The sequence below is a fragment of the Oryctolagus cuniculus genome, chromosome 6 (assembly GCF_051225735.1).
Source record: "Oryctolagus cuniculus isolate XC-2025 breed Fujian yellow rabbit chromosome 6, ASM5122573v1, whole genome shotgun sequence".
In the NCBI taxonomy this organism is placed as follows: Eukaryota; Metazoa; Chordata; class Mammalia; order Lagomorpha; family Leporidae; genus Oryctolagus; species Oryctolagus cuniculus.
The window spans coordinates 143,368,415-143,512,593 of NC_142872.1; the positions used below are offsets into that span (position 1 = coordinate 143,368,415).

General features: G+C 41.2%; 2 long non-coding RNA genes across 4 annotated transcripts; one reads left to right on the top strand and one right to left on the bottom strand.

Moving 5' to 3' along the window:
* Window positions 1–8,509: 8,509 nt before the first annotated feature.
* LOC149126318 (uncharacterized) lies at window positions 8,510–68,849 on the bottom strand. Of its 2 annotated transcripts, XR_016235891.1 has the most exons (5): window positions 68,770–68,849; window positions 19,664–19,769; window positions 17,761–17,838; window positions 14,163–14,282; window positions 8,510–8,809 (listed from the first exon to the last, which is right to left on the bottom strand). It is a non-coding gene; the product is annotated as an uncharacterized LOC149126318 (long non-coding RNA). The 2 variants fall into 2 exon arrangements; XR_016235892.1 differs by lacking the exon at window positions 19,664–19,769 and having other exon boundaries at window positions 68,770–68,848.
* LOC127490806 (uncharacterized) lies at window positions 17,845–40,666 on the top strand. 2 transcript variants are annotated; one of them, XR_016235893.1, is made up of 4 exons: window positions 17,845–18,054; window positions 22,148–22,269; window positions 34,237–34,522; window positions 37,520–40,666. It is a non-coding gene; the product is annotated as an uncharacterized LOC127490806 (long non-coding RNA). The 2 variants fall into 2 exon arrangements; XR_016235894.1 differs by lacking the exon at window positions 22,148–22,269.
* Window positions 68,850–144,179: the final 75,330 nt, after the last annotated feature.

A 144,179-nucleotide genomic window follows, 5' to 3' on the forward strand; every position in this document is an offset into this window, starting at 1 on the left:
GACAGGAAGAGAAAACACAGAGAGTGGTGTCCAGAGGTTGGCGAGATGACCTGACAGCAGCTGGAGTGCCTGAAGAGACCACAGAACAGCTGTGGGGGGTGGGACAGGGACCCAGCTGCCAGGCCTGTGCCTGGTAGCTCATCCAAATCCCCTGAGGGTGTAGAAACTCAGGTTCACAGAAATGGACAGGATGGGAGGGGTCCCCAAAATTCTACCAGCTGGAGAAGTCCCAAGTGCATGTGTGTATGAGGAAGGTTCTAGTGGGGTTGAAGGAAATGGGTGGATTTTCTGAGGTCAGGCTGTTTAATTCCAGTTGAAGATATTATTTCCAGAAGCATATTTTGTGAAGAATACATTTTGAGTACTATTTAGCCCAATTAAGTTAGAAAAAAAGTACAGAAAACAGAATAATTAAATGTGACTACTTCTATATAAGTGACTTATGATAGACCCATTCCTCAGGAAATGCTCAACAAATTGAGGTAGAGGTGATGGCAGAAGGAGAGAACAGGATGGGGCAGATGGAGGAGAGAAGAGGAAGGAACAGATGAAGCAGCAAGAGGGGCGGAGGAAAGGAAGAAATACGTTGGAAGCAAAAAGCATTTATATATGTATAACATTTTGTATAATATATACTTTAGCAGAATATTTGTCAAGTCAGAGCCTGAGGTAGTCATTTAAGCCTTTGATAAGGGCTTTTATCATTTATAATTGAAATATTGACATATCTTAGGCATGTGAATATGAGTTCAAGTTATTTTCTTTTCTGAATTTGATATCAAAATCACACAATGCCTAAATGATGCTTCAAAAGCAATAGCTATAAGAAGCTCTTTGCATTTTTCATAGCTGTTTACATGGTTTTATTTGATCCTAATAATAGTTCTGAGAGGAGGAAGTATTAATATCTTCATTTTTTGCCCCAAGTGATGTGGTAATGTAATCTTAGAGTCTTTTGAATCTCCCAATTTTTCCCAGCCAGTTGGGTGAGGGTTGGGATTAAAAGAAATCCAGCCTTTTGATTCTCAATCTGATGTTACTTCCACCATGCCATAATGCTAAAAGATGGGTTTACATGGTCAGAATCATAAACCTAGAACAAATGTGAGAATCCTGTCAGTTGCCTGACCACATCTTTTGATGATAAACAAAGTCTCAATTGGCCTTTCAAATAATTCAATGGACTAAAGCCATCCCGTTCCTAATGTGCCCTGACTCCTTCTACCAGCATATATCTTTGAGACCAATATACCTTCTCTTCTAGCAAGTTCTTCATTGACTACCTTAATTAACATCACTTTTTAGACTAAAAGTTTCTCAATTTGTTGTACCATGTTGGGTTGCACTTTAAAAAACAAAAACAAAAACCCAGTTGTTTTAGTTATTGTAAAGTCTTTTTCAAATTTTAAAGAGCTCTTCCACCACTACCCACAACTGTCAGGGCTAAGGTGGGCCAAATTCAGGAACTCAGAACTGCACCTGGTTTCCATGTGGGTGGCAGGTACTCAAGCACTTGAGCCATTAACTGAAGCCTCCCAGGGTGCCTATGAGCAGGAAGCTAAAATGGGGAGTGGAGCCTCACATTCAAACCCAGGCACTCTGATGTGGAATACAGGAGTTCCAAGGGATGTCTCCATGACTATAGCACTCACCTCTAGCAAAACTTTGATACATTTATATAGTGGGAGAAGTTAAATATTAGAACAATTTGAAGTTATTTTGTAGGTAGAAAGGATATTGTACCAGCACGTTCATGTGGCTCAGCATACTCTTAAGTATCGTTGTGTGGAGATTATTATTTTCTTCCATTTTTCCTTCCTCTCAATGAACTATGCTCAACTGAGCAAATTTCTCATCTTGGCTCCAAAACAAAAATATGATCACAGAAAGCAAAGGAAAAATATTTTCTGCCTTTTAGGTCTCAAAAACCTGGGATGTTAAGGAAAGAAAATGGACTTAAAAGAACAGAAACATTTTGGAAGAAGCATTTGGGTAAGAGTGAGATCTTCCAGTCACTTAGCTAGGAAGAAGTTTGTCAGAGTAGGGAAAAGGTTAGGAAACAAATTGAACAAAGAGTAAGTGTAAGCCCTGGAGTGTGTGTGTAAGTGCTCTGAAACAGAACCTGGCCTGAAGGGAACACAAGTTGAGATTCAGGTATACAGATCTCCAGGCTCCTCTCAAGACAGCACCACCCATCACCAATGAATAGAGGCTACAGGGAAGCTGAAGCAATGCCCAACATCTGCTGGGATGGAGAACACTCAGTGGTGCCTACCTCAGTGATATGTGTACTGTCCTTTGATAGCCATCAGTGTGCTGCTACTTGATCACCCAGAAAGGAATAGCTTCTCTCTGTGCTCTGAGAACCTATATGAATTCTATGTCCCCTCCTTATTGACAAGTCCCCCTTGTGTCAGGAACCCCAATTTCACCCACTGTCTACTCAATACATTTGCAATAGGCTTCACCCATTCACCCTAGGCAGCAATGTCTTTCAGGGTCACTATTCCCATCTTGCACTTGCATATGAATTTCCAAAGCCCAAAGAGCTTTTCTATCCAATTTTCCTTTAGATTTTTCCAACAGATTCTTCAAGTAAATCAAAGAGATGTTAAAGATGAAATTATCTTTAACTTTTCCCACTGAGTCTCCACCAAGGACCACTCCCTAGCTATTGGGACATAAGAGTTCTCACCCATTTCAAACCTATGTTCAGAAAAGAAATAAACTCAGTAACAGTTATGTTATAGATGCTCCAGGGAGATCAGTCTGGCCTTGCTGTGATAGATGAAGTATTAGAACACAGGTTTTGGGAAGCTTATTTAATAAATGTAAATTTACAAGGTACAACTTTTGCATTGTTGTGGCTTTTCCCCCCATAACCTCCTTCCCACCCACAGCCATCCCATCTCCCACTCCCTCTCCCATCCCACTATTCATCGGGATTCATTTTCAATTATCTTTATATGCAGAAGATCAACTTAGTATATACTAAGCAAAGATCAACAGACTGCACTCACTTAACCGCACAAGATATAGAATACTGTTCGACTAGTTTTACCGTTAATTCACATAGTACAACACATTAAGGACAGATCCTACATGGGGAACAGGTGCACAGTGACTCCCATTGTTGATTTAACAATTGACAGTCTTATTTATGGCGCCAGTAATCACCCGAGGCTCTTGTCATGAGCTGTCAAGGTTATGGAAGCCTCTTGAGTTCACCAACTCTGAACTTATTTAGTCAAGGCCATTTCACAGTGGAGGTTCCTTCCTCCCTTCAGAGAAAGGTGCCTCCTTTTTTGATGCCCCGTTTTTCTGCTGGGATCTCATTCACTGAGATCTTTCATTCAGGTCGTTTTTGCCAGAGTGTCTTGGCTTTCCATGCCTGCAAGACTCTCATGGGCCTTTTAGCCAGATCTGAATGCCGCCCCAAGTATTGATTCTGAGGCCAGAGTGCTGTTCAGGGCATTTGCCATTCTATGAGTCTGCTGTGTATCCTGCTTCCCCCACAGAATCATTCTCTCCCTTTTAATTCTATCCTTCATTATTTGCAGACACTGCTCTTATTTGTGAAATCTGACACTTACCCTATCTTTTTGATCAATTATGTACTTAAACTTATCACTTTAACAAGTGAGGTGGCATTGGTACATGCCTCCTTGATGATATTGAATTGGAATCCCCTGGCACGTTTCTAACTACCATTGGAGGTAAGTCCGAGTGAGCATGTGCTGAACTGTGTATCTTCTCCCTCTTATTCCCACTCTTATATTTAACAAAGATCACTTTTCAGTTAATTTTAAATTGCTAAGAATAATTGTGTTAAAGAGTTCAACCAATGGTATTAAGTAGAACAAAAATACTAAAAGGAATAAAATAGTTGTTCAACAGTCAAGACAAGGGCTGATCTGGTCATTGTTTCTCATACTGTCCATTTCTCTTCAACGGGTTTCCTTTAGGTGCTCAGTTAGTTGTCATCAATCAGGGGGAATGTATGATATTTGTCCCTTTGGGACTGGCTTAATTCACTCAGCATGATGTTTTCCAGATTCCTCCATTTTGTTGCAAGTAACCGGATTTCATTTTTTTTTTACTGCTGTATAGTATTCTATAGAGTACAAATCCCACAATTTCTTTATCCAGTCTTCTGTTGATGGGCATTTAGGTTGACTCCAGGCCTTGGCTATTGTGAATTGAGCTGAAATAAACATTGAGGTGCAGACATTTTTTTCCAGTTTAATTCCCTTTGGGTAAATTACAAGGAGTGGGATGGCTGGGTCATGTAGTAGGGCTATATTCAGGTTTCTGAAGACTCTCCAAACTGTCTTCCATAGCAGCTTTACCAGATTGCATTCCCACCAACAGTGGGTTAGTGTCCCTTTTTCCCCACATCCTCGCCAGCATCTGTTGTTAGAATGGCTTACATACAGAAATCAACTAACTGGGGTAAGGTGAAACCTCATTGTGATTTTGACTTGCATTTCCCTGATTGCTAGAGATCCTGAGCATTTTTTCATGTGTCTGTTGGCCATTTCGAATTCCTCTTTTGAAAAATGTCTGTTAAGGTCCTTGGCCCATCTTTTTATTGGGTTGTTTTGTTGCTGTGGAGTTTCTTGATCATTTTATATTCTAGTTGTTAATTCTTTATCAGTTGTGTAGTTTGCAGATATTTTTTCCCATTCTGTTGGTTGCCTCTTCACTTTCCTGTTTCTTTTGCTGTAAAGAAACTTCAATTTGAGGTAATCCCATTTGTTTATTTTAGCTTTGACTACCTGTTCCTCTGGGGTCTTTCTCCAGGAACTTTGCCTGTTCCAATGTTTTGAAGGGTTTCCCCTATGCTCTCAATTTCATGGTGTCATGGTGTATATCTAGTTCTTTGATCCATGTTGAGTGGATTTTTGTAAATGGTGTAAGGTAGGGGTCTTGCTTCATACTTTGACATGTGGACATCCAGTTTTCCCAGCACCATTTGTTGAAGAGGCTGTCCTTGTTCCAGGGGTTGGTTTTAGGTCCTTTGTTGAATGAGTTGGTTATAGATGTTTGGATCGATTTCTGGTGTTTCTATTCTGTTCCATTGGTCTATCCATCTATTTTTGTACCAGTACCAGGCTGTTTTGATAACTGCTCTGTAGTATGTCTTGAAGTCTGGAATTATGATGCCTCCGGCTTTGTTTTTATTGTAAAGGATTGCTTTAGCTATTCATGGTCTCCTGTTTCTCCATATGAATTTCAGCATCATTTTTTCTAGGTCTGAGAAGAATGACTTTGGTATTTTCATTGATATTGCATTGAATCTATAAATTGCTTTTGGGATAATAGACAATGATGATATTGATTCTTCCAATCCATGAGCATGGCAGATTTTTCCATTTTTTGGTGTCTTCTTCTATTTCTTTCTTTAATGTTTTGTAATTTTCATAGAGCTCTTTGACATCCTTGGTTAAATTTATCCCAAGGTACTTGATTGTTTTTGTGGCTATTGTGAATGGGATTGATCTTAGAAGTTCTTCCTCAGCCACGGCATTGTCTGTGTATACAAAGGCTGTTGATTTCTGAGCATTGACTTTGTATCCCTGCTGCTTTACCAAACTCTTCTATGAGTTCCAATAGTCTTAGAGGAATTTATTGGATCCCCTATATATAGGATCATGTCATCTGCAAATAGGGATAGTTTGACTTCCTCCTTTCCCATTTGTATCTCTTTAATTTCTTTTTCTTGCCTGATGGCTCTGACTAAAATTTTAGTACTACATTGAATAGCAATGGTGAGAGTGGGCATCCCTGTCTGGTGCCAGTTTTCAATGGAAATGCCTCCAACTTTTCCCCATTCAATATGATGCTGGCCATTGGTTTATCATAAACTGCCTTAGTTGTATTGAGGAATGTTCCCTCTAACCTCAATTTGCTTAGAGTTTATCATAAAAGGGTGTTGTATTTTGTCAAATGCTTTCTCTGCATATTGAGATCATATTTTTCTCAATTTGTTAATATGATGTATCACGTTGATTTTCGAATATTGAACCATCCCTGTATACCAGGGATAAATTCCACTTGGTCCGGGTGAATGATCTTTCTGATTTGTAGTTGGATTTGGTTTGCCAGGATTTTGTTGAACATTTGCATTTATGTTCATCAGGGAGATAGGTGTGTAGTTTTCTTTCTGTTGTGTCTTTTCTGGGTTTAGGAATTAAGGTGATATTGGCTTCATAGAAAGAATTTGGCTGGATTCCCTGGGAAGCTTTTGAAATAATGTAGGTATGAGATCAGCATCATTTGTTGAAAAGTGCATTGCTATACAGGCTGCAAAAATGAATATTTTGTGATTTGTTATATAACTGGAATAGTAAAAAGTAGTTTACTCAGACATTTCTTATTCTTTGGAGCCCGATAGAAATACCGGGTCAGAAGAGATTTATGAAACATACTTGAAAGTCTAAGACTTGAAAGAAGCAAGATCAATTTCATGTAGATTGTTTCCGGTTCATTAATACAAGTTCCCTCTACTTTAAACTCCTTCCCAGGTGGCATTCAGCAGATCAGATCCCTCACATGAACTGAGATGGTAAGAGACTCCAGCTTCATAATTATTAATGAAATTAAAATTGACTTTCAGCAAAAGTTCAAATTGAGGAAGTCAAACATGGAAGGCTATGTAAAACTTGCAACATTTTCAGAAGCTTTGAAGGCACGTACTATGGTTCAGAAACTGCAAGACTAAACAAATACCCCCCACCCAGAGGTACAGTGGGCTGTAGGCACAGCTCATCTTACAAAGCACTTGCACAGTGTTTCCGGACTTTTATTTTACCCTTCCATGACAGTTATTCAAGCCAGAATTTAGGTCTTATCCCTTCAACTCACTCTCTCTATATATATATCAATTGATCAGCAACTCCCATAGTCTAATGTCTCTCCAAGTTTAGCATGCACCAAAATTACTCAGTGAGCTTAAGACACATGCTACTTGGTCCCAGCCTCAAAATTTCTGGGATAGGGCCTGAGAGTTTGTATTTCTAACAAATTCCCTGCTGCCAATTCAGACCACACTTTGAACCCCACTGCTGTAGATGGATTCCTTATCATCCTTTCATCCACCGTAGGACCAGTAGCCTTCTCTGTATAGCTGAAATCTTGGCTTCTCCCTAATTATCCCCAGGGGTTACCCTCATCTGCCTCCTATGCATGGATGTAGATTATTGCAAATGTTGTATGCTCCCCGCCACACATCCCAGATTTTCTCTGTAGCTTTCATGATGCAGATTCTTCAGTAGTCTCTAGAGAGGCATCATTGGAAATAAGTTTGACATCTTACATGTCTGAAAATGTCTTTATCCTGATGCTTAATAATTTGGTTCAAATATGAGTATTAAGTTGAATACAATTTCCTTTCAGATTATTTATCTGAAGTTCAGAGTTGCATTGAGAAAGGGAGAGGGGAAGAGACAGGGAGAGGCCTTTCATCTGCTGGTTCACTCTCCAGATGGCCACAATGACTAGTCTGAAGTCAGAAGCCAGCAGTGTTTTCTGGATCTCCCACATGGGTTGCAAGGGCACCAGCACTCAGGCCATCTTCCACTGCTTTTTCCAGGCCATTAGCAGAGAGGTGGACCAGAAGTGGAGCTTTTCGAACAGGCACCCAAACAGGGTGCCAGCCACATGCAGTGGCTTTACCTGCTCTTCACAATGCTAGTATTGACTCTTCAGATTTTTGAAAGCACTTTTCTGTTGCCTTCCAGTTACCAGCCTTTACTTTTGATGAGATCTTTTGACTGTTACCTTCTATTTTCTGGAAAATTGTTAGTATATTCTCAGTCCACAGCGTTCTGAAGTTTCTCTGTGCTGGCATGAGTCTGGTTTTGTTCATTGTGTCAACTACTTGATGAATTTTATCTAAAAGCTGAATATTTTGGTTGTGGAAATTCTTTATTCTTAACTTATTTTCATCCATATTTCTATGTTTTCTGTGTACATAAGTTTCCACATATACTTATATATACACACATGTGTATAGATGTATAGTGAAACTAACACAAAACTCATTACAAAAAAATGAAGGAAAAAAGTAAATGAAGAGGGCACCGATTCAAGTCCTTGCTGCTCCACTTCTCATCCAGCTCCTTGCTATGGCCTGGGAAAGCAGAAGATGGCCCAGGTCCTTGGGCCCCTATACCCACATGGGAGACTTGGAAGAAGCTCCTATCTTCAGTTCGGTGCTGCTCCAGCCATTGCGGCCAGTTGGGGAGTAAGCCAGTGGATGGAAGACCTCTGCCTCTTTCTTTAACTCTGCTTTTCAAATAAATAAATCTTAAAAAAAAAAAAGTCAAAGATAATTTGTGTGTTCAGCCATATTCTAGTACATGGACATCCACATATTTAATTGCATGATATTTTCTATAGGATTTTTGCTTCATATTTTAAGTGAATTTTTTGCCTAAATCCCCCAACACACACACAATGCCCTGTCTGATTTAGATATCAAATTTTACTATACTTTTAGCATGGGATGGGAGGAATTTTAATTTCCTATGTGTGCTATACAAATTGCCACAAACTTGGCAGCTTAAGACTAAAATATTTCCTCACAGTTCTGGAGGCCAAAAGTATGAACTGTGGGTGTCAGAAGATTCTGGAGTGGAGGCTGTCCCTTGCCTCTCAGTCTCTGGCGGTCCCAGGCATTTCTTAGCTTGTCCTCAGATTACTGCAATCTCTGCTTCTCTGATCATATTGGCTTCTTTTGTGTTTCAAAACTTTCAGGACATACAAAAGTGATTGCTGTTAGGGTCCTCTCGTCACATCAAGGTCCCTAGAGAAAATCACGTCTTTTACCATACATGTCAGGTTATACCCACTGTTTTCCCATCCCATCACTAATATCCACAAATTCTAGGAATCAAGACATGCATAGATTTTTGAAAGGCCACTATTCAACCCTTTAAGAATGCTAATTTCTTATTTTATATCCTGAAGTTTCATAAAATAGAGATGAACTATTCCATGAGAATTTCTGTAAAAATACCCTATAATAATTTTGAACTATGTATATACAACTAGTTATAATGAATCATTTATAATTATTAATGTTTTAAATCTTCAGTCAGTTTTGGCTACATTTGTTTTTCTAGAAGATAGTTTAAGTTCTGTATGGGGCATTTAGAATATTCAGTTATGCATTTTCATTGCTGCCACATATTAAATTTATTCTTTTCATGCCAAGTGCTATGTGAGAATTCCCTACAATTTATAGGATAAAGTAGACAAATCTTAAGATTAGTCCAAGAAGTACTTGATTTTTGCTCATAGAAAATTAGGTGTTTGTAATTAAATGTTTACTCTTACCATTTTTCTTTCTACTTTGAGTTATTTGACTGTTCATTTTCTAACATCTTGTATTCTTATTTCAGTGCTGTTACTCATCTTCTTAAATGCATTGGATGCTATAAAGTTTACTCTAAATATTAGTTTGTATTTGGGAAGTTTGACATGTAGTATTGTTAAATTTTCATTTGAAATATTATGGTATATTCTATAACCCATGCATTTAGAAGTATGTTTAAAATTTTCCAAGTACTTTCTCAACAGGTTAATTTTATTGCATTGTCATTAGGTAGTGTGATTTCTATAACTTTTTTAAAAGATTTACTTATTTATTTGAAAGGAAGAATGAAAGACAGCACACTTCATCTGCTGGTTTACTCTCCAAATGGCCACATGGCCAGATCTGAGACTGGTCAGAAGCCAGGAGCTTCTGAGTCTCCCATGTGGATGGCAGGGTCCCCAAGGACTTGTACCATCTTCTGCTGCTTACACAGGCATATTAGCACGGAGCTGGATTAGAAATGATGCAGCCAGGACTCAAACTGGTGCCCATATAGAATGCCGGCACTGCAGATGGTGGATTAACTTGCTACACAACAGCGCTGGCCCCAGACCATACTTTCTCACAGAAGCATTTTCTCAACTGTCATCAGTGGGATGCTGACATCACAGGCTGCAGCTTTATCTGCCACTCTACAATGCTGGCCCCTCTATGATCTTTAAATCTTGTTCTGCATTATAATGTAGACTAATTTTTGGTCTCAAATTTTGGTCAAAAATGATCCCTATATAATCAAGCATATTATGTATTCTGTAATTTGTGTGTCAGTCTAATATATTTTGATTCAACTTTGTTAAAAAATTTTTAGCTTGATTTTATGTCTGTACAAGTTTTGTTTTTCTAACTAGGCTCTAGCAAATTTTAAGGAAAAATCTTGTTTGGGCTACTGCTTATGTTCTGACATGCATCTAATTATATTAGAATTCTCTGGATCACCAACAACCAGTATGCACACCCTATTATATTTTCCATATGCTGTGACCAATTCAATGTTATTGTCATCGTCATAGCAGACACCCAATTTGGCCCACATCAGGTCGTCAGTTGTCAGAAAGGATGACCTGCTGGTGCCACAGCTCAATAGGCTAATCCTCCGCCTGCAGCGCCGGCACCCCGGGTTCTAGTCCTGGTTGGGGTGCCAGATTCTGTTCCGGTTGCTCCTCTTCCAGTCCAGCTCTCTGCTGTGGCCTGGGAAAGCAGTGGAGGATGGCCCAGGTTCTTGGGCCCTGCACCCACATGGGAGACCAGGAGAAAGCACTTGGCTCCTGGTTTCAGATCAGCGCAGCGCACCGGCCGGCCGCAGCGGTCACTTTGGGGGTGAACCAACGGAAAAAAGGAAGACCTTTCTGTCTCTCTCTCAATGTCTAACTCTGTCAAAAAATAAAAAGGATGACCTGCTTCACTTTACCTCATCTAGACATCTACAAAGTCTGCTTATACCCCAGCATGTACCCTCCAGTTCCACAAGTTGGAGTCCAGTCTTAGACTCTGACTTTCTTCATCTTCTTGGCGGCTCCTGTCTTCCTGCTTTAGAGCTAGGCAGGACAGCCTCCAATCAAGAGCAGCCATAAAGATGGCCAGGGAGTGAGAAAGGATGTTAAATCAGATAAGTCTAACATTTAGATATTTAGTATATTATCTGGCCCATAGTAAGTGTCCAATAAAATGCAAACTGTGATTGCTATTTTGAATTTTTGCTAGAACTAGTCTAAAAGTCTTTCCAGACGTTTTACTAACTGAAAGGTCTTGGGAAAGAGATTGTATATTCCAGTGCAATAGTGCAGTTTACTGGTACACAGGGAGTTTAATTATGTGCCTTCCTGCTAAAGCCTTTAGTGGGAAGTCAGAGCACCAGCACGGTGGGAAATTGATTGATTGGCTCAATCAAGATCATCCTCAAAGACAGCTCCAAAAAGATATCCGACAGCTTGTGGCTGAGGAAATCAGTCAGCCTTCAAGAGGAGGAGTCAGGTGGTGGGGGGGATCATTTTCTCTGAATTATTAGTTCTGTACAAGAGGGATGTTATGTGATAACCTCATGGAGAATCCTTCCTCCGACTCGCTGAGCTTTCAAAAAGTGTTTTTCAAAGTTCACTGAGAAGATGGTTTTATTTGCCCTTCAGAACCTCTTTTAAGCATAGAACACTACCACAGAATAAATCAATTTATGAAGATATATTTCAGGGGGATCATTTTAAGGCACTGGTTCTGCATATGGATGGGTCTATTTCATGTAACCAGGTAATGGAGGAATAGCCCAACTGCCCATGTTTCCTAACCCTGAGATTATAGTACAGATACCTATGTAATATACGTGGCAGACTTCTAGGGCAGAAAATCCTTGTCTCCATTTGTGCCCAATTAGATGACTTACCAGTGAGGATGACTGAAAGCAGAACTGGGAAGAGGATTTTTAAGTACCCGAGTCGTTACCTCTAGAACATATGCCTGTATACACACACACCCCTTCCTTTTCTGCTTCTTTCAGTCTCTACTAACAGTGTCAAGAAAATGACCCTCTCACAAATCAAGCTCATTTCCTTCCTGGGTAGCTATAACAGCCTTAAAAAAAATCCTAATTCAATCATTTAAAGTGTTAGACTTAATAACTGTGTCATCAGCTTTTACCAGCATGTCTTCTATACAGCCATCCAAGGTCTTGCGAAAATCTTGCCCAGGATATGATTGAGAGCAAAGCTTGCAGTGTATCATTAAAGACATGCTTTTTAGTTCTGTACTTTGCAGATAGTCATTATAGGAAGCTAAAATTATATCAACAGTTTCATGTAAGACAATTCCAGGGTTCCCCACCATTCCATCACTGTCTATAAAGTATCTTAATTAAAAGATCTGGTCTGGCTAGTCCTATATATTTTTCTGTACTGGTTCATTTTAGTGTATTTTACCAAAATATTGGCCTGTTGTAGAATAAGAACTAAAAACAACTCTTATCAAAATACTTTGTGAAAAGCTCTTCTACAGGATAAGATCTCTGCTTGGTATGATTGACAAGGTCATTTGTGTCCTGGTCATTGGCCAACTCTCCAGTGTCACCACCTGCCACTCTTCATAGCGTTACTGTGCTCTGGCCACACACAAATCACAAGTGCTAGCCCCTTTTCTTGGAATGCCTGTTCTCAGCCGACGGCTAAATGTCTACTCATGAATTCAGCCCAACCTTTCTGTATGAGGCATGATCCTTAGTTGCAAGTGATAGACAAATCACAGGAGGAAAATTATGGACAGAAGTGGAGCTGGCTCTGAACCCAATGGAATTCAAGCACCTGAAAATTTTCAGTTCTTTCACACTCTTCCCCTCTGTCATCCCTGCTATTCTTTGTCCTACTTTCCTATTACAGGGGGACTTGCTCCATATAATAGAAGATATTATGAAACCCAAATTGACAAAGCAAGAGGAGAGAGATGCTTCCTTCCTCCACTTCAGGTAAAAATCATCCCAGAAAGACTTACAATTTCCAGTTGGATCAAGTATTCCTTTGACTTTTGGACCCATTTCTGTGACCAAGAAGGCTCTGCAGTCCAACTTCTACCTTCCATCAGAAGGATTATTCTAAAGTATAATTACAGTCACAGCTCATTTCACCTTTCATTTGCAGTAAAATAAGTCAAAACATTTTCTCCTTCAGGAGCAACGTTTGCTTTTTGCCCCTCCACTCTTACTGCTGGAATGATAAATACAACCATTTCTTCCATTTGTGCCTTTCCTAGGCTAAAATGCCTAACAGTCCATGCAGTGAATCCGTACGCTCCTTAAAATTGACTGAGCTGTCACCATCTCAGCAAGTTTTGATTGTCTCTAAATAAAGATGCCATTTGCCGAGACGTCGTTACATTTCATATTTTTGTTGATGAACTTGTAACATTCTAGTATGGTAACATTTTTTTCCTCGAATGTTTTCTATGAAGTTCCGAGGTTTACCTTCAATATCTAATGCCATGTCTGGCACATAGATGTTCAATTTGGTGTTAGAGATGAATAGTAGCACTGCACTCCTTGAGTGACAGATATCTGTTTATATATCTTCCTTTAATACTAAAGCTTGACTGTAGACAGTTCATTGGTACATCCTCAGAGTTCAGCAGTGTGTAACATGGTGATCACTAAATGAGCATTCAGGATAATCAAGTGAAGGAACAAGTTAAGTGATACAGAGGGAGCATCTTCAATAGTACACCAAGTTTTTATTTCCTAAAGCAAATTGATTGGCATTGTGGTATGATGCAAGTTTTCTGAAATTTCCTTTTCTATAGCTTGTCATGCTACTTGAGAGGATAGGTAAGCAGGGGGTATTTAACTAACAGACAAAAATTGGTCATTGGAGACTGCAATAGCTGAAGATCATGGCTGAATTCTATTTCAGTCTTCATTAAAGAAATAACCAGTCAAGTCAACTCGACTTCCTTTGTAATACTTGGGATCCAGAATGCAGAGATATTGTACTCTGTATTCGTAGATAACTATCAAGAAAGATGCATCACTAAAAGAGCCTTCCACACAGGTTCTTATGAGGCATAAACAGCCAGTTAATGATCTGCTTCTACAGAAATATTCTCTGCAGGAACTGTGTGTACATCTTGCATATGGGATTGGCGTGGGCAGCAAGAAAGGAGGGATTCAACATTGTGAATAACAACAGTCAGACCATGATAATGATTGCTATGGTGATGAACCTTTTCTGTCATTAGTCATTTCCACAATGTCAGGCTGGCACAACCTGAGGAGCTATTAACATCTCAGACACACAAGGAAGAACTTTACCTTAGCTGTTTATTCTTGCTAAGCAAAAGCTGAGAACACTTGCTGAGGTCTTTGTAGGGAGTTTGCACCACAACAGGAGATTGGAGAGCAGACAGACTTGCCTTATGGTCATCACGTGTCCTGTTTAGAGACATGCTGCAGTATGATTAGAATCAATCACTTTGGAAGGGGCTTTGTAAGAGCAGGAAGCTTTAGCTATCACTGAGCATTCTATCTTTTATAAAGATACTTGATTATTTTCTTGGTCCCCTGTAAAACCCTCTGGAGAAGGTTCACTCTTTGATCAGTACATAGATGGACATAGTGATGTTTTAAAATGTTTATTGTGCTCGAGTCATTGTGTGCCAGAATGCCCGTGACCTCTAGAGAATAGCATGCAGAAACGAAAAAAATTGTTTTACTATTATTCATTCATCTATTACGATTATAATGAGATTTAACAATACCAATATAATCAAGCTTGTCACATTGCCTAACATTGTAAATATTCAAAATCATTTGTTGAATGAACTAAAACTATGGTATGTGATCATATAGTAGATGGAGTAAAATCCTGAGAAATAAGAAATGAAAATCTCCAATATTTGATGTTTTCCAACCCATCAGCTGCTCAACTTTGAGTGTCTTGGTCCTCATTGTTCCTTCTACTTTGAATGCCTTTCTCCCCTTGCTCATATAATACTTCCTGAATTTTTTATCCAATTTCATCTCTCCTAAGCCCCACCCTGTATAATCTGACTATTGGCAGAACTAGTTTTTCCTCCTCACATACCGTTCCAGTATTAACCAATACTAGCCACTAGCCCACTAGCCATGGTGGGCTGTAATGTCTGTTTAGAATTTCAAGTGACTCCCAAAGCCAGAGGTCTCTTATTCAACCTTGTATTTGCAGTGCCTGCATAAAGTGAGGACTCAATAAATGTTGGTCAAAAAAAATGATTTCATTCTAAAAGATCCAGATGCAGCCAGAATTTACACATTGGGAACAAAACCTATTGCCTGAAATCTAATTGCTTAGAACCCGTGAGCAAATACATGGTTGCCACTGAAGACTTGTCATGATTTAAATTCATGTTCTTGCTTGTCCTAAGGTGTGGGCAGAGACTATAAGTGTACTGGCATGCAGGAAGATTTCTGAAGGACATCGAGTTCAGCAGCTGAGAGTTCCTAAGAATGAGAGGGTTCAGAGACGTGACAGAAGCAGGTGGGAACAGAAGTAAAATCGTGTTCCCATTCAGTTCCACTGGGTCACTACACACAAGAGAATGTCTGTTGTGCAAATAGTCTCCACAGCTGGGCGAAGCAACTGAAGATCTGTGTGCCATTTTGAATCAGGACCGTACACTAGGGGGTTGGGAGTGGGGGTGGAAGTTCAGGTTTTGCTTCCTACCACATATCAGGCCACTTAGCAGGCACTCAATAAATTCCGAATGAACGGAAGAACAGGAAAGCAAAGCAATTATGCTGCCGGAGTGAACTTTCCAGGTCTCCTCATGAAGTCGTGGGATTTCACGTTTTAGCTAGGTTTATTTTTACCTCTGAGATCTCGAGGGTTGTGCTGGAGGTAAAAACAGAACTTCACCAAAGGGACGATTCTATGCCGAGTCTCGTCCCTGCCATTCTGTGTGGTGAAAAGAAATTTTCTAAGAGGTCCCTCCAATACTTCAAATCTCCAGGCAGCCGTACTTCAACTTCTGTTAATATATAAGATTCCACATTCCCCACACACACCGCCCCAGTCTTCCGCTGGGCTCTCCCCCCAGGGTGACTTGTTGAACTCCACAGCTTTTCTGTCTCACCTGTGTTTGATCTTGCACACACTGAACTGCAGTCCTTGGCCTTGGACTAGAGACAACTTCCAGCACTTACATAAAGGCTACTTTGAGCACTCTGCCAAGGACTTGGGAGACACTTTTTTCTTTTCAAAGAAACAAATACATTTGGTTTCTAGACTTAGCATGAGGCCAGGCCAAAAATATTTTTTCTACCTGTTCGTTTTTCCCCGTCTCAGTCTAGAATGTAACTAATTATATACAGGGGTTGGGGAAGCAGCAAGCAAAGTCACTTCTTTATACATACACACTGTGCACTAGAATGATATCTAGGCCAGGGTTGTCTTCCAGAAATACAAATTAAAATAATAGCCTCTGCCTGCATGTCAAGACTAACAAGCTTTAAAATGTGGTGGTGACAGGAAACAGTTCACAGGCCCTGGGCTCATAGTTGGTAAAAACATACTCTTTCTTTTTGGGCAATAGAAATCAATTTCCTGAGGGTTGACACATTGTCCCCAAATGCCTTTGATGTTGAATCTTTGGAGCATCTACATAAAATAAGGACTGGGTGCCAGGATGGAACTTTCTTTGGCCATGAAGACAATTTGAGCATAAGGTTTGCTAACAACAGCACTGCAGTCGGTTCTAACACTGAGCTGTGTTCATTGCTTCCTACATCCCAGGCACGAATGAACAGACTGTTACTAGTGACCAGATCAGGTTAGTCGATAAGAATAGGAAGGCATGTGTCTGATAAAATTCTAAGATCAGGTCACCTGATCTTAAGTCATCAGTTACATCTTTTCTACCTACTGACCTCTAGAGCTTTTCCTAGTCTGGTATTAGAGGTCATGCTATTACATTTGTTCAATATTTTTTCCTGGTTTCATATTACATTTCAAATTTAACAACTTAAGTAAATGATTCTCTGCATGTGTATTGTGGGCCCAGTGTTCTAATAAGAGCTTTAGAAACATTTCTCATATTCCTCAGTCAAAAAATTTGTTGAGCACTTACTATGTGCCATATATTATGTAACCTTATCACAAGGGCCTGAAACAGAGCTGAAATGCTGGTAGACACACACGGACAATATTGATGTGTGACTCATTAATGCCATAAAATGAGAAAAATAGAATCGGGTAAGTGTATTGGGAGATGCAATGTTCAAAAGTCTCTGAACAATTACCTGAATTATCAAAGGCATGAGACAGTCAAACCTCCACAGAGAGGCTCTGCCAAGCATTGACAAGGAAACTCAAATCCCTTAATAAGCTCCCATGTGGTACATTTGAGAAATAGCTGGAAACAATGGAGGAAAAAAAGTGATAGGGGATAAAGTTAAACAGAAAGTTAGGGAACTAATTGTGTGAGGCCTTGGAGGCCATAAAAATGAGTCTGCACTTAACTCCAGAGATAAGCCAGAGCCCCACCTATATGTTTTAAGTATTGCACTGGCTGTTGGGTAGAGAGTAGATAGAGTAAATGGAAACAGAAATAGTCAGGAGGCTCTTGCAGAAGTTCAGGCCTGAGAGACTGGGGTGCTAAGGTGGATTTAGGATGGATTTGAACTTAGAGTTAATGAGACAAGCTTCGGATCACATAATCATTCTTTGATTCTTTGATATGAAGAAACCAAGATGCTATAGTGAAGTTGTGATGTACTAGGAGACAGATCCAATAATTAAATTCTGTAATAATCCAGAGAGGGAGTACAAATTGAGATAGGAAAGTCTGCTTCCACTGCATATTCAAGAGAATTCCTGTGATTGGGTAGGTAATTTGGGCTAAAGAGGCTCCACTATTTTCTCTTCAGTTATTACCTGATAATTTCCAAGGAAAGTTTTCATCTTGGCTGACTTTCAGATAATAGCTTCATGATCCCTTCATCCGATGTGTTTCTACAAAGGAAAACTCAGACTGTTTGCTTCATACTTAAATTGTTCACATTACTATTTGATGTTTGCATCTCTCTCACCATCGCCGATAAGTTACCCCAGGAAAAAAAAAGCAACTTTTACTAACTTGCATAGCTGCTTTTGTTGCTCTGTGTTGACAAAGAATGCTGTTGGCAAGATCTGATGCAGCTGGCTGTTTGTTTTCTTGGAAGACCCAAGGTGAGTATAAATAATTCAAAATAGCTTTTATGCTCTGTCAGTATCTGGGTGACAAAATTAATGGAATCAAGCTAAGACTGAAGAGGGAGAAATATAAAAGAATTTGAAGGGAAACTTAAATTTTGATTTGGCATAACAAGTATTTATTGAGCTCTCACCATGTGCAAGAACTAAGAAGAGAACTAAAAATCTGTACTAGTATTTACTGACTGCTGTGTGACTATACAGTTATATCCAGAAAATTCAATATGTATAAATATCATTTTAGAGATGAGGAAACAAATAGAAATAGAGAGGTTAGGGAAGTTGTTCTTACTCCTATATCTCGAAAATGGCAGACAAGTAGCCTTGACTTATGTCTGCTTGACTTTGAAGGTCATGATCTCAATGCCCATGGGGAATGCTTCTCAGTTTAGACTCTTAAGGGGTTCAGTATCTGGTGGTGTAGGATGAAGAAATGCTTTTAACAGCCAATAGTGATTTAGGGACATCAAATAAAGTTAATTCAAGAACTGTCATTTATTTTGGGATTCAGTAAAAATAGATCCAGGCCATTGTATATCGTTTGGATTTTCCAAGTTGCCAAGCAACTTTTTTGCATTTTTACTTATGATATATGTAATTTATAAAAATGTATATTGCATATAAAATATGTATTAAATTATGTTAGGCACATTATACTGTTATACATTTGATATTTTATATAACTATTTGTAATGTTTTTGATATGTCACCATATTTCAATATGTACACCATATATATATTTCTTTCATAAGATCAACTGGTTGACTTGGTTTCAATGTTGCGTAACAAAGTACCAGACTAGAAGACAGAAAAAGTGAGTTTATGTAAGTTTCAGGCCTTTAGATTTCTCAGGGTCAGGTGTTCTCTAGACCACAAAACAGTTGGATTAAATATTTCTAGAATCCAGAATAGACTTTTGGAAAAAGATGTACTAATGGCCAACGAGGTCTCAGGTTTCCAAAAAAGACAGACTAATAAAAAGGTACTCAACACCACTGATGATCAGGAAAATATGGATCAAAACCATAATGGGGCTATTAGAAAAGCCCGAGAGGCTGGCGCCATGGCTCACTTAGGTTAACCTTCTGCTTGTGGCGCTGGCATCCCATGCAAGCGCCGGCTTCTAGTCCTGGTTGCTCCTCTTCCAGGCCAGCTCTCTGCTGTGGCCTGGGAAGGCAGAGGATGGCCCAAGTGCTTGGGACCCTGCACCCACATGGGAGACCAAGAAGAAGCACCTGGCTCCTGGCTTCAGATCAGCACAGCGCGCTGGCCATAGCGGCCATTTGGGGAATGAACCAACGGAAGGAAGACCTGTCTCTCACTGTAACTCTGCCTAATTAAAAAAAAAAAAAAAAGCCTGAGAGATAATAGCTGCTTGTGAGCATGTAGGCAAGAGGGAACTCTTGCATGCTGTTCATTGGAATGTAAATTGGTAGTCATTGAGACCAATATGGAGGCTTCTTAAATAAAATATGGAGCTACTATATGATCCAGCAATCTGGCTATGGAGTTCATAGCCAAAGGAGTTGAATTCAGTTTATTGAAGAAATGTCTGCACCCCCATGATCACTGCAATGTTACTCACAATAGCCAGGATAGGCAATCAACATAAATCTCCATCAACAGACCACTGGGGAATGAAGTACTGCTCAGCTTGTACAAAGGAAATCTTGTAATTCGCAATGATGAACCTAGAGGACAATTGGTTAAATGAAATAAACTAGGTAAAGAAAGGCAAGTAGCACACGATCTCACCTATATGTAGCATGTAAAAAAATGTTAAATTCAGAAGAATAGAATGGCTACTACCAGGGGCTGAGTTGAGAGTAGAGTAGGCAATGAGAAGATTGCCTGTCTAAAGATGGAAATTTCAGAGAAACAAGCATGGGACATTATTGTAGAACATGTTAACTCTACTTAATAATGTATTCCTTGAAAAATTCATTAGGAGTAGATTAAGTGGTCTCAACTCAAAACATAATGTGAAGCAATGCATGCTAATTAGCTTAATTTAGCCATTTCCTGTCGCTCCCTGTCTTCGTGGAGGAACGACACAGGACCCTGCGCTGTTCTTTCGTCTGCTCGGCCCTCCCCGGGTTTGCTGCTGGTTCTTCCCGGGTTGGCTACCGACCCTTCCACCTCCGTGGAAGGGCGCTTCCCCCTGCCACTTTCCCCACTTCCGCGGGGGAGCAGCACACCGCCGGCCGGCTCTCTCGGGGGCTGCACAGGTGTTCCTTCAGATAGATGTTCCCCTTAGATGTTCCTGGTGCATGCCGTCTCTCTCCTCCTTTATAGTCCTCTTCCACCAATCCCAACTCTGCTACCCACACGCCGAGTACGCTGCTCTCCTCCAATCAGGAGCAGGTCCCACAGTTTATTGGTTGAACTGGAGGCAGCTGTGTAGAAGCTGTTTCCCTTCTCAGCGCCATATTGTGGGAAAGCAGATGCATAGAATAAGTCTTAATTCCAGTAACTTAGTCTAGTCCGAGTTGCTCCCAGTTGCTCCCCACAATTTCCCAGTGTATACACACTTCAAAATGTGCTGTACCTGAAAGATATATGCAATGTTTACCAATTGAAGTAAAATTTTCTCCAGGATAACTTCCAGCTCCAAATTTTTATCTGGATGTGAAAAAATGGCTAGTATATTCTTCCAGTTGGTGACTGTGCCCTCTGTGTTGGCACAGAATGTAAGCACCCTTCTAGTTATACTTATCTGCAATCAACCCTTCAACTGTGCTGCCCGACAAGTGTGGTCTAACTCCAGCATCTGGTACATAGTAGATGCCCAATAACTGAATATTACTGGCCTTGGACAATACCATTTTAGATGATTCCACCTCAAATCTTATTGGAAAGTATCACTCAAAACTATGCTTCATTTCTCATTTCAAAGTAGTTTATTTCCAGCTTAATACAAGTAAATTGTTCCTGTCAGTTGGGGTTTAGGTTGGAATCCCTTGTTGGAGTGCTGCTAAAAGGCTTCTTAATTACTACATATTTATCCTTTCAACAAGAAATCTCAAAACGATTTACTAAGAAAGCTACTACTTCACATTTTTGGCTGAGGTACAAAGAGATCAGGAATTTATTAAAGGTTAATAAATTATTCACTGATTGGGACTTGAACTTCTGAGCCCCAGCATCACAGCTTTCTATATAAGCCCAAAAGAGCATGCAAAAGACACTGTTCAGAGATCCTGTGTACCCACTATCCTTAGCATAATCAGTTTACCTGTGTCAATTTCATTACTGTTCATAAATAGGGGTGCTGCCTCATGGGAAGAAAAAAGCTTCCTTACTTTTTCCATCTTCAGGCAGGGTAATTCAGCATTCAAATCTGTCCTGAAAGGGCATAGGCTTTCTGTCAGCAGACTCTGAGAAAGGAACGAACTCTCTGCAGCAGCCCCTCTGGGGTTTGATTGGGGTTGAAAGTGTCCCGAGTTGGGTGTTAGATGTCCCTCAGCCATTCATTCTGGCTGCCTTCTTCATCAGAACTGTGTTTGAAAATCCCTTTATCTTCCTTTGACCCTGCGAGGCTGCTACCTAAAGGAATACACTCTAATCCTCCTCAGACTGTCTGGAGAGATTTAGCTCTCCATCAAAAGGCTTTCAAAGAAAAGATTTTCAGCAGTCCTGGAAGGGAAATGTATTGTTGTCGACAAAGAAGTGGGTCATATTTACTTGTTTGTGAGTAGCTTACACATACAAGTTTTTCAAAGCATCTGCAACATGTATACACAGACAAGTATATAATATGCATGTATGTGCACAAGTATATATATGGTTGTCACCCTTTCAATATTTTGGTATTATAGGAAGATAATCAGGTTTGAGTGAATTTAAATAAGGCCAACTGCATGTTCCAGAAGTTCTTGAATTAGGGAATATTCAGTAGCACCAAAGAGACGCTCCTTCACTGCTTTCTAACACCAAATAATTCCGATTAAGGATACTGTGTGTAATGAAGGTCCTAAGGGAATTTGCTTTCACTTATAGCAATGAGTTTTGGCTTAAAAGTAGCTGAGTTGCTTATTAACAGAGTGGATTTTCTTGGCTATGTTTTTAGATGACTCATTCCTTGTTTCACCATCATTTGGAATATTCATTTTATAAACTTTTAAAGTTTGCATCAAAAGAAAACAAGCCAACTGTGTTTTGGAAACACACCCTTTGAAATCATCTCTCACTGTAAGTCCCATTTTGCTACTTGTTCCGTGAGTGCATGTGGGGCATTTCTTCTGAAACATTAGATTTCTCTTCTGTAGGAATGACTACAAAATGCTTTCCTTAAGAGACTGCTGTGTGAATGAAATATTTATGCACGTTACCTAGCAGCCAGGTCTTCTAGTTTCCCCTAAATGCCAAGTAATTAAAATTAGAAGATTTGCTGTTATTTATCTCCTTGTTCTGTTTATTCATCTTTTTCTTGGTCTCTCCCCGTGGTCTAGATATTTCATCTCTTATGTTTCTCTAAAAATGCATTTTTTAAAATGTGACTGATGATGAATCAGGAAAGAATATTTGGTATTTTCTATCCCCACAGGAAAACAAAGCCAAATGGCAACTACTGGAAAAGCAGCCACTTCCTCATGACTCCAACATGATCACTAAAGATATTTTAAACTCAGTTACCTAAGTCAAACAGTAGAGACAGACATCACTTTGGGAATTAACACTAACTAAAGCAAATTACATTTTCCCATCTCAATAGACTCCTTGGTATCAGTTGTGAGATCTGGAAAAAAAAATGAGGTATCTGGTAATCCACTTCTTTAACAAAATAAGAAAGTATTGTTACAGGACTACTAAAATGGCACAAGAATTAGAAAACTTTAATAAGTTGGTCAGTTTATGATAGTTTTTGGCAGTTAATTTTTTATTTCCCCTAGTATATTTCTAACTCTACCATTTGGGGTAAGTCCGATTGAGCATGTCCCAAATTGTACGTCTCTTCCTTCTTATTCCCACTCTTATATTTAAACAGGGATCACTTTTCAGTTAAGAATAACTGTGTTAAAGTGTTGAAACTTAAGAGTTCAACCAATAGTATTAAGTAGAAAAACACAAAAATACTAAAAGGGATAGAGTATTAAGTTGTTCATCAACAGTCAGGGCAAAGGCTGATCAAGTCACCGTTTCTCAGTGTCCATTTCACTTCAACAGGTTTCCTTTTTGGTGCTCAGTTGTCACTAATCAGGGAGAACGTATATTTGTCCCTTTGGGGCTGGCTTATTTCACTCAGCATGAATTTTCCAGGTTCCTCCATTTTGTTGCAAATGACTGGGTTTCATTGTTTTTGACTGCTGTATAGTATTCTATAGAGTACATGTCCCATAATTTCTTTATCCAGTCTACTGTTGATGGGCATTTGAGTTGGTTCCAGGTCTTAGCTATTGTGAATTGAGCTGCAGTAAACATGAAGGTGCAGACCGCTTGTTTGTTTGCCAATTTCATTTCCTTTGGGGAAATTCCAAGGAGTGGGATGGCTGGGTTGTATGGTAGGGTTATATTCAGGATTCTGAGCAATCTCCAGACTGACTTCCATAGTGGCCTAACCAGTTTGCATTCCCACCAATAGTGGGTTAGTGTCCCTTTTTCCCCACATCTTCGCCTGCATCTGTTGTTGGTAGATTTCTGTATGTGAGCCATTCTCATGGGGTGAGGTGAAACCTCATTGTGGTTTTGATTTGCATTTCCCTGATGGCTAGTGGTCTTGAGCATTTTTTCATGTGCCTGTTGGCCATTTGGATTTCCTCTTTTGAAAAATGTCTATTGAGGTCCTTGGCCCATCTCTTAAGTGGGTTGTTTGTTTTGTTGTGGAGTTTCTTGATCTCATTGTAGATTCTAGTTATTAACCCTTTATCTGTTGCATAGTTTGCAAATATTTTTTCCCATTCTGTCGGTTGCCTCCTCACTGTTTCTTTTGCAGTACAGAAACTTCAATTTGATGCAATCCCAATAGTTAATTTTGGCTTTGACTGCCTGTGCCTCCGGGGTTTTTTCCAAGAAGTCTTTGCCAGTGCCCGTATCTTACAGGGTTTCTCCAATGTTCTCTAATAATTTGATGGTGTCAGGTCGTAGATTTAGGTCTTTAATCCATGTTGAGTTAACTCAATTTTAATGTAGTCCAAACAAGAACTTCTACCTTAAATGATCATGTCAGCTTCATGGTAGAATTTAAACCTCATCAGAAACAGGTCTTATCTATATGAAATGACTAATGAGTCTTTCAGAGTTCAGTTTGATTATTATTGAGGTTTTGTGAGAATCAAATTCCCAGATGTCAGAAAAGTAGAGATGACTGGAGATATAGTCTATCCTAGAACACAAGAAGAGTGATGAATGATTGTTTCTAGTAGGTCATTTTAAGGTCATGAATCATGTTTCTTTGCTTGCAAGTAGGAAACTTCAATTCCTTGATATTGATGACTCTGAAGAATTCTTCCCTGGCTATTCAGCAATTCATATGCAGATAACCAATTTGTCTTGATTTGATCCTTCTTTATTTCCCCTCAATGAGGATATAACTACATGCATCTTTAAATGATAAAGATACACATAATTTGAACATCCAATAAAAGTCCTTTCCTATGCTACAGAGAGGGCAACCTCTGTTTGCTGTTATAGGTTTTCACACTTTCAGGGATATAGTATTTTACATGGTTAAGTTAATGTGATTTTTGGTGATTTACTTAAAGACAGGATTCACAAGAATTCACAGGTTTAATGCGTATCCAGTGACATTAGAACCTATAGGAAACAAAACATTTCCCTTTCCTAACTCTAAGCAAATGACAATAGCAGACTCAGAGCCATTGTTTTCACTGGGAGACATTGTAAGATAATTACTGCAGGCAGTCTGTTTAGTAAGACAAGAGGATGCAGTTTTGAAGGCTACTTATTGGAAAGAGCATATAAGAATCTAATAAAGCTATAATACAGCAACAATCACTTTAATATTAGATGTTAAAGAGCATCAAGGAAGATTTATATCTTCTCTTAACTTCACCCCGAGATGGTTTCAGATTCAATTGCTGGGTTGTTTTAGAGAAAACCAGAAGTTCAAAAAGGAGAATGTCTTTCAACAGACTTAGGATGATTTAGAGTAGTTTTAATCATCTGCTCTCTCCAGGAAGATTGATGTGACTTAGAAATCAGCATGAACACTGATTTCATCCTTAGAGAGGAGAGATGCTAAAAACTCATTATGAACAAATGCATTTGCATGGAGCCTACTTCACATTCATAGAGCGAGCAGAGATTCACAACATAGAATCAAACAGCATTTAGAATGTAGAACATGCTATGGCTTCTAATGTAATAAACAATTCTTAGAGCCTCAACTCCATTAGCATAAATAAGCTGCTCTCTAACTGGAAACTTAATACTCATCTTAAACAAATTTATAATCTGCATGTTTATGTAAGAAAGTACATTTTAAGTAAAACAGTGATTTCCTCTGTCTGCTTGGGGATTTATGAGCAATGTCTTTATTTTCTGTGTGTAATCCCTCTTCTACTTCACTTTTCACATCCTGAATTTCAGCCAGGAGAGACTATTCCCAATTCTCTACCCGTTGAATGTTTTACGCTCTTTGAGCTGTTGCTAACACTTCCTCATCTACCTTAGAATTCCCTTCTTACCATCCAGCATGCATACATCCTAATTACCCTTAAAGGCCCAGTCCAAATATTACCTTCACTTGTCCTTTCAAAAGAAAGGTTTATAATCCTTTTCGAATTCCCATAGCTTTAACATATGCAAAGTGATATTTTCTAGTCTATATTAGTCATGATATTTATTTCCCCTATTAATCCCTCAAAGGCAGGATTGATTCAAAAATTTATCAAAAAATTGTATCAAAAATTTGTATCTCCCAAAAGTACTTAAAATACTGCTTAATAGACTTCCCTGAAATTCATCAGAAGCTGAAATTTCAATTACTGATGCTCCTTGGTGCATAGGGGAAAGTATGATTAGGTTCCACCTGTTTATTGGGTGTCTACTATGCCCCCAATACTGGGAATACACAAATGAATGAGATCACTTATAATCTATACAATTAGAAAGCAAATATTAGTAGTACATCAAAAATTAAAATAAGGTGCCATGGTAGTGAATGGCTGGGTGAGGGGAGAGTACACAAGCTCAAAATCAAGTCACAAGGAGACAGCCAGCTGTGTAAAGATCAGGGAAAAATAGCATTGCAAGAAAGTTCAGTCAGAATTTAGCCAGGAAACTAAAATTCATCCCAGATATCTCAAGCAGAAACAGATTTAATAAAGGTAATTAAAGGCTCCAAAAATATTTGACAAAACTGTGGGCTCAAAAGTCAGAATTTAGCCCTATCAAGTATATGGAAAATAAACACATGTAGGAATTAAATTTTAAAAACAAAGAATGTTAATTGTATGAGGACAACCAAAAAGCAAATATGGGCAAGAGAAAGATTTGAGATATGTGGTACTCGTAAAGTCTGTAAGGGATGGGACCCAGACCACACTTCCATGGCAGTAAACACATTTCATGAAGAGTTACACAAAATAAAGCAGAGAATGTTGGAATAGATGTAGATGGCCTTGTAGGTTATGGATAGGGAAAGGAAAATGTTCCTCTTTAGCAGATTTTAATCAAAGTGATGTGTGAAAGGAAATCACTAGTTGACAATGTTAGGAAGAATAGGTGCAGGGATTTGAAGTGGGAAAAGAACCTAGGAAAGTCATTTGAGGGGAAAAGCAGGAAGTTATGTAAAGCCAAATGGCAATAGTGAGTTCTCACGTGATTTGGAATTCCGATTTTAAGATGAGAGTAGTCATTGCAAAGTTTTTTCCTGCATAAATGTTTACCTCCTGGAGTGCAGGATGAGATAGGCAAGTGGTTTGGCCTAACAAGGCTTGAGACTTTGTCAAGTGAGCCCAAGGTAGGGAGAGAAGAGAATACTATGAGGAAGTTCAAGTGTTAGCAAATACCTGATAGTAATGATGAACAATGGGAGCTTGAAAGGAGAGATGTGAAAATGTAAGGAGGTTAATAGAAATGAGTGGTAGCGTCTAAATTGCTAGATTCAGAGTCCTGGTGTGTGCTGGAAGTACAGCCAAGAGTGATTCAGAGCTAGGGTGAATGTTGAAGAGGATAAGGTCAATAAGTTCCTATATGAGAATCGGTGATCTCAGTTTTTGTGAAGTTATTATATTAATATGAAAAAACAGTCCAGCGCCTTGGCTCACTAGGCTAGTCTACCTGTGGTGCCAGCACCCCGGGTTCTAGCCCTGGTTGAGGTATCAGTTCTGTCCTGGTTGCTCCTCTTCCAGTCCAGCTCTCTGCTGTGGCCCAGAAAGGCAGTGGAGGATGGCCCAAGTGCTTGGGCCCTGCACCCACATGGGAGACCAGGAGGAAGCACCTGGCTTCGGATTGGCGCAGTGTGCCGGCCATAGCAGCCATTTGGGGAGTGAACCACCCAACCAACGGGAAGGAAGACCTTTCTGTCTAACTCTGTAAAAAAAAAAAAAAAAAAAAAAAAAAAAAAAAAAACACACACACACACACACACACCACAACCCACCCTGCTCACTCTTATTTGTGATTCAAGCGTTCTGTGTGTCTTTATATACTAATGTTTACCTTTTCAAAATGAAGACTTGAACTATAAATCAATAGGATCAATATAAGGTAAAGTAGATGATAGCAAATGGATTATGATTCATTTCTAAAATGTTTAGGAACCAATAGGAGACCCTTTCCTTGAACTGAAACACCTGAAATAGATGAACAATTATGTATGAAATAACAGACTAAATTTCAGCTCCAGGAAAACTCATTGAAACTAGGTCACAACTGAAGTTCACAGAATCATAAACAGGAAATCATTGCCTTATGCCTCAAACGTTGAGTTCCCACGTTGATAATGATGCTCGATGGTAATTATGACACTTACTGAGCACTCATTATGTGCCAAATACTTAACATAGGACTATTTTTTCATTTAGCTGTTTCAACCTGTTTTATAGATAAAGCAACACAGGCAAGAAGTGAATTTCTCAAGTAAACAAAGCTAGTAAGCACAAAACTCTTGACATTGTACTCCAGAAGTCTATATCTTAATGAGTACGATGCATTACCTTCAGTCTAACATATCCTAGAGACAAAGGCATCTGTTCATATCACCCAAGTCAATCTAGTCCTTCCTATTAGCTAACTAGAGATGGGCCTGCCACGATTTACAATGGAGAAAGCAAAACAAGATTCATCAAGATAAGAGAATGGACTGGTCACATATATACTATATGGTCTTGGGCAAGTGTCTCATTGAGTCTAAGTTTAAGATTTGAAAGTCAGAGTTAAGTAGAGAGGAGAGGAGAAGCAGAGAGAGGTCTTCCATCTGATAGTTCACTCCAATTCGCCACAATGGCCGGAGCTGTGCCGATCCAAACCAGGAGCCAGGAGATTCTTCCAGGTCTCCCACACGGGTGCAGGGGCCCAAGGACTTGGGCATTCTTCAACTGCTTTCCCAAGCCATAGCAGAGAGCTGGATTGGAAGTGGAGCAGCCGGGACTTGAACCAGCAACCATATAGGATGCTGGTGCTTCAGGCCAGGGCGTTAACCTGCTGCGTCACAGCGCTGGCCCCAAGTCTAAGTTTTCTTATCTGTAAGGACAAGGAAAAAGTCTGAATGCCCTTACCAGTATTAACAGAAAGATGAAATGAGACAACTGCAAAGTTCTGGAAGATGTTACTCTCCTTTGTCAATGTTAAGGGAGTGTGTCATGTTCATCTTTGTTTCCTTTTAAGTACCTTGCAGATAATAGACCATGGATGATCAGTTGATGACCAGCTTGATGTTATGATAGGAGAGAGAAACAGAGCTAGAGATATACCTACAGATTTATATGCTCCAGACCCATTCTTCAGCCCCTTCGAGGCTGGGCAGCATTGCCTGGCTAGTTTTGGCTAGTGAGCCATGAGTAGAACAATGTGTGTGTATGTGAGTTCTAGCCTAGAGCTTTTAAAGTAGCATTCTAGTTCTCATTCTGTTACAGCAATTGTGGAGGACCTAGGCTGAAACAAAAGAGCCACAGGATAGAAGCAGCCAGGATGACAGTCACTACAGGGAAAAATCCTGCCCTGAATTTACAAGGTTTCCTCATGACTTTGAGGTATGATTTGATTTTATTGAGTTAATTGATTTCTGCAGCATAACCATGCTTATCTTGCCTCATACAAATAGCATTGCTTTTTGGCATATCAAATTGATTAATTCAGAACTGGTCTCAAAATTATGAATAATGCCAATAAGGAAAAACAAAACTTGAACAGAAAAGGTGATTTAGATGAAATTTGGTCATTTCAGCAAGATTCAAACAAGTCATAGAACACTATTCAAAAGGTACCATCTGGTAGCTATGATAGTCATCGTCCAGGGTATTAGGATATTTTATTAGACCTCATTTTATCACAGACCTTAAAATCTTAAGTGTCATTACCTTCAACTCTTTTGTTTATTGAAAGACTGAGGCTCAGAGATGTTAACAGGGTGTCCAGGAGTGACTCAGCTACCCTGGGCCAGTGCTGGGCTTGAATACCCATCAGTTCTCCATCAAGCCAGTGTCTACATGCAACCCTACATTCAAGAGACTTTTCCCATTGTTGGCTCCATGAGGATGTCTATGTGCTCTGAAAGAGTTAATGTTTTTCAAACTGTTATTTTTAAGTTCTACAGAGAGCTACACTGAATAAAAGCCAGCAGAGTATTCTATTCATTCCTTGTAGAGAGTGCTCAGCCAGAAAATGTTATAAGATGGAAGTTATCCAGAGAGTCTCAGTGCAATACTTACAGAGGGAAAATAAAAAGAATTCTAGCTACCCAATTGAAAAATTTACATAAGTCTTTAGAGTATTGATGCCAGTAAAGTCAGCAGTTCTCCCAAGAGGAGAATGGGATCATGCCTTCATTCTCTTCATATTTTATTTTTGAAGTGCTACCACTAGGTATATCTGAGTGAGTCAGCAGAAAGTGAATCTTGTTAAAGGGCTGGTCTGTGAAACAGTGTTTATCACATGGTGATTACTTATCTGTTTGGAGCCATTTTCAAGGTTTTCTGCAGTGCCTAAATCTTTTCCATTGCTGCTCCTCCCCCACCCAAACCTACTTTTAAAAAGTAGTTACAAAGCCCCTACCTAATGTGCCAAGAAATTCTTATCTCCCTGCAAAGAACTGGAGATTCGGTTATTCAGAGCAATGTGAACAGCTGTCAGTTCTACAATGTGGTCCCGCTTCTTCAGAGTTTCAGGTGTTTGATTAACCTAGGCCTTTGCACTAGTAATGCCTTGTGGGCAAAATTAAAACAAGGCCAAAAAAAAAAAAAATCCCAACAAAAAGCCTGTGGTTACAAGTGATTTCCCCAAGAAGGCATAATATGCAGAAGTATCACATGGTTGGCAGAACGGCAGCGGTTTCCAAGAGACCCTGGAGTAAACATTGAGTATATGTAGATTTTCATATTTTCAGTTTTCTTATTTGGTTTATCAGTGATTTTTTTCTTCATTGAAGAAAAAACCGTAGTTCAAAAGGATAGAGAAAAATTGGTTCTAATTACCCCTGGAATTTCCAAGTCATTAAATACTATGTAATCACCAAGATTCTGATTGAAACTTCCCCTTCACTATCTTTAGGACTAACGAGGACATGTGGGCTGGTGCTGTAACATAGCAGATAAAGCTACTTCGTCCAGTGCAGGCATCCTACATGTGCACTGGTTTGAGTCCCTGCTACTCCACTTCCAATACAACTCCCTGTTAATGGCCTGGGAAAGCAAAAGATGTTCCAAGTCCTTGGTACCCTGCACCCACGTGGGAGACCCAGAAGCTCCTCCTAGCTCCTGGCTTCAATCTCATCCAGCTCTGGCCCCTGTGGCCATTTAGGGACTGAACCAGTGGGTGGAAGACCTCCCTCTGTAATTCTGACTTTCAAATGTAAAAAAAAAAAAAAAAAAAAAAAAAAAAAAAAAAAGATGGGGCACATGTATTCATGCCGATGTGTGATTTTACTTTCCAAACTTTTTCTTCATTTATTTGACACAGAGTTACAGACAATGAGAAAGGTCTTCCTTCCGTTGGTTCACTCCCCAAATGGCCGCTACGGCCAGCGCTGCATCGATCCGAAGCCAGGAGCCAGGTGCTTCCTCCTGGTCTCCCATGCGGGTGCAGGGGCCCAAGCACTTGGGCCATCCTCCACTGCCTTTCCGGGCCACAGCAGAGAGCTGGACTGGAAGAGGAGCAGCCGGGACTAGAACCCCGCACCCATATGGGATGCCGGCACCACAGGCGGAGGATTAACCAAGTGAGCCAGGGGCCAGCCCCCAAACTTTTGAATATATACCAGTTATATTGTTGCAAGTATCCCAAAGTTTCCATTTGCATTGTTTTGATTAGTGATAAACATTTTTAAATGTTTAGATTTGTTTTGAAAGGCAAGAAGGGAGAAAGATGTGGAGAGCACAATATTCTTCCTTCTAAATGCTTACACCAGTCAGGGCTGGGCCAGGAGCCCAGAACTCAATCCAGATTTCCCATGTAGATGTCATGGACCCATCTGCTTGAACAAGCACCTGCTGCCTCCCAGGGTGAGCATTAGCAGAAAACCTGGGGTTGGCAGCAATGCCAGGACTAGAACCCAGGCACTATGAATGAGACGTAAGCATGTCAAGGGTTGTCTTAACTGCTGCACATCATGCTTGTTATGTGATTTGCATTTTGCTAGTTACTTTTATTTGTGTGTTTTTCATTGATTTATAACATTTCTTTAAATATTCTTAACCTCTAGTATATGTTAAGCAAGTAGTTTCTCCAGTAAGGTCTATACATTTGAACTTTCTATCACTTCTCTGACTATGCGAAGGTTTTTGGTTTGTCTTGCAGCCAAGTGTGTTGGTCTCTTATGTGTTGGTCTCCTCTTATGGCTTCTGGGTTTTTTGTTCATGCTTAAAGACCTCCATTACAAAATATAAAGCTGTCATTCTCCCAAGTTTTCTACTGGTATTTTTCCAGGTTTCCCTGATGTCAACTCTGTGTAGACATTCAACCATATTGCTGGCTTTAAACCATATTGGTAAAGAATATAAATAGAGAGGAAGGCTGCTTTGAGTCACATTCTGGCTTCATTTACTACCAACTGCATGACCTTGAACATCTGGGAAGAGATGTGATAATTCAGAGTTATCAGAATTCATTTATTCCTATGAAGTATTTAGAAATGGTGTCTCACGAATTAGCTAGGTAAAGTTACTAGCATCTTTTGTGTGAGACTAGCCCAGGCAGAGTTCGACATAGAATCAAAGTTTCGCAAATAAAAAGTTAATCGATTTCTTTACAATTTTCCTCATTCTGCCTTTTCATGAATTTATGAGGACTGTGGCCAAACTTCAATCATTTTTATAACTCTTTAGCACAAATAGTTGTTCTTATTCTGTTGATCTTAGGGCTCTTAGATGCAATATTAAAGGACTTTGCAGATGGTTTAAACCAACCTGCAAGAGGCTAAAATGTGAACCTCCTTCATACACCCCATTATGACCAAAATTCTTTGAAAAGCAATGAACATTGGTTAGCCTTAATGTGTAAATAAGGACCTTAAGTCTTTTTCTCTCAAGTTTTATTGATGTGTTCTCATCTTAAGGCCCCTACCCAGACATTCAACAATGATTTGCATGGTTATTGAAAAAAGCTCCCCCCTGCTTGGCACCAGCATCTCACAAAATAAACCATGGAGTGACGGAAGTACGTTCTTTGCCCTGGAGGAGCTTACAGCTTAAGAGGATGAAATTGAAAGACATAGCAATACAAAACCCCCAAGCTCTATGACAGAATTGCTAACGTTAGAGAACTGAAGCCAGGAACTACAGCAGTGTACAGCCCAAGTTATCAGATATCCTCTCCTTCCAGCTCACATCTTAGAGACTCAGCTGATTGCTTCAGCTCCATCTGCCATTCACTGCCCTTTGGCCATTGAGTGTAGAAAAGATGGACTTTTCCAAGTCACTCCTATATGTTCTTTCTAGCCAGAGCAGTGAGGCTCTTGCGCTGGCCATTGCAAAAGATACCCGTCTTCCATATGTGTACCAGAAGAGTTTTGAGAAGCCCTTCTGAGGACCTGAACACCAGCTATTTCTCTTATTTCTGAATTGAATGTCACAAGCTCAACATGACCTTGTTTTGTTTCAATTCCTTCCTGTGGTAACTGATTTTTGCTTGGTAGATGGACAATCCCTAACTAGAGAAGATGGTGGTTATGAACAAAGGATAAAAACACTACCATTTCTCCAAAATAGCATCCTGACTAAAACTAGTAGACTTGGGGCAACCAGTGGGCATGTTGTGTGAAACAGACAAGTAGGTTTGCTTGGCTGGAAGTAGAGAGGCATTAGTAGGTCAGACCAATTTTGTGGTAAGAACAATTTGAAAAGGACCTGGAAGCCTGTGAGTAGACATTTGGGTTTTATTTTATGGAAAACTTGTAGCTTTATATTTACTTAGAAAGGGAGTATTCTGATCAACATGACACTTTGGTGAAGGTATCTCATACTTCATATCAAAGCAAGGATGTGTAATGTGAAGGGTAAGAATGGGACAGAATGAGAAATATGCCACTTGGGAGTCTGGCAATATTCTGGGAAAAAGAGGCTCTGGCCTAGCAAGGCTTACAGACCACATGAAGGAATAGATGAAGGAGTGGCTTAATTGGAAAGCAATAACCAATGAACTCTAAACATTCAATAAGTTAGAAAATACAGCAGAAAAACGCATTCAGAGAGGTAACCGAGGAACTCAGAGATAGGATATTAGTATCCTAGGGCTATTGCAAGAAATCATTACAAACTTCAAGACTTGAAGCAGAAATGGATTATCCCAAAGCTGTGGAGGCCAGCAGTGTGAAATTAAGGTCTCAATAGTATTTCCTTCTTGAGGCTTGGTGGCAAAGTTTGTTCGTCTCTCTAGCTTCCGGTGGTAGATAGCAACTTTTGCTGTTCATCACTCATATGTGCCTCTGTCATGTGGCTTTCTCCCCATGTCTTGATCTTCCCCATTTTCTGTCTTCAGAACTACATTGGACTTAGGGTGCCATTTAATCCTCCCCTACCCTCTTCTTCCTCTCTACTCCAGGCATGTAACCATGGAGTGTGGAGTGACCAAAGTTTGAACATGAGGCAACTTTTTGGATGAAAAATAAATTGTTACACAAGGGGTAACAGAAAGAAAAGCACCATGGGCCAGAGTTGCCAATATTGAACTTCTGCTTCCATCCATCCTAATTCAGGACTATCTCATCAAGATTACTTTAAGTCTGTGAAGACCTTTATGTTTTAAACATGTCATTCTGAGGTTCCAGTGGACTTACATTTTGGAGAGCCAGTGTTCAGCCTACTACAGATTGTTCGGAAATACTCAGGTGAGTGTGAGACTGAAGAGAGGGTCCACGCTGAAGGTCATCAGCATTTGAGTGCTGGTTGAGACTGAAACAATGGATGAGAATCACAGCACGAGGCAGCCAGGGAGCCAAGATCAAAGCCTGGGAATATTAATATTTACTTGACAGTAAAAAGTTGTCTGCAGGGGCAAGAAGACAAAGACATGTTGCTTCAAAGAGAATCAGAGTAGCACTTTTATGGGATTTCTATAGCCATAGGTGTCGCTCCCCCTCTTCGTGGAGGAACGACACAGGACCCTGCGCTGTTCTTTCGTCTGCTCGGCCCTCCCCGGGTTTGCTGCTGGTTCTTCCCGGGTTGGCTACTACCCCTTCCACCTCCGTGGAAGGGCAGTTCCCCCTGGCCGCATTCCCCACTTCCGCAGGGGAGCGGCACACCGCCGGCCGGCTTTCTTCGGGGGCTGCACGGGTTCCCTTAGATGTTCCCCATAGATGTTCCTGGTGCATGCCGTCTCTCTCCTCCTTTATAGTCCTCCTCCGCCAATCCCAACTCGGCTGCCCACACGCCGAGTACGCTGCTCTCCTCCAATCAGGAGCAAGTCCTACAGTTTATTAGTTGAACTGGAGGCAGCTGTGCGGAAGCTGTTTACTTCTCTCCCAGCGCCATATTGTGGGAGAGCAGATGCACAGAATAAGTCTTAATTCGAGTAACTTAGTCTAGTCCGGATTGCTCCCCACAGATCCCCCTTTCTTTTTATTTTTTAGCGTTGATACGCGCCTGTCTTCGGTGTCCCGCGGCACACACTCTGCTCTACTTGCTAGAGTTGCCACAGGCTCTTACAAGTCCTATCAGGCAAACCGAATCCGGGTCCTCTCTTCGCCATGTTGTGAGGAGGTTTTTAGGCGCTGATGCGTGCCTGTGTTCGGTGCCCTGCAGCGCATACTCTGCTCTGCTAGAACTGCCTGCAGGTGTTTACAAAACCTATCAGGCAAACCGAATCCAAGCCTTCTCATTGCCGTATTGTGGGGGAGACTTATTAGTGTTGGTTTGTGCCTATCTTCGGTGACCTGCAGCTCATACTCTGGTCGAGCTGCTTGCTGGCGCTTACCGCCTTAAATCAGGCAGACCGAATCCAAGCTCTCACATTGCAGTGTTGTAGGGAGGCCTTTTTATTTCTCTATTTCTCTATCTCCGGGCATTCCTATTTCTCCCATTTTACTTCTATCTTCCAGCATTCCTATTTCTCTTTTACTTCTAAACTTGTGTTTCTCTTATCCCCGCAGCTTCCCGCTGCCCGCCCCGAGGCTACTTCTCGGCGGGTTCCCGGCTGAGCCGCTTCAGCCCGCACCTCTCTCATCTGCGCAGCTTCCCGGCTTTGCGCGGCTCGGCTTCGCCCCGTTCCCTATCTATTCACGCCCCGTGCTCTCTCTGCACGCGGCGGCTTCCGCGAGTAACACAGCGTAGCTTGCGTCTCCACCACTAGCATTCAATCCAAGTTCCCCGGACTAGCCTGGCGAATTCAACCCAGCGTACGTCTCCGCCCCACGATTTGGCTTCCCGTCCTTTGCTCCCCGGGCTAATCAGACGGATCCCAATCTGGCTTGCGTCTCAGCTTCTGGTTTCAACTTTTCACCCCCTATTCCCGGGCTAACTTGAGAATCCCAAAGTGGCTTTCGTTTCAGCCTCGGCCTGCCCCCCGCGGCTTCAATTTCCCTAACACTTTTCTCTACCCGGTATGTTTCCCTAAGTTTTCTTCCAACAATATTCCTCCCTCATTTCTCCTGGCCTCTCCCCACAGTCCGCATCCGAGTCTGTTTGTTCTAGCTTTCACTTTCGCCCTTAGAGATTTCTCCCAGCTTCCCCCCGTAGTCCGTATCCGAATCTATGCCTAGGCTTTCAATAGCTTCTTCCGGCACCCTTTTCGTCCGGCTTTTCCCTAGGCTGTTTGCTAGTCTCTCTCTCTCCGGTATTTTCCTGCTTCTTCCCGTTTCTTCCCTCCTAAGTTTGCTATCCGTCCTAGGTTTCCTATCCGAATCAGGTTTCCTATCCGAGTCACGGCACCATTATGTCGCTCCCCCTCTTCGTGGAGGAGCAACACTAAGCCCTGCCTAGGCTTCATATCCAAGTCACGGCACCATTATGTCGCTCCCCCTCTTCGTGGAGGAACGACACAGGACCCTGCGCTGTTCTTTCGTCTGCTCGGCCCTCCCCGGGTTTGCTGCTGGTTCTTCCCGGGTTGGCTACTACCCCTTCCACCTCCGTGGAAGGGCAGTTCCCCCTGGCCGCATTCCCCACTTCCGCAGGGGAGCGGCACACCGCCGGCCGGCTTTCTTCGGGGGCTGCACGGGTTCCCTTAGATGTTCCCCATAGATGTTCCTGGTGCATGCCGTCTCTCTCCTCCTTTATAGTCCTCCTCCGCCAATCCCAACTCGGCTGCCCACACGCCGAGTACGCTGCTCTCCTCCAATCAGGAGCAAGTCCTACAGTTTATTAGTTGAACTGGAGGCAGCTGTGCGGAAGCTGTTTACTTCTCTCCCAGCGCCATATTGTGGGAGAGCAGATGCACAGAATAAGTCTTAATTCGAGTAACTTAGTCTAGTCCGGATTGCTCCCCACAATAGGTAATGTCTCCTATGTTCCAGGCACTTTAGTAGTTGTTTTGATGTATTTAGTTCCCCCAAAACAAGTGTTCATAATAGGTATTTTAATCTCCATTTGGACCAATAAAGGCTAGGGAATTTTAAATAACTTGAACAAGATTCAAGAGCTAATTAGTGATGAGCTCAGAATTTGAACCCATATCTGTTCAATTCCAAAACTATTAGTTTTCCTTAGTATTGCTTTATAGCATTTCAACAAGGGGAACATTTGAAAATAGAGGAAGCGATTTAAGATACCAGGCATGATTTTGAGTTGGTACCTCAAATCTGTTAACTTGTCCCTACATAGAATTCTATTTGAGGAGACAGTGGAGTATGGTGGTGTCAAGTTTAATGAGTTGTCTCGTTTTTTCCTTGCAGAAAGTCGTGTGACAGAATGGTGACCAATGAGATACAAGCAGAAGTTTCCAGGTTCAAAAAAAAAATCCTTAAGAGTTTTCTAAGCTGGAAGATGCCCTTGTGATCCACCCCCTTTCTTGCTAATTCCAGACATGTATTTGATGGCTGGAGTTACAGGGACTTTTTTGATTATGGGGCAACTGTTTGGATGAGAGTCAAGCATGAAACAGGATGAACAGAAAGACCAAAGGATTTGGGGCCACTGTTGCTACTTCTGAGCTTCTGTACCAGCTCTTCCCAGGAAGAACGCTTCGTCTTCCAAACTCAGCGATATGAGAGGAAAGAGTCCCCTAACTTGTTTCAGCCATTGTTTTCCTGGGCTCTGTTATGAGCCACACAAGTACTCCGTGAAGTGGTCCCTTCCCATAGTCCGAGATGAAAGGGAAGGACAAGAGGGCAAAGTGATTACACAGAAGTTTCCAGACAGGAGGAAAGATAGTTAAGGGATATTAAACTCATGACTTCAACTTTTAGAATGAAGTAAGAGGCAGGGACTACTGAAATTGAATATGGTAGGACTTGAGGTAGGGAGATTTTTAATCATTTTAATGGTGTGCTAGAATGAAATACTGTCCTAACTGCTGATCTAATATACTTTGCCTACTTTGTGTTATAACCTGTCTCTGGGAAAAAATGGGTAGCATTTCTTTCATACCGAACATAAAGAACATTTGTTTTTTGTAGTTGTGCAGACTAATTCCATTTTGGAAGCTCATCATGAACCTTTAATTTTTTTAGTGGTAATAATAACCTGTAAGCCAGTTCAACCTGAAGAACGTTCCTTTTTTTATACTTCAAAAGTGCTAGTGGGACCTTACTTGACCTCAAAAAAAAGGCTTCAAAGTGGATCTGGAGGCAGTTTGACAACAAGTGAAACTTTGAGGGTAAACATTAGCTGTCACCCAAAAGAGCCTCTTCTCCAGCAGGTTGAAAGTGATTGAGATGAGAAGATGCCTCGAAAATGACTGAAGTTTTCCACTTCCCTTTGACTTATGAAGTGTTTAATTCCTTAAGTCAATTTTTCAGTACACCTGGACTAATCAATATCCTCAAATTGTTATCATTAACCTCTTGGCTACCATCCCTACATCCACTGCCTCTTGATTTACACCCAAGTGAGGGAACTTGTAAGGTGAATTTTTATTTTTATCAGAAATGGCTTTGAGATTCTGTTGCGTTATTTTCCTAACAAGGTTTCATATTCATAGGAATATATCTTCTAGAGAAATTTTCTCCCCAAAGTGCTTTGATAGTAATCATTCAACCTGCGGCTTTAACATACACAGCATTGAAAAAAACATGGGAGAGAATCATTGTGAAATCTGCATCACCAAATAAAGTGACATACTAATATGCACATGTCAAGACTAAAAAAAGAACAATGTTAAGATTACACGTGGCATCTTGAATTTTTCAAAATCACTTTCTAGTTCTCGGTAAACTGTCAGGGGTAAGGATAATGTCCCACTCATCTTTGTGTCCCCAACAAACTGACACTGTTGTTCCTACCATAAAGCAAAGCCTCCATAAATGTGTATTGAATGAATTCTAAGTAACTGATAAGTAGATGCTTAACACAAAATTCCTTCCACAAGTAAGGCCTAGGTGAGGCATTGGGCACTGGAATAGAACCAAAGACTATGAAACCACAGGTTCTACCCAGAGCTCAAAAACACATGTCTAAGGCATTACACACAGCACCATGTGATCAATGCTTCAATATAAGTAAATATCAGATACAAAGGGAGGATGTAGTAGGAAACAATGTTGGAATTTAGAGGTTGATGGGAATACTAATGGAAATTCTAAAGCAGTTGAGTTTTTTGTTTTATATTGGTAGTGATTGGTGGTGCCAGTTACCAAAATATAGAATACGGAAGGATATACAGGAACAAAAGGCCTCGAGTTTTAGGCACACTAAAGTTAACATACTTACAGGGAGATGTGCAGTAGGAAATAATGTCAATCTACTCTAGAGAGATAGGGCAGAACTAGAAACAGTATAGGGCATCCTTAAGCCCATAAAAAGGGTATTTAAAATCCCAGCAATAAGAGACCCCCCCCCAGGAGAAGCACGTGGAGCCACCTACTTCTATGGCTGGGTCAAATGACTACTTAAGACAGGTAGTATCCCAGCCTCAATGACACATGACCCACCAACACCCACACTACCCTGCTTGCTGAATGGCTGGCTGCATAGGCCTTGATTTTCTAACCATATTTGTTAATGAAACAGAAGGTTTTGTGCCTCCCCAAACCTAGTCTTTTGGGCAGGTAAATACTCAATGTTTGTCGAAACCATTTTGAAAATTAGATAATGCAGGCTAATAGACAAAGTTTTTGCAGATGGTACTCCACAATTACTATCATCCCAAACACCAAGTATATTCTTTAAAAAAAAAATTCCAAATTAGCTATGGGAGCAGAGATAGCATAAAAGAAATCAGGCATACTCTATGAATTTTATAAAAGTTCCCAGCCAGGAAACCAGGTTTTTCCCTTAAGATAGGTCCTATTATGTAAGTCCAAATGCTATGTGAATTCTGAGTGAAACTCTTCTTGGTTATATTTATTCTTGTATCCAAACTTAAACTTTCACTTTTCTAGAACTGAAATGAGATTCTATGATCTGTAATTTCTCAAGTCTCCTTTCATTTCCCCCTTTACCTTGATGTGTACGCCATGAGTAATTTTTCCTCCAACCTTCATGAAGGGTTGCAGTTTATACAGAGGATGCATTGTGTCCTCACTGACAGTGCCATTGTTCGCTTAATTCCCTCAATTTTGAGAATACCAAAGAGAAGTGATTTACTGTATCAGAATTACTCAGAAGTATTCCACAGAATATGTACAGAAGGACTCTATTCTTAAAGACACACTTGAATTTGCCATGAAGAATAGCTATGCTATAGAAATTTAAGGATTTTAGTTTCTATTCACTGAGCAAGTTTTCCCCCCACTAAATGTGGCTTTTCTGGCCATAGTTTGCAAAAATTTAAAAGTATTTCGCAAAACTGATGAAATCTTTACTTAATATATTAAATTAATCTTCTGTATATAAAAGATAATTGAAGATGAATCTTGATGTGAATGGAATGGGAGAGGAAGCGGGAGATGGGAGGGGTGCAGGTGGGAGGGGAAGTTACGGGGGGAAGCCATTGTAATCCATAAACTGTACTTTGGAAACTTATTTACTAAATAAAAGTTAAAAACAAAATTAAAAATATTTCATCTTATTTAATGACACTTAACATTTGAATGTCACTTTAGAACAACCTCATTCACAGTTTGGATTTGTGCCATGAAATTCAGATACTACCCTGAAACTGGAGGGCAAAAGCTTGGTGAGGGAGTTGAAGATTCTAGCACATGGCAGGGCTCTAGTACTCAATAGTGACAATCACTCTTTTGCTCAAGTTGAATAATGAAGCAGACATGGGTTTTTGTTGTTTGTGTCTACCTAACACCAGTTTCTTCTGGCAAAAACACGCCTCGATGTGATGGTGTCACTCCCATGCCTACTTTCATTTCATATAGTTCAAGTGGAGTTGACTTCCCCATCTAGTCTTTTTTTTTTTTTTTTTTTTTTGACAGGCAGAGTGGACAGTGAGAGAGAGACAGAGAGAAAGGTCTTCCTTTGCCGTTGGTTCACCCTCCAATGGCCGCCGCTGCAGCCGGCGCACCGCACTGATCCGATGGCAAGAGCCAGGATCCAGGTGCTTTTCCTGGTCTCCCATGGGGTGCAGGGCCCAAGCACCTGGGCCATCCTCCACTGCACTCCCTGGCCATAGCAGAGAGCTGGCCTGGAAGAGGGGCAACTGGGACAGAATCCGGCGCCCCGACCGGGACTAGAACCCGGTGTGCCGGCGCCGCAAGGTGGAGGATTAGCCTATTGAGCCACGGCGCCGGCTCCCCATCTAGTCTTAAGAGTAGATAACTGGAGATGAGCCAAAGACTGGCATTATTCTGGCCATACTGCTTGATTTAAAGACAGGCACATCATTCAAGCCTGACTAGTTACACTCAATCCTAGATTTTTTAGGAAATCCTCCAACACAGCCTTCATAATGGTCATTCTAAAGGATTATGTGGTATCTTTAATCATAGTCTAGTAACTTTCATTGTAGTCAAGCTTGAATCAAGTTTTTATGATAGCCTATTAAGCCATCATAATCTAATTCCTACCTACCTCATTCATCTGTTTGTCATCTTTAAAGATTTGAAAAAAAAAATCAGTTACACAGAAATCTTCCATCCACTGGCTTACTCCTCAGATGGCTGCAACAGCCAGGACTAGGCCAGGCCAAAGCCAGGAGCCAGGAGCTTCTTCTAGATCTCCCACGTGGGTGGCAGAGGCCCAAATATTTGGGTCATCTTTCATTTCTTTTCCAAGGCCATTAGCAGGGAGCTAGATTGGAAATGAAGCAGCCAGGACTTGAATCAGGGCTCATACGGGTTGTTGTGTTACAGGCACCAGCTTAAACCACTACTCCATGACACTTGCCCTTAATATGTAATTTCTTGATATTCACTTTGCTCTATATCAGACAGGCTGTTGCTGGTTCCCACCTTAGAGACCATGTACTTTTTTCTATTTGAGATATTCTTTTCTTAGATCATTCCTTGGTTGCTTTGTTCTCAAAATGATGTATGTTTTTAAGTTGAATGTCCCAACGTATATAGGCCTTCTTAGATGACCAAAAAAGTAGCTATCACATTTATTCTCTATTGCATTATCCTATTATCTTTTCAGATTAATTACAAAATTATTTTGTTTGCTCATGCCTTTATTGTCTCTATCAACAGAAAGTAATTTGAGGCTATGGCACTAATTATCTAGTTCACCATTGAATAGATTCCATATTCCCGGTGTCCCAAGCTCTCAGAACCTGCTTGTTGACCAAGTTCTTTGCGGGGCCTGCTTGCTAACCTAGTGGAAAATAAGTGAGGAGTTTCTAATGTCAGTTTCTCAGCTAACAAGGCCAACATGGGGATAAGGAGAGCTGAAAATAGATTTTCAATAGCATAATTGAATCCAGGTACCTTCATATATTGGTGATACAAACCAATATGTTCCCCTTCATGCTTAATTCACTTTGAGTTTGGTTTCTGTCTCTTGTAGCCAGCAGAATCCTGACAGGAAAGCATGTGAAATAACTTATGAAGAGCAACATACTCATCAGGGCTGGGTTCTTATATAATGTCCATTTCCTGTCACACCACACTTCTTTCTATATTTGTCTTTAGCTGGCCAAAAAGGATTAAAATAACTTATTTGAGGACATTCAGATGATTCAGCATTGGAAACTTGAGATTTGTCTAAAAACACGTGTAGCCAGAACTTTTATTGTTATTGCAAAGGTGAATTGGTTGGGGACCTCTCCTAAATGTGATAGAGTAGTTGTGCTGGACATATTCTCCCACCAAAATAACTATAGTGTAAAAAATATATAAGGTGACTATTTAGGCACTGTACAAAAGATAACACTGCAATCTAAAGGAAGTGAGATAAGTGCTTGACATAGTGGTTAAGAAGGCAGTTTTTACCTGTTAAAGTGAAATGAACACTATGAGAAACGGTGACTTGATCAGCCCTCACCCTGACTGTTGATGAGCAGCTTAGTATGTTATCCCTCTTAGTATTTTTTTTGTTTGTTCTACTTAATGCTTTTGGTTGAATACTGTAATCAATACACAATTCTTAAGTGCTGAAACTTAACTGAAAAGTGATCGCTGTTAAATATAAGAGTGGGAATAAGAGAGGGAAGAGATGTGCAATTCAGGACATGCTCAAGCTGACTTGCCTCAAACGGTGGAGTTAGAAACATACCAGGGGATTCGAATTCAATCCCATCGAGGTGGCATGTGCCAATGCCATCTCACTAGTCCCAGTGATCAATTTCTGTTCACAATTGATCATAATGATAGGACTAAGAACCAAAGGGATCACATAAACAAGAATAGTGTCTGCAAATACTAGCTGATAGAATAAAAAAAGGTAGAGAATGATCCAACATGGAAAGTGAGATACACAGCAGACCCATAGAATGGCAGATGTCCTAACAGCACTCTGGCCTCATAATCAGCCCTTAAGGCATGCAGATCCGGCTGAAATGCCCATGAGAGTATTTCAGGCATGGAAAGCCAAGACACTCCGGGGGGGGGGGGGAACCTAAATGAAAGATCTCCATGAGTGAGATCCCAGTGGAAAGAACGGGTCAAAGGAGGAGGTACCTTTCTCTGAAGGGAGGAGAGAACTTCCACTTTGACCATGGCCTTGTCTAAAAATTATCAGAGTCAGTGAACCCAAGGGGCTTCCATAGCCTTGGCAGCTCATGACAAGAGCCCAGGGCGATTACTGATGCCATAAACAAGAGTGTCAATTTAAGTCAACAACAGGAGTCACTGTGTACTAACTCCTCATGTAGGATCTTTGTCCTTAGTGTGCTGTACATTGAGAATTAATGCTATAACTAGTACTCAAACAGTATTTTTCACTTTATGTTTCTGTGTGGGAGCAAACTGTTGAAATCTTTACTTAATGTATGCTAAACTGATCTTCTGTATAAAGAGAATCGAAAATGAACAAAAAAAGGCAGTTTATACCTACATCTCATAAGAGTACCTGGATTCAAGTTCTGATTCCAGTTTCAATTCCAGCTTTCTGTTGACATAATTTGGTCCCTGCCATTCACATGGGAGAATGGATTGAATTCTCAACCCCCAATTTTTTGGCAGGCAGAGTGGACAGTAGGAGAGACAGAGAAAGGTCTTCTTTTTCTGTTGGTTCACCCCACAATGGCCGCTGCAGCCAGCGTGCTGCGACCGGTGCACCGTGATGATCTGAAGCCAGGAGCCAGGTGCTTCTCCTGGTCTCCCAATGTGGGTGCAGGGCCCAAGGATTTGGGCCATCCTCCACTGTACTCCTGGGCCACAGCAGAGTGCTGGACTGGAAGAGGAGCAACCGGGACTAGAACCCGGTGTTCCGGTGTGGAGGATTAGCCTATTGAGCCATGGCGCTGGCTATCAACCCCCAATTTGAACTTGTCTCAGCCCAGCTATTAAGTATTTGGAGAATGGACTGGTAGACAGGAGCATGTATTTAGTCTCAAATAAGTGGAAAGACATAGAAGAGAAACATGCATGATGTGGATCACAGTCTTAGTCTTTGTGCTGCAGAATGCAGGGGGTTGGGAGGTGGAGAACCCAACCAGAGTGGGGCTCACTGAACTAAGGAGGTAGAAATTGTAATTACAAGTTTCTCAAGTGGCTGGAATTTGTAAGGCAAGATCCTGAGATTGGGAGCTAGAAGAAAATGGAGTCATGGGGTAGAAATTACACTGAGATTCAATATTTGCATAATATAAATGGAAAAAAATACTCACTAAAGGGCATTTATAGTTAGAAGACCCAACTATAGCCACCTAGAAGAAATCCTTTTGGATGTATCAACTGACAATAGGAAGGTATTCAGCAAGCAAACAGCAAGTATTAGAAAACTACAGTGATCACTATTTAGACCAAGTAGATTTTGAAACAAGTACTTTCAGAAATATTTAAATTTAAACCATAAGTTAATGCTTCAATGTTACATTTCAATTCAACCCCATGGAGTACATACTTTGCTTCCTTTCCATATTTCTAGCTCCCTTCTCCAAGAGTGAAGAGATCTGGTTACCATTCTCTAGAATGTGTTACTCTATTATTTGAACCTATACAGAGTTTAAGAGTTACTAGCAAATATCACTATGAAGAACAAGCCAAGAAGGCTGGTGCTGTGCCATGTAGGCTGAGACTCCACCTGCAGCACCCACATTCTATATGGGTGCAGGTTCATATCCTGGCTACTCCCCTTCTGATCCAGTTGTTATAGGCTGGGAAAGCATGGAAGATGGCCCAAATGCTTGGGCCCCTGCACTTTCATGGGAGACCTGAAAGAAGGTCCTGGCTCCTGATTTTGGGATCAGCTCAGCCCTGGCCATCATGGCTATCTGGAGAGTGAACCAGCAGATGGAAGACCTCATGTCTCCCTCTCTGTAACTCTACTTCTCAAATAAGTAAATCTTAAAGAAAAGCAAGTTACTGGAGCAGGAAATGTATAATTTGAACCAGAAGCATCTTGGAACATAAGGAAGTGTTCAAAACCCAATCAACCAATCAAAATCAAATTGATGGAGGTATGTCAAAGGGACAGAGGAGCCAGCTGAAAGTTTCCAGTGACCAAAGTGGGATTAATTTAACAAAATAAAGTGTTATTGTGTTGCTGTGGATTCGTTGAGAGGAGGAGCGTGGTGGGGCAAGAGGCACAGAGTCACCACACAGACTCCGGGAGTGGGGTGAAAGTGGGCCAGAGGCAAGCAGCCCACAGACTCGTTTATTTCAGTTGGTACAGCAGCTTAAATAACCAAGGCAGCCAATCTGGTTAAGGAGTGGTTTATGCCTTAACCAATCACAGCCTGTTGCTAGGCAGTATCCAAAGTCATCCAATCACAGCCTGTTGTCAGGCAGGCTCCCTTGCCATGTGGTTTGCAAAGCCATCCAATCACAGCCTGTTGCCAGGCAGGCTCCATTGCCAGGTGGGTTTCAAAGCCATTCCTGAGTAACTGATGCTCGCTTGCCAGCGGCCATCTTGGCATGGCCTTCTCATTCAACTCCCCCTTTTCGTTTAGTTTTGAGCAACGGGAGGCATGATTCTTGGCCATACCATTGTTGACCCCATTTCCATGTGGTCTCCGTATGCAGCTGTGCCTGTCTTAGGTTGTCCCCCAGGGGATCTTACCCGTCATTGACTAACCAACACTCAAAACGGGAGACCACAGGAGTGCTTGTTCAGATAGGGGTAGGAATGAGGAACAATGGTAATCAGGAATGGCATGACTGCACACAGGCTGTCGCCATTTGGGTGGCTGACCAGAGCTAGTTGGGTATAGAACAATAACGGATGTGGCTATGGGCAGTTTCTCAGGGTAGGATGATAGGGCAGGTGTGTCCGCTAACAAGGTGGACTCTCAGTCTTGTTCAGCTGGTTCTGGTTGGCTGTCAGTTGCAGGCTTGATGTTTCTGGCTGGTACCCAGATGGGCTGTCCCGCATTCTCTGGAAAGACACAAGCATATCCTAAACTCTTGGTTAGCAGAGGGAATGGTCCCTTCCATTCTCCTGTCAGGGAGTCTTTCCACCTAACCATAGGGGCTGGGGTCTGGGATGGGAAGGATCCCCAGTGTTTATAAGCTGGGATGATCTCTTGGGAATCAAAAGAAACTTGATAGTGAAAAGGACCTCAAAGCAAGCTGTGGGTCTGGGGGCATACGATTGTCTTTGTAAGAGATCTTTAATCGTCCTATGAGTTCTTTCAATGATTGCCTGTCCCTGTGGGTTGTATAGGATACCTGTGGCAGACTATGTTCCAGGATTTCAGGAAGGAATTAGATTCCTGTGATGTATATGCTGGTCCATTATCAGTCTTTATGGTTCAGGGGACACCAAGGACCAGCATGGCTGACTAAACCACCTTTATCACATTACTAGTATTTTCTCCAGATTGGACTATTGCAAATACAGCCTTTGAATAAGTATCTACCACCACATGGACAGACTTAAGTTTACCAAAGGAGTTAATGTGGGTGACATCCACTTGCCAGAGCTTATTAGGAGCAAGGCCTCGTGGGTTCACTCCTGCTTGTTGCAGTGGGCCTAATGGGGTGAGGGGTGCACAATTCTTGCAAGAATGCACTAGGTGTTTGCATTGGCTCATTGCTAGCTCTGGGAAAATCAATTTTATGTGTCTTGCTGACATGTGAAATTTGATGTAGAATACAGGCTTGTTCTAGGTGTCCGATGGAAGCCATGTTGCAGGAGATAAGATGATCAACCTTTCTGTTGCCTTGGAAAATAAAACCAGGTAACCCAGTATGTGATCTTACGTGTGAGATACCATGGGTGTTTTCTGTTCTCAATTAGCTCTTTAAGTGCTGTGAACATCTGGTCAATTGGATTATTGGTCGGTTTAAAGACTGCAAAAGGGATTGTCTTTGCTACCTGTACTGAGTATTTGCTGTCTGAAAATGTATTTACTGGCCCATCCTGGCTAAGGAGTAGAATCTTGACTATTGCCCTTATTTCTCCCAACTGTACTGATCCCCAGTGGGGCTCTACATGGATCTTATTTTTCCATTTAAGATTTGATCACTATTCCAAACAGTGACTTGTTGGTGTCCATAAACGCACATGGTGCCATGGGTATAAATTGATTATCAAGGAAAGCATGTTTTGCATAGTCTATTTCTAAGGTTTGTAACGTCTGGAGTAGTGTGTCCACTGGCAGGTGATTGTCAACCTGTCCTGGGGAATTTATCATTAAATTTGGAAGAGCATGCTGTTCTGTATCAATGTGGACAGTTCTAATTGTCTTTGACAGGCAGAGTTAGGAGGGACAGAGAGAAAGGTCTTCCTTCCGTTGGTTCACCCCCCCAAATGGCCACTATGGCCAGTGCGCTGCCCGATCCAAAGCCAGGAGCTTCCTCCTGGTCTCCCATGTGGATGCAGGGGCCCAAGCACTTGGGCCATCCTCCACTGCCGTCCTGGGCCACAGCAGAGAGCTGGACTAGAAGAGGAGCAACTGGGATAAAACCAGTGCCCCAACCAGGACTAGAACCCAGAGTGCCAGCGCAACAGGCAGAGGATTAGCCTAGTGAACCACAGCACCTGCCAACAGTTCTAATTGTGAGGACCACTATGTCTGGCTCTGTGTTAAATATCTTAGTGGCATAATATCTTAATTAAGTCCCATCATAAGGATGGCATCTACTTTGTTAACTATTTTACGACACTCGCTCCAGGCTATGTAACCCAAGAATTGAAAAGGAGTAAAATGTACCTTTTCTGTGGCAATAGACAAACCCAGGAATTGTAAGTTTCTTACTGTCTCACTTAGACCTTCAGAGTTGCTGCATTCTCGTGAGCAAGTAAGATATCATCCACATAATATATGACCAAGCACTGATCTTTAAGTGTGCTGGTCGCATGAGAAACATATCTTTGGCAAATGGCAGTGCTATTTTTCAAATCCTGTAGTAGCCTATATTTTCCCTGTTTCTTTGGTATCACAAAAATGGGCATATTGTGAGGGCTACTGGAAGGCTCTATGTGTCCCTTTTCCAGTTGTTTCTGTACAAATTATCTAAGGATGCCAAGTTTGGGTTGTAATATTGGCCACTGCTCTACCCAGATGTTTCCTCTACCAGTCAATGGTGATTGGGTCTGGCTTTTGTTTAAAGTGAGCAGTGGCCCCTAGAATTGGGGGTAAATTTTACTTGTAGGCTTTCCATTAAAGCTGTTGGCTCGTGGAGATTTGTGATCCATAGTAAGGACCACTTGCAGTTGGGAGAGCACATCTCTCCCCCATAAAGTTATGGAAACCTCAGCAATTAGTGGAAAGATGGTTCCCATATCTCCAGGTCATCACGCCTGTAACATGGCGAGATGACAATGATCAACCAATTTTAATTCTCCAACACCTTGGAGGTCAGGCCTGGGCACTGTCTTCCAATGTTGAATTTTTCTTGCGTCCCTAACTTTAGGACAGTGGCATCTGCCCCCATATCAATTAAACCCACAAAGGCCAATTTTGGCCTCGGATTGAAGATAGGCATTGACCAGTTAATGGTGGTGGGACTCCCTCTTACTTGCTGGGCTGAGGGCCACCCTGCTGGAAGTTTAAAGGCTTGGTCTTGCAATCTTTTGCCCAATGAAAGCCTTTTTTACATCTGGGACACAGCATTTTGGGCTTGCCCCGTCTGTCAGCATCTGGGCAGTTTCGCCATAGGTGTCCTGTTTCCTGACATCTAACAAACTGGAGGGTCATTAGACTTCCTTGTGTTCAGTTTGTTAATGGCCACAGTTAGGGCCTGTATGAGTGTATCGGCAGGGTTTACCTCCTTTGTGGCTACTATCCATTTAGAAAAGTCTTCATTATGGACTGGGGTGATCACAGCTTTTGCCTCTTTGGTAGCACCTTCCCAAGCTAATTGTTTGACCAGATTGTCTTGATCAGGGCCAAGCAGTAATCTTCTCTACTGCTTCCAAGACTCTGGCAAGGAAATCAGGGAGCCATTCGCCTGGGCCTTGAACTAAGTTTCTAAAGAGCTGACTATAATTAGGAGGATTTATGTTTAAGGCTCTAAGTGCCAAATCTCTGACCTGATCAAAATAGGCAACTACTCCAATGTGGGCCTGTTCATGAGGATATGCAGGTGCCGTGGCCTTTAAACATATCAAAAGGTACTGCAATTCCATAGGCAGCATTATTCCTTGCCACAGTTTCAGCCTCTTCCTCATAAGAGGCTTTCCACTGTAAGAACTGTGGTCTCGACAAACATGCCTTGAGCAGTGTAACCCAGTCAAAATGAGTTTGAAGGTTCACTGCTCATTGTATGAGCACCTGTTCAAAGTAGGGAGAGTCGGGGCCTGACTCTTGAGAAGCCTTTAAGCATAGTAAAGTCATTTATGGGCGTTGGAATCCAGGGCCTGAATTCTGTCTGCTCCTACATTAACAGCAAACATGCAGGTGGGATGGGGTCTAGCGGCTGCCCTGAGAGCCTGGGATACCCAGGGACTGCCACAAATGTAGAGATCCTCACTGGGTGGGGATGGGATGACCTTGCATGGGTTATTGTCTCGAGGTTGTCTAAGTCTTGAGGTCGTCCCACGGATATGTAGGGGGTGGCTGACTAGGCATTGCTACAATGACATTCACTTTCATTTCACCACAGTACTGTTTTGTGGTCCAAAGTAAAAAACCATAAGGCTATATTGATTTTGATTCCAAATAAAGTATGTGGACAGTACACCCTCAAGAACAGGACACACAGTGAGGGCTTCTGATAGTGATCTTCTTCCAAAGAATACAATATAGAAAGGAGGACTGGGGGAGTAAACACTGGAGAAACCCAATCAACCCTTCTGCAAGGTAGTCAGTGAATTTCAACAGTGATCAGTTATGTTGATAACATGTACTCTCGATATATGATGAAGACGTCACTTTCTCTTTGCAGTCTTCCAAGAAACACAACCAGGCTATCCATAAGAAAAACATAAAACTTGTGCCTATAGAGAAACACTTTAAAATATCTGATAAGTACTCTTCAAAACTGTTAAGATCATAACAAGATTGAGAAGCTGTTACAGTCAAGGAGTCCAAAGGGACGTAACAACTAAATATAACTTGGAATTCTAGAAGGGCTACTAGAACAGGAAAGGAAAATTAAGGAAAGCTAAGGGATTCAAATAATTATGGGATTTAACATTGTATCTATATTGGGTCATTGGTATGGTATGTGTTAAAATCAATGTAAGATATTAGAAACAGGGGAAACCAGGCTTGTGGAATATGAGAACTCTACTGTTCTTAGTTTTTCTGTTAATCTGAAGCAATTCTAGAACTTAGTGTATATTTAAAGATACCACTGAATAGTATACCTTCAAAATAGATAGTAGTCTTTCTCTAAGCTATAAAATACATACCTGTTTTCTATTATCAAAAGCAAAGTTACCAAACTGATGATTAATAATTTTTGAAAAAATATGGGGGTCCTCAAACATTCATTACATGTTATAAAAATCTATGCATAGGTTAATTTTTGCTGCAATAAGATACTCATTACTTTGCTGCAACCCTAGCCTGCGGCACTAAGGAGGAGATATCGATTTCAAAGAACCTTGTCATAGCAACATGAATCTAAAAACTGAATAAATAGGTTGATAGCAAAACTTATTGTTTGGAAGAAAGGCAAAAATCACTGGTGCTTTATGAAAAGTTTACAGGGACAATGCCCCAAATAAGTCAGCAGTATACAAATGGCTAACTTGTTTTCAGAAGGGACAAGATGATGCTAAAGATGAAGTCCACAGTAGCAGGCCATCCACATGAATTTGAAGGAAATAATCTTATTTACACCCTAGTTGAAACTGATGATTAGTAGAAACAGTCAACATTTTAACTCAGATTTGAATAAGCATTCATTTGGATAAATTCTCCTCAATGGCTGACAAAACTGTTGTGCCCAGATCACGTGCAGGAAAGATCAGAACTTTTAATGGAAAGTTGAAACAAATGGAATTGAGATCCTGAAGTACTGATTTTAAGAATTGGATGGGGGCCGGCACTGTGGCGCAGTGGGCTAATGCCCTGGCCTGAAGCGCTGGCATCTCATATGGGCGCCAGTTCGAGACCCGGCTGCTCCATTTCCTCTCCAGCTCTCTGCTGTGGCCTGGGAAAGCAGTGGAAGATGGCCCAAGTCCTTGGGCCCCTGGCACCCACATGGGAGACCTGGAAGAGGCTCCTGGCTCCTAGCTTCGGATTGGCACAGCGCCGGCCGTTGCGGCCAATTGGGGAGTGAACCAACAGATGGAAGACCTCTATCTCGCCGCCTCTGTGTAACTCTTTCAAATAAATAAATCTTAGAAGAATTGGAACAGGAGGTGAAACAAGGGTTTATCAGTACTATTCTGAAAACAAAGCATGATCAAAGCATGGCTCCAAGAGGTAGAAGTGGTTAAGTCTAAGTAGAGCAGATGGGTCAAGAGCAAAAGTCACAGCAACAGTTCTTTGGGATGCTCATGGCATCTTGCTTGTTGACTTTCTGTCCGAAGAATAACATCTGCTTATTCAGAGTGTTCTGAGAAAGTTATCCAAGGCTATAGCACAAAATCTCCCAGAAAACCTTCAGAGAGTCCTTCACCACAACAATGCTCCTGCTTATTACTCAGATAAGTGCCAATTGAGTTTGGATGGGTAATCATTAGGCTCTGACACTACAGTCCCGATTTGACTCCTTCTGACTTGTTCCCTGGTCTAAAAATCTTTAAAAAGACACCCAGTTTTATTCAGTTAGTCAGGTATAAATAACTTGGCATCATTAAATTCCCTTTACCTGTGGACTAACTGGCTGGTATCAATGGTTTTGAACCTGAAGAAGCCTATGTTGAAAAATGAAGTCCCTATTTTAATATTTATCTTCTAATTGTTTCTTCTTGAAGTTTTTGAAGTACCCTCACGTACATGTGTTACATGCATGCCTGTATAGTCTATCCTAACGTTCTCCACTAAAGGTACAAAAATGACAAGAGCGAAGAGCATACCTAATGTCTAACTTTTGCTTTTTAAAGGAGAATATAATTTAAAAGATGTTATTGGAGAAAAGAATCAAGCTCAAATACAAGATAAATATGGGGACATTCTCTTGTGGATAAAGCATTCAGAAACAATGAGGTTATATTAACAGAACATACAAGAAACTTGAAAGGACACCCACTGGTCAAACCAGTCAATATAAGTGAGGATAAGTGATTACACATTAAGTAAAATAATTGATGAGTCCCTACTGACAAACCGGATTTTTCTTGTAGTAGGATGCTACCTTAAGATCTTATAACATGGAGAGAAAGTGATATTTAAGAAAATATTGAATACTAAAATTAGTTCAACATATAATTGCATAGATCAAAGTAATTATTAGTAAGTTACTTACAAAGGGTCAAAGGGGAATGTAGACCTTAGACATTTTACAGAGTAGAGAGCTGGAAAACAATGACCAAGTGATCCAAGGTAATAGCACCAACAGTGGGATAAACCAACATCGTATGCCTCCTGATATAATGCCCTTGAGGAAGACACATTGCATATCCGCCATTTCCGAAGAAAAAGTATTTGGTTTTATTTCTTGGTTAAATTCAAATACAAATTAAGAAACACTGAAAATAATCATGTGGTCAATTCTTAAACCAGCATCAAGAAAGAAATCCAGGTCAGTGCTGTGGTGCAGTAGGTTAAGCTAACTGTGATGCCAGCATCCCACATGAGGACTGGTTGGAGTCCCAGCTGTTCTGCTTCCTATCCAGCTTTCTGGGAAAGCAGAAGATGGTTAGACTCCTGTTATCTACATTGGAGACCCAAATGGCCTTCCAGGCTCCTGGCTTTAGCCTAGCCCAGCCCAGATGTTGCAGCCATTTGGGAAGTGAACCAGTAAATGGAAGATCCATCCCTCCCCATCTCTCCGTAAGTCTGCCTTTCAAATAATTAAATCTTTAGGGGAAAAAAGCCAGGCTAAGGAGCTATTACAGATTGAAGGAAAGTAAAGGGACATGGCAAATCAATACAATGGAGGATTCTGGAGAGGATCATGGGCTACAGAATATAATATCTATAGTAGGTCTATTGGCAGAAGCAATAGAATTAGATATCACTGGATGATGTAGTACTTTATCAGTACTAAGTGTCTGGATTGATAATTACACAGCAGTTATGTAAGGGAATGTATTTGGAAGGTGGATTTTTCCCTCAAGCTTTCAGATGAGAACTTGGCCTATCCAACACTTGGATTACAGCCTTGTGAGATCCTACACAGAATCCAGCTGAATTGGCTCATGTTGTTTGTTGCAATTCATTACACAGCAATACTAACAAGCACAACCCTCACCTACACACATACACAAATATACATATATACATAGTCACATAACTGATAAAAGATGACTAACAAAGTGCTGGAATATAATTATGGAGGAAGTGAGGCTGACAGATAATCAGGATGGTTAAAATACAGTTCTCTTCAAGATGTGCTTTGTATAACACTCAATTTGAGGTGGGATTTTAGAGATAAAAGATAGCTGCCCAAAGGCGAGGAGCCAAGAGTATACACCCTCTTTGATCCTCACACACAGAATAAGACCTTCTGAGAGCACTTAAGAGGATACATTCAAAGTAGTCCTTGGAACCAGGGAACTTTTAGGACAAGTGAGAATGGAAATGGAGACAAAGGGTTTTAATTCAAATGAGAAGCTACTTAAGGATGTAACCGAATTAGATAAAAAGTTCTTGATTTTTGCTGCTTTTTCTTCCAGGGGTTCAAAATGCTTTCATGGTCATTTTTACATTTATTTTCTCACTGGCATTTCCCCATCCTTATAAGCCTAAGGTTAAAAGTTGTCACCTCTCCCCTGACCACTGGGTTTCTTTCCAGGTTAAAGGAATTTTACACTGACTTCTCTAGTCTCAGACCCCTGCCCCAACCCACCCTCACGTTCTGGAGATAATAATATCTACAATTCAGTTACAATGTGCTTCGCATGCTCTTGTCCATACTGTCATCCCAGTAAGTTTTCATTTACCCTTCCAATGTCCACAGCAGAGTTTGATTTGCGGCAGTCCTGGAGAGGAATGGTTCCAAGTGAACTCCTCTTTGCTTCTAGTTTATTATACTAACCATTCCCGATTAGGTCACTATTCACAGCAGGAAAGATACAGAAATGGAAATTTTTAAAGATTTACTTGAAAGTCAGTTACAGAGAGGAGAGGCAGAGAGAGAGAGAGAGAGAGAGAGAGAGAGAGAGAGAGAGAGAGGTCTTTCATCCAATGGTTCACTCCAATTGGCTGCAATGGCTGGAGCTGTGTGGATCAGAGGCCAGGAGCCAGGAGTTCTTCTGGGTCTCTCACATGGGCGCAGGGACCCAAGGACTTGGGCCATCATCTACTGCTTTCCCAGGCCATAGAAGAGAGCTAGGTCAGAATAGGAGCAGCTGGGTCTAGAACCGGTGCCCATATGGGATGCCAGCCCTTCAGGCCAGGGTGTTAAACCACTGCGCCACATCACCGGCCCCAGAAATGGAAACTTAATATGCTTTGAAGACTGGTAGCAAAAGTGAATCAATAAGTAAATGAATCAAAGAAACAATATTGGAATAAAGACTGGATTGTAAGTTCAGTTTTGGTCATTCAATCTTCCGGTGCATTGAGAACTGACGTTAAAGTGTTAGACATTCTTCCTGGCTTAAAGTAATGTATTCTTCCATTAGGGGGACTTACTATTTGTCATTTCCCTTTTTTATAAGCAGCTTTGAGACATATTTCACATGTAATTCAACTCTATGTATACTAAAAGTCATTAAATTGAACAAATTAGAGTTGTGCAACCATCACCACAATCTAATTGGTGTGTTCATAGTTGGTCATTTTTACTTTTTCATTTATGTATTTACCTATTCGATTATTTAGCATTTCACTGGACAATTCTTGATATAATAGGTGGTCCTGCCTTCAAAACTCCTGAGAAAACCAGACATATAAAGAAGCAATTACAATACACATGATATATCCTGTAATGGGCAAAGTAATTTGTGTTGCAAGAGGACCTTGGTGATGGGTACACAGTCTACTGATGAAAGTCAGAAATGTTTCTGTAAGAAATATGGTCTGGGACCAGCGCTGTGGTGAAATGAGTTAAGCTGCCATCAGCAGTGCCAGCATTCCATATGGGCATTGGTTCAAGTCCTGGTTGCTCCACTTCCCATCCAGCCCCCTGCTAATGTGCCTGAAGAAGCAATAGAGGACGGCCCAGGTTCTTAGGTCCCTGTAACCACATAGGACACCCAGAAGCAGCTTCTGGTTTCAGCCTGGCCCGGCCCTATCTGTCACGGTCATTTGGTGAGTGAACCAGTGGGAATAACTATCATTCCCTCTGTCTCTGTAACTTTCAGCTAACTAAAATCTTTAAAAATCTGACTTTTCCATGAATGTGTAGAGCAGTTTTATTGATAAATTCAAAACCTAAACCAAAAAACAAAAACACTCATTCACCAAGTGAACGAACTGTCAAAGTCCTAATATCTTAGTAACATAGAGGAATGAAATAGCAGTGCACACAGCATGGGATGAAGTCTGTTAATACAGGTTAATTTTTTGTTTTCAAAACGGCTCTGTGGCCATCAGGGGAGATGGGAGAGGATTGTGAAAAGGAGTGGTAGAAACATTCACAGTCATTATGGTAGTGATGACTTCATGGGTGATTACATGTCAAAAATGTATCAGATTGTGGGGACAGCAGGTAAAGCCACTGCCAGCATCCCATATGGATGCCGGTTCGAGTCCCAGCTGCTCCACTTATGATCCAGCTCTCTGCTATGGTCTGGGAAAGCAGTAGAAGATGGCCCAAGTGCTTGGGCCCCTGCACCTCATGGGAGACCCAGAAGAAGCTCCTGACTTTAGATCTGAGCAGCACCGACCATTGTGGCCAATTGGGAAGTGAATCAGTGAATGGAAAACCGTTCTTCCCTTTGTGTAACTGACTTTCAAATACATATTTAAAAAGTATCAGATTGTGTATTTTAAACATGGTCTATTGTATGCCAGTTATACCCCCAAACAGCTTTTTAAAGGGTATCCTTGTTTGAATTGTGAATCATAAGATCTATTAACAAAGACCCTGGTACCTAGTGAGTGCTGGGTTGGGTATTAGTTTGAGTGCCAGGGTTAAGATGTTTGTACTAGCATAAACCTACCTACAGTAGTTAGAGGTGTCCAGGAAAAGAAATGAGATCTGATCTGCAGATAGGCCCAGACAATTCAGTTAAGCAGCATAGTTCAGAGCTGAGAACTTGAGTTTGAGGAGTGGGAAGACCTAGGCTAGAGATTCACACTCTGCCATTTCCTAGCCCAACTCAAATGTTTTCTCCCTTCAAAACTTATACCTGGTTCTGAGTTAGTCATAATTTCTTCTGTGTTCACTCAGCTTTGTGAACTTCGGTATTTTCCCCTCACAGAATGCAACATTTTTAAATCAGATAGCAATTTCAAACTAAACTTTGTCCACACAGACAATATGATAGGGTTGCACAATAAAAGTTGAAAACAACCCAGAACTATGAAATAAAGTGGCATGCAGTCATGGGGATGATTTAAATCATGAAAAGCATATTTCATATCTGTAAGAACCATAGTTGCATAGTTACTGTTTTATTACAAAGTGCTTAGTTATAAGCATTGCAGAAACATCCAACATGAGCAGAAAATTAGAAGGTCCCTTCTTCCTACATGCACAGAGTATGGGGGTGAATCACTATGCACAATTCAGTTGCTGCCATCCTTAAGAGGGTTGCATTCAGGAGAAAATTGGAATAATCTGGAAAATGGAGGGTTCAAATATTTTATGGGTAAAAAAGAATGACTTTCTTATGAATAATTTAAGTAAATGTCACATTTAAGTAATTTCAAATAACATCTTTCTTAATGCTAGTGGAATTAGGAAAGTTTTACCTAATCACTGTCATCTTTTAAAAGCTTAGAGTTTTCAGTTCAATATAAATCTTTATGATAACTTCATCATTTTCTAAGCCTGGAACAAAGCTCTTCAATACTTTTAGACAGAATTTCCTATGTAGGTGAACCATTACACTTAGAACCTGGCTTCTTTCTTCTGGGAGATATTATAAATTCATTTTATGGATTTTTTTCCATTACAGTAGTCTTAAGTCACTAGGATTATAAAGTTTTAAAATATAGAACAAATCATATTATTTAGTCCAGTTTCTTTAAAATCTAATTTCCTCATCTGCTATAAAAAGATAATGATCAGATTCAACTCACATAGCAATTGGTGGCAATACTTGGTATAGCATCCTAGGCTCCCAAGACTCAATTTCAGTGCATCTTCCTGACTGAGGGCAACCCCACAGAACCAGGAGCAAGAGTTGAGTTTTTTCTTCACATGGTAACAACTGATTGAGAAATCGATGTAAACAAGGTGGATAGTTACTCGAGCTTTTCAGATTATTCTGGTGACTATCGTTGCCTAACAGGTTACTCTACAACACTGCAGCCTAAGATATCATTGTGTTTCGCTCATGATTTGAGTTCAGGAGTTCTGGCAGGTTTTGAATGGATGGATAGGACTAGCAGTCTGGCAGTTACAAGACTTCTGCAGCTGCAGACTTCTGAAGACTACATGGTAGGACTTTCAGGAGGACTTGCTCCTAGGTGACAGTTGGTGCTGGCTGCGTCTATGCTGGAAACCTGGCAGCAGCTGCTGGCTAGAAGGGCTTACACAGGGCCTGTGTAGCAGGGTTGTCTAAAGCAGCCATCTCCTGGTGGCTGACTATCCTAAACCAGTGGCCTGAGAAAACCACACAGAAGGTGCCAGACCTTTTCATCCCTCAAATCAGAAGTTACACAATATTGCTTCCACTGCATTCTCCTCCTCAGTGAGTTACCAAGGCAGGGTTAGACACAGGGAAGAGAGGGAACCCACTTTTTGATAAAACTTAAGGAATTGGCAGGCATGTTTTCAACTTGCAACCTGATCATGGAGAAGTCTTCGGCAACCTAGGGCATGTGATGGAATAATAGGATAAATCTGTCAATTCTATTCAAAGAGACCTTGAAAAACATCTGTCACCCTTATAAGCTACAATAGAAAACTGATTAAGAATGATCAACTTCAAGATTGCCTGGTTTCCAAGGCAATGGGATTGATATTCAAGGTAAAGTTCTAAGGAGATGACTTCTAAAGGCAAAATAATAATCTTCAAAGTCCGGAGCTTGAGGTACAAATCAAGGGCATACTATGAGTTGATGAAGTACCAAGAAAACCTTTCACTATTCCCTCAGTGAGTGTGATGAATTTTTATTGGACTATGGCGCTGTGTCAATTTGTATGGCATTCCACGGAATAAAATGCAGAGGTTGGTGGCTAAGTTTCAGATAACAGATGATGATCTCATTGCAACAGTAGCTCTTGAATGTCTTTCGGAAACAATCACCTTGGAGACAGTGGCAAAAACCTTATACAATTCTAAGGTAAAAAAGTGAATATTTTCAAGCGTCTCATTTCTGAGAATGAGAATTCAGAGCAATTTTCAAAGGCACCAAAAAGGCCCCAAATGCCTCTTAGCATTTAAAGTTATACTTAGGAAACAAAGATCAAGAGAAGCAACTAGATATTTACTGGAGAATCACAATAGGGAATTGATAGTTCTTTCCACCTCCAATTTCTTAACCTTTCAAAAGATATTTAGAAGTATGTTGGAAAATATAATGGATGTTGTTCAACATAAGGGAATGAATTCTCATGCTATGAGGAAAGGAACTATTTGTAACAGTCAGAGGTTCTGGACTGGAACAGAAAAGCCAAGCTGGCCTCAATCACATACATAGGACATTGGTGCCAGCTCTGCGATGTGACATCTTGTTCCTCCTATATTTTGGCCTCAGCAGTAGAAAAATGGTCTGCCAAAGATGTCCATTTTTCAGTCCTTGTGACTTTGGCAATATGAATCTCTTGCTTCACATGACAAATGAGACTTTGTAGAGGTGACTAAGTTAAGGATCTTGAGATGGAATATTATCCCCAGTCTTGCAGGTGGGCCAAGCTGATCATAAAGGTCTTAAGAAAGAGGCAGAAGATCCCGGGTTAAAGGACAGGTAAAGATGCCAGCAGTGGTCAGATCAATTGATGCCAGGAGAGGGCACCAGCCAAGACAAAAAACACCAAGGCAACAACAACCACCACCCACACCAACAGCTACCTGTGGAAGCTTCAAAAGATGTGCAGATGGGTTGTGCCTTGGGGCCTCCATGAAGGAACGCAGGCTTGTCGACATTTTGCATGGTCAAGCATTTTGCAGAGTCCATGTAAGAGGGACTGCGATTCCACATTTTGATGGGTAACATGACAGTTTCCTTGCTTACTGGGATGGGAGGAATTTGTGGCCATTAAAAATGTTGGTCTCTGGATTTGTGAAGTGCTTTATGTGAGTGGCTTTGTGCTTTGACAACCTTAACCTTTGGATTGAATCTTAGACTCATCTTTAATGTCCAGATCTTTCAGATCTTCATCTTTCAAATATTCCATGTTGTCTAACCAAAGCACCATCCAGAATAACTGAAGCTGTGGTTGATTATGAGTTCTTTCGCTGCCTCCTTTTGCCTTTCTTCTACTACCAACTGCTGTCTTGTTCTTTTCCTTTGCATCACTACTTCCAAATGAACTTCAGATTGCTAAGCCATTAGAACATCTGAAATACCGAATCTAAAGTGCTTTGAAGTCCTTTCCCTTGGAGAAAGTTACTTCATGTGCACTTTCATGTGGTACATGGTTTTTATGACTCAGTTTGAAGATACTCATTTGCAAGAAATGCAATGCCTACTGCCAAGGCCAAGAAGCAGGTGTTATTAGACATTGTTTCCTGTGTATTTCAACTTGAAGGATGGGACTTAGAAGACTTAAAGAAGCAGAAAGAACTCCGCTCAAAGTACAAATTTGCATTTTCCTTCAACTTTCAAGTGAGAAATAAGATACTTTGGAACTCTCACCTCATTAACAGGATGTGTAGGTAAACACAAAGTCTGCATTTGGATACATTCAAATACAAGAACTTGCAAGTAGATCTGGGGAACACAGTGATAAGAGAATGTTACTTTCTTGCCAAAAATCATTAAGATGAAGTTCATAAGTTTTAATTGCCACATTTCAAGTTTGTATTGATCCAAGAAGACTGAGTTTCTTAAATAACTTACTATGTTTTATGCAATGGTTACATATTTTACAAATTGGTTTTGGGTTGAAGCCCACAAGAAGTTTTTCCGAAGTCAAAAGACAGACATTCAGACAATGTTTGTGGCCAGGACTGACTAACCAGCAAGAAATCTTAGAAGGGCATGATCTTGGAATGGACTTGCCATAACCAGAGGCCTCATCTTCCAGCTAACAGGTTCCAGAAACTGGATTTTGTTTCCAGTAACTTTCAATTTCTTATCAGCTATCTTCCTTCTTGGTCTTAGCGAACTTGACCACTGAATTAAAAGGCCATCCTGCTAGCTTCCATCACAAAGGATGAGTGTTTGAGGTGATGGATATGCTAATTACCCTGGTTTGATCACTACATATTCTAAACAAGTATTATAGTAGCATACTGCCCCATAAATGTACACATTGTGTCAATTGAAATTAAGAAAATTAAGATGCAGTTGGTAGCACATAAGAAGGCACTCAGAGGCATAGGATTTAAGTAAAGATTCTTAAGGCTTCTGATGCCATGATGGAGATTAAATATGCCTACTTCCTGAAAGCATTCACCTGCTTAAGAGCTAAATGTCAGATCTGCCAGATTCGGGAACAGGTAGATTCCTTCTGTTTCCATGTTGCTAGACAGTACATCTCAACTTCTCTATGTCTTAAATATGTCAATATTATTGAGTAAGCCATAGCATAGTGAAAGATTAACAAATGCATGCCGTGTGTCATTACCCTTCCTTCCTAAGCAACTGCTCACTTGAAAAACACCTGTTTCCCACTAAGTCTGCTGGGCATTGCACTCCAGGCAGGAACTTGTAATCCGAGTTGATCCATGAGGTGAATTATAGCAGGTTGGCTCCTCTGGGGCAGAGGCTCTACCTAAGGGACCTAGGACACTACCCCTGTCTCTCATTAGGTGCTTATTTTCTTTTACTATGAATACACTCAAGTTCTATTTCTGTAATGACCCAGGCAGCAGATCCTCATGATCCAGTTTTTTCTGTTCAAGGATACTCACAGCTGCAGAGTTTCTCCACAAATGTGTAATCCCAAGGGAAAGGAAAGCTTAGTGTGTTAACACAGGTTCACATTCATTATACTTGTGTTTTCTTGTCCTCACTAGATCTTAGGCATCAGGAAGAAACTGCTTATTTTGTCAACTCTTAGCATTCACACATTGGAGCTCAAACATCTAGTAAGGGCCTATGGAAGAACTTCAAAAAGTTTGTAGAAAATGAAGAGTTGAAGTCTGTGCATAATTTTTTGCATAATATGTATTTTCACTGGCCTTTGAGACTCCTATTTCAGACAGATTCTTAAACCTCCTAGCGACAGTACTCAGATGGGTTAAACCTCAGGCTGGAATTCTCTTAGCTTTTTGCCAGTCTCATACCTAACTGTGCTTGAGAGACCTTGTGTTCATCACAAGAAGGCTCGCCTGCTAATATGTCCTGCATCTACCCTTATTGTAGCAACTATCACCCATCTTGATTGCCAAGTCCCCATCTTTTCTACCCGAACTGTAGGCTTTTGGCAGGGCCTGAATACATCTTATTTATGGTTGCATCCCTAGTGCTTAGATCATGGTGGGAACTACACACACTGAAGCAAAGGGATGAATGAACACACACAGATGTGGCAGAAACAGGGGTTATTAGAAGTAGCTTTGCTGACCTGTCACAGTCTCAGAAGCAGCTAAGACTCCTGGCTCCCAGGCATGTTTAGGGCCTTCAAACAGTTGTTGGTGCAAGACTTTCAGGCCACCTTAAAGTGAGTTTGTCATTTTATGGATCCATTTACTAGAGCCCTATAGGAGAGTATTCAAAGCCACCCACCCTGGCAGTCTTGAAGTTCTACAGCAGCATCCACGACTACAATTAGAGTTGAAGAGGAGACAGGGGTCAGTGGCCAATCAATAATCAATGCACCTTCTCCCCCACCCCCCTTGCTTGGAAAACTTGGAAGAATGCTGAACCTGGCAGCAAACCGTGGTTGATTTTAGGCAGTGCACTCCTGCCATCTAGTGGTTCCCTCACACTTTCCTTATGCGCATTCTGCAGAAGTGGATTTCATATTCTGAGAACCCAGGAGGAGAACCAAGCCGAGGAAGGCAGACTTGAAACGGTGCTCCAATACAATAAAAACCACCTAGAGGATCACAGTGCGATGTGGGTTCTAGTATCAATTTGACTTTTGAGATCATCTTGAGGGGAACTGAATGTAATGTGAGGTCTAAGTCTTGCCTTCACAGTGCCAGTCTGTCACAGTGACCGTGAGATTTGAGAACTGGCTTTTATTTCATTGGGAAATAGGAAGTGATTTACTTTTATCACATATTGAATGTCTTTCCCCCTGTCCTCCCAGAAAATTCTAAATGTGCACAGACATCACCCAGAAATAAATTTACCCACATACTAGTGAACTAGAGAACCACAAAACTGAAAGAAAAAAATGCTAAGCATGTTTTTTTCTGCTCAGCACAGGAGTGCCAAACAGCCAACGATGACACTGCTGAGGTTTAACAAAGAAACGTCTTGTGGAGCAGGACTGACAATGAATGACAGTACTCCTGCATTGGGTTCCTGAGAGAAGTTGACTTTTTACTTTTTTCTCCTTTCATGGTACCCCTAAGGTAGTTCATTAAGATATTAATAGCCTCTGTCTGCTCTAGGGTGGTGAACTGAGACAGACCCAGCTGCACAGAACACATCAATGTTGCAAGTGACACATATCTCACCTGCTCTTCATCTAATGCCTGAGATAACTGGTTCTGAAATGATTCTGAAGCCAGCAGAGCTGCCAGCAACCCATCCCTGTAGCAGCAACAATTCTCACCCCCCAGTTCCAGAGACAGAATTCCTCAGGCAGGAAACACTCATGTAAGTAGGAAGGGGCTTCAGAAGACTCATGGACAATGGAACCAGGAGATAGTGTGCAGGGGCAGGTGCTTGGTTGCAGCAGTTGAAATGCCACTTGGGATGTCTGCATCCCATAATCGAGTGTCTAGATTTGAATCCTGACTGCTCCAATACCAGCTTCCTGGTAACGCACATCCTGGGAGGCAGGTGATGCTCGAGTACTTGGGCTCCTGCCATCCAGGTGGGAGACCTGGGTTGAGTTCTAGGCTCCTAGCTTTGGCCAGGTCCAGCTCTTACTGTTGCAGACATTTGGAGAATGAACCAGTGGATGGGAGATGTCTGCTATTCAAAATAGGAGATTTGAGGAAGTAGTGCCCATGATTTTTGAAGTCCCCTTGTGTACTTTATATTACATAATGTTAAGGGTTCTCTTGTACATTAAACTTACATCATGACTCAATAACCAATACCAAGATGACCACAAGGACCCTGCAGGGTATTTTAAAGTTGGCTTGCTAATGCTTCACTGTTGTCATATGACCTTCAGCTGACGCTTGCTAACATTTACAAATCCCACTTAGTCTTTTCACAAGAATCCTCTTTCCACATTGTGAAGTGGGTTTGTTTTGCTAAATGTGCAACATTTAGAAGGTTAGAGACTACCTGTTTAAGCTCAACTGGTGAACTAAAAATGTTATAAAATTTTCTTGTGGGGAAAACCCTATCCAAGTATTTGATGTGTTAAGGTCAATTGCTCATTTAAAAATGTGAAGTAGCTGCTTTGCAGAGTGGACGCAGCTTTGCATCATGAAGAATCACCTTCACATTGGCAATGCTTCCGAGCAACACCTGCGTTTAGTATACAGGAGTACATTGACCTGATCGTTACAGATTGTGTGTAGAAAGTCACTGTATCTCTAAAATACACATTACATGTCAAAAATAGAGGCAGGTACTGTGGTGCAGTGGGTTAAGCCACTGACTGGGACTCGTGCATCCTCTATCAGAGTGTCTGGTTTGAGCCCCAGCTTAGCTCCTGCTTCCAGCTTCTTGCTAGTGCACATGCTGGAAGGCAGGCAGGAGAAGGCTCAAGGGATTAAGTCTGTCCGTGTCACTCAGGCAGGAGATCCAACCGCAGTTCTAAGCTCTGGGCTTCATCTCAGCCCTGGCTGTTGCAAGCATCTCCCTCTCTGCCTTTCAAACAAACAGAAGCAAATAAGATGTTTCAATAGATACATATTTAAAAAAAAAAAAACAAGGGATACATGTTGCTAGGCCAATTAACTACTCTTTCTGGAGCAAAGAAAGTATGGACTATATTCATGTTTAAAAGATACTACTCACAGTATCTCAGAAGCTTCGTTTAAGATAATTCACCTCTGCCTTGCGGCGCCGGCACACGGGGTTCTAGTCCCGGTCGGGGCGCCAGACTGTCCCGGTTGCCCCTCTTGCAGGCCAGCTTTCTGCTGTGGCCAGGGAGTGCAGTGGAGGATGGCCCAAGTCCTTGGGCCCTGCACCCCATGGGAGACCAGGATAAGTACCTGGCTCCTGCCATTGGATCAGCGCAGTGCGCCGGCCGCAGCGGCCATTGGAGGGTGAACCAACGGCAAAGGAAGACCTTTCTGTTTCTCACTGTCCACTCTGCCTGTCAAAAAAAAAAAAAAGATAATTCAACCATTTCTTCCAGGGCAAGAAAGTGGTTTGTCTTTAATTTTTTAATGAATATAAATTTCCAAAGTACAGTTTATGGATTACAGTGGCTTCCCCCCCTCCCCTCTCACTTCCTCTCCCCTTTCATTCACATCAAGATTCATTTTCAATTCTGTTTATATACAGAAGATCAATTTAGCATATAGTAAGTAAAGCTTAACAGTTTGCACCCACACAGAAACAAAGTGAAAAATACTGTTTCAGTACTAGTTATAGCATAAAAAGGGAAAGATCCAACATGGGAAGCGTGATACACAGCAGACTCAGAATGGCAGATGTCCTAAACAGCACTCTGGCCTCAGAATCAGCCCTTAAGAAAGTTTAGACAGCTTATTCCTAAAGAGCTATACTGCTAGTCATAAAACAGGAACAAATAAATTCCAGTAAAAATATAGATTAAGATTTTCAGAGAACTACAAAAAGCACACAGCAGCTGGTGTTGTGCCATAGGTTAAACCACCACTTGTGACTTTGGTATTTCATTTGCATCCTGGTTGCTCTACTTTGGACCCAGATCCCTGCTAATTCATGAGGGAAAGCAGTGGAAGATGGTCCAAGTGCTTGGGCCCCTGCACCCAGGTGGGAGAACCCAGTTCATGGCTTCTGGTTTCTGCTTGGCCCAGCCCTAGGCTGTTGAGCCCTTTGTGGGAGTGAACCAATGGATAGAAATGCTCCCTCTTTCTGCCCTTCAAGTAAAATAAGTCTAAAGATAAAAAGAACAAACACCACCTAAATAACATACTTTGACTATGGCGAGACTTTAGGCTCCTGTTAATTCTGCAATAGGGAGCAATTAACAAATAGCTTAAATATATGGCTGTACAAAAGTGATTAACAGTCAGGTGTGATATTTGAATGGCATTTTATGAAATGGAGGACAAGATAGTCCAAGAATCAGAAATATGCTTCTGCCGATTCTGGCCACTTGTCCCTCACCTCTGATGTCTAAGTCTTTGATTGTACTGTGCCCAGCCCCATAGGTCATTCCTAGCGGTTAACAGGCCAATTCACACTTGAATCTAATCTTCATTACCTAATAAGCTGTTTGAGCAGATTACTAATGATCTGTGCCTGCTTTCCTTATTTGTAAAGGAAGATAGGTTAGAAGATGCAGTTTTTGTAAGACATGCTATTGAATATCAGGCGTTCCGTTAGTTTTACCAAGTCAGTCACAACTTCCAAGGACCTGGAAGGCAACAAAGAATAGACTCTGACCTGGACCTTAACATCTATTTCCAGCCAGCTGATGGACAAGTTGTAGAAAAGCTTCCTTGGGCAGCAAAACAGGTCTACACCCACTTACTGTCAGGATCCCTGTCAGCTGTGGCAGAGGGCTATGTAAGTACATGAAAACATGAACTTTAGTAGCCTGCAATGGAAGAGTGAAACAGATTTAGAGACTGCAGAAGCAGGAACTGCTTAAAGAAACCCTTGAAGTTATTGGAATGCTGGACTCAGTACTTAGATGAGGGACTCTACCCTCTGACAAGCTAGCTATGCAAGTTTGATGTTGTAACCTCTTCGGTGGTTGCTTAATCACCTGTAGGATGGAGGTGACACAGGTGCTACCACTTATTCCATGCTTCTAATATGCCAGGCACCTTCCTCCATTTTAACTCCCCACAGGGTTACATCAAGATGAAGGCACTGTTGCTAAGGTTCCCAGTACATAAGCAAGGAAACTTGTGCTCAAAATAGCGAGTTCAAGGTTGCACAGACTTAGGGAGGTTGATCTGAAACCTAGCATTTTAATTCTAGAACGTACTTGCCTACAGATAGCTACACTGCTTTGAGTCAGAAAACCCACGGTTTTATTTAGCTTTTTGTTTTAACGTTTTCTTAGCTGAAAGGCAGAGACAGGAGTCCTCCATCCCCTGATTCACTCCCCACATGGCTGCAATAGCCGGAGCTGGGCCAGGCTGAAGCCAAAAGCCTGAAGCTCCATCCAGGTCTCCTATGTGCATAGCAGGTGTCCAAACACTTGGGCTATTCTCAGCTGCTTTCCTAGGCACATTAGCAGGGAGCCAGATTGGAAGTGAAGCAGCCAGAACTTGATTCTACTTTCATAGAGGATGCTAGCATTGCAGGCAGTGGTTTAACTCACTCTGCCACAATGCCTTAGTTCAGGTTCTATTGCTCATTTGCCTTAGTGGACCTTGATTGTGAGGGTTCTGGACTAGAACTAGGTTCTTCGTAGTTTATCTCAAATACCCCTACTGGTCAGTTTTGTAATAAATTTCTAGGGGTGGGGCAGCACTGTGGTGTAGCTGGGGTAGCCACTGCCTGCAATGCCATCATCCCATATGGGCACAGTTTCAGGTCCCTACTGTTTCACTTCCCATCCAGCTCCCCACTAGTGCACTTAGGAAAGCAGCAAAAGGTGGCCTAAGTGCTTGGGCCCCTGCTCCCACATGGGAGACCTGGAAAAAGCTCCTGGCTTCAGCCTGGCCTAGCCCCAGCCATTACAGCCACTTGGGGAAGTGAACCAGTGGGTGAAAGATCTCGCTTTTTCTGTCTCCCTTCTCTGTAACCCTGCCTTTCAAATAGAATAAAATCTTACCAAAAAGGGGAGGGGGGCTTCTAGGAACACAGAGGTCAGAGATTGCAAAAGCTAACTATTGATTCAGGGGAAAACACTGGTGTGATTACCAACAGGTGCCTGCCAAGGGCACAGCTCACACTTGCCATCCCTAGAAGAGGCAAGGACCCCTGGTCAGTGTTAATTCAAGGATTCTAGCTAAGAATTACCACGCTTTACTTGGACCAGACCCATTCCCAACTCTCCCCCAGAATCTCCCCAAACCCTCTTCACTCTTTAGGTCCTTCTTCCCTATGCAGACTCTCTAGTTAAGCAAAATAGCCCCAGCTACTAGGCATTACTGCAAGTGAGTTGTTAGCCCGCTTAGACCCTCAACAGTTTGAGCTCTTTGCTACCACAATTCAAGTTGAATTAGCTTCCTCAAAATACAGGATTGACTAGGAGGGTGTTGGAGTAGCTCATACAAGAGCTGAGTGTCCAAACCACAGGCAGGGGTACTGCTAGGATCTGGCAGAAGCTGGAATTCAGCCAAGATCTTGTCTCTCAGGCCAGGCCTTTCTGTCTCCCCGCTTCTGTCTGTCCAATGCTATGCTTTGCTATGCCACATAGTGTGGATTTCACTAGAAGGGAAAGACAACCTGTGTCTGTTCCCAAGTTTTTAAGCATCAGGGAAAGAACTGGGAACTATCCTGTCTTGAGTGGCCCCTGGCTCTTTATCTTGAATTAAAAAGGAATTCAAGAAAGAAAGGTAAGCAGAAACTTACTTAAAGCAAAGTTCACACTCAGGAACTGACAAACACAAGCAAACCACCTCCCCTCCCCTCCCAAGATAAAGGAGCTGTGCTTAACAAGGGCAGGGCCATCCTTTTATAGGATCTGGAGGCAAAGGGCGTGGTTCTTGGGCGTGGCTTAACTGAATATTCAAATATGATGGAGTTTGGGGCGGGACTCTAGTACCACCCATTTCCTTGCCCGTCCTTAGAAATCCCAGCAGCATTATGGCATCAGGCGCTTGATGGGAGTGGAGCGTGTTCACCATGGTAGTTTTATTATAATGAGATTATAATGAACTAAAGGTCATAGCAGACATTCACACCCAGCTGCATTGGGTATTCTTTTGCCCAGCATCAGTTGTTAAGCAGTAAAACCCAAGCAGCTGTGGTCTGCAGAGAAGGGAATGGGATTTGGGTGATGTAGACAAGGGTGCAGCATCTGTGAGTCTGCAGCATGGGTGCTGGCAATCTCAGACTCTGCTGGCTGCTTCCTTTCCTACACTACATCTTTTGATCTATAGTGGAAAGGAATGAGAAGCATGGTCATATCTGAAGATGGACCTTCTTACAGGACTTTGTGAAATAAAAATTGGGAGAAGGGAGGGAAGTTCCCAGAAGAAAGGGGGAAGAAGAGAAATTAGGGAAACCAAATGGAAGTTTCTATGGAAGAAACGACAGGGTAACACAGTACATATTCATTATGTCTTTTTTCTTTATCAAACAGATCAAGCATGATATGAAACTTTATCATCTGTAGAACTAGGATGATCCCCCCCCTTATTAAGATCCAGAAGGACAGCAACTCAGATACTTTAATTACTTTGATTGTGGAGGTGAAGGAGAGCCTTGCTTTTAAGCGAACCTTGCATTTATCCATTAATTGCATCAGGAAATTGAAGAGACGCTTTAGTTTTCTATTTTATTATCTCAAGATCTATTGAATAAAAAGTATTCTTGCTTCATTAGCAGTAAAATACATAGAAATAACAATGGATCATTCTATGTATTATTTCCTTATTTCTGGTCTTAATTACTATATTTAATAAGGAAAGGCCAGGTTCAATAAGGGATGCATCTGGTTTCAAATGATGAATTGATTTTTATAGAACTCACATGCGAGCAATTCTTTGGGAAATTAGACAAGACACCCATGAATCACAACTCCCTGCACACACTCCCCAGCTCTCCCCACTAGTTTTGCTTTCGCTAATCAGCTTCAATTGACTACCGGGGGCATTTTTTTCAAAGGTGCATCGCTTGTGTCTCACATCCTGAATTAATGCTGTGGGTAATTAGCTTCAGGGACTGAGGTCTCTTTCATCTGCATGCAAGTCAACTAAATGGTTTTCCTTTGCTGCTTGAAGTCTCTTCCTTTCATTTCCTCTTTGACTCTCCTCCCAGGCTGCTTTAATTGGGATGTCAAATTGTATCATTCTGTAGGGAGCTGAACTTTTTGAGATCAGTCCTGGACAGACTTTCCTTGAGTTGGAGTGGGGGGGAGCATTTTTCTTTGTAATGTCATTTCTAATTCCTCGGGGCAGGAGATGAATTAGTTTGTGCATTTACAACAAGGAGTGAGCCTTTTTCAGCTGCAGATGCTGAGGATCTGGATGAGAACATGGAATCAGTAGGAGAAAAACACAAGTGCAGGCCAAGATAGGCAGAGCCAGCTTGAAGGACAGAAGGACATTCCTTGTAAAAGGAATGGCAGCCAAAAAAATAAAACCCTGTGGATTCGTGTTGCCAGGAAATTTAGCCACTTAAAGACAAAGATGTGTCTTATTTATTGCTGTATCTCCAGAGACTGGAACAGGGCTAGAAAATACCCAGTGTGTTTGCTGCCACTACTACTTAATCCTTTCTCCATGGCTGGCATGGCTAATCACTCATGACACTTACCCTCCAGCCCACGTGTAGGTTCAGATTGCTACAGGCAATAACCACCAATTGATCAGAGCTGGCACACAAGGTGGAACCTATTTGTAATCCCTGGTCTAGAACATGGTAAGTGTTTAATAAGTACTTGTTGAGTGAGCAAATAAATTAAGGCATGTTTCTAGAGATCACAGGACTTTGTGCTACTCCCTTCCCTGTAATGTAAAGTGGCTTCCAAGGAGTCCCATGCAATATTATTCTTTAATCTAGGCTCACCACATTTCCCTCCAATTTGATCTAAAACACAAATAAGGAAATATATTTCCCTCAAAGTGTTTGTCACAGCATTCAGACACAGCTGGGCATGTCTGGAGGACTGATGAAGAGGCTCTGACAGCCTCGAGAGTTGAATGCAAAGGGCAGAATTTAAGGCCAGAATAGAAAGGAAGGAAGATCATGGATATTGGCTCCCATCCCCACTATGCCTACATCTGAGGACAAGTGGGTTGCAATGGTAGGTTGAGTACAAACTATAAAAAGCCACTTGAGTAAAGCAGCCATCATGTGGTGCAGGGGTCAGCCCTGGGGCACTGAGCAGCAGTGGGGTAGGCTGCCCATAACAACATCTTCAACATACCTGTTTTGTCAGCACTAGTGTGGAGAGCAAACTTTTTGACACCTTCCATCCTTACCCTAAATAGAAAACACCTAATGAGCTGCTCCTTGTAGGACACATCCCTACAGCCAGCTGGAATAGGACAGGGGGGCACACAAGAGGACAAGGTCTCTCACTCCAAGGTGAATTACTTGGGGACTCAAATAACTACTTGGGAGAAATATTGGGGTACTGTGTAAGAATCTATATCAAGCATTTGGGGAGATGAGAAATGATCTCATTGTTGCAATATCCATTTATCTTCCATGAACTAAGAAATTCAGGTTGAAGGCATTTTGAGGATCTGCTACCTCAAGGACTTTGAGTATAAAAGACTGCAGGAACAACACACACATACTTCAAAAGAGGGATAGTTTTCACTTCAGAGCAGCTTGATCATCAAAACACATTAATTTAATGCCTAACAACATGCAGCATTTGACTTGCCAGAAAGAGAATACTATAGAATTCAGACTCAGCACTCCAGGAGTGTGTGCGGATTAAGAACACCTGTAGCCATATAGTGGCCAAATAAAAGGCTCAAAGCAATGCAGGGAGCGCTCATGCAACATTTCTATCACATACAGGTCGTTTCGCTAAGAAGATTGTGAGCTTCTTTCAAGCACATGAATATATCATCCAATTTTCTGGACTAAAATAAAAGCTCAGATATTCAAAGTGACAGGAGCCAGAACTGCATGCCTGTAGGAGAATCAAAGGAGTCTAGAAAATTTGATTAGCTCAGTTTTCCCCAGTTCTTTAGAGAGGCTTTAGAAACCACAAGTACTATCGAAAAAACTATGTAATAGCCCAGGTAGTAAATTTGGGTTGAAAAGATCTTTCTGACCCTCCCGCGTTTGTTTTTGAAACCTCCTCTTAACTGAAGGCTCAGAGACAACGGTTTCAGGAAGCCTGCAAAGCACAAAGAAGTTTATATAACCTCCAAACTTCCACCCCATCAAGGAAGCAATGAAAAATCAGGATTTGCATGAGAAACTTTAGTGTCCTTGAATCAGTCCTCATCCTCTTCTGGTGAACAAAATGATGGGAGCCAGTGTGACACAGAGCAATTTCAGCCTTTGGTTTCCTGCAAGACATAGGGAGAACTTGTTTCAACAGGGATTGCTGTGCCCCATCCCTGGAGGTTCTGATTCAGTTGGCTTGGATTTGGAACTAGAAGTTGCCTTTCTGACAAATTCCCACGTGGTGCTCATGCCACTAACAGATGACCACAATGTGAAAGCCACTTGTTAATGATGGGTCACCACTGTATCACTTCATTGGTTCCAAAATGATGACTTTTGAATGCACCATCTTTGTGTGTATTAGTGGGAATTATTCTGGATGGAAGAGTTTTCCTCTATCTGTGAAAGTTATGTGATAACATTTAAGTACAGACCAAGCCGGGAAGACATAGCAGTTTAACTCTCTTAATGACTGGGACTCAGCCACCTCCAATGCTATCCAGTGAGCTTTCTCTCCCCTAAGTCATCAATCAGGCTACTCATACCAGGTAAGGAATGAATCTATGGATCTTTCCTCCCACCCTCATCTCCCTCGCTTTCTCTTTCTCTCCCTTTCCCTCTCCATCAGTTTCTCTCTAACTCCCTCTTTTAATCTCTGCCTTTCTGTTTTCAAGCCCCTCTCCAATTAGATTAGCAAATGCAAGTGGATTATTTTCTTGATTTTCTAAAATATAAGCTTTGAATTTTATTATCAGACTTTTTTTGTTATAAATGAATGTTTTTATTCTTTTTAAATTCTTTGTCTCTGTTTCATTTTTTTTGCTATTTGTATTGGATGTATAATCTTTTTTAGTGACTTGGTGTTTAGAGCTATGGATTTTCCTCTTACTGCTGCTTTAGAAAAATCTCACAGACACTTATAAATCCATTTCCATTATTTTTTCCCCTCTTGAAATTCTCCTTTATGTTTCCTCTTCAACATGTAATGAAATACTTCAATAAAATACAATAACCCTGACAAAAAGATTTTACTTATTCATCTATCATTGTTTATGTTGTTTTAAATATATCAAATTAATGTTATCATCTAATAAAGTCATAATCTTTGCTTTAAACAATTATATTTTATGTAACAATGAGAAATATATTTATATTTATGAGCATAGTATATACATAGATGTACACACCTCCATACTTATGCAGTCTCTTATACCCATGTTTTCTTTTATATACTCTTTCTTTATATAAGTCTGCATTACCATTTGGTGTTGTTTCTTTTAATCCTAAAGAATGTCTTTTAACATTTTTTAGGGTAGATCTTAAGTCAATAAATATTCTTTTTTGCTGATATAAAAAGATTTGTTATTCCTTCATTTCTGGAAATAAGCTTTTGCTGTTATTATTTGAGATTTAGAATTCCCTTCTGATTTTTTATAGTTTCTATTTTTCTATTTCCTGTTCAGTCATTGAGATGGCATTCTTTTAAGTTTCAGTTATGCTTTCTTTTAATTATTTGAATATATTTTAAACAATTGCCTTTAATCTTTACTGAATCCATCAAGGGTGCTCTCAAAATGTAGACTGCTGTTTTCTTAACCATGGATGATATTTCTCTATTTTCTTAGTTTGTGTACTAATTTTACTTGAAAACTCTACCTCTTGGGAAATATTTTGAAGCATCTCTGGATTATGGTATAAGTTTCAGAGAAACATGATGTTTTGTTCTAATAGAGAATTAATTTGGACTAAAACTGAAATGTCTATGCCCCTTATACACTGTTTTTTTAATAGAAGGTTTAAGATTTATTTTGTATCAGGAAAGTTATTTTGACCTATAGCTATAAGTATTTGCTCTATCCCATTGAAATTTTTTTCTCATTTGGGATCTCCAATTACACATCTGTTGTTTCTGTTCTTTCACATATTATTGAAAAATTTGTCTCTTTATTTCCAGTTCCTCATTTTCATACTATTTCTCCTTTAATATGTACTTCCTATACTATGCTGTCTATACTGCCTACCTAATTCATTCTTCCTCTGAATATTCTAGCTCATGTCTCATTTCTTTCAGCTCTTTTCTTCTCTGATGCCCAACTATGCCATTTCTTGTTTTATTCTCCTCCCCCACTTTTCTTTTATTTAGACATCCTCTTAATTTATTTTTATTGAATTTGAAACATCTAGCTTCAGTTTTAATTGTCTTGTGGACAAAAATGTGAGGTTTTGTTCAATATTGTCTATGAAAAAATGTTGCTTCCTTTTCATTTTTCATCTTATAACATATTTTTGTGTTTTTTCTTTTAATCTTTACTTGACACTTTGAGGAGAAAGTTCTCTCGTAGAAGTTGAAGGTGGGCCAGGAAACAGCCCCAGATTCATGGTACAAGGGATCTTTCCTCTTTGGTTACTGAGAAGTATTAAAAATGTGGCGCTTTTGTTTATATATTTCTCTGTTTCCCTAAGCTAGGTCTGATTCAGTAAAGCTTCCTTTTTTTCTATAATTTTCTCCTTTAGAGTTAAATGGGCTTTGACTTTGCTGTCCTTTCCTCTATTTCTGATTTTCTATTTTACTTCTCCTCTTTCTTCACTTCTTGCTCCTCCTTCCTCTTCTGTCTATGCCATCTGGAACACCCCCAGTTCCACAAGTATTTTAGCCTTAACTGTCACTGATCAACAGAGTTCCAACTTAGGTAGACAGGAATTCTGTTTTAGGCAGTATTTTCAGGGTAGGTTTCCATGCTCATAGGAATTCTGTGCTATTCTTTCTCTTTGTCACTAGTGCTGCTGAACTGCTGGTCCCTAAAGGCACTGATCTTTTGGATTGAAAAGTTAACTTAATTCTTGATAGCATCTTGTTGCAGCCCTTCCTGAATGACTATCAAATAGAAATGACTAAGGCAAATCACATGACATACATGGCTCAAGGAAAAGATCTCCAAACATTCCAATGAGCCTTCATTTCTCCAATAAAATTATTTTCATCATTCAGGGCCCAGGGCAAATGTCCCTTCAGGAAGCTTGCCTTAATTCCTATGATTCCTGTCACTTGCTAATCTCAGTTTAAATTCCTCCTCTGCACTCCCATGGTATTCTTGTTACTTACCTGTTTGACACTTTTATTGTGGACAGTTTTATCTTTTATTATAACTTTTATATTTCTATAACTATTCATGACTAGAGTTCAAGTTACACCGAGACATGTATATATATCCTAAAATCTCTTCATATCCCTAAAGCCTATTAAGCTTGCACATTTTTAATTAAATATTTATGAGTACCTACTGTGGTTCAGACACTGGTTATGGGTGCTCAGAATTCACAAGTAAATTGAAATGTATCTATTTGACAGACCCTGAGAAGTCACTGTCTGCTGCTAAGATTTCTACTACAGATGCAAGGAAAAAATATCCTTGACCTTCTTTCCCATCTGATCATGACAGCTGAGTGCGAATAGGAGCTACAAGAAGAACTACAGTATTACAAAGGAAAGCATAGAGAAAAACAATTTTTGCAAGAAATAACAAACAGTGAAGAGCCTGTTTTACTCGCAAAAAAAAAAAAGGAAAAATTTTAAGTTTCAAAAATGTAAAAGAAAAAACCAAGCTCTGTCCTCTTGAAGTTTTCATGTTAATGGGATAGTGACCACCAGTAGAATGCTTACTAAATGAGAGCTTCAGTTCTAAGTGCTTCAGACATGTGTTAACAACTCTTATCCTCATAACCACCACAGAATGTAGGTTCAATTATTTTCTTGGATTGAATTTTCTAGAAGCAGCCCATAGACAGGGATTTAAATACAAGTAGTTTATTTGGGTAGTGATTTCAAGAGAAAGAGTAGGAGGTAAGGAAGTGAGAGAGAGAAAGAAAGAAAATAATAAAAGTTGGGCTGTCAGATCAGTTATCATAATGAATGAGTTTAAACTCATTGGGAAAACAAGGGGATATTTGCAGAAGAAATTTGAGTCATCCCAAATTAGAAGTGAGGATGATGAAGTGCTTATTAAAAACTCTGCATCTATCATTGATTGAAAGCTCCTAGTGTTCCTCTGGGTGGGTGGAGCACACTACTATGGCTACAAACACAGCACACAAAAGACTCTTGGGCAGAGTTTCACAGGTCCTTCACAGTCAGCAGGTTCTGGTATCTGCAAGCAGATGCCTTGAGGATGAGGCAAATGTAGCAGTTTGCTACAATTGTCTTATCCATTTTACAGATGAGAACACTGAAGCACAGAGATTAAATGACTTATCTAGGAATACAGACCTAATAATTGCTGAGTGACAATGCAATTCTTGAAGTCTGGCCCCAGAGCATGTACTCTTAACCATTATACGGTGGCACTTTATGGTATAGAAAGAAAGAGATCCAGAAAAGGAAAAAAAAGGATGAAAGGAAAAAGGGAAGGGGAGGGTCAGAGTTGCTCATGAACACATTTTACTTATGATTTGGTTTAAGTTTTCAGAAAGTAGAGTCCACATCTTATTCATATTTATACCCTTCCTCATCCCTCCAACTAGTCCTACGACTCAGCCTTTACACACCCAAAACACATCATGCATAATACCTCATATACAGTGCATCTTAATAAACATATGTGATTGAATAAGTAAATCTATATCAAAGGGACTTCACATAAGACCTTTACTACAGAATTTTTATATTGAAAACTATAAAAAAGGTGTTCCCAAAGATCACGAAAATGTGCTTCATGAAAAAAATCATGCATGGATTTCAAAATTTTTGCACCAAAATAAACTGATAATTCCATTTTCGACTAATGTTTTGAAGTATTCTTCTATTTTCAATTTATTGATCAATGGAGATCAGCAGATTTTGGAATCAAAATGATTATCACAGATCACTTATTTTCAACACTCCATAAAAGGTGCTTAATAAATGTGTTCATATTCATACTATTGAATGACATTTCACTATTCACAAAAATGTTTCTGCGTTCCTTATTTTATTTCTTTCTCTGTAAGTTACTTCACTCACCTACACCTTAACTGCTATACTCTCATTGCCTGAAAACTATATAGAAGAGGAAAATAAAGTTCACTGCCAAAAAGGGAAAATAAAGGTTTTTTTTTTTTAGGTAATTTTTCAGCAAATATTCCCTCTCTTTTCTCTGCCCCCACCCCTTTCTCAGTGCAGTGTGTTTTCGTAGTCCACTGACTTAAGGTCACATTATTTGCTTTAGTCAAAGGAATTCAAGCAAAGCTGACTGTGTGCCTATTCCAAGATAAGGCTTTAAAAAACACAACACTATTCCCCAGTTCTGTTGTATTACTACATTTTATCATGTGAAGAGCATGCCCAAGATTTCGTACCATGACCTTAAGTCCTAGGAGGAAAGATACAATGAGTGGGCATGAACCTATTCTTTAATCTGAATCAGTGTTGGGCTCTGTTGACCTGCAGTTCTGTGAGCAAGTAATGTAGATACTTTTTTTTTTTTTTGAAGATTTATTTATCTATTTGAAAGTCAGAGTTAGAGAGAGAGAGAGAGAGAGAGAGAGAGAGAGAGAGAGGTCTTCCATCCACTGGTTCACTCCCCAATTGGCTGCAATGGCTAGAGCTGCACCGATCCAAAGCCAGGAGCCAGGAGCTTCTTCCAGATCTCCCACACGGGTGCAGGCGCCCAAGGACTTGGGCCATCTTCTACTGCTCTCCCAGGCCATAGCAGAGAGCTGGATTGGAAGTGGGGCAGCCGGGTCTCGAACCAGCGCCCATATGGGATGCCAGCGCTTTAGGCCAGGGCATTAATCCACTGCGCCATAGCGACGGCCCCGAATGTAGATACTTATGAATAAAAATAATGTTTGCTATTAGAAACCATTGGGATCTGGGATTTTTTATGCAGTGTGAAGTGTTGGCTAAAGTAGGTATGCTCTACTTCAAGTTTTCCTGTGTCAATGCTTAGAGACCCTTAGCCTCTCCAGACATTCCCCACCTGAGCAATGAAGTCATGTGATTGCAGAGGTTTTAGGTATCTCGTTCCACAGAGGATTCAAGACTGTTGGAAAGCCACAGGATAGTCCAAAATGCAGGTGGTCATGCTTGCCAGTGAGTATATGCCTCATTAACTCTAAATTAAATTTCACGTGATTTTCACTTGATTACCATATCCTGAATGGAATAAAATTAAGTTTCTAATAATTAGACACCAGTTTCTAATGTGTTTATCTTTACCATATGCTTCCTAGCTCTGCTAGGTTGTAAGCCTCAAATCCATCAACTAATAAATCGTTCCTTAGGTTTCACATTAGGGACCAATTAAAAGTATCAACATGTTTTTTTTTTTTCCCCATTGTAGTGAGTTTTACCTCCAGCTGTTGGAATTTGGGCTTCTAAAAGTATGAAGCATGATTACCCAGGGAGAGAGCGCTTGAGACAAGTGGAGGAAAACAGAGTCTGTTGGAAGCTTGTTTATGCAAGCTTAGTGGTTCCACCTTCCCCACTTCATGCAGAGGGCACATGCTTTACTGAACATGTGGTAAATAATACAGCTGGCACCACAGCAGGAAAGGTACCGCTTCCAAATCTGGAGGGAGAGCTGCCAGCAGACAATCCAAGGGCTGGTAATTTATCACTTTTGCAGACACAGCTCCTCTTGAGGGTCTCCTTTTACATCTCCTGTTCTGTGAACCTTTCCACCAAAGATTTGGATAAATATTTTCCAGATGGTATCAATCATAGTGTTACCTACTAATAGGAATCAAGGAAAAGTAATTGAATTAATTAGCAAGTCAAAAAGGATAGAAAGGAGAATCTTACATGAAAGAAAAGAGGAGAACTTGGAGCTATTCCATTTACCTTGAGTCAATGTCATTCAGGGTAAAAGAGGGATTGACTGAACAGAAAAAAACCCAAGAGCTGGCCAATGATATGGATTCTCAAATTGACGGGTTTTATATTCTACCAGAGGCAGGTTAGAATCTCACCCCAGTGCAGTTTCAAATTAACTATACACAATGGACAAATAACAGGGTAGGTTAAATAGTATCGGGTACCTTCACTTAGATGTGAGGCACTTGGCAAAGTGGATACCAGTTGATAACTCACAAAAAATGTTCACCCTGTCTGTGGTCAGTTGAATGATTGCCACTACTCCTCAGCCCCTCCCTGCATCCACACCATCTCCATGGCCCATCTTGGGCAGAGTGCTGTTTCCTACCTCTTGCTTGGGCTTGACCCTATGACCGGCTTTGTCCAAAAATGTGGATGGAAGTACCAATGGATCAGTTCTGAGGCTAGGTTTTTTTTTTTTTTTTAAGATTTATTTATTTATTTGAAAGAGTTTTACACACAGAGAGAAGGAGAGGCAGAGAGAGAGAGGTCCTCCATCTGCTGGTTCACTCCCCAGTTGGCTGCAATGGCCAGTACTGCACTGATCTGAAGCCAGGACCCAGGAGCTTCTGACCGGATCTCCCAAGCTGGTGCAGGACCCCTAGGACCTGGGCCATCTTCTACTGCTTTCCCAGACCATAGCAGAGAGCTGGATTGGAAGTGGAGCAGCCAGGATTCGAACTGGCACCCATATGGGATGCCGGCACTGCAGGCAGCAGCTTTACCCACTATGCCACAGCACTGGCCCCCTGAGGGTAGGTTTTAAGAGGCATTGATTGTTTCTACTTGTTCTTTGCACCTCCATCATCATCCTCATCATCTCTCTCTCTCTCTCTCTCTCTCTCTCTCTCTTTCACACACACACACACACACACACACACAGTATACACACTGATTGGTATGCTGGTCAAAGAAGGAGAATGAAAGATACACAGAACAGGGCAACCCGAGCCAATCTGCGGAGCCTCCAAACCAAACCCAGAATATCAAAGCCCCTTCCTATGTGCAGGCATCTGAATGAAGATAAGTAATGGTTGGTTTTAGCCACTAGGTCTTGAGCAGGTTAGTTAAAGTTGCAATATTTCGCAAATCATATCATCTCATATTTCTATTCTGAGTTCTAATTGCATCTGTGCCCAAGACTTAATGAATGAATAATTTTGACAATCCTGATCATAGAGATTAGGCCTGTAACATAATAAACTTGAATATTTCACAGAAATACTTACTATATACATGGCTTAAATATTAATCTCCAAATTTAGGTGTGGAAGAAAAGTAGCTTTTTTTTGACCAGACTTTTTTTTTTTTGCTGTTACTTATATTACAAATTCTTGTATTCTGCTAGATAGCATGAAAATCTGTTAGTCAATTCAGGGTTTTTCCTTCCTCCAGGGTTTTGTTTAACTTCTGCAGATTTTTCAAGATAAGGATGTACAAGGGGTTTGGAGGGAGGATCTGGTTATTCTGTTATTCTCATTCCTCCTTGTTGATCTCTGTAATTCTGTCTTAGTCCAGGTCAGCAAGATCTGGAGCCTGATTCATTCTCGAATAGCCTTGTTTTGGAGGACCACAATTATTCTCAACTGATGGAAGCTTGCAGCTGCCCTCAGACATGCAAGAGTTGTCCTAAAGCCTCTGCATCTTGTTGGGGAGAAGGGCAGGAAAGTGCACTGATTTAGAACTGGATTGCTTAGACGAATGTAGAATGTGCACATTCTACTATAGGCTCTCATTGTCTCTGGATTCTCTCAGGGAGCTGGATGTGGATCACTTCTGTATGGATGCCCGGGGCCCTCTTGGGACCTGCCATCCCTTCTACCTCCTGGATTTGAAGTAGGCAGGCATGCAGGCTAAAATTAGATTTGTGAACTGGAAGACCACACCTTCGCCACGCCCCTGTGTGACCTTATGCCCCTACTTGATGCCTTCGCCACGCCCCTATATGGCCTCATTCCTGACCTGGCCACACCTGGGTGCCCACCAGCCAATCAGGTTAATTAACCACTCCCCTTTGGAAGTGGGTTAAAAGCTGGGACACGATGTGGTCCCAGCCCACTCTTCTTCCCTGGCCTCTTGTCAGGAGGGGGCTTGCTGTAGCCCCGTGCCTCCAGGGCGCATGGCCTTCTGGCCATGTGCTCTAAGCTTCCTGGCCCAGATGCAGGCCTAGATGCTCTTCCATGTGGCTGGTTCCTGGTGCTTGGTATAAACCCCTCTTCACCTCTTTCTTAAATAAAGCTCTCACTCTACTATGCATCTTTCTCACTAAATAAAAGCTTAAAATGTACCATGCTGCCTCGTTTATCTGTGCCGATATTTAGAATTCTTCTCTAAATATTAGTCAAGAACCCTCTCGGGCTTATTAATGTTGGGGATTTAGTAATACGCCCGTGGTGAAATAGTAAGGCTCCCCAAATTCCAGTAGCACATGTGGCACCCCGGATAGCATTTCTAGGAAACTTTAAGGGGCCACATTTCAGTGTAGATTTTAGGGGGTCTTGTCCGATTTCAGATTGAGTATGGAGTGAGGCAGGATGCCACAAACCCTTCCTCAGTATCCCAAATAAATACTTGAAATATTTCTCATTGACATCATAAATAAGAGTGTCAATTGTTAAATCAACAACAGGAGTCACTGTGCACTGACTCCCCATGTAGGATCTCTGTCCTTAATGTGTTGTACTATGTGAGTTGACAGTATAACTAGTACTCAAACAGTATTTTATACTTTGTGTTTCTGTGTGGGTACAAACTGTTGAAATCTTTACTTAGTATATACCAAGTTGATCTTCTGTATATAAAGATAATTGAAAATGAATCTTGATGTGAATGGGATGGGAGAGGGAGTAGGAGATGGGATGGTTGCAGGTGGGCGGGAGGTCATGGGGGGGAAAAGCCGATATAATTCAAAAGTTGTACTTTGGAAATTTAAATTCATTAAATAAAAGTTAAAAGAAATATTTGTTCTCTAAATCTTTGACCATGGGGGACTTTTTCTAGTATCAGATCTGAAGAGTACAGCTGTATTCCTTTCTACCATCCAGAGACCAAGACTTTGAAAATCAAAAGCTGGGGAAAAAAAATTTGTTTCCATATTATGTCTGGAGTATACCTATCCAGACAAGATCTTTATGTGGTCTCAGTGGGGGAAAGAGTCAAGAAGCCTATAGGTAATTCCAAGAGAAACTACCAGCACACTAGTGAACACTTTAAAATTATTTCCTTTGCAGTTCTATGTGTCTGTTCTATGAAATGTAAGACATAATAGGCAAGATACTACTTTGCTTATGTGTCATGTTGGAGTTCTCATATATTCTATTGCTTAACTCACAACATTGGGTAAATAAGTGAGTTGAACTAGCATTTGTATGTTGACTCTTTGTGCTAGTTATGTTTTTCTGTTTGTTTCTTTGACATTTTTTTTTATTCTGAATGCTTATTCACTGGCCCAGCTGTGTTTATGCCTAGACAAACTAAGGAAGTCACCAGCTGTGACAGATGTGTTCCATTGCCCAATGCAAGAAAAATGTAATGAAGCATATTAAGGTCATCTCTGTAAAGCATGACTATGCTGACATCTTATGGCAAATGGTGACCCTCTGAACACTTATCCAGCAGTAAATTATATTGCTTACGTTATAATGGCCCAAATAAACATGTGTGAAACTATTATTTTTGTTGTATTTATAGCCAAATAAAATCAGGCAGTGATCTCAGCCATGGGTTGGCAATTAAGCCAATTGAAGCTGAGCAAGGGTTGCTTTTGCTACAAAACATAAACAAAAATCCAAGTCTACAGTAGGTTCTGAAAGTTCCAGTAGAACACAACCTTTCAGAGAGTAGAGACTGGAATGAATAAACTGGATTCCTAGAACTGACTTCAAGTTGTGTGTGTGTATCAGGACATGGCAGATTTCCTACATGTAGTACCACCCGATAGGATGCTCTTTTGATAGCTATTTCCAATCTATTGTTTGTCAAAACATCAATATCCATGAAATATTTCATAACTTCTGTTTTTTTGGCCACGATTGAGCACAAAGGAAAAGATTGAACACAAAGGAAAGAATTTACCCTGTTAACTTAGAAACTAAGTAAACAAAATCTGAAATAATGGTTTTCAGACATAGGGTAACAGGTAATGCAGGAGAGCCAGGAAGAGACACTAATGAGTTGAACCTTGTACTTTTCCAACTTATTTTCTGGAGAAGTTCTCAGGTGAATTTGCAGGGAGTGGGAATCCAGACAGTGCCCCGCAGCCTCCCTGAGGTGACAAGAGAGATAATGGAGGATTTGGGCAGCTCTTTAGGGCTCTAATTTACAGAGAATGATCCTAGATGAGAGAAGAGAGGGAGGAGAGGCTTGTGCAGAGGCTGAGTTCTGGGCGTTTGCACAGGGTTCCTTTTCAGACCTGAATTGAATATTGCTCAGTGCACAATATGAAGACACTATGGTGGGCCAGGAAAGGAACAGCAGAAAGGATCAAAAGGAAAGACTCCTGGGTTTCACCCAGGGCACAACTAGTTCCTGCTCCTACCTGCTCGAGAAGAAACAGCTCATAGCAGGAAGGGTTTTCAGAAAGCTCATGGAAATACATATAAAGAAATAACAAAGTATGAATTCAATTCTTTGGTAACAAAATAAACACCTTCTAGTTACACCTTTACATGAACAGTTAGAGTACTCTTGTGGGGAGCAGGTAGAGTACTCCAAAGATACAGCTTCTGCACTGGGGTGAAAGTGAGTAAAGGCTGTTCTGTTCTTACCTTAGAATCAATCCTTGAAAGACTGTCAGTCCATTTCTAAGTCACTAGAATAAAGACAAAGAATATTTAAAGGTAGACAAAACTATGTAGCAAACAATAAAGTAAAATGCACAATGTGTGGCTCCAATAAAAAAAAATTACAAAGCGGTACAATAGGTAGGAAAATATAGTTCATCATTAGGAAAAAAACAATCAATAGAAATGGATTAATGCTAAGACATGCTAAAAAGAGTGGACAATAATATTTAACTATCAACTGTAACTATGTCACATATATTTAGAACAATGAAATATAGCAAGAGGAGCTTAAGCAGAGATAAGGGAGGTATAAAAGGACCCCAATATAAACTTCTGGAAATAAAAATAAAATTTCTGAAAGGAAGAGAGATTAACAGCAAAGAAATAATTCAGAAAAAATTAATATATAGGTAGCTATTAAAACTACATAAAATTACAGAGAAAAATACTGAAAAGAAATCAATGTGAACTATGAATGATGTAAAGTTGCCTAATGTATATGTAATTGGAACCCCTAACATGGGAGTAACAGAAAAACATTTGAGGAAATAAGGCCAACATTTTCCAGAATTAATGAAAACTATTACCCAAAGATACATGAAGCCTGGTGAAACCGAAGAGCAACACAACTACTCTAAAGCACAGCATTAGAAAATGTTAAAAATCAGTAAGAGAAGCCTAAAATCAGATCGAATGGACTCAATCAAAACAGAAAAGGAATACCTGTAGACTTCCTGTTGGGAAGACCATGAAGCACCATTTTATTTATTTATTTATTTATTTACAGGCAGAGTGGACAGTGAGAGAGAGAGAGAGACAGAGAGAAAGGTCTTCCTTTACCGTTGATTCACCCTCCAATGGCCGCTGCGGCCGGCGCGCTGCGGCCGGCGCACCGTGCTGACCTGAAGCCAGGAGCCAGGTGCTTCTCCTGGTCTCCCATGGGGTGCAGGGCCCAAGCACTTGGGCCATCCTCCACTGCACTCCCGGGCCACAGCAGAGAGCTAGCCTGGAAGAGGGGCAACCGGGACAGAATCCAGCACCCTGACTGGGACTAGAAACTGGTGTGCCGGCGCCGCAGGCAGAGGATTAGCCTAGTGAGCCGTGGCGCCAGCCTATGAAGTAGCATTTTCAAAAACCTAACAAAAATCTCAACTTAGAGACTGAGAGACTTGAGGGACATCATCAGGAATGCCAAAATACACACAATGAAAGAACAGAAAGACAGAAGCAGAAAAAGATAATGGCTAATCACATCCAAAATTTGATAGAAAGCATTAACTATATTCCCCAGAAGCTCAGGGAGCAACAGGTAGGTAAACATAAGGAGATCCACATCCACACACATCATCAACAAACTATTAAAATGTAAAGACAAAGAACATCTCAAACTGGTCATGTACAAGGGATTCTCAATAAAACTGATAGCTGATTTGTCAGCAGAAACTATGCTGGTCAGAAGCAACGGGGTACTGCAAAGACTGTCAACGGGGAATTGTAAAACCAGCAATTTTATTATATGAAAAGTCAAAATTGTTTATTTTTGTTCAATACTGAATTTGTTATTACCAGTACTGCCCTGTAAGAAATACTAAAAATACTTCTTCAGAATGGAATGAAAGAACAGAAACTATAACTCAATTCTGCATCAAGAAACAATGAGTCCCAGTAAAGAGAATTATATAGATAAATGTAAAAAACAGTATAAGTGCATTTTTATTTTAAAAAATCTATAGTGTCTGGCACTGTGGTGTAGCAGATAAAAGCTACCTCCTGCAGTGCCAGCATCCCATATGGGCACCAGTTTGAGTCCTGGCTGCTCCATTTAGATCCAGCTCTCTGCTTTGGCCTGGGAAAGCAGTGAGGAAGTCCTAAGTCCTTGGGCCCCTGCACCCGCATGGAAGACCCAGAGGAGGATCCTGGTTCCTGGCTTAGAATCAGCTCAGCTCCAGCTATTGTAGCCATCTGGGGAGTGAACCAGTGGATGAAGGACCGATTTCTCTCTCTCTGCACTCCCCCTTTCTGCCTCTGCCTCTCTGTAACTCTGCCTTTCAAATAAACAAATAAATCTTTAAAAATTTTATACAAAGCAAAGCAATAATTACATGTTGGATAAAATAATTTTCATGGCACTAACAGCACAAAGGCAGTAGGGTCAAGTGAAATAAGCCAGACCCAAAAGACTGGATTGTATAAGTATGGTGCCATTTAGATGAAAAGGCCCTCATGGGCCAATCCATAGAGATGGAAGGTAGGTTGATGATTGCTACTGGCTGGTGAGAGTCGGGAATGAGGAGTGATCACCAATGGAAATGGGGTTTCTTTTGAGGATGAGTAAAATGTTTTAAGATATTATAATCACAGTTGCAGGTTACATAACTCCTTGACTATACTAACAACTAATGACCTGTACACTTTCTTTTTTTAACTTTTATTTAATAAATTTAAATTTCCAAAGTACAGCTTATGGATTACAATGGCTTCCCCCCCCCCCATAACTTCCCTCCCACCCTCAACCCTCCCATCTCCCACTCTCTCTCCCATTCCATTCACATCAAGAGTCATTTTCACTTCTCTTTATGTACAGAAGATCAATTTAGTATATATTAAGTAAAGATTTCAACAGTTTGCACCCACACAGTAACATAAAGTGTAAAATACTATTTGAGTACTAGTTATAGCATTTATTCACATTAAACAACACATTAAGGACAGAGATTCCACAGAGGAATAAGTTCACAGTGACTCCTGTTGTTGACTTAACAAATTGACACTCTTGTTTATGGCGTCAGTAATCTCCCTAGGCTCTTGTCATGAGTCACCAAAGCTATGGAAGCCTTTTGAGTTTGCCAACTCCGATCTTATTCAGACAAGGTCATGGTCAAAGTGGAAGTTAACAGTGACTTGATCAGCCCTTGTCCTGACTGTTGATGTACAACTTAATACTTTATCCCTTTTAGTATTTTTTTTTGTTCTACTTAATACTACTGGTTGAACTCTGCAATTAACACACAATTATTCTTAGGTGTTTAAATTTGACTGAAAAGTGATCTCTGTTAAATATAAGAGTGGGAATAAGAGAGGGAGGGGATGTACAGTTCAGCACATGCTCAATCGGACTTGCCCCTAATGGTAGAGTTAGAAATGTGCCAATGTGCCAGGGGATTCCAATTCAATCCCATCACGATGGCCTGTACCAATGCCATCTCACTAGTCCAAGTGATCAATTTCTGTTCACAATTGATCACACTGAGAGGTCTAAGAGTCAAAGGGATCACACAAACAAGACTAGTGTCTGCTAATACTAACTGATAGAATCAAAAAGGGAGAGAATGATCCAACATGGGAAGCGGGATACAAAGCAGACCCATAGAATTACAGATGTCCTAAACAGCACTCTGGCCTCAGAATCAGCCCTTAAGGTATTCGGATCTGGCTGAAGAGCCCATGAGAGTATTTTAGACATGGAAAGCCAAGACACTTTGGAAAAAAAAAAAAAAGACCTAAATGAAAGATCTCTGTGAGTGAGAGATCCCAGTGGAATGAACAGAAGAACAGGCCATCAAAGAAGGAGGTAACTTTCTCTGACCTGTACACTTTAAAAGGGTGAATTTTTAAAAATTGGCTGATTTTAATTAAAAATATATAGGCATGAAATCGACATTTTGCAATTATGATTATTGTTTTTAGCCCTTGTTTATACTCCTGTGGTGTTGCTCCCCGTCTTTGTGGAGGAACAACACAGGACCCTGCGTTGTTCTTTTGTCTGCTCGGCCCTCCCCGGGTTTGCTGCTGGTTCTTCCCGGGTTGGCTACCGTCAATTCCACTTCCGTGGAAGGGCGGTTCCCCCTGCCACTTTCCCCACTTCCGCGGGGGAGCGGCACACCGCTGGCCGGCTCTCTCAGGGGCTGCTCAGGTGTTCCTTCAGATAGATGTTCCTGGTGCATGTTGTCTCTCTCCTCCTTTATAGTCCTCTTCCACCAATCCCAACTCTGCTACCCACACACCGAGTACGCTGCTCTCCTCCAATCAGGAGCAGGTCCTGCTGCTTATTGGTTGAACTGGAGGCAGCTGTGTAGAAGCTGGTTACTCCTCTCCCAGCGCCATATTGTGGGAGAGCAGATGCATAGAATAAGTCTTAATTCCAGTAACTTAGTCTAGTCCGAGTTGCTCCCAGTTGCTCCCCACACTGTGGAACTGTGGTCTTCCTAATTTTTACTTGTTGAACATTATGGTTACTGGGGATTTAATCCTATGACTATGAAGTGTATTAAAATTATATCTTTGCAAAAACTGATTAAGAGAAGGGAAGGAGGGCAGGAGATTGGTTGGGGTGTGTGTGAGGCAAGTGTAGTTGTCTTCTTGAATGAGAAAGAGCAAGGGAATAGTGAAAAGAGGGAAAAAGACATTAGGGTGAAGAAAAAATATGATGTAATTGAACATTTTATTTAGGTATAAAATATTTGGCTGTGATTATTGACATACGAATGTGATGGAAACATTAAGTCAGAGGATGCCAAGTTTTGGAGAATTGTTTTTATTGCAAAGAAATCCTAAATGAGGTCTAATAATATGACTGTTTTCTTAGTTTCAGACAAAGGTAAACCAAACGGGCATGGGTGGAACTCCAACTTCAGATACAAAGAAAGAAGAAACTTGTAAAGAATGAAGCAATGGACAAAGCAATTCCTCTCTGAAACAGTGAATGGGAGTTGAGTCACTGAACTCACCTACACTTGGAGTAGAGGACTTCAGTATTTCCAGCCAGAATGAGCCATAATTTTTGGTGACACATGACTTCCATGTGTCTTCCATTCTTTGCTTTCATAAAGGGGAATTGAAAATCTTCATTCATTTTATATTTGTATGTTTGGGGGTATAAATGTGTATGGTAACTTGTCTTTTAGTGCCATAGGTCACTGGGCTAGAAGGAACCCCATCAGGACGTGGTAGAAGACAACAATCATGTGGAGATGCTGGTGGTCATGGAACTGAGTGTACTGAATGGGTGGGACATAATGTGTCTGCCGAGGTAGTAGGTTAGTTTGCTCTATTTTTGAGAGGAAAATTGTGGCAATAAAAGATCAGAGATTTCTATGTTCATCAAAAGCAATTTCTTTTTCCTCCTCCTTTGCATTATATTTCTAAACTTTTCTTAGAAAGAGGTGAGGTCAAATAATCCAAGAATATGTGCAGGAATGATAGTGATTTCTTTTTTTAAGATTTATTGATTTATTTTATAGGCAGAGTTACAGAGAGAGAGAGACGTAGAGACAAAGAGAGAGAGAGAAATTCTTCATCCATGGGTTTACTCCCCAAATGGCTGCAATGGCTGGAGCTGGGCCAATTCAAAGCCACGAGCCAAGAGCTTCCTCCAGGTCTCCCACATGGGTGCAGGGACCCAAGCACTTGGGCCATCCTCTGCCACTTTCTCAAGTGCAATATCAGTGAGCTGGATGGGAAAACAGAGTTAATGGGACTGGAGTTGACACTCATATGGGATGCTGGCACTGCAGGCAGCAGCATTATCCACTATGCCACACCACTGGCCCAGTAAGTGATTTCTAAAACCTCTTATTGTCCTTCACTCTTTCTTTTTTCTATAATCTGCCCACTGAAGAGAGACACCCTGGACCTACAGGAAGACAGAGCAGCAAGATGGAAAGTGCCTAGGTCTGTGTGTTGCCTCGTGAGATCAGGTAGACCAGATCTCCCAGAATAGGGAGCCTCTCATCAGATTGTTGTGTGAGAAAGAAATACATTTTTATTTAACTCACTAACAGAGTTTCATAGTCTACTATATTTGGTAAATGCTAGATCTTTAAAAGGAAATTGATTTTTTTTTTGGACCTGATTTGTTAATGAACATGCTACATCTTCACAACACAAAATTCGTGATTTTCCAAGTTTGCGTAATCACAGAAGTCATTTTTTCACCTGGCCTCTGGACTGATGAAAATTTCTCTCCTAAAGAAGAAGGAAAAATTAGCTCAGTTCAATGTTTTAGAAAATAAATGCTTTTAGGAAATGGAAGCCTAGAAAATACTGCAAAGATAGAGAAGGAACACAGAGGATGAAGAAACATGAGTGTTTGTATAAAAATTTTCTGGTGGAAAAGTTTCAAGAGGACAAAAACAACACTTCCCAATATCAAATGCTCACAGAGATCAAGGACAGTAGGAGGTCGCTGAGACCCTGGGAGTGCATGGTACAGTTAATAAGGCCAGGGCTACAAAGGGAAATCGTTATCCTGGGGAGGATGCATTCTCTCAACGGATATTATAGTTTTCCCTTCATATGTTCAGCAAGTAATTGCTGGGTACCTACCTGCATAGCAGGCTTTATACAGAACCGCAGCACATGATGACAACTAAGACGACCCCAACACTGAGGGAGGTTGCAGCCCACAGAGGAGTTTACAGAAAGAAATATCTCAAACCACATAAGATCATCATTATTTGGCCACAGTTTAATTGAAGAAACCCTAGAGGTTATCCAGCTACTTAAATTTTGTTTGTTAAGCAAATTTTGGCTTTCTCTTGATCTGCTTGTTGAACTTGTTCACAATGAGAGGGAGCCTAATGTGAACAACATTATTTTCACTATCATGCTCATTTTTTGACATCATGATTTTATCTATCAGTTTCCTGGAAGTTTAGTTATTTTGAATCTGTCCTTGGGGGCTAGCTTTGTGGCATAATGGTTTAAGCTGCAGCCTGCAATGCTGCCATACCATATCAGCACTAGTTCAAGTTCAGGCTGCTCCACTCCTATCCAGCTCCCTACTAGTACACCTGTGAAAGCAGCAGAAGTGACCCAATTGCTTGACCCTTGCCACCCATGTGGGAGACTAGGATGGAGTTCTGGACTCTTGCCTTCAACTTGGCCCAGCCCTGGCCATTAACAACCATTTGGAGAATGAACCAGCAGATGAAAAATTTCTGTCTCTGCCTCTTTCACTCTCTCTCTGCAACCCTACCTTTCAAATACATAAAGCTTAAAAAATTCTTTAGGATCAATCAATTAGAGAGTGAATAAAATGGACTCCTATATTCTAGAAAAAGCACTGCCTGAACTCATAGCTGACTCTTTTTATCCAGGGCTTCTCTTAACAGCTTCACATCTTTCTTCTCATATCCATGAGCACAGGCCAGATAACCTTGCTGAGCCTCAGTTCCCCATCTATGAAACACATCATATTAACATTCTGCACGTTCACATCATAGAAACCTCAGAATTTCAAGAGATTCTAGAGGCTACTAAATACACAGCACGTATGCATGCCCACAATGGTGTGTAGGCACACATACACATGAGTCAACGCACTGTCACACACATTATAATTTTTATTGTATGCAAGCAATCATTTTCCATCCTCATATTAAATAAATTGTCATTGGTTATATTCTCATTTCCAAAACTTGAAATTAACATCAACCCATTGTCAGTTTAATGTCTTTCCATCATACCACTCCAGTTTCAAAGAGAGGTGACATCAAAGGCTGGTGACCATGTGGGGCCATGTGGGGCGTGGTTGTTAAGGCACTGGAGAGCACATGAGCCTGACGGAAGCTGCCTCAGCTCCTACTGAGATCATGGAAGCAGCATATAGGTTGGCTCCATGGGTCTCTCAAACCTGGAGCCTTATCTGGGGTTTTGGCAGACTCAAAGGTTTCTGGGAATATATTACAGTGGAGTGATTGAAGAAGCAGAGAAGCAATCACTCCACTGTGGTTAGAACTTTGTTTTCAAGTCAAAATTACAAGACAGGTGAGTAAATTTTACAAATAAACAAAAGATAAGGAATCCAGGTAAACATCTGCCATTAGATTTCCACTCACACCATCAGGCAAGGTTAGGTCCTTGGAGTAGAGATCTTACAGTCTAAATTCTAACCATATAGGGTCAAAGCAAAGTCATTCTCCATAAATTAGCCAAACTGCAATGCCATTTGTTGTCCAGAATGATCCTCACAAGGAGTAAGTATCTGAAGTTGCTCTTTAACCTATTCCTGTTTTGCCCACCTATGTGATCTTTAATCTTCAGGGAAAAGCACTCTGTGACTGATGATACTGCTCTAGTTTTTGGACTGCAATTCAGGAAAATTTCATAATTTGTCCAGATTTATGCAGCAACTGAGTAGCCAAGCAGAGGTCTGGATATGTTTCATTGGATTCCAAGTGACCCTACATGCTGCACGACTTGCTCTACTCTCTCCAAGATGACACAGGTGCATGAGTTTTTACCTGAAGGTCAAGGCTCTGATTCACCTTGCCTTATCTGCAGGGAAGAAAAATATTGTTTACTGGTCAAAACTAAGTCACAGAGCTTCAAAACCGTTTACTTACAACATGATAGAATAAACCCGAGGCGATATGTTACTAATATCTGCAGGGAAATTGTGTGGTCTCCAGATTTCTAAATGTTACTCCCTTCATTGGGAAGGTAACTCACCACAGAATGCTCCTACAGATGGCAATGAGAAATATTGAACTAGATAAGCTGTTTGGGAAAAATACAACCTATTGAGAAAGACTGTTTAGTATTGGTCTACAAACCTTTCCATTTCAGGACATTTAACAAAGAAAAATCCTATGGTTCTGTTTTCAGATGATAAAAAAAAAAAAAATCTCAGAAATAGGCCACACAATGTAGACCATGAAGCAACAGCTCCTCCTACAGGATCAAAGTGAGTAGTTCCAAAGAGTTCTTGTTGGATTCATTTTTAGAAAATGAACCAGTCCCCAAATGTGGGTTTTTTCTTCTGGGTTTGCTCTCAAGCCTCTGTCCCAATTCAAATGCATTGCTCCTCTTTCCTAGATGCCTAGAAAGCTGCTTTGCTTTATCAGAAGAAACTATCAGGGTTGGATCTAGCCTCACTTCACAGTATGGAAAGTAGCTCCTGTTCTTGGAGCAATTTCAACAAGGAAGGAAGACATTTTAAAGCAGCCTGCACGATGTTGGTCAGAGGGGCCCAAGTCTCCCCAGTAAGAGAGCTTTGTTGTGAGGACATTAGGCGAGATCTGAACTCAGTCCATTCTGTATAGTTACTTGGAAACCCCAGCCCCTGTTGTCACCTGCAGCTTTATTTCTGGTCTGGCCACAAGATGGCACCGTTCTCCAGTTGTTAACACCACACCAGGCAGGGCCCCAGGGTGTGACGAAGTGCAGTAGGCAAAAAACTTGGCAAGAACATCACCCTTCTCGCACCAAACCTTTTTGTTGCTTTATGGTGAATGGGGAGGGTAAAGGGTACATTAAGTCAGCAAGCACTTCTTTCAAAGGAAGCTTGCTACATAAGGAAAACAAAAGGCTTGAATTCTGAGCAATTTCTCAATTTTATTCAACATTTAGGCACAGTTTCTTTCAGATTGGCATCAGAAACTATCACTACAGAAAAAGAATCACACCACAAACCACTTTTAAAACCGCTCTTATTCTGTTTTACTATATCCATGAAAAATAATAGTTTTGGTTTTTTCCTTTGGAAAAATTTCCCCAAGCTAGTGATGAGTTTTCTTTTTTCTTTTTCTTTTCTTTTTTTTTTTTTGTCTTTTGGGACTGGACAGATGGGCTGGTTGGTAGAATTTCAACTGTGGCTTTTTAGCTAGCCTCAATTGTAGACTCAGGACATGGATATTCAATATACACATAAGACACACACAAACACATGTGTGCACACACATACACATGAGACATACAAACACATGTGCATATGCACATATACATGAGACACAAACATGTGTGCATGCACACACAAATGTGACACACATAAAGACGTGTGTACACACAGCATACACACATATGACACACACAAACATGCGCATGCATGTACATACACATGCAACACACAAACGTGTGTACATACACATGTGATACTACAAACACATGTGTGTACACACATGAATGCCCTTCCAGTGACCTACATTATAGCCTGAATCCTCTGTCCCGAAACCTCGCAGCTGAAAACCTTGCTCTTCTAATGTGGGATTCCAGGGCCCAACTGGTGGCTTAACCTATGTCACAACACCTGCCCTAGCTCCCTGCTAATGCTTCTTGGGAAGTGGCAGGTAATCACAGAGCAAGGAAGAAGTCAGGACACAAGAGAGACATCTAATGTGCTCTGGTATTGAATTGGCAGGAAGCTGGGGGCAAGCTGTCAGGCACAAACGGCCTCATTTACTTCTATCTTTGCAATTGAAACTTGTAAGTGAGGATATGAATCCTAGCTTCTTTTTTAAAAAATTATTTACTTATTTATTGTTTTCCTAGTTTTCACCTGCTGAATATTATGGTTAGTGGTGAATTAAACCTGTGATTATAGAGTGGACTGAAAGTATGTCTTTGCAAATTAAAGAGAGAAAAGGAAGAAGGGGGAGTGAGGGTGAGAGAGGGTGAGGGAGGGAAGTGTGGTTGTCTTCTTAGAACTGTATCTATGAAATAAATGAAATCTGCTCTCCTTATATTAATTTTTAAAAATTTAAATAAATTTAAAGAAAAGAATTATTTATTTATTTATTTATTTGAGAGAAAGAGAGAGAGAGACCTCTCATACACTGCCTGCAACAGCTAAGACTGGACCAAGATGAAGCCAGGAGCTGGGAATTCTAACTGAAATCTCATATGTCAGAGGCAGGCAGGGACCCAACTGCCTGAGCCGTCACTGCTGCCTCCCAGGCTGCATATGAGCAGTAGGCTGGAAATGGGAGCAGAGTTGTGACTTGAACCCAACGACACTGATATGGGATGCAAACATCCAAACAGGGTCTTAAGCACTACACCAAACACCCAACCTTTTCCGTGTGTTTTCATTGTCACTAGCTAACATTACACTTCCCCGAAGGTAAGGATCATAAACGTCTCTCAGAACTGTTTAAAATTCAGAAAGGTGCCACCGGGACTTGGCCCAGAGTAGAAACAGTGCAGGGAGAGCCTCATAGATCGGTGCTCACAGCAGCGACAGGTGAGAAAGCACCCAAAGAGCTGAGGGACCCAAAAGGAAGGGCAATCGGGGATGCAGAAAGCAAGGACCTTGGGGCTAGGGATGCTGAGAGGTGGCAGATGGCAGCAGTGGGGACCAGCAGGCGGTCCAACAGATAGGCAAGCCCATGGTAATTTGGGGACATCAAAGCAGGACACCAGTGACCAAGAAGGACCTGAGAACTCTCCCTGGAGGTCAGGGATTAGCTAGAGGAAAACCCTTGCCAGGGAAGCCATGGAGTCCCTCTGCTGGTTTGAAGACAGGTAGCCCACACCTGATCTGGAGATGGCTTCAGAAACAGGAAACAGAGGGAGAAATACCTGGAAGAAATGAAATTGTTGCCGGCGCTGTGGTGTAGCGGGTAAAGCTGCCGCCTGCAGTGCTGACATCCCATATGAGCGCCAGTTTGAGACCCGGCTGCTCTACTTCCGATACAGCTCTCTGCTATGGCCTGGGAAAGCAGTAGAATATGGCCCAAGTCCCTGGGATCCTGCACCTGCATGGGAGACCTGGAAGAAGCTCCTGGCTCCTGGCTTCAGATCGGTGCAGTTCCAGCCATTGCAGCCAGTCTCTCTCTGCCTCTCCTCTCTTGTCGCTCCCCGTCTTCGTGGAGGAACGACACAGGACCCTGCGTTGTTCTTTTGTCTGCTCGGCCCTCCCCGGGTTTGCTGCTGGTTCTTCCCGGGTTGGCTACTGTCCCTTCCACCTCCGTGGAAGGGCGGTTCCCCCTGGCCACTTTCCCCACTTCCACAGGGGAGCGGCACACCGCCGGCCAGCTCTCTCGGGGGCTGCACAGGTGTTCCCTCAGATGTTCCTCTTAGATGTTCCTGGTGCATGTTGTCTCTCTCCTCCTTTATAGTCCTCCTCCGCCCATCCCAACTCTGCTACCCACAAGCCGAGTACGCTGCTCTCCTCCAATCAGGAACAGCTCCTGCAGCTTGTCAAGTTGGTGAGAGGCAGCTGGGTAGAAGCTGTTTCCTCCTCTCCCAGCGCCATATTGTGGGAGAGCAGATGCATAGAATAAGTCTTAATTCCAGTAACTTAGTCTAGTCCGAGTTGCTCCCCACACTCTCTCTGTGTAACTCTGACTTTCAAGTAAAATAAATCTTTTAAAATAAATGAAATTGTTCTAGTTGGCAGTTTTGATGGTCTGCAAAGTGCATATTGAGTGGGGAGGAAGCTGGCTTGCATTGCTCCTGAGAGCTGACTGCATGCATCTCTTTCCAGCTCCATGCTCAGTATCATCATCTTGGTGCCTTGAAATGGGCTATGGTAGGGAGATGTATACCACAGAAACTGCAAAGGCTGAAAATCTACAGATTCACCCCCCCCTTGCAGAAAACTGATCATTAAACATTGACTAGCACACCACTGATTATATGTTATGTACATGCATGTGTATGTATGTATGTTTGTATTCAAAGTTTCTAAGCAACAGACCAAGAAACCTTTGTTAAGTATTCTCTCCAGTGTCCTACCATTCAAACACACACAGGCACACGCACCTAAAAACACATCATCATTGCCACAGATGGGATTTTGGAGTAAGATGAGACCTGTTACTGCAAAGGAAAAGTTACAGTTCTGACACATCTAAGCCATGGAGAGTAAATTTCACCACTGCTATTCTTAATAAGGAGAACTATTGGCTTTGGGTCGTTATCGGGATTGTCAACTGCTCCTGTCATTGTCATCACATGGCTGACAAAGCACATGCTTTGGTTTCAAGGAACCCTGTCTTTGACTTTCAGCTCAACATTTACTATGTGATCCCAGGTTAAGCGAGTCCACCTCTGAATGTCCATTTCTTCATCTGTAAAATGGAGAGGAACTCTCCCTACCTTCTAAGGTGGCTGAGCAGAGAGATACAACAGTGTGCCTGTCAACATTCGGTTCACCCAACAGTGACTACTCATAAGGGAAAATGAACCCAATTAATTATTTTTAAAGATTTATTTATTTATTTGAATGTCAGAGTTACAGAGAAAGAGGGAGAGACAGAGAGAAAGGAATCCTCTATCCATTGGTTCATTCCCCAGATGGCTAAATCAGACAGGGCTGAGCCAGGCCAAAGCCAGGAGCTTTTTCCGGGTCTCCCACATGGGTGCAGGTGCCCATGCACTTGGGCCATTTTCTGCTGCATTTCCCAAGCCATTATCAGAAAGCTGTATTGGAAGTGGGGCATCTGGGACTCAAACTGCTGCTCATATGGAATGCTGGTACAACAGGCAGAGGCTTAACCTACTACACAGCACCCCCCCCCTTACCATTTCTTAAGATTCAAAATTCTATCTTCTAGTTTTTTAATAAAGAAAAACACAGTACCTTAATTTATATAGAGTCACCCTACTGTGCACTCAAACTCCAGAACTTCTTACTCCCATCTAGTTATAACCTAGTACCTGTCAGTCTTTCCTCCTGCTCTCTCCTCCCTGCCTTCTCCAGCCTCTGGGGACCACCATATATATTTTTTCTCCCAAAGAAATCTTATTTAATGAGTACAAATTTCATAAATACAACTTTAGGAATACAGTGAGTCTTCCCATCATACCAGCCCTCCTGCCCCCACCCCACTCCCACTCCCACCCCCACCACTCCTCCTCTCCCTCCCATTTCCTGTCCCATTCTCCATTAAGATCCATTTTCAATTAACTTTACTCACAGAAGACCAACTCTACACTAAGATTTCAACAATTTGCACACACACACACACACACAGTTTGAGAACAAGTTTCACAGTTGATTCTCATAATTCAACTCACTAAGAACAGAGTTTCTGCATGGGAAGTAGGTGCACAGGGACTCCTGTTGATAATTCAACAATTGACACTCCTATGTATGACATCAGTGATCACCCGAGGCTCTTGACATGAGCTGCCATGGCTATGGAAGCATTTTGAATCCACAATCTCCATCAGTATTTAGACAAGCCATTAGCAAAGTGGTAGTTTTTTCCTGTCTTCAGAGAAAAGTACCTCCTTCTTTGATGACCACTTTCCACTGGGGTCTCACCCAACGAGGTCCTTAATGTAGGACATTTTTTTTTGCCACAGTGTCTCGGCTTTCCTTGCCTAAAATGCTCTCGTGGGCTTTTTAGCCAGATCCGAATGCCTTAAAGGTTGATTCTAAGGTCAGAGTGCTGTTTGGAATGATTGTCATTCTATAAGCCTGCTGTGTGGATTTCTTCCCATGTTGGAACCTTCTCTCTTTTTTTAATTCCATCTATTATTATTACCAGACCCTTGTTCTTATTTATAGAATCCCTTTAACACTTAATCCTACCTATAAGACCACTTTAACACTTAATGTGATCCCTTTCACGCTTACGATGACATTTTTACCACCCAGCTTAATGGGATTTGGGGCCCCATGGCAAATTTTTAAACTGTAGCCTTAGATGTAACTCTGCAGGAATGTATGCAAAACTATACAGTTTTACAGTTACAAACTTCCTCCTCCCTCTCTTACTCCCACTCTTACTGAGATGCATCTGCAATTGACCTTATACACATAAGATTAACTCTGTTAAGTAAAGAGTTCAACAAATAGTATATGTATTTAAAAAAAAAAAAAACAAAACTGATCCTCAACAGTCAGGACAAGGCTATTTAAGTCATTGCTTCTCAAAGTGTCAATTTCACTTCTACAGGTTTCCTTTTAGGTGCTCTATTAGTTATCATAGATCAGGGAGAACATATGGTATTTGTCCCTTTGGGGATGACTTACTTCAGTAAGTATGATGTTTTCCAGATTCATCCATTTTGTTGCAAATGACCAGATTTCATTTTTTTTTTTACTGCTGTGTAGTATTCTATAGAGTATAGATCCTAAAATTTCTTGATCCAATCTTCAGTTGACCAGCATTTAGGTTGATTCCAGGTCTTAGCTATTGTGAATTGCGCTACAATAAACATGGGGGTGCAGATAACTCTTTAATTGTTGATTTCATTTCCCTTGGGTAAATTCCCAGGAGTGGGATGGCTGGGTCATATGGTAGGTCTATATTCAAATTTCTGAGGTATCTTCACACTGTCTTCCATAGTGTTTTACCGGTTTACATCCCCACCAACAGTGAACCCAGTTAGTTATAGCAGATACTTTTCTTTCCTCCATTGGCTGATGGGCTGGGGCAATCTCACTGGGAGTGGGTGAGGGAGCATCACAGTCTGCAGGAAAAGTCAGAAGTGGGCTAGACTACGACCACGTAGTTTAGGAGTTTGCAGGTGACCAGATGACAAAAGGCAGTCCCCCAGGCAGAGCTGCTGTGAGATATTCATGTAGCAAACCCAAATAAGCTCCTACACCTCACTCTTGAGGAACAAAATCCCTAGGCTGGATGTGGAGATGCTTTGTTAAAACAAAAGTGAAGAGGCTAAGAACAGACCTGACTACACACACAAGCCCTTGAATGCAAAATCTCTGTGCGGCAAAATGATAGAAGGTGGTGTAAGGTGTCCAGCGCGTAACAGATCTTCCCAGGCAGACGAATCGATTCATTCACAGGCTTTTATTGAGGTTCCATTCCGGACGAGATTCCCCGGTCCCAACAGAGCAACAGAGCGGGGGCCGGGGAAGTCGTGCATCAGAGATTGGGAGAGCTTCTTTTATAGATTCAGGGCATGGGGGTTAAAGGTTGAGGCGGGTCTGATCCTCATTGGTTGACCTTTAGGCACCCGCAGGGACCTTGACAAGGACTTTCTCCCCCCGGAAGTGGGCCTCTCCATTCCTGAAAGTGTAGGCCTTCCTTCCATGTGGATCCCAAAGCTATCAGGTGGCCAGCTGGCCCCAAGGGAGGAGCAAGGGGTGACACAGGCTGAGACGGAATCTCTTTGCATGTCTCTCCCTCAGCAAACAAAAAAGGAGGTGAAAGAAATTGCAGAGAAGCCAACAAGAGCATGCAAGGGCTTTTGTATTTCCAAGTAAGTCTGGCACGAAAGGATGTGAGCCACGTGAAGAGGCACACGTGGGACCACATTTTCATCGCTGCAGTCCGAGGCTGCATGATGGCCTGAATATCATAACCTTTAATTATCTACACCCCGGAGGACAAATTAGAGAAAGTGCCAATAATACCTGAAACCGAGGACAGAGGGTCCGGAAGCTGTCAGCCGCCAGCTCCTCAGGAGCGGAGGAATCTTTCTTGATGTTTGCACATCCTGTGTGGTCGGGAAGAAAGCGAGAGCAGGGGGAAAGGATTTGAGGGGCCTGAGGGGCCTGATGCTCCATCTCCGGTCCCCTTCTCCCCACGTCCCCCCTCTCTGTCCTCTATGCTCCCAGCCTTCCACCTGCTCCCCCACTCCAGTCCCAAACACATAAACCTCTCAGGCTGTGAAGTATCTGGCATAACATTAACAACAACAACAACAGAGAGAGAGGCCTGAAGGGAAAGATTCCAGGCAGTCACACTTACAATCTATTTTAGAGGATCAAAGAGAAGAATAGTTGCAATGGCCCAGCCTTCCAACCCTTCACATTCTTCCTTTGTTAGAATTCTTTGAAGATGCCACACGGTCCTCCCGGGGGAGGGGGGGGGGGGCTCTTCCAGTGAAAGCTTTCAGAGGCCTTGATAAGGTTTCAATGCCAGAAATGGATGTATAAAACATGAGCAACAGGGCGAGCAGATAAGATTGAGACTCGGATTGAGGGCAGGGAAAGCGCCTGTACAATGGGGAGGCTGGGCACTCCGAGAATGCGCTGGAACCGGCAGAAGCCACACTCTGTTGTCTGCCTCGGGCGAGGAAAAGCAAGCTGTGCTTCCCGCGGTAGATCTGTGGCCGAACGTGCCTCAGTGTCTCCCGTGAGAACGGAGGGTGCCCTCTGTGTGCTTTAGGGAATTAGGAAATACGGCTGGGGGCATTGATCAGGAATGTTTAAAGTCCCAGCGCAGAACTTCCTGATTAGCATAAACACAAACACATGTCCTTGTTGTTGTCTAGTTGATCAATCTCTTCATACATATTTATGAGCACCTGCCTGCCTTCAAGACTGTGCTGGGTCCCTGAACTCAAGAAGCACAAAGGCACATGGGAAGGAGGAGCTGAGCAACCACAGCAAAATACCCCAGAAGATGAGGTGCTAGGTAAATGAACAAACTCACGAACTCATGGACCACAACACAAGGAGTCATCTTTTCTTCTGTAAGTCCCTTGAGAAAAGGGGAGCTAATCTCACACTTCAGGTCAACTACAGCAGGGTTCTGCACAGAAACAGATCAATAGAAGAGATGAGGGGCCTTCAAAACACTCAAGCAAAATGCATATTATGGAAAACTATGTGTTGGAAAATTTGGGGCATCCAAATAAACTTTCTTGTAATTCCACTATTCCATGAAGTTTTGCAGTCTGTCCTTTGAGAGCTGTCACTGGAGGGTGTCAGGCAGAACACCATTCCTGAATTCCATTTCCTCCACAGCTCTGTGATTCTAGGCAGGGCAAGTGACAGTGACCCAGCTAGGGCCAGTTTCAGGAGACCGCTCATCCTCCAGGTCATGCATTTGCAAGGCTTCACTTGTTAGAAAAGAAACATCAAAGGCTGCCTTAAATAAGGAATGAAATGCAAATAGCCAACAAGTAGCCTGAGACTAAGAATGGAAATAAATGGGGTCATGGAAGTCACTTTCTCTTGGAAAAAAGTATGCTATCTATATTGAGATTCAGATACCTGTGCTAGTGAGTAATAGAACTAGTACCTGCATCCTTCTTTATTTATTTTTACTTTTTAAGTTTTTTAAAAAGATTTATTTTTTTATTTGAAAGGCACAGTTACAGAAGAGATTGTCCACTCACTGGTTCACTCCCCGTATGGCTACAATGGCCAGGGCTGTGCCAGGCCAAGGCCAGGAGCCAGGAACTCTATCCTGGTCTCCCATGTGGGTGGCAGGGGCCCAAGCACTTGGACCATGTTCCTTTGCCTTCCTAGCTACATTAGCAGGGAGCTGGATCAGAAGTGAAGCTGCAGAAACTCAAACCAGAGCTCATATGGGATGCCAGCATCACACGTAGCAATTTAATTCACTGCATCACAAAGTTGGCCCCACCTACACCCTTCTTACCAACACCTCTGATTCACTGATTGCCTGTTGCTGCAGACTCACAAGGAACTCAACGTCAGGGACATTGACCCACTTTGCTTGGCTCCGGTATGGAGGTGCTAAGAAGGGCCCTGCATTAACTGTCCCATCCTTTGTGTCCCCACAGAACTCTGTATCGTATCATATTTACTTTAATAGTGAGATTCTGCCTCCTTGATGGGTGCACCCATAGTGTTTAATGTGTTTTGTGAAAGAATGATAAATGTTTATTTCACTTCCAAACAGATCTACTAAGGTCCACGGTTATTTCTACCTTCAGTGGAGATAAACAGACACTTAATTTTGTCTGGAAAATGTCTCACCAGCTGATATTCATGGGAAAAAAGTTTCTCAATAAAAATAGAATATACTTAACTAAACAGACCAAAATGCTCTTTTATTTTAGGAAAAGAACCAGGAAGAAAAGTAGGGGGAAGTGCAACCACGAAAGAGCCAGCTAAGGTGTGAGAGGGAATTCTGCAATGATCTAAGCCAGGAATTGTCTTGACAGAATTTGGTGGGCTAATTTTTCTAGACTGGCTAATTTTAAGGAATTGGCTAAAGTTAAAATGGCAGCCAAAATCACTGATGCCTTTTGGGGGTGAAAACGTTGCTTGGGCCCTAAGGTGACAGTTTTAGAAAATAACCCCTGCCACCAGTATTTGCAGAATATCAATGCTGAAGTATTTGACTTGACATTGCTCTTTCCCTGAGCGCAAACCTTGATCACAGGGTCGTAATGACAGATCCTTGAACAAATGTGTTAGGTCCCAGAACTCCCTGAAAATAGACGCAAGATATTATAAGAAAGAAAACTCTTTCATGGATGTACATGCCCAGGCACATTCCTGTGCATCGGCATTTTGTGAGGAAAGACCCTAGTGTGATTGATTTCCAGGATTTAAGAACTACTGTGCTACATTTGAGCTTTTGAAAAGTATCTGTTAAACAAATATCACAATTTTATGGTGGAAAGAATATTAACCAGGAGACACAGACCCAGCAACTTGCCAATATCCATATGAGAGCCCATAAACATGTCATTTAGCTTCTTTGAAGCTCAGCCTTCTTAAATATTTTAAGAATTTGTAAGTGTTACCATCAGGTATTACACCAACTTTAAGAATAATATTTATAGCAATTAATAAACTCCCCCTTAATCTCTTGATAATTAACTAATTAATGGATAATTTAATTCCAGCATCCAGTGGTCCTTCTTCATATGCAAAACACAGTGAAGAAAATATGTATTATTTGATATAAATCTTTAAGAATGTTCTTTCCACTGCAGCCAATACCGACATTTCTCCAAAGAGCTTTTGAAATAGTGTAAAAATTTTAAAAGACAGATATCTGGACACTTTGTTTTTTAGCAAAAAAATTAAAAGTATAGATAAAGCTCAGGATTAAGTTTTAGAAGCCATGGTCCAAGAATTTCATCCCTTGCCTTATAAAAACAGAGAAGACTGTTGCCAAGTTGATTTTTGTTTCTATAACAAAATATCTGAGCCTAGTACCTTATAAAGAACAGAAACTTATTTTTCATGTTTCTGAAAGCTTGGAAGTCCAAGATCAAGGTGCCAGCAGGTCTGGGGTCTGGCAAAGGCCAGCTTCTCACCAGCAGCTCCATCAAGGTGTCCTCACTGGGCAGACAAGAAGGAAAGGGCAAAATGGGACAAATGCTGACTTAGCGTAAGGAGATAGAGGAAGAGTTAATTCACTCCCTCAAGCCCTTTGCTAAGGGCCCTAATCCCATTCACAATGTACCCTCATGTCATACTCACCTCCTAAAGCCCCTTCCCTCTTAACACCATCACATTGGCCATTAAGTTTCAACACATGAATTTTGGAGGCCACAGTCAGGCTTAGAAAAGTAGGTGATTAAAATAGAAACATGACTGCCTCCATGACTTTGAATAAAACCAAGGATTAGTCAACTTCAGAAAATTTCACCATAGGATAATGACATCAACTTTCCTATAGATTAGGAGAGGCTAAAATCTGGCAGAATTTGAGTTGTTAAAACCCAATCTGTTTAAATTTTAAAATGCATCAAACATTAAATGACATGAGGATTATAAGGATAAAAAATGATGTATGTTTTTTTTTTTCTCGGGGCAGCAAGAAATAAATTTGTCTACTCACTCTCTGATTTTGAGGACATTGGAAGGAGATGATACCTAGCTTAACAATTTGATCTGGGACAAAGTACATGCGGGGAAAATAAAAACTAAAAATGTCAAAACCTCTGCTGATTCTTTGTGCTCTTCAAGGAGGAGAGATGAGGTAATGGTGGTTTTGTAAAACACCTGACATATTCTTTCCAGGTAAGAAAGACAAAATTCTTGGCAGAATCTCCAGAAGGGGTTCTCAATTGACTGCACTAGGGAATGATTAAAAAAAAAGTAGAAATTGAAGTACCCAAGATTCATCATGAAATTCTGATCTCGTTGGGTTTGGATAAGGTCCAGAAAACAGAATTTATATAAGAGTTGTTTTTTGGTGATTCTGATGTGTAGCCAGAATTGATAATCATGGTTCATGAAGCAGATGACTGGGAGAAAAATCTAAATTGCTCTGCTAAATTATAAAAATTATATTGCTAAATTATAAGAATTCTTAGTTTTAGACTGATTACTTGATGGAATACTATAAAATTAGAAGGAAAATAGGAGAAGAGATTAGTAAAGAAGAATGACAAAATCCTCCAAAATGGCTCAGGCTGGAGTCTCCAGAGACATGTGCGCAACAAGGAATTCTCTGACATTACTGGCCCGGACTCCCCAAGACTGTTGATGTCAAATGGCTTGTTTGTTTCCTAACATACCATCATACAATATATATTGTCTTGGTTATATACTGGAAAAGGACAGAAAAAATGACAATAAATCAGACCAAAAACATTCTTCCTGAGTAAGGAGAAACAAAGAAGGAATCAGGAAATGAGAAAACTTTGGGAATTTTTAGTAAACTGCTATTCTCAGACTCGATCATGGAGAGGGAATGTCAGAGTCATTGTTTGACAATTATGCTAAGCAATTTTGCTTCTAGACATAATGAAAACCCTGGTACCAGTGTACCTATTTCAGCATCAATCGCTGCAAAACTATACTAAATTTATTTTTTTCTTAAATTCAGGAGCAGGTATTTGGCACAGCAGTTAAAACACAATTTACGACACCCACATGCCATATTGGGATGCCTGAGTTTGAATTCTGGCTCTACTTCTGAACCAGCTTCTTGCTAATGAATACCTTATGAAGCAGCAGGTGATGGATCCAGTAGTGGAGTTCCTGTCACCCACATGGAAGAACCGGATTGAGCTCCACACTCCTGGCTCTGGCCTGGTAAAGCTTTAGCTGTCATTGGCATTTGGGGTGTGAAGGAGCAGATGAAAAATCTCTTTGAAGAGTGCTTTGGGAAGTGACATCAGCAAGATAGTAGAATAAAGGTTTTCTAGCACATGTCCTCACAGAAGTATTGGTTTTGACAACCATACACAGATGAGAGCACATTTGTGAGAGCGTCCAGCAGAGAAGTTCCAGTACATCATTTAAGCAAAAAATCCAAGAATAGATACACTGAACACAAATAAGAAAAATAGCTTCATTTTCACCACATCAGCCTTTCCGCATGGTGGTGAAGTTAAGTGCCAGAAGAGACCCACTCAGCTTGGGATTTGACCCACAGGAGAAGTGAGAATGTAGCAAGTGAGCACCCAGCTTCCCTGGTGAGGAGAGTTACTAGCCAAAAGGCCCCCTTCTTTCACACCCCACCTATCTGGTAATGGATGGATCTGAGTAGGTGGGAGATGCTGAGAGCAGAGAAGAGAGCACTCTTTTACTCACAGGTACTTGGTATTGATTTGTCTATACTGCCCAAAGCAATGTACTAGTTCAATGTACTTCCTACTGAAATTGCAGGGACAGTTTTCACAGTAATAAAAAAAATCCCCAAATTTGTACAAAGTTATAAAGACCCATAACAGTCGATGCAATCTTGAACAGGAAGAAAACTAGAGGCATCACACTTCTTTGTATCTTCTATTACAAAGATAGCATAGCCAAAGAATAGGGCAGGGCTGGTGCTGTGGCATAGCTGATAAAGCCACAGACTGCAGTACCAGCATCCATATGGGCGCCGGTTTGAGTCCCAGCTGCTCCATTTCCTATCTAGTCCTCTGCTATGGCCTGGGAAAGCAGTAGAAGAGGGCCCAAGTCATTGCACCCCTGCACCCATGTGAGAGACCCTGAAACAGCTCCTGGCTTCAGATGGGCCAAACCAATGGATGGAAGATCTCTCTCTCTCTACCTCTCTCTCTCTCTCTCTCTCTCTCTCTCTCTCTCCCTCTCTGTAATTCTGCCTTTCATATAAATAAATCTTAAAAAATAAATAAATCTTTAAAAAAAACAATAGGGCATTGGTGTAAATATCAGATATGAAGGCCAGTGTAACAAAGAGAGAGCCAAGAAAGAAACCTACAGATATTATTAATCCTCATAATATTGATTAAATGTAAATTTTTTAAAATCTATACCTATACAATTTCTAGAAGAAAACAAAGGATAAGATCATTGGACAGATAAAGTTTATTTGATTACAAAATTTCTCACAATGAAAAAGACTGATAAATTGGAACTTTGTCAAAATTAAAACTATCTTTTTTTCTCTTTTTTTAACTTTTATTTAGTAAACATAAATTTCCAAAGTACAGTTTATGGATTACAATGGCTTCCCCACAATAACTTCCCTCCCACTCACACCCCTCCCATCGCCCGCTCCGTCTCCCATTCCATTCACATCAAGATTCATTTTCAATTCTCTTTATATACAGAAGATCAATTTAGTATATATTAAGTAAAGATTTCATCAGTTTGCACCCACACAGAAACACAAAGTGTAAAATACTGTTTCAGTACTAATTATAGTATTACTTCACATTGGACAACACATTAAGGACAGATCCCACATGAGGAGTAAGTACACAGTGACTCCTGTTGTTGACTTAACAATTTGACACTCTTGTTTATGGCATCAGTAATCTCCCTAGGCTCTAGTCATGAGTCGCAAAGGCTATGGAAGCCTTTTGAGTTTTCCGACTTTGATCTTATTCCGACAGGGTCATAGTCAAAGTGGAAGTTCTCTCCTCCATTCAGAGAAAGGTATCTCCTTCTTTGAGGCCCATACTTTCCACTGGGATCTCACTCGAAGAGATCTTTCATTTAGGTTTTTTTTTTTTTTTTTTTTTTTTTTTTTTTTTTTTGCCAGAGTGTCTTGGCTTTCCATGTCTAAAATACTCTCATGGGCTCTTCAGCCAGATCCGAATACCTTAAGGGCTGATTCTGAGGCCAGAGTGCTGTTTAGGACATCTGCTATTCTATGAGTCTGCTGTGTATCCCGCTTCCCATGTTGGATTGTTCTCTCCCTTTTTGATTCTATCAGTTAGTATTAGCAGACACTAGTCTTGTTTGTGTGATCCCTTTGACTCTTAGGCCTCTCAGTGTGATCATTTGTGAACTGAAATTGATCACTTGGACTAGTGAGATGGCATTGGTACAGGCCACCTTGATGGGATTGTATTGGAATCCCCTGGCACATTTCTAACTCCACCATTTGGGGCAGGTCCAATTGAGCATGTCTCAAATTGTATATCTCCTCCCTCTCTTATTCCCACTCTTATATTTAACAGGGATCACTTTTCAGTTAAAATTTCAACACCTAAGAATAATTGTTTGTTAATTACAGAGTTCAACCAATAGTACTAGAACAAAAAAATACTAAAAGGGATAAAGTATTAAATTGTACATCAACAGTCAGGACAAGGGCTGATGAAGTCACTGTTTTTCACAGTGAACATTTCACTTCAACAGGTTTCCCCCTTGGTGCTCAGTTAGTTGTCGCTGATCAGGGAGAACATATGATATTTGTCCCTGAGATTCAGAAATGGACATTTCCTTTGGCTGGTCTCCATTCATCCCTCTGCTGATGCCATCTTCCTACAGTTCCTGGACCTTCAGCTGGGAATAGTAAAGCAATTGGCACAATGGAATAGTACTTAGCATTGTCGGGATGAAGAAATAAAAGAATAGGGAAATAATTGAATTCAAGGCTCATGAGGGCAGAAATGGTAGTTTATTGTTATTTCACAGCACTTGTAATATTGCCTCACATAAAAGGAGGTTTTATAGATGTTTATTAAGTCTATGAATTTAATTCAGTGGATAACTCATGAATAGGACTTCATCTCTTGGTGTCATGGAGGAATCAAACTTGTTCTCAATGACTGAAATTTTGCTAAGTTTCCCAAGCAAACAGCTATACCAGAAAAATTTGATGCTAAGTACTGGAGTCTTGGGCAGGCGGAAATGTAGCTGGAGTTGGGCTCGGATTAGGGAGAAAGTGAATCCTGCAGGGTGGGGGCAGCTGCACATGCGGGGAGGCAGGCAAGCCTCCGTTTCTTGGTTCTGGGGGAGTGAAGTCTCCTCTTCCAACTATCATAAAAATTTCCTTTCACATGGTTGTTCAGCAGTTCCTTTTATAATAAAGTAACCATTGAGAATGAGAGATTGCATGCTTTGTGAAATTTTCAGCTGTAGGAGACACTAACTTTAAAAACAAAAACATACTTCTTGTGTTTTCCTGTAGAGAAAAAGTGGATAGGACCTTCCGGAGCATCTATTCTTCAAATCGTCATCCTGCTGGGTATCCCCAGAGACTTTCTGATTATTGGGCTCTCACCCAGAAGTTGTGCACTGCAGGGAAGCCCAGTGACTAGGGCAAACAGATAACAGACAAGAAATTTTCTGAGTGACATTTTCTATGGCCTGCCAAGAGACACTTGACCACTCTGTGTCTCAATTATTGGTAAATTGGGGACAGCGGTAACAACACTTGCTTACCCTACAGGAATGCTGTAAGAGCCAATTAACCATGGGCGATATCACTGGAGATTGAAGGATGAGCACCATTATGTAGTTACAAAGCATTATTACTGTAGTGTGAGTGGGGAATGGAAAGTAGAGGCTTAGCAAGGAAATTCATGGGTCTGCCTTGCAGCAGCTTCCTGATAAATTGCCAATAAAGCCCTCCTAATTTATCTCATTCCGCCTGCGTGTTGACTGGTGCCTTGCAGTCCCTGCAGATGACAGAGAACAAGCTAGGAAGCCAAGTCAGGTATAAAACACTGACAATGTGAGAGCAAGCACTGCAGAAAAGATTTCTTTTTCAGGAAAGTTTTAAGAATCCTTTTGAATTATATCTAGAATGTAGATTCAGAAACTGGAATGGGAGGAGCCTGACATAAAGTTGGAGAGGAAGGGGAATTATTGAAGATGTATTTCACCTTGAATTAAGGGAGCCAAGATCCCAGGCAGTGACCTTCAGGGTTTAAGTTGGTGTTCATCAGCTTGACTTGAGATCTTCTCATGAGAAATGGGACCTCTCAAACTGAGCTGCAAGACCAGACAAAACAGGCTGATGACTCTGTATGAGCATTTAGCAATGTGTGAAGCCCACTGAGCCTTACCAAAAGGACTCTCTTAAGAATTGAAATAAAAAATATACAAACACTTCTGAAGCTGCAGGGTTGATTTTTGGGGAGAGAGACTTGAAAAATTAAAGACTGTCCTCAAACCCAAGCCAATAGGCCATGCTCCACCTGGGAACTTTGGTACAATGCCAGCCATGTGTGTTTATTGCTAACTCCTTGTGGTTAGCAAAAGAGAAAAAGAAATCAACTCGCATAAGAAAATAACAAAAGGACTGTAAATGTGGAAACAACTCAGACTATTGGGACAAAAAAACATCTGCTCAACAGAAATTTCATCCTGCCAGTTGAACAAGAAGATTAGAGGACTTAAGGAGAAAATCCATAAATCTGGAATACTCCAGAATACTAAAATATGTTGAAGGTGACTAAATATTGGGCCTAGGAAGGTATCCTGGGAGTGATTGTTTGAAACCCATTTATTTCTTCTGCCTTTACAGTGGTTACTATTGATTTCTTATTGTATGCCAAACTGTACCAAATGGTTTAGATATATCATACTTCATTGTGGCAACAGCCTTTTACATGAGAGTCTCAAATTAGTTCCATTTAGGCATGAAATGTCTGAGGATCAGGAAGGTCACAAAATTTCCCAGAGTGCCCCAGTGTCGCTCCCCCTCTTCGTGGAGGAACGACACAGGACCCTGCGCTGTTCTTTCTGTCTGCTCGGCCCTCCCTGGGTTTGCTGCTGGTTCTTCCCGGGTTGGCTACTATCCCTTCCACCTCCGTGGAAGGGCAGTTCCCACTGGCCACATTCCCCACTTCCGCAGGGGAGCGGCACACCGCTGGCCGGCTTTCTGGGGACTGCACAGGCGTTCCTTCAGATGTTCCCCTTAGATGTTCCCCATAGATGTTCCTGGTGCATGCCGTCTCTCTCCTCCTTTATAGTCCTCCTCCGCCAATCCTAACTCGGCTGCCCACACGCCGAGTACGCTGCTCTCCTCCAATCAGTAGCAAGTCCTACAGTTTATTGGTTGAACTGGAGGCAGCTGTGCGGAAGCTGTTTACTTCTCTCCCAGCGCCATATTGTGGGAGAGCAGATGCATAGAATAAGTCTTAATTCCAGTAACTCAGTCCAGTCCGGGCTGCTCCCCACACCCCAGGAGACAAGTGGTGAATCTAGAACTCCAACTCTGAGATTCTGACTCCTACAGCCATGTGTGGTTATTACTATTGTTCCCTCTCTTCAAACACTTAGGTGAGGAAACAACTTCTGAGGTAAGCAGGATTTAAATATCTTCCCAGGCTTATGGCTGAGATTAAGGGAGTTAAGTGCCCTAACAACATTCTTAAGAAGATGTCATGGGAGGTTGGTAAAAGAAGAGATAAAGTCTATTGGGCTTAGGGAAATGGATGAAGTGAAATAAAATAGGAGAAAGGCAGTCTGGATACAGAGAGCCAACTTCTCACCATTTCATTTTTGTTGCTTGGCTGAAGTAGTTGCTGTCTCATAAGACTTCCATAGCAGGTCTATGTAGGGTGTAGTGTTTTTCCTATTTACCAAAGCAGGAATTCAAGCAGAGAGATGTGAAGTAAAGAAACACTAGTCATAGAATGGAAAGGATAAAAGCTACAGCCCTACTCTAAGATCCTGAACTTGAAAGTTCTTATCCATTGCTTCATGGAGGAAGAGTCAGTCAACGGGTAGGACTTGCATACTGTCCAGGGTTTCCACAGAGAATATGGAAGCTATTCCAGATTAAAAAAAAAAAAGTGGTATTTTTGAAGGTGTAAAGGTGGGAAAGTGCAATGCATTTTTGGAAAAAGTACAAAATAGTCCAATTTAGATGAATGTGAAGGATCAGAAGAGGCTGGTGAGGAAATGACTTACAATGATGTCAATTTAACCTTGCCTATAGGATGCAAAACTGCAGTATGAAAACATTGAGAATTACTGAAAATGTTTTAGCTGAAGAGAAGGTGATCAGTGTGGTATAACCTCTATGTCCACGTAGTACAAATGAAAAGGTGACAATGGAAAACAAGGGACTCATCCCTTGTGTTTGGGAGGAGTAGCATGCATGAAGTAATCAAACCACACATCCTGATACAGAGCAAGCAGAGAAGAAATTTTTTCCCAGGGGCTGCTTTCTCTTGCTAATATTGCAGTGTGAAGATTATTTTTATTTATTTGTTTATTTGACAGGTAGAGTTAGACAGTAGAGAGAGAGACAGAGAGAAAGGTCTTCCTTCCGTTGGTTTACCCCTCAAATGGCCGCTATGGCCGGCGCCCTGCACTGATCCAAAGCCAGGAGCTGCGTACTTCCTCCCGGTCTCCCATGCCGGTGCAGGAGCCCAAGCAACTGGGCCATCCTCCACTGCCCTCCCGGGCCACAGCAGAGAGCTGGACTGGAAGAAGAGCAACCTGGACCAGAACCCAGAGCCCATATGGGATGCCAGCACTGCAGGCGGAGGATTAACCAAGTGAGCCATGGTGCCAGCCCCGCAGTGAGAAGATTATTAAGCTACAAAACAGAATGACAGCCATCCCAGCCCTTGCAATGAGGTCGGCAAAATTTAAGCTGAAACTAAAGCCTCCTGAAGCAGATAGCCACTAACCATAGATTCAACAGGCCTGATTGGCCTTTCTGTGTCCCCTCCTCCTTGCATATCTTCTCCACTTGGTAAGTGCTAAGTGATTAAAGCTAAGGTTCATGGTTCTTCGTCAAGAGCTGCACATATGCATGCATAAATAATAATTCCAGAGGCTCTCTGCTCTGAAGTGTATACCCTCCTACACACACACACACACACACACACACACAATACATACCAGTAGGGGTCACAAGCTAACATCTGTTTTGCAAGAGAGAAACATGAAAGAGGAATATGTCAGGTGAAATGTCAACCATAAAAGAACAAGTCAATGGGTGGAAGTAATAGCACGTTTGCCTGCTGTTCAGCCTAGGAACTTTTTAACAGTTCTAGAGATCAGTGGTGAGGATTGCCCCTCAATGTGAATATACTTTATGTCAATGAACTGGCTAAAATGAAAAACCTTGTGTTATGTATATTTAATTACAATAAAAAAAGCAATTTCTTCTTCTTAAAAGCAAACTTCTTCCAGAGCATGTTGCTGCTGCTATTTTGAAATGATTTCTTGAAATTTCATTTCCAGTTGTTTGCTCCCAGTATACAAAAACACAATTGATCACTTTTATGTTAACACTGAATGTAGTGACCCTGTTAAGTTTACTTATTAGTGCTATGAACTATTTTTTAAATTCCATAGAATAATCCATGTAAACAGCTCTATGGCAGTAAATAGAGTTATATTTCTTCTAAAATTTATGCCTTTATTTTCCTGATTGTGATACTTAATACCACCTGCAGTGAGCTGGAAATTCTTGCTTATTCCTGACATTAGGAAAAAATTGTTCAACATTTCACCTTCAAGTAAGATGTCACAGTAAGATATTTTAGATGTCCTGTATCAAATTGTGGAAATTTTCTCCCACTCCTAATTTAAAAATTTTTAACATGAATACATGAATAGCATTAAGTTCTGTCAAATGCATTTTCTATATCAATTAAAATTGCCTTATGAGTGTTCTCTTTTATTCTGTCAATGTGATAAATTGAAGTGACCAATTTTCAAATCTCATACCACTTTTGCAGTACCAAGGTAAAGATCATAATATAAAATCACTTTTTAGGGGTAGGTGTCTGGTGCATGGTTAAGACACTGCTTGGGATGCCTGCACCCTGTATAAGAGTATTTGAGTTCAGGTCCCAGCTATGTTTCCAATTCCAGCTTCCTGCTGATGTGTAGCCTGGGAGGCAGCAGGTAATGGCTCGGGTAGTTGGAGCCATGCCGCACATTCAGGAGACATGGATTGAGTTCCCAGCTCCTGACTTCAGCCTGGTTCAGCCTCAGCTATTGTGGTCATTAAGGGAGTAAACCAGTAGATGGAAGATCTTCCCTCTCTCTCTCTTTCCCTTTCAAATAAAAATAAATGGATAAATAAAATTTCCTTTTAAAAGCCTGGATTTTATTTGAGGATATTTTGCTAGGGATTTTTCCATGAATGTTTAAGAAGGATATAAATCTGTAGTTTGCTTGTTTTTTTATTGTTTGGTTTTTTTTTTTTTTGGTTTATTTTGGTAGTTTATTTACATTTTTTATTAAATTTTGAATGCTGATGAGAAGTTTGGGAGTGACCTTCCTATTCCATTTTCTAAATGGGAAATTTATAATTCTAATTCTTGCTCAAGTGTTTGATAGCATTCACTAAAGAACCATCTGGGCATTCTAGTCCCGGTCGGGGCGCCGGATTCTGTCCCGGTTGCCCCTCTTCCAGGCCAGCTCTCTGCTGTGGCCCGGGAGTGCAGTGGAGGATGGCCCAAGTGCTTGGACCCTGCACCCCATGGGAGACCAGGAGAAGCACCTGGCTCCTGCCTTCGGACCGGTGGTGCGCCTGCCGCAGTGCGCCGACCGCGGCGGCCATTGGAGGGTGAACCAACGGCAAAGGAAGACCTTTCTCTCTGTCTCTCTCTCTCTCTATCCACTCTGCCTGTAAGAAAAAAAAAAAAAAAAAGGAAAAAAAGAACCATCTGGGCCAAGAGTTTTCTATATATGAAGACTGGTGACAATAAATTCAACTTCTTCCCCAAATTTAGGACTATTGATATCATCTGTCTTAGCCTGTGTCGGTTTTTGTAAATTTTAATTTCAAGGAATGTGCTTGCTTTAACTCACTTGTGATACAAGGTTGTTTCTAGTATTCTCTTATTTCTCAATCACCCTCGATAGTCTGCAGCGATAATCTTTCATTACAGATATTAGCACTTGATCTTTACCCGTTTTCATCTAACAGTCTAACTAGGGCAGTTTCTTTCACTAATCTTTTCAAAGAACCATCTTCTGTGTTAATTTTCCTTCTTGTCTGCTTTCTACTTTATGGGCATTTACTTTAATATTTATTAGAAATGTGTCCTTCTTGGTTATTGCTTCTTTTTTGTTTCTCAAAATGAAACTCAAGTCACAAACTCTAGACCTTTACCTTTCTCTTGGTCTCTCTTTTTCTCTGGAGCCTACTTTCTAGCTGGTGTGATTTCCCTAAATTCTGTCCTTTTCCTAAAACTAGAGTTTTAGGGTTTAGTTTGGAATATTTATGAAATATTTACCCACTCTATTCTCTTAGGCAAGTCCTGACAACTCCCCAGAGTCTGTGAGCTTTGGTTCACGCTTCAGTATTGTCAGGTATTTTTGGATCCTGTCCAAGGTTCCAGCTATAATTCACAGGAGGGAAGGCCCTCCTGGAGCTTGCTCTACTATGTAGAAGCAGGATTGTCTTCCCCTTGCCCCACTTTTAAGAAAATAATTCTATCACAGCACTTACCATATTTGACTATAGCCCCATATGCTTTGTCTTTTCTTAGGCTGCTTTTGAACATGGAGATTCTGTTTCCTTTAGAGAAATAATCTGTTTACTTATTCCCTCTACTTTTGGATGTATTCCTTTTAGAAATGCACATGCCCTCTTTTGAAATAGTGTATCCCTCACAAAACCTGTCTTTCTCTGCTTAGGGGAATTTGCCACTTGGAGGCACTTTCTCTCCTTAAGTCTTGGAGGGCTGGCATTATGGCCCAGTGGTTTAAGCCACCACCTACAATGCAACATCCCATATGGGCATCAGTTTGGGTCCTGGATGCTCCACTTCTGATCTAGCTCCCTGCTAATGTGTCTGGGAAAGCAGTGAAGGGTGGCCCAAGTTCTTGGGCCCTTGCACCTACATGGCAGACCCAGATGGAGTTCCAGACTCTTGACTTCTATCTGGCCCAGTCCATGCTGTTGCAGCCAATCGGGAAGTGAACTAAGGGATGAATCTTTCTTTGTCTGTCTCTTTTTCTCCCTCTCTCTAAATAATTCTTCCTTTCAAATAAATCTTTTTAAAAATTTATTTAAAAATATTAATGGTCCCCACAAGCCAGAAAAAGCCAAGAGTCTCCTTTGCTGACATGTAGAAGTCGCTTCCTAAAACAAAGGTCTAAAAAGAAAAAGAAGATCTCAGAGAAGGACAGAGAAAAAGAGGGGGTCCTGGCGCATAATTTAACATGGAATTTCCTCCTAATTAAAATCAACTTTATTCCTTTGGCTTGAAGTTACGAGGGTCATAAATATTTATGAGATAGGGGTTTGAAGAAGTCATTTTCTGACACTGACACTATCTAAAATACTAAATCCTCTATCCCTGGAGCAATAACCGTAAATTTAAGGTAGATAATAAATGAATGAAGGATGATAGGTAAGTATACACTATCACTGAAAAGAGGCAGCCTCTGAGTGCGCACGGCGTAGGCATCTGAGATTATCAAATGCATTGCTGGGAGGGAAATGAAACCAATTTGGTTCATCTTTCAGTGTTGTGAAGAGTTGGCTCGACTCTGATTCAGGAATCAAATCATCCTTTTCACCTCTGCCAACATCAAAGCATGCAGGGAAATAGACACTCAATTTTGTGGATAGCCTTTTTGTAAATATTCTCTCCTTCAATAATAATATTGCAATGATATGTATGTTTATTTACTTTTTATTGCTTGCTGCTAAGTGTTCCACTTAGAAAACAAAGCAATTTGGCAGTGTTTAATGACTCTTTCCTGGGATCTTCACCTTGGCATATTCTTCTCTTCCTGTCAGACCTGTGAAAAAATGGCTAGTGCTGGGTGGTGTGTTGTTCACAGAGTGGAAAGACTCACTCACAGGGTCTGTATCTAGTGACATTTACAACACATGAAGCACCCTAACCAGAAGAGTTTGTGCAAGTTCTTTCATTATATCTTGCCAAGAATTCAATCTGTTTCTGGTTCCCACAAAATAACAAAAGCTGTTACTGTGTTTTCACTTTGAAAGATGAAGCCACATAGTCATATGTAGGCTTCCCCTTATGTGGTAAAATGTCACCCAGTGATAGATTAGGAGTTTGGAAAACAGTGTCTGAATGGTTAGAATGTCTGTCAGCAGCATGTTGGCAGTTTTCAGTACATGTTCAATATCTGATTGGTGATTCCTAACCTATTTTATATACACCCATTTATCAGCAATAGATTCTGATTGAGAAATTTCAATATTTTCTATTGAAAATTCTATTGAGAAATTTCAATATTTTGTAGATCTAACATTCAAATCCAATGATAGAAACAAACCCTTCCAAGGAAAAACCCAGGACTGGATGGCTTCACTGCTGAATTCTACCAGACTTTTAAAGAATAACTAATTCCACTTCTCAAACTATTCAAAACAGTTGAAGGAGAGGGAATCCTCCCAAAATCCTTCTATAAGACCAGCATCATTTTAATTCCAAAACCAGAAAATTATACAACAAAGAAAGAGAACTAGAGCCCAATATCTCTGGTGAATATAGAGGCAAAAATACTCAATGAAGTACTGGTTAATCAAATCCAACAACACATCAGAAAGATCAGTTACCTGAACCAACTGAGATTTATCCCTGGTATGCAGAGATTGTTTGACATACACAAATCAATAAATGTGATATACCATATTAACAAATTAAAGAGTAAAAACCATATGTTTATCTCAATGGAAGCAGAGAAAGTCTCTGATAAAACATGATAAAAATTAAGCAAATTGGGATTATATGGAAAATTCCTCAGCACAATCAAGTCAATCTATGAAAAACTCACATTCAGCATCATATTGAATGGGGATAAGTTGGAAACATTTCCACTAAGATTCAGAACCAGACAAGGATGCACACTCTCACCATTACTATTCAGTATACTTCTGGAAGCTTTAGTCAGAGCCATTAGGCAAGAAAAAGAAATAAAAGGGATACAATTTGGAAAGGAGGAAGTCACATTATCCCTGTTTGCATATGACATGATTCTATATATAGGGGAACCAAAAGACTCCACTAACAGACTATTGTAACTTGTAAGAAAGTTTGATAAAGTTGCAAGATATAAGATCAATACATAAAAATCAAAAGACTTTGTATACATAGACAATGCTATGGGTGAGAAAGAATTTGTAAGATCAGTCCCATCCATAATAGTTAACAAAAGGTTTAGATACTTTGGTTTAAATTTGACCAAGGAGATAAAAGATCTCTATAAAGAAAATTACAAACCAAAATTATAAAGAAAATTACAAAATTAAAGAAGACACAAAAAATGTAAAAATCTTCCATATTTGGGAATTTGAAGAATTAGTGTCATCAAAATGGCCACACTACCAAAAGCAATTTGCAGATTCAATGTGATCTCAATCAAAATACCAACAACATTATTCTCGGAAATAGGAAAAATGATGCTAAAATTCATGTAGAAACATAAGAAACCTGAATAGCTAAAGCAATCTTAAACAGCAAAAACAAAGCCAGAGGCATAACAATTCCAGATCTCAAGACATACTACAGGGCAGGTATAACCGAAATAGCCTGATACTGGCACAAAATCAGACATGTAACCAATGGAATAGAATAGAAACCCCAGAAGTTAATCCACACACCAGAGCCAACTAATCTTTGATAAATGAGGTAAAATCACTTCCTGGGGGAAAAGACAGTCTCTTCCACAAATGGTGTTAAGAAAATTGGATCTCCATGTACAGAAATATGAAACAAGACCCCTACCTTATACATTATACAAAAATAAATGGACAATGGATCAGGGATCTAAATCTACAACTTGATACCATCAAGTTACTGGAAGAAAATACAGGGGAAACTGTAAGACATTGGCATAGGCAAAGACTTCTTAGAAAAGACACCAGAAGTACAGGCAACAAAATAAAAATTAGATAAATTGGATTTTATCAAGCTAATGAACTTCTGCACTGCAAAGGAAACACTCAACAAAGTGAAGAGAAAACTGACAGAACGGGAGAAAATATTTGTAAGCTATGCAACTCAGGATTAATATCTAGAATCTATAAACAGTACAAGAAACTCAACAACAAGGAAACCAACCATCAAATTAAGAAATGGCAAAAGGACCTGAACAGATATTTTCTTTTTTTTTTAACTTTTATTTAATAAATATAAATTTCCAAAGTACAACTTTTGGATTATAGTGGCTTTTCCCCCCCATAACCTTCCTTCCACCTGCAACCATCCCATCTCCCACTCCCTCTCCCATCCCATTCACATCAAGATTCATTTTCAATTATCTTTATATACAGAAGAAGCTCAATTTAGTATATATTAAGTAAAGATTTCAACAGACTGCACCCACACAGACACACAAAGTGTAAAGTACTGTTTGAGTAATAGTTATACCATTAATTCATTTTTTTAAATGTGATGTCTGATTTTTTTTAACTTTTATTTAATAAATATAAATTTCCAAAGTACAGCTTTTGGATTACAGTGGCTCCCCCCTACCCCATAACTTCCCTCCTACCCGCAAACCATCCCATCTCCTTGCTCCCTCTCCCATTCCATTCTTCAGCAAGATTCATTTTCAATTATCTTTATATACAGAAGATCAATTTAGTATATATTAAGTAAAGATATCAACAGTTTGCACCCACACAGAAACACAAAGTGTAAATTACTGTTTGAGTACTAGTTATAGCATTAATTCACATTGTACAACACATTAAGGACAGAGATCCTACATGGGGAGTAAGTGCACAGTGACTCCTGTTGTTGACTTAACAGTTGACGCTGTTGTTTATGGCATCAGTAATCACCCTAGGTTCTTGTCATGAGTTGCCAAGGCTATGGAAGCCTTTTGAGTTTGCCAACTTCGATCTTATTTAGATAAGGTCATAGTCAAAGTGGAAGTTCTGGCTGGTGCCGCGGCTCGATAGGCTAATCCTACATCTGTGGGGCTGGAATACCGGGTTCTAGTCCCGGTCCAGGCGCCGGACTCTGTCCCAGTTGCTCCTCTTCCAGTCCAGCTCTCCGCTGTGGCCCGGGAGTGCAGTGGAGGATGGCCCAAGTCTTTGGGCCCTGCACCAGCAATACCATTAATTCATAGTACAACACATTAAGGACAGAGATCCTACATGAGAAATAAGTGCACAGTGACCCCTGTTGTTGATTTAACAATTGACACTCTTATTTATGGTATCAGTGATCACCCGAGGCTCTTGTCATGAGCTGTCAAGGCTGTGGAAGCTTCTTGAGTTCGTCAACTCCAATCTTATTTAGACAAGTCCATAGTCAAAGTGGAAGTTCTCTCCTCCTTTCAGAGAAAGGTACCTCCTACTTTGATGGCCCATACTTTGCAGTGGGATCTCACTCACAGAGATCTTTCATTTAGGTCATTTTTTTTTTTTTGCCATAGTGTCTTGGATTTCCATGCCTAAAATACTCTCATGGGCTCTTCAGCCGGATCCGCATACCTTAAGGGCTGATTCTGAGGCCAGAGTGCTGTTTAGGACATCTGCCATTCTATGAGTCTGCTGTGTATCCTGCTTCCCATGTTGGATCATTCTCTCCCTTTTTTATTCAGTCAGTTAGTATAGCAGACACTAGTCTTGTTTGTGTGATCCCTTTGACTCTTAATCTTATCATTATGATCAATTATGAACTGAAACTGATCACTTGGACTAGTGAGATGGCATTGGTACAGGCCACCTGGATGGGATTGAATTGGAATCCCCTGGCATGTTTCTAACTCTACCATTAGGGGTAAGTCTGATTGAGCATGTGCCAAACTGTGTATCTCCTCCCTCTCTTATTCCCACTCTTATATTTAATGGGGATCACTTTTCACTTAAATTTAAACACCTAGGAATAATTGTTTATTAGTTACAGAGTTCAACCAACAGTATTAAGTAGAACAAAAAAGTACCAAAAGGAATAAAGTAATAAGTTGTTCCTCAACAATCAGGACAAGGGCTGATCGAGAAATTGTTTCTCATGGTGTCATTTCACTTCAACAGGTTTCCTTTAGGTGCTAAGTTAGTTGTCACCAATAAGGGAGAACATATGATATTTGTTCTTTTGGGACTGGCTTATTTCACTCAGCATGTTTTCCAGATTCCTCCATTTTGTTGCAAATGACCAGATTTCATTGTTTTTTACTGCTGTATAGTATTGTATAGAGTACATATCCCACACTGTTGATGGGCATTTGGGTTGATTCCAGGTCCTAGCTATTATGAATTGAGCTGCAATAAACATTAAGGTGCAGATAGCCCTTTTACTTGCCAATTTAATTTCCTTTGATTAAATTCCAAGGAATGGGATGGCTGGGTCATGTGGTAGGGCTATATTCAGGTTTCTAAGGAATCTCCAAACTGACTTCCATAGTGGCTTTACCAGTTTGCATTCCCACCAACAGTGGGTTAGTGTCCCTTTTTCCCCACATCCTTGCCAGCAGCCAGCATCTGGTGTTGGTAGATTTCTGAATGTGAGCCATTCTAACCGGGGTGAGGTGAAACCTCATTGTGGTTTTGATTTGCATTTCCCTGATTGCTAGTGATCCTGAACTTTTTTTCATGTGCCTGTTGGCCATTTGGATTTCCTCTTTTGAAAAATGTCTATTGAGGTCCTTTCCCCATCTCTTAAGTGGGTGGTTTATTTTGTTGCTGTGGAGTTTCTTGATTTCTTTGTAGATTCTGGTTATCAATCCTTTATCTGTTGCATAGTTTGCAACTATTTTTTCCCATTCTGTTGGTTGCCTCTTGACTTTCCTGACTGTTTCTTTTGCAGTATAGAAACTTCTCAATTTGATGTAATCCCAATTGTTAATTTTGGCTTTGACTGCCTACGCCTCCGGGGTCTTTTCCAAGAAGTCTTTGCTGAACAGGCATTTTCAAAAGATGAAATTCAAGTTGTAACCAGACACATGAGAAAATGCTCAGGATCATTAGCCACCAGTAAAATACAAATAAAAATCACAATGAGATTTCACATCACCCCAATTAGAATGGTCCTAATACAGAAATCAAAAAACAATACATGCTGTTAAGGATGTGGTGGGGGAAGATACCCTAAGCCACTGTTGGTGAGAATGTATCCTAGTACAGACTTTGTGGAAGACATTATGGAAGTTTCACAGACATCTGAAAATAGATCTACCATATGATCTAGATTTCCCACTCCTGGAAACTTACCTAAATGAAATGAAATCACCACATGAACGAGTTATCTGTAGCCCCGTGTTTATTGTAGCATAATTCACAAAAGCTAAGACATGGAGTCAACCCAGATGTCCATCATCTGATGACTGGATAAAGAAAATATGCCGGCCACAGCAGCCATTGAGGGGTGAACCAACGGAAAAAGGAAGACCTTTCTCTCTGTCTCTCTCTCTCTCACTGTCCACTCTGCCTGTCAAAAAAAAAAAAAAAATGAAATCCTGTCTTTTACAAAAAATGGATGCAGCTTGAAACCATTATACTTAATGAAATAAGCCAGTCTCTCCCGAAAAATATAATATGTTTTCCTTGATCTGTGGTAATGAATAGAGTACAAAAATGAATAATGTATATGAATGCAGTTGGCATTTTGAGATTTGATTACTGTTTACAGTCCTTGTCCCTACCTTGAAGAACAGTGTTTTGTCCTCTTACTATTTGTTGAATGATTTACCTCATGTAGGGTTAAACTTATGATTATAAAATAAACTGAAAGTGTGACATCATAAAAATTAAAAGAAAGAATAATGGGCCTTTTACCACGTATTCCATCAATGTACACACTGGCAATTGGTCACCCACCTTTGCAAATTTATTTTCTCTGAATAAATTTTGTTTGGCTGTATATTCATTTACTGCCTCCTCTTTACTCTGCTCCTCTTTTCCCAACATTTTTGGTGTCTCACGTGAGAAGGAGAACAAGAAATCAGTATCTTGCCCAAACCAGCCACTCCTGCATTCTCTGGGTGAGAGCTGTGATCTCCCACCCTTCCTATGAAATCCTCTCTTTTCTGAACTCTTTCCACTTTTACTGTCTCTGCCCACCCCTTACCTTCTCTTTTCTACAATCTCCTTTTTCCCTTTTGACCCAAGCATCCCTAAGAAATGCCTCTGCAGAACATTCTCACTCCTGCTTGCACTTCTCATTTCCCAATGAATATACAGCCATAGTTCTTTGCCAGATCTCATCGCTGCACACAACATTGGCTCTCATTCTCCACTCATTAGACTGGTAAGAGAGGCCTCTGTCACCTCAAGCATGTGGGGGTGATACTTGTGACTGGTTCATCCCCCCTGGTAGGGCCTGGGGTGTTCAGTTGGTTTCACTGCTTAGAACCAGTCCTGGTCTAAGTTTGGGATTTTTTGCTCTCTCCTCTTAGGAGGACTCAGAACTTCCATTCTTGGTTGGGGTAATCCTATCCTGGAGGATGCCCTGTGAAAAAGACTCCCTCCCCTCAAAGCCATGTTTCGCCTAATTCATGGGTTCCAAATTTTCTCACATTTCACCTGACTCTCTGTTGGCCTGCCTCTTAAAAACCTTGCGCAAGCTAGGCTAAAGGGAGAGAGAAAACGGAAGTGATTAATTAAGCTCGGTACTAAAATTTGGCCTCAATATGAATTAGACAATGGCTCAAAATGGCCAGAATTTGGCACTTTTGACCTCCAAATCCTCTGCAACCTTAATAGTTTTACACAGAGAAACAACAAATGATCAGAAGTCTCTTATGTCCAAGCTTTCTTCCTCCTTCAAGGTCAATTTTCCTCACTCCAAGTTCTCATAGAGGAAGGAGGCTTGGATTCTTCTGTTAAACTTTCTACCTCCCACTCCTCCCTTCTCTCTCTCCACCTGAGAATCTGGCACCTTAGGTACACACCCTTTTGCTCACTCCACCCTTATCTCTTCCTCCCTCTTCCTCCTCTTCCACCCCACCAACAGCAGTAGGGGCAACTGCCACCATTCCACACTCTTCTTCCCTGAATTCTCTTTTCCCAGTTATCCCTAACGAAGAAAAAACTCATTGTAAGCCTTCTGCCCCATTGTCATTCCCTCCCTCATCTCACCTGCTCTGTGACCCTGATGATGATCCTACCCTATTTCCCATCCCAAGGAATTCTGCAGCCTCAGCTTCCAGACTCCTATCTGACCGACCCACCTAACCCTCCATCAGATCCCACTGCACCTCGTCCTGTCACCCTATCCCCTCCTATCCCACCTCCTTCTGCTACCCTCCCACCTCCTCCCCCAACCCTGTCTCCTTTCCAACTATGCAACCCAAACCTCTCCTCCCCTTGAGGGAGCTGGCTGGAGTGGAAGGTCTGGTTAGAGTCTATGTGCCTTTCTCTCTATCAGACCTTAGCCAGATTGAGGAATATCTAGGCTCATTCTCAGAGACTCCCTACAAATATCATAAGGGGTTTCTCTGCCTGACTCAGTCCTATAGCTTAACTTGGAATGATCTGTATTTAGTTCTATCCTCTAACCTACCTCCAGATGAATTTGAATGTATCTGGCATGCAGCCAAGCAGCATGCTGATGAGATGCACTACCAGGGCCAAACAGACACCAGAGGCAGCTTGAGCCATCCCCAAAGCCAGCCTTAACCCAGATTGGATTTACCAACCTGCGGACCCAGAACTACAGGCCCAAGACCACATGATCTCATTCCTGCTGGCAGCTACGGATAAGAACAGCCATAAACAGGTTAATTATGAGAAGATCAGAGAGGTCACCCAGCAACCCAGTGAAAACCTAGCTCTATTTATGTTCTGCCTTACAGAGGCAATGATAAAGTATTCTGACACCGATCCCAACTCCCCAGGGGACAGCTATATTGAAATACCCACTTTATGTCCCAATCAGCTCCAGATATCCATTGCAAACTCCAAAAATTACAAGATGGTTCACAAACCCCCAGAGGGACCTCATGGATGTGGCTTTTTGCGTTTCTAACAATAGAAATTAGGATCAAAAGGAAATAGAAAAGCAGTTTCAGATGCTTGCCTCTGTAATTCACCAAGACCCCAATCACAAGCTAAACCCCACCCCTCAGGAGCCCTGTTATCAATGTGGCTATGCAAGGCCCTGGGCCAAGGCCTGCTCCAACTTGCAGCCCACCTTAGTTAAAGGCTTTAGCCCTCCTGAGGCCTGTATTAAATGTGGAAATACCAGACATTGAGGCCAGGAGCTGCCCTAACCTGAGGCCTCTCCCTGTCTCGTGTCCAAAGTGCAGACAATGGGGTCACTGGAAGATGGACTTCCCCCAGGAAGAGGAACCCCCTCTTTCTGGAACAGCCCTCTGCTCAAAACCCTCCAGCACAGGACATCTAATCTCTGTTAAACTTAACAGAATGAAGAAGCCCAGGCTCCACAGCACCCATCTCAGATGAATCCAGTGACCCGAATGTAATAGGGACAGTGTCTGGCAAGCGAATTTCTTTCTTGGTGGACACTGGTGCTAGTTTATCTGTTTTAAATGAATATTGTGATCCACTCCTTCCTTCCTCAGTCTCTCATTGGCATGAAAGGTCTAATCAAAATGCCTAATTAAGTTTCCTTCCCTATAATTGCTCCTTCAGATACCTTACTCTCCTGTATTCCTTTCTCATCCTTCCTAACTGCCCCATCCACCTCTTAGGCAGGGAGCTTCTTAACTGCTTGGGGGTAGGGCATCTATCTCCATTCCCACTGGGGATGAAACACAAACCTTTATACTTCACATTATTGACTTTCCTCTCCCTAACTCTCCACCCTTGACTCCCTCCCTTTCCTTGGTTAATCCTATAGTGTGGGATACCTTCCACCCAGTAATCACCACCCACTATACCCCCATTCATGTCTTTCTAAAAGATCCTACAGAAACTATTGCTTTCCCCCAATATCCTTTAAGCTCAGAAGGCTATAGAGGTCTAAAACCTATTATAAACGGCCTCCTTTGAGCTAACATACTCATTCACACTCACTCCACCCATAACACACCTATACTCCCAGTTAAAAAACCAGATGGCTCTTATCATTTAGCACAGAACCCCCAATATATTAATGCTGCTGTCCATCCCATATACCCAGTGGTGGTGTCCATCCTGGACCTAAAGAATGCTTTCTTCATAATTCCTCTTGACACCTCTCCCCAACCACTCTTTGCCTTTACCTGGTCTGACCCCAATACTTGCCTTACTTGACAGCTCACCTGGACCGTATTACACCAAGGTTTCCAAAACAGTGGGCACCTCTTTGGGTAGGCCCTCCAGGCAGATCTAGCCTCTATTAACCTGTCACCCAGGACCCTTCTCCAATATGTTGATGATCTTCTCTGTAGATTCTCCCGAGAGACCTGTCTCCAACATACCACTACACTAGTCTTTTAAACTTTCAAGCTGAGAAAGGTTATAGGGTATCTCCAATGGCAGCCTAGCTAATTTTGACTTCTATCACCTTCTTGGGACTTCTTGTGATGTCAGACACTCATGCAATTCCTCCAGCCCGAAAGCAGGCAATACACTCTGTTCCTTCCCCATGTACTAAGCAAGCCTCTTTTATTTCTTGGGACTCATGGGATATTTTCACATCTGGATTTCAAACTTTATCCTATTGCTAAACCTCTCTATGAAGCTACCAAAGGCAATCTAGATGAGACCTTGCAAGAGACTTTCTTCCTAGAGACGCCATTCCAAACCCTAAAGAAGGCTCTTCTACAAGCATCTGCATTGAACCTTCCTAACCCACTTAAACCATTCCTCCTCTATATTCATAGCTCTGATGGGCAGGCACTAGGTCTCTTGGCCCAAAAGGCAGGAGACTCTATTAAACCTGTGACTTATTTTTCCAAACAATTAGATGGGGTTTATCAAGGCTGGCCCCAATGCCTAAGGGTCCTGGCCACGGCAGCCCTTCTCATATCTAAGGCCCAGAAGATGACTCTATCATCTCTTACAAATCTGGTCCTCCCACAGGTTGTAAGACCTCCTCAGACACCGGGCTTTTCAATCTGTACCACCATCATGCATCCAAGTTCTTCCCTCTACCCCTCTCCAGCCCACTGTTACCTTTCATTACTGCTCTTCTCTCAACCAAGCTAGTATCCTCCCCACTACTCTCTCTGATCCCCTCGAAACCCATCCCTGTCCTGACTTCTTTGATTTTTCCTTGACTACATTTCACCACCTCACAGACACTCCTATTTCCAAAGCCCTGGATTGGTTCATTGATGGTAGTGCTCCTAAAACTCCCCCCTTTCCCACTGGATACTCAATAATTGAGAGGCATAGTCATGATACCTTCTCTTTTTTCCCGCACAGGGTCATGGAGGCTAGGCCCCTACTTCCAGGCAGTACCTCCCAAGAGGCTGAATTATTAGCCTTGTTTTGAGCCTTCACCTTGGCCAAAAGAAAGACAGTAAATATATATAGATTCCTGATATGCCTATAATAACATCTATTCCAATGCCCAGATTTGGCAAGAAAAGGCTTTCTGACAAAATGAGGGACCCCTATAATAAATGGTAAGCTGATTAAAGTTCTTCTTGATGCTGCCCAGCTGCCAACAAAGCTGCTATTATTCACTGCAAAGGACACCAGAAAGATAAACAATACCTATCTGAAGCCAACAATCAGGCTGGTCTGACAGCTAAAGCAGTGGCTGTTGGGGAGACGATCCCTTCTTTTCTTTTTAACTTAGCTCCTGTATATTCAGACTTAGAAATCTCTCAGTCCTAAAAACAAAGGGCATCTAGAAAGGACTCATGGTGATTTCTAGATGAAAAACTAATACTCTCTTCTTCTCTCTAAGCTACCTTTCTAAAAAACCTTCATTCTCTCTATCACTCAAATTCCAATTCTCTTCTTCACTTCCTGAGATCACACACACACCCAACTCCTGCCGTATGAGAAACTCTGCAAACATATCTCGGACATGTAACATCTGCTGAACTGCTAACCCCAACTCTAATATCAGGCCACCTCCATTCTCCACTCAGCAGGCCCATGGATCACTCCCAGGAGAGGACTGGCACCAGTTAGGTAGATACATGACATTCTGGTGATGGAGGACACCTTCTTGGAGTGGGTGGAAGCTTTATCCACCTCTAACAAAAGCTTCTTCACTTCCACCAAGATTTTGATTACCTGCTTCCATTCAGTCAGACAACGGACCAGAGTTTACCTCCCAAATTACTCAATTAGTATCTGCTTCTCTTCATATCTCATGGCATTTTCACATTCCCGATTATCCCCCTTCTTCAGGAAAACTAGAACAGATGAATGGAATTTTAAAACAGACTCTAACTAAACTCTCCACCCAGGTCCACTTAAACTGGGTAAAACTCCTTCCTTTCGCATTGTTAAGAATCCGATCTCTTCCCTGGAAGCCCTTAATGCTTAGCCCTTTTGAAATTCTCTATGGAAGACCTCTTCTTTCACCTAACTTCCCTCCCCTACAGAATTCTGACGCTATTCCTCCTCCACTCGTTTTCCTTCTTACTGAAATGCACTCTGACTTATGGATCTATGCAGAACACAACTACCCAAACTGCACTCTCTGCCTCCCAACTGTATTCCTACCTTTCAACCTGATGGCTGGGTTTATCTAAAACAAAATGAGGCTGCTCTAAAACCAAAGTGAAGTGGGCCCTACCGGGTGATATTGACTATCCCCACTGCTGCCAAACTCAAAGGGTACCCCCCTTGGGTACAATTTACTTCATTAAAACCTCATATAAGTCTACTCCCACAGGACCCACTTCTCTCAGGTTGACTTGCTAACAAAATGTATTCGCAAGGTAACTCTGCCTCATTTTGGCCATCATTTCCACAGTGACAATGTCTCTAATATCTCCTTTTGTCCTCATAATCATAGTGCTCTTATTTCTGCCATGTATAATTAACTTATTCCAAAAGTTTTTGTAGGAATGAATAACTGTTATGTCTCGCAGGAGCAACACAGGACTGCTCTTCTTTAATCCATCTCAAGTCCTGGCTCCATCTCTATGCTGCACATCAGCAGGAAGTAGCCAGAGAGAAATCAGCACCCTATCTCCTCAGAGTCAGGATTGATGCAACAAAGACATAAGTCTCAGTCATTCTTGCTCACTGCCCAAAAGATTAATAAACATTGGAATTTATTCCTTGCCCTTGAATCTCAACTGGGTCTCACACCCTGTTGCCTTCATAACCCACCCTGCATTATTTTCTAGGTTCCTAAGTCCCCACCCAGTTCCAGAAATTCACTACTGCCTGCTACCCCTACTCCCACCCACATCTCTAGCCCTCCTAAAATACAAAAAGGCCTGGGCCCTGAGGGTCCAGGTTCTGCCACAGTATTCCATCAATGTTTCTGCTGGCAGTTGGTCACCCATCTCTGTGAATTTATTTTCTCTGAATAAATTCTGTCTGGCTGTAAATTCATAAAAAAATAATATTGGGGCCGGCATCATGGCTCACTTGGTTAATCCTCCACCTGTGGTGCCGGCATCCTTATTGTCTAACTCTACCTGTCAAATAAAAATAATAATAATATTGAAGGAGGAAGGAGGGTAGGAGCATGGAGGGAAGGGAGGGTAAGGTGGGAAGTACCACTATGCTCCTAAATCTCTATATATGACATACATGAAATTTGTTCACCTGATATAAAATTTAAAAATTGTTGAAAGTTCTGGATATTTTGACTAATGGAATACATCTTAATTGCAAACTTTATGACACTAAAGGGAGGGTGGTTATGGGGGGAAAAAGCTGCTATAATCTAAAAGTTGTACTTTGGAAATTTATATTTATTAAATAAAAGTTAAAAATTAAAAAAAATTAAAAAGACACTAAAAAATCAAAGATAAATGAGGAAGGGGTGGGTAAGTGTACTCAAATTTTCTGCAATGATAAACATGAAAAATTTCAAAGTGATTCTTTAAACTGGAATATCTTATGTAATAATATTCTCTTGACTATCCAGAATTTAGTTGTCCAGAATATGGATATTCTAGGCTTGATATTTCAAGGAGGGCAATAAAGAAAAAAAATAATGGAAACTATCATGAATAGACTTTTGGCTACCTACTAGTTAATTTTCATATTATTGCAGGCATCTTTACCACCAATCTAGTGAGCTATGTGTTATTATTCTTATTTCATACATGGAGCAACAAAGATTCAGAGAGAATAAATAACTTTCCTTGGGTTGCATATATTGGCAGAAGTAGAGCTAGGATGTGAAACAAGATTTGTATGTACAAACACCACATATGCATCATTTGAAAGGAAACAGCAGTATGTACACACATGCATGGGGAGATTGCAACACATTTCATAGATAAGGAGTTCACATCCATGCAGTTTTAAAGACTTTTACAATTCATTGAGAAATAAAATCCAGGCAGGCATAAGAAGAAACTTGAGCAACTCATACAGCAAGGCTATGCTAAAATCAGACCCATATCTTGACACTGAGCAGTAGACAGTATTCTTCCCTCCAAACCACAATTATCATGGAATTAACACTCATGCTGCTAACTTCAAAGAGTAAACTAACTCCACTCATGAAATCTATTAATGCATATAAATTGGGAACTCCAGAGGAGTTTTTTTTTAAATTAGCTTTTCTACTAAAAGACAAAATAGCCTATGTATTAAGGATGTTTGTGGCAAAAGGATATATATGACTTCTTCATAAACAAAGCAAAAATAAAAGACTAACTTTGCAAGTTCATAGAATATTGCTAGAAAAGACATGCTACAGAGTGCTGTTAATGGTCATATGTATGTGTGCAAGAAAAATTAACTATGTCTTCTTATAAGAAGCCTCATTGTGTGGTAGGCATTTGGCATAGCAGTTAAAAATCCCATAATGTATTATTTGGTTTCAGTCCTGGCTCCCCTCCTGATTATGGTTTCCTTCTAATGTGTACCCTGGAGATAGCAGGTGATAGCTTAAGTGGTTGGGTCCCTGCCACCTACATGGGCGACTTGGTTTTGTTAAAAGTTCCCAGGCAGGAAGCTGGACCCAAACTGGAGGTGGGACTCCCTTCAAAGCACTCAGATATGGGATGAAGGCATCTCAAGCATTGACTTAACATGCTGTGCCACAGCACCCACCCCTCAATCTTTATTCTGGAGGTGTTTTCTGGCAACAATCATGGTAGAAAGTACATGCCATTCAGGTGTTCTTGTACATCCAGGGAGGTCGGAAGGCATAGTGGTTAGAACACATCTTTGGGGTTAGCAGACTAGTATTTGAAACTTGGGGGCCGGCACCGCGGGTCAATAGGCTAATCCTCCACCTAGCGGCGCCGGCACACCAGGTTCTAGTCCCAGTCAGGGCGCCGGATTCTGTCCCGGTTGCCCCTCTTCCAGGCCAGCTCTCTGCTGTGGCCAGGGAGTGCAGTGGAGGATGGCCCAAGTCCTTGGGCCCTGCACCCCATGGGAGACCAGGAGAAGTACCTGGCTCCTGCCTTCGGATCAGCACGGTGTGCCAGCCGTGGAGGACGTTGGAGGGTGAACCAACAGCAAAAGGAAGACCTTTCTCTCTGTCTCTCTCTCTCACTGTCCACTCTGCCTGTCAAAAAAAAAAATTAAAAAAATAAAAGAAACTTGGTTCCACCACTCTGTAGTTATGTAACTCTTGAAAATTTATGGAAGGATTCTAAGTCTCAAAGTTCTAGGGATGTTGTGGGCACTTGGGGATTGTACCAGCAGAAGATCTCTCCGTCTCCCTCTCTGTCTCTGTCACTCTACCTTTCAAATAAATAAATAAGTCTTTAAGAAAATAAGAATGGGGCTGGCATTGTGGTGTAGTGGTTAAAGCCACCACCTGCAATACCTTTATTTATTTATTTGAAAGTCAGCGTCTCACAGAGAAGGAGAGGAAGAGAGAGAGAGAGAGAGAAAGAGAGAGAGAGGTCTTTCATCCAATGGTTCACTCCCTAATTGGCTGCAATGGCTGGAGCTATGCTGATCCGAAGCTAGGAGCCAGGAGCTCCCTCAGGGTCTCCCACATGGGGGCAGGGGCCCAAGGACTTGAGCCATCTTCTACTGCTTTCCCAGGCCATAGCTGGATTGGAAGTGGAACAGCCGGGACCCGAACTGGCACCCATATTGGAGGCCGGCATTACAGGGGGCAGCCCCTGCTCCACTTCTGATCCAGCTCCATGTGCTTGGGCTCCTGCACCCACGTGGGAGATCTGGAAGAAGCTTCTGGCTTTGGTCTAGCCCAGCTGTAGGTGTTGCAGACATTTGGGGAGTGAACCAGCAGATAGAAGATTTATTTTTCTTTTCTTTCAACTTTTATTTAATAAATATAAATTTCCAAAGTACAGCTTTTGGATTATAGCAGCTTCCCCCCCATAACCTTCCTCCCACCCGCAACCATCCCATCTCCCACTCCCTCTCTCATCCCATTCTTCATCATGATTCATTTTCAATTATCTTTATATACAGAAGATCAACTTGGTATATACTAAGTAAAGATTTCAACAAACTGCACCCACACAGACACACAAAGTATAGAGTACAGTTTGGGTAGTAGTTTTACCAATTTCTTTCACTGTCTCTCTCTCTCTCTCTCTCTCTCTCTCTCTCTATCACTCTACCCTTGAAATAAATAAATCTTATGAAAATTAAGATGTAGATTTTAAGGACTTTTTCTTATAAAAACCAGAAAATAATAAAATTGAGACAAGTCTAAGGTAACTTTGGGCTCTATCTTGGTAGGAGAGAGGAAAAACCCACCAGGAACTGTATCAATACAACAAATTATTTAAACGTTCAATTTGTTTAATTTCCTCATCCCCCAAATCTTCCACATTAACGAATAGGAAAATCTCAAAGGAAAAAGACCCCAAGTATTTGTCTTTGGTGCAGCAAAATAGACCGTGTCCAAGGAGATGCCACGGAGTGGCCTCAGACCCCACTGAGGCACAGAACGGATCGTGTCTGTGTTCCAGAAGGAAAGAAAGTAAGCAAAGTCCCTGGGAACAGCTGAAAGACACAGAGACAGCCCTGTCTTGACTGAGATATGCACGTGAACAAAGCAGCCTCCACTGCTCTGAGCTACCTACATCAGCTCTCAGCTGATGCAGGAGGGTGAGATTATCTGCTCCTCCCCTGGGACAGGGGCTACACATTTTCTGAGACACGTACCAGCATCTAAGCTGCAGCACGAGCTTTAAAGAGCTCCTCAGCTAGTAAAACACCTAAGACATGCACAAGTTAAGACAAACTGCAGATTTAAGAGAAGCCCAAGCAGAGAGAAACAGGAGATACTGATTTTATCTGGAAAGACAAAAAATAAAAGTTTCTGAGAGCAGTGGTACTACAGTGGCCTTACAGATAAGAAGGCGTACTGCAAGAGATTAAAAAGCAAAAATAAATAAAATAGAACAAATAGCAATAGAAAATGAGGTACAAAAAGGCCTAAGACTGCTTTGAGAAACAGTCAGCAACCCCATTTGGATAAAGCACCCAATTCATGAAAGATTCATACCAGGATAAATCTGGAAAGCTCCACTGGACTAAGTCCTAGAGGTCTTGGAGAGCTCTTTCCCTGGGAGGATCTCACTGACCCCTTGAGTTAGCACATTAAGGGTGGAAGTGAAAATATACTGAATATTTGTTGTTGCCAAGAAAAATAAACTCAGGCTATGTAGTCAGATTATTTGGGTCTGAAGTATAACTCTACCAAGTAATTATTACATAACTTTGAGAAAATTGCTTAAAGCCTCTATTTTTCATTTTTTTTCATATTGAAAATAAAAGTAGTGTTCATTATGGGTTGTTGAGGATTCAGTTATATAAGACAAAGAGAGATCAAAATAATACCTGACCCATGGTAATCAAAATTAAGGCTAATTTTTATTAGCTGCTTTTATTCCTTAACATATCTTTATCTTCCTCTTCATAGGAGACAGGGCAATAGCTGACCCAATATTAATTTCCCTGTAGGAGAGATTGGTACTCAGCATGTTAAGTTCACTAACAACTCCCTTAATTGGAAGGAAGTTATCCAGCCACCACAAACCTACCAAAGACATAGTAAACACCCACAGTTCCGAAATGAGCAAAGATGGGCTAAAGAAAATGCAATCTAAGGACCACACGGCATGTCATGTCTCAGAGTGTTTTCATTCTTACTTTGCAACAAACATGAGGATAATCTGAATGTGATGATTGACAGCCACTCTGGAGCTGCTCACTGCCTGGCTGGAGCACCTGTAAAGTAGAATGAGGTATCAAACTTTCATCAGTGCCCATGGTGCTTTGGGTAAAAGGAGTGGTTGTAGATTTGGTCTCTACTTTGGCACATATATGTATGCACACATGTACACACACACACAGGGCCTTTTCCATTTGGAGTCACAGGCTAGGACGATCATGTTTTCTGGGCTTGTCCCTTAAGCCTTGCCTTAGACCCTGTGACTTCAGCGTAGAGGGGAGGCATGAAATGTTACCTGAGTGACTTGATTGAAGAACTCAGAAAGACATTTCCTTTTTTGCTATCATTTTGAGAAAAGGTGCTTTGCTCAGTTCTCCCAAATGCTACACTGTTATCCATGCCAATTGACTTACTTGAAACGAGGCCACCTGTGCAATTTATTTTACTTCAACTTTGGCTACAAAAAGCTGTCATAAAGACTGAACATTTCATCTTGGTTTCTTTCTGATTATGCAATTTCACATGACTGGGGAAAAAAAGGTTCAGAATTGAATGGTATAACAAACACGAAAGTTGTAGAGATTTAAAAGACCATTTAAAAGGAATTAATTGATTGGAAAGGCAAAGGCTGCAGGGTGATAATCATCCTTAGTGTGTCTTCTTTTTATGAGAAGAGAAAGCAGCATAGATTGAGTTTTCTAGGACATTTTGACTACTGAGTCGTGTGCTTTACATATATTCTTTCATGTTATCACATAGTAGCCTTATTTAACAAACAAGGGAAGGGAATTTAGAGAGGTTTAATTAATTAACCTGAGATTACCACATGTAGCAGATAGTAGAGAAAGAGTGGAGTTGATGAAACAGGTTATTACTTCAGAGAAAATGTAGTTGATAACAAAGCTACATTACTTCAGAAAATGAAACCTTTCTTCCTAATACTTATTATAATAGTATTTTATATTTGCCAAACAAAATAGAACAGAAAACTTCTTTGATCCTAATACTTAAGTGAGTTATAAAGGCATCAATGAGAAATATGAACTCTGGAAAATATTTTGGAAATATTATTTCACAGGGTAAAACTGTGTGTGCAACAAGAATCCCAAGCGCTGAAATAAAGTGGTGGAGGGAGGGGGGAGCACGTGGAGTGGAGAATCATTCTTAAAGCTGGTCTCACATGATGTTCAATAACTGCTTCGAATTGAAAGCTTCAAAGTCACTGTGGCTTGACTCTCTCTCTTCTAGAATCTTTTCGATTCTGTACTCACCAGCCGAATACCATGTCAAACAAAAAGAACAAACGTCCATGCTGTCATATTTGTCTGGAATTTGGCTTCTTCCTACTCCTACCACTACATTCCCACATGCCTCCACCACAGAATGCAGGGAATGAGTGACAGAGAGGTTTGGAGAACACCTTTGTGATCTTCCTACCAGGAAAATGATTTATAAATGGAGTTCAGCTCAACCAGACTGTCATCCATCGACCTTAGCACTGTCACTCGTTCTTTCTTGGTTCCTAAGATTAGTTCTGAATTCCAGCCATGGTTGCACCCTTACTCACTTACCGCTCTGTCCTCTCCAGTCTCGGAGGTGAACTTTGTCCTAGAATCAATTTGATGCAGCAAGCCCTGGTGCTGCATCCCATGGGTAGGCTCCTGCCTATACACACAAGAGAAAGGAACAAAAAATACATCCTTTTCACAGTCCCCAAGCAGAAAAACAAATCATTGTGAGATTCCAGGATAAATGTAACAAAAAAAAGTAGCCTAGAAAAAGGAGGAAAGCTGGGGTCATGGGAGATGGTTTTAAGACTGGGGAATTTTTAACAGAAGAAAACAGATTATGGGATTAATAACAGAAAAAGAGACTTGCTGATCTGCAGAAGAAAAGGCTTAAATGTCCTCCTTTAGGGGAGATTTAGCTGTTTATTGTCTGGAGAATCCTACCTGGGGAACATTTGAAAACTTCCAAATGAGACTTAGGATTCATTTAATCATAACTGGAAGCGGCAGCACAGAGGACATATTGTTATTTATAAAATCCGTCTCTAGACATTGATTTGGCAGGAGTGTGAAAATTCAGACAGATTTCCAACTTATAAAAGGAACAGCCCTTTGTAAGTGTTATTTTAATCGCATAATTTGGCATCCATACCTGAGAAATACCAGATGGACGTTACAGGAGAGAGCAAGTCTTGCTGATGCATTCTTTCCTTCTTCTTTTAAAATAGTTTCCAAATAAATATTAACAAATTCTAAGGGGACCATTTAGAAAGGCCCCCTTTCAGCTCCCCCTTCTCTTTCCCTGGGCTGGAGGACCCTTGAGCAAACTCATTGCTTTTCCTTAACTATCATGAAGAAACCATGTTTCTTTAGGAATTCTGTGTTCAGCACTCTAATCCTGAGTGTGCCTCGAGGTCTTCCTTTTCTTGGGATGAAATTAAGCTACTTTCTACAGAGTGAACCCAGAAGGCAGAGGAGAACAAGGACAGAATGTAATGGAGAAGACTCTACCTCATGAAGACTCTCTGAGCTGAGTCAGGCTCCCTGTGCATTAACCCCATTTATTGCGTGATTAACATGCAGCCATGTTCCAAAGGCCTCCTTCTCCCATAAGTCTGAACCTAACAACAAAACCTGCTCCATGGAGTTCATGAGAGATAAATAATAATAACCACATACTAGAACATAGCACAGTGCCTGCCATATATACATGCTAAATACTAACTTTTCAGTTATTATTTCAAAAAAGTCCAATCATTCAAATTGAGTGTCTTTGGATGAACAAATGTCTGTCTCTCTCTTGTGAAGGGATCGTTGATGGTTTCAGGTTCTTCACATTTTCAGGCACCTTCCACTACCTGCCAACACCACTGATATTGTCTCCTGTAGCAGTTCATTTTTAATGACAACTTTCTTCTACTTAAGTTGAATTTATCTGGGAAACATAGGTTTTGCTATAGCAACAGCAAGAAGTTCATTAAAAATGCATATTATGGTTAAGAAAACACTTTCCTAGGAGCTCTAGATTGATGCAGAGCCTCAGGCTAGTTATCAACAGTAGAGTTTACGCATGCAAATTTTGCAAGGGCAAAAGTATTCCTAGCTCATGAGATTCAGCTGACATAAAATGTAGAGTGATAACTATAGAGTTTCAGAAACTGATTTTAAACAGTGTCAAGTCTTCCTTTTACAATCCACAAAGCTCAAATCCAGAAACAGTGAGTGATTTTGAAAGAATACAAAGTAGTTAATGCAGCTACAAGACACTCTCACACATCTTCTGATGGCCTTAAAATGGGCTAATACAACCCCATATAATATCAACATCCAGGAGGAAACAGAGGAGAACCGAGACACAAGCGCTGTGTTTCCTAGGCTGTGCTTCACATTCGACCCTGAGAACAGTGAGGAGGTAGGACTAGACTACCTGGACCTCATCCCAAGTGGCTCTGAATCAGCATGGTGACCCTGAGTCAGCTGCACTATGCATGGGTTACCAACATGTCTGAGACTGGGGAGACAGACAGCATATACTCATACGATGTGAGGTGGGTTTTTTAATTACAAAGAAGCAGCAGGATCATCAGAAATGTAAGGTCACAATCCTACAAGGCTCAAGAAAGATGTTTGGGGCAGATCAAGTGTTGTCTACATGCACATTCCTTGTACACAACTGAGGGAGCCCTAAAGGGCAGCTTTCTCTGATTTGTGTATGTTGGAGTCACATGGTACACTGGGTTAAAGTGTTGTAGGATATCCTGCTCCCGGAGAAGCCTGGAACAGAACCTTAGTTGTTCCGGCCAATCCTTTTTTGTCTCAGATTGCTGCCTTTCCAGCAGTCTACAACTATTCCTGAAAAACAAAAGCAAGATGGAAGGAGAACAGGGTCAGTCCACGGCCACCCAAAGAATAGTCCTGACGTTAGTACAAGAGCACAGGGAGTGAGATTGTCTTTCCCAGGCAGTGTGAACAACAACAAATGATGCCTACTAAGGACTGCCTATAGCCAATTTTTGTATCATACAGAGAAAGCCTCTCAGTAGTGGAAGAAAAATGAAAACAAAAGGTTTAAGAAAAACAGCAAGCATCCAAGAACAAGCACAGTTAGAAGATGACAATATCTCTACCACACAGTTAGGCCTCCTGAATCCCACTGTGCAGGAAGGCCTTTCTCCTTTAGAGTTTCCAGCCCGGTGAGCCAATACATCACCTTTTCAGTTCAAATAGGTCTCACATAAGTTACTTACATTTTCAACAGGAAAGGTCCTAAGGCAATACCTATGAGTCATTTCATCATCGCACATGTAAATATTTGAATCTAACACTGAACCACAAATGCCTTAATGTCAAAGCCATGGATTCCACATAGGCTCTCAGCAGTGACAACTGGAGCCAGCAGTCAGAAAACTTAAAATTTCAATCAAAATGAGGGATTAAGAAATTATACATTCTATTTATCTTTAACAGTACATGTACATTCATTTGTCCATTCTTTGATGTATAGAGACCTTATTTTTTAGATTGGGTCTAATGATTGGCTGTTTTTGGCTTAATCACATCCAAATTCCTGCTTTCTGTGATTCCCAAGCTCAGTCTATTTTGAAAGCAAAGCAAAAACTGGAAGGCAATTACAAAGAAGTCTGAGTACAGTATTCTTTTTACTCTTTAAAGATTTCTCCAATTTTAAGAGTTGATTTGTCCCTACCCAGTCTGATAGCATTTGTTCAGTGGTCCAATTTCATTTAGTCTTTTCAGAGAATTCACCTTCATGTCTGTCAAACAGCAACTTTATTTCTTGACATATTTACACTTTATTGATTATATACTAATTATAATAATAAATGCTATAGGTTAAATCAGGGGGTGAACAAACATTCTTTGGAAGCATAAAACTCAACAGTGGGAGCAGATGTGCACACACACAGTGAGATGGTCCATGATGCATTGCATCCTTTGCTAATGCTTTTTAGGAAAGAAGGTGAATTTTGGTTGATCCAGTAAGATGATTCTTTAGTAGGTGCTTAAGAGGGCTTTTATTGTACATTCTCTGGCATCTCACTCTTAGCGTACTGCTAAGCACATATTAGGATCTCAGTAACTGTTGGTTAAAGGAAATGATCAATTCTGTAAATATCGGTAGCTTTGTACTAATCACTGAGGGGAGGACAAAGAAGTATACGTTTTCTCTCTGGCTTTCACAGAGCTTATGTGTAGCAAGGGAGTGTGTTAATTAAGAATTGCAGTTGGCTGCCAGTAACAGAAAGCAGAAATAACCTTGCTTAAACAAATTAAGTTATTCTCTCACATAGCTTAAAGCCCTAGAGTTTAGCAGTCTAGGACAAGTATAAGCCATAATGGCTATGAAATTGTCAGTGATAATTTTTAAAGGAACTGGCATTTAGCCTGGCAGTTAAAATATCTCTGTCCTACATCTGAGTGCCTGAATTCCAGCTGCTGACTCCAGCTTCCTGCCAATGCAGACACTAGAAGGTAGCAGTGATGGCTCAAGTAATTGCATTTCTGCCACCTCTGTGGGAGACGTGGATTGAGTTTCCAGCTGCTAGCCCCAGTCTGGCTCAGCTCAGACTATTATGAGCAACTGTGGAGTGAACCAACAGAAGGGAATCTCTATCTTCTCTTTCTCTCTGCCCAGAAAATAAATAAAAAATAATTTTTATAAAACTATCAGGAGCCAAACCTTCTCTCTTTCTGCTTTATCATCCCAGACCATGCTACCTACCTTCGAAGCTACCTCATGGATTATATTAAACAGTATTCTCCAGTGTAATAGAAGCAATAGGAAAACACACACACACACATACACAGGGGTCTTCCAAAAGTTCATTAAGATGCATATTATGAGGGACTGATTATATGGCATAATGGGTTAAACCACTGCTGGCATCTCTTTTTTTTTCTTTTTTTCTTTCTTTTTTTTTTTTTTTTTTGACAGGCAGAGTGGACAGTGAAAGAGAGAGACAGAGAGAAAGGGCTTCCTTTGCCGTTGGTTCACCCTCCAATGGCCGCTGTGGCCGGCATGCTGTGGCTGGTGCACCACGCTGATCTGATGGCAGGAGCCAGGTACTTATCCTGGTCTTCCACGGGGTGCAGGGCCCAAGCACTTGGGCCATCCTCCACTGCACTCCCTGGTCACAGCAGAGAGCTGGCCTGGAAGAGGGGCAACCAGGACAGAATCCGGTGCCCCGATCAGGACTAGAACCCGGTGTGCTGGCGCCGCAAGGCGGAGGATTAGCCTAGTGAGCTGTGGTGCCGGCCTGCATCTCTTTTTTTTGTAAAGCAGTGTTTTTTTTTTTTTTTTAAGATTTTTTTATATATTTGAAAATCAGAGTTAGACAGAGAGTGAGGTCTTCCGTCCAATGGTTCACTCCCCAGATGGCCACAATGGCCGAAGTTGTGCTGATCTGAAGTCAGGAACCAGGAGCTTCCTCCGGGTCTCCCACATGGGTGCAGGGGCCAAAGGAAATAGCAGAAAGTTGGATTGGAAGGGGAGCAGCCAGGACTAGAACCGGCACCCATATGGGATGCTGGCGCTTCAGGCCAGGGTGTTAACCCACTGTGCCACAGCGCCAGCCCCCACTGCTGGCATTTCTTAAGGGTGTTGGTTCAAGTCCCAGCTGTTTCACTTCTGATCCTGCTCCCACCTAATGCACCTGGGGAAGCAGCAGACAATGGCTCAAGTCTTTGGGTCCCTGACCCATGTAGGAGACTTGGATGGAGTTCCTGTTTCCTGGCTTTAGCCTGGCCCTGGTCTGGCTAATGTGGCCATTTGGGGAATGAGCTGGCAGATAGCAGATCTCTCTCTTTGTAAATTCCCTTCTCTGTCTGTAACTTTGCCTTTAAGATAATTTTTAAAATGCATATTATGAGAAAATTCATCATAGATTTAAATTGTTTGCACTCAAATAAACTTACCTTTAATATCCTTATTCCATAAACTTTTTGATACACACACCACAGACCAAGGACATATATAAAATATGGAATTAGCTCATGAGGTTACGGAGGTTGAGAAGTTCTTAGATGTGTAGTGAGCGAGCAGCAGGCCCAGGGAAGTCAAAGGCAGAGTTTTAGTGCAACAGCCAGCAGGTTTGAGACCCCATAATGAGCCAATGGCTCAGTTTGAGTCCAAAATCTGGAGAATATGGTGTTTCTGCTCAAGGGAACCAGGCAGAGGGAATGCCCTTTGTTTCCAGAAAAGGGTCAGCCTTGTTGTTCTATTCAGGCCTCCAAATGATCAGATGAGGCCATTCACCTTGTGGAAGAGCATCTTCTGTACTCATTCTTCTAATTCTTAAGTAACTCTTCCCCCCCAAACAGCCCACAGATATACCTAGAAAAATGACCAAAAGTCTGGACATCTGTGTCTCAGCTGAGTCAATGCATAGTATTAACATCAATCAAGTTGGCTGCTGGAGCTCTGACATCAGAGCCAAATATTAGATTGCATGGAGGAGAAAGAGATATGAAATGTGCACGTTTGTCTGTGAGTGAACATCCTGGAACCTTTCTCCACCATTCATGCAGCTTTGTTTGCCTGCCATTAGCAAGAACCTACCTAATTTCATAGCCACACTTAGCTCAAAAAGAAAAGACTGGGGAAATGTCTTCTTTTAACTAGAATCTTTGGAGTTGGTGTTGTGGCATAGCAAAGCCACCACCTGTGATGCTGGCATCTAAGTGTGTGCCAGATCATGTGCTGGCACTCACATCTGATCCAGCTGTCTGCTAATGGCTAAGAAAAGCAGCAGAAGATGGCCCAAGTGTTTGGGCCCTGGAAACCCAGATGAAGCTCCTGGCTCCTTGGTTCGGCTTGGCTAGGCCTTGGTCCTTGTGGCCACTTCAAAGAAAGCTAGCGGATGGAAGATCTCCCTCTGTCTCTCCTTCTTTCTCTGAAACTCTAATTTTCAAATAAATATACAAATCTTTAAAAAATTAATTGGTATCCCTGACACCAAAATAAATGTAGATTCTGTTACCAATGAAAAGAAGCAAATTGATAGCTAGGGCTACCAAGTCTTTTTTCCTCAGGCAGACACCAGCTGAATTGTGTAAAACTCCAAATTGTTCATGAGAACACCAGACTAGCAGACAGGAAGGCATTTTTAAAATAATGAAATACTAAGTTAGTATAAAGGAAATTTAATAGAGAAGAACATTGCTTCTCAACATGAGGCAAAGAATCGCAAAAATTTCTGAAAACTCATTATTACTTCATGTATTTCAAATGTAGCTTCCATGGCGTGGGGCTCTCATATGTTTTTCAATTGATTTTTTTTATTTATATGACAAGTAGAGTTATAAACAGTGAGAGAGAGAGACAGAGAGAAAGGTCTTCCTTCCATTGGTTCATTCCACAAATGGCCGCTATGGCCGGCGTTGCGCCAATCGAAGCTAGGAGTCAGGTGCTTCCTCCTGGTCTTCCATGCGAGTGCAGGGGCCCAAGCACTTGGGCCATTCTCCACTGCCTTCCTGGGCCACAGCAGAGATCTGGACTGGAAGAGAGCAACCACAACTAGAACTGGTGCCCATATGGGATGCTGGCACCGCAGGCGGAGGATTAACCAAGTGAGCCACGGCACCAGCCCCTCAATTTAAATTTTGAAGTTGAGAGCCACCTTGGTCTGAAGGACAAGTCACAAATGGTTTGGGATGAAAAGATTCCCCATACTATGACATATTTCTCAAGTATAACTGCAATGCTAGTCCCTTGAAGTGAGAATTTCACTCTAGTCGTACCACAGTTATGGCCCAGAGAAGAGAATGCCAAAGCTTCTAAAGAAATCAAAGTCCCCAGGAGTGATAAGCACTGTGTTTGCCTCAATGCCTCTCTCTCTTTACAGCCCTTCTTGCTAATAAGCATTTTTTGATTCTTAACCTTACGACAAGGCTTGTTTCTCAGATCACTAATTATTACTCCTATCCGAGGTGACATGTTCAACAAACAGCTTCATTTTGGATCCTGAAAGACTTGTGAAAATGAAACAACACCAGATTTTCTCACTGACATCATCCTGCTTCTGGTGACAGATCTGAAATGCCTGTGCATGTTAAATTTGGTGTTAGAAAAACTTTCTCTGGTCTTCAAACTGTCAGAAATGCTATCGAGGGCCCTGACTCCAAAGATGTGGCTCCTTGTTTTGACAACCCCAGTGTTTCCTTTTCCTAAAACCTCAAAGGTTTTAAAAACATGGGTGATGTCAGTCATCTTCCCCTTGGGTCAACAATTCTCAATTTTAGGGGCACTCTATTTTGTTCTCTTCTATGGCAAACCCTTCCTTTTGCCTTCCGAAGACATCAGATGGCAGGAATTTACTGTTTCAGTTCCAATTAATATTGCTTTGACGATCTCTTGACCCTGTTTTATGGCTGCAGACAGAGACTGGGGTGAGGCCAAATCAGGATTCCAAATTACTGCTCTCCGTGTTCAAACACAGCAGAAATATCCTTTATGAGAAAGCCCAGAGTGAAAAGAGTAGGAGATTGAGACAGGGAATTCTCCAAAAGTGCCTGGTGTAGGTTATGAAGTCTGCCTTATTAAGTGGGTAATTGGTAGTGAAAATTGTAATAGATGAATAGCTTAAAGCAATGCTCCAAAATTTTTAAATTTTTAGAGCAGGATGGCAGGAGTACATTTATACCTACAATTTCAAAGGTGAATGGTATAGTAAAGCGGTTTACAAACACCTATTTGGGATCCCTGAACCAAGCAGAGTAGGTGAGTGGATTCAAGGGAGAGGCCCACTCTTGTGGCATGATCCAGAGAAAATGGACACACACACACATGCACACACACACACACTCATGCAAGCACACACAGAGGGCAGTGTGGTTGTGATGGCAGAAAGAACATAAAACTTGACTTGAGAAACTGATTTTAGTACTCATTGTGCAATTGATCAGCTCCATAATTGTGGGCAAGTCAATGTTTCTGACAAATGAGAAGCTTAGATGATCATGAGTTCCCTTCAAGGCCCAAATTTTATGTTTTTATGACTGTTAACAGTCAGAACTCTCTCTAGAGTAAAGGGAAAGCAATAAGCATTTGAATCCCAAGAATTCCAATGATCTTGGATAAAACAGTCCTTCATGACCAAACACTGTCCTTAAATGCAGTTAAAGATCAGGTGAGGGGAGGAGGAAGCTAGGCTAAATTATTTGTATTGTGCCTACACCTGAAGACAATATTGTGACTTGAGGATGCCAAGACCCTTCTTATTTAGTTTTATACAGAGAGTATATAATCATGTATGTGTCCCAGATATGCGATATGGCTGCAGACAAGAGTAGAAAGGAGATCTCCTGGGAGAACCCTTGACAAAATGTTCCATGCTTGCAAACCCTGAAAGAAGTCTCATTAATATTCATGTCCAAGTGGCCCTGCAACTAGGGACATATTCTCAGGAATTATTCTGTATAAAGCAGTGGTCTAGCAACAGGCTGTGATTGGTTAGGGCATAGACTGCCCCTTGATCAGATTGTCTGCCTTGGCTATATAAGCTGCTGTACCACTGAAATAAATGAGTCTGCTGGCTGCTCACCTCTGGCCTGCTTTCACCCGACTTCTGGGATCTGTGTGATGCTCTGCGCCTCTTGCACCCACCATGCTCCTCCTCTTAGAATGAACCCACAGCAACAGAGCCCAAAGCAGCAGCTTTGGAAAACAACACATCTGCATGG